Genomic DNA, 142,411 nt, shown 5'->3' on the forward strand with positions numbered 1-142,411 from the left:
GGTGACTTCTGTGATTTGATGCTAGGGGATGAGAAACTGAGGTGACTAACAAAGTGAAATCCGAGGAAGAGGCTATGAGTCTATGTAGCTTCCCGTGAGCCCATCTCAGGCAGTGGGGAAAGTCAAGCCAGTTTGGCAGTGACTGAACTTAAGGCGGAACATTCAGCAAGGCAGGACCTGGCCAACATCAGAAGCCTTGGAAAACCTGCATCCATGGCATGTGGAACAGGGGCATCTGAGCAAAGAGAGGATATATGGACTCCCCAGATTTCTCCAGAAGGTCTAGTCAGAACTGCAGCCAAGCCTTCCATAAAGAGCTGCTGCTGTACTTACCTACACCTGAGAGAGCAACAAATTACACACACAGCTCTTTCCCACACAGGTGCCCTTAAGTCCCTGGAGGTAGGGTGGCGCCATCCCGATTTGAGGAGGCCCCAGGAAAACCAGGAAGAGAGGTGGCAGCCTGCTGCCAGGCAGGACAAACCAGAGTGAAGTTATTACACAACACAAGCTGGGTGTACTGGGCTTGGTAAGGAGAAGGGACTCTGTCTTCCCAAAATTGCAATAAAAGTCCCTGAGAGGCACAGAAGGGCAGAAGCCAGGGAATACTTGGCTTGATGAACACCACTGACAAGCAGGCTACCATAGAGAGTGGTGGAGCTGGGCAGTACAACATAGCCTCCCTGGGGGCACAGTGGACCCCGCAGCACTAAAATGAGACTCTCGAAAGCATAAACAGACGCAGGAGGCTGAGGGGCAGCTACCCCAGTGACAATCGTCCGCCCAGGTTCTGCCCACCGGAGTCAGTTTTCAGACCCGGGACCATAGACTGGGGAGGTACCTGGGTCCCCACGGGGGAAAGGACCCTGCAGTACCATGTGGCGGAAGAAGACACTAGAATGGCCCCCAGACCTTCCCGGGGACTCCAGCTATGCATGGGTGACTGAACACTAGGAAATGGGAGGCCCAGACAGATTGAAGCTGGGGCAATGCATTCGTCCAACTGACACTGACTTGGGAGACTCAATAAACTCTGTACTTCACATCCCACCTAAGGAGGCCCCTGTGCCGAGTTTCTGAGCAGAGGATGTCTGGGTTCAGCGTATAATATGCTGGGCCGAGGAGTTTCCAGTGGTCTTGAGGCAGGGAGAGCCCTGCCTCCAACATCCTAGAGAGTGCTGAAGCTTAGTGAGAGTGTCTTCTGAGGAATCTTTCAGAAATAAGACAAAGCAGGTGGTAAGAATGGGTGCGACAGAGTAAAGAAAATGCCTAGAAAAAGAACTGAGAATATCCAAAGTGTGATGGCCTTGCTTCGTGTGCCTATGAGCATCGCTTTGTCTTGCTTCTTCGTACACTTTCTTCTCTTGCCATAGTGGTTACGGTGAGCATGCAGATGCCCAAGAGTCAGCAGAATAGGTCTTCTGCCGGACCCTATAGCCACCCATTGGCATCCCATAACCATGTTATGTGATGGCCAACAGCTGCTCCAGGTCCCCACACACCGTCTCAGACAAATCAGCTGGACGGCATGTCACTCAGCCCGAGTATGATGTTTGGAGAGCTATACGCCCTCAAGCTGGGCCAAGTACTAACAAGCAGTGACCAAGTGGATTGCAAGACAAGTACCTTTTCTCACAGGCAGAGTGCTGGAAGCAGGCACCTCCTCTGGGACTACTCATCTGAGTTGACGGGCAGCCTCTAGCAGGAGGAGCACTGGGATAGTCCCTAACATGTGGTGTAAACGTGGAGGTCTGAGCTACTGGATCCAAACCAGGCCTGCAAAGAGAAACCAGTCCCTGGGGGGGCAGAAGGAAGAACCTGAAATGCAGACCACCAGGCAGAATTAGCACCCAAACATCACAGCCAAGAGTGGCCTCAACTTGTACACACACACACACACACACACACACACAAAGACAAAACACAACAAAAACACAACAAACAAAACAAAACAAAAAAATAAGCAGTTCAATGAAGAATGGGCTGGGAAGTTCTTACGGAGGAGGAAATGGGACCTGCTGAGAAGTAGAGAGGAAGGAAAATGGGAATTTGGATCTGAAAGGTCTCAGCGGGGGGCTTTCCACACAACCTATGGCAGGAGCAAACCGGGCAGCAGCTCTCAGGGTCTCAGAGCAAAAGTAGCATGCAGGGAGTGGGGTAAAGAGGACAGCAAGTGCAAGAGCAGGTGCCCAAGAGGGCCATGGAGCCAGGGGCTCTTCAGGGTGCTGCCAGGGGACAAGAAAGGTAGGCTGACTTTTGGCGGAGTTCCCTGGGCTCCAAGAGGAGGCTATGTCCATGGTCACAGTCCTTCAGTGGCGGGCAGAGGATTTCCTGAAACAAGGTGGGGTGAGTTATGGGTGCAATGGCAGGCTGGGGAAGAAGTGGAGCTTGAGAGAGGAGCTCTCTCCTGCCCCAGGAGGCCATAGGCATTTGTGATGGTGGGGGGCAGCAGAGCACAGTGTCTGGGAGGAGTGAGGAGGAGTCCCAGAAAGGCCCCCCCTGGGTGTCCTCGGACAGCTGCTGGGTCTCCTGGGCACCCACAGAAGGCCAAGCAGTGGAAGGCAGGGGTGTCCGGGTCTCAGAGGTGAAGGCAACTGCCTGCCAAGATGACCAGAGGGAGGGAGGGGGCTTGTCCCCACCAGGACTTTGTTTATGAGAGGGGATGGGTAGGGTAGCAGCTGGCAAAAGGAATGTTGCTTGGAGGTCAGAAAATCAGTTGTTTTAGGGTTCTGTGCCAACCGCTTTGTTTGTGCTGAAATTCAGGACTGAGTTGCAACTGGGCCTTCCGAGGCATGCTGCCACCCTACCCTGCAGCCGGCCAGGACACTCTTCCCTGGGCCCACCCATCCGGCAACGGTGTTGCTGTGGCCCACTACTTGGGCTTCCCCTTCCTTGGACCACACTCTCCACCTTTACTGTACTGGTGCCTGAGGGAGAGCGTACACCCTGTTCTCAGCACGCGCATGAGGGTCAGAAAAAGCAGTCCTTCTATAGTTCCATCACTGTCCCCACGAGCAGACATAGAGTGTAAGTCTCTAGTTCACGGGGCATGGTCTATTTCCTCAAACGACAGGATTTGGGAGGACACCACAAGCCAGCCATTCAGGGGACCCTCCCTTATATCTTGAAACCCCTCTACGGGAGGTTCAGGCACGTTCGGCAGCAGCTGATAACCATTCTTGGGACAAGGGAGCTGAGGAGGAAAAACTGACAATGAATAGCATTGGACCTGGTGATCATTAACAACCCCTGTGGCTCGGAGGCCTAAACCCCTATGGAGGTACACTCTGCCTCTCACCTCATGGCCAGCATTCCTGCTACCTCCAGCTTGTGCAAGGAGGGGGTAGGTCGCAGCTCACCAAAAGAAGAAGTCCTCTGTTGATTCAACATTTACTAAGCATTACTGGGGCACAGGCACCTGGTTTACTGAAACCAGCAAGACACAGGCTTAGCCTTCAAAGAACTGGAAGCCCCTGAGGGAGCCCAGGCTCTCAGAGGCAGGCAGTTACAACCCCGGGAGATGAGAGCCCAGTGAAGGAAGGTAGGTGGGAAGGTACAGGGTACTACCCCACTGGGAGTCAAGAGTACCTGGTGCTTGGGTGTGGGGTAAAGAAGGGGATGCTCGTTGCATGGGAAGGACAGGAGAGTTTGTGGGGACAAGAGGAAGCAGGCACTCCAGGCCTCGGGAAGTACAGGAGACAAAGGGGGAATCCTGTAGAAGGTGTTCAAGGTGCAGGGACTCCGCAGCAGTGACCCAGACTATTGGGTGATGAGGGAGAGCTGGGACCACTGGAAGGCTGTCCCATGGCCCCCAGGTGTTTGGGCTTAAACAAGAGAGGACTGGGTGGTGTTTTCAGTTGGGGGGTTGATGAGGACAGACGTGCAGTCGGATGGCACGATGGAAGACCCACTGGAAGAGGAAGCACAGGGATGCCCAGGCCAGTGGGGAGGCTCAGGTAATAGTAGCACTGGCCCCAGACCATGAAGCCTGGCCTCGGGGAGTAGCAGTGGGGGGAAAAGGAGCATTTATTCTGATCAGGTATTTTAGAGGCACGGACACAGGACTCGGTCATCAAGTAAAAGAGAGGAAGGCGAGGGTAACTGGACACAAGGAGGCAAGTGTGGTGGCACTGAAAGGGGTGAGCCCTAACTGAGAGGTAGAAAAGAGAGGAAACAGCTGACAGAGAAGCTAGCTTTGTTTGGGACAGGACATCTCTTAGGCCTGCAATAAACAGGGTGCAGATTTTCCTTCTCACCTGCAACAAAAACTGCAGTATGAAGACCTTTCCTCAAGACCCTACTGCTACTACCAGGGGGTGGGGTGGGGTGGGGTGTGAGGCGTGAGGTGGTGGAGGGGCTTGCAGAAAGCAAACCGGGCCTTGGCATTCAGCCCTGAGATGCAGGACTCGGTCCAGTTGTGCTGCCCTCTCTTGGCCTCCATGTCCCCGAGGGTCCATTCTGAGGGTCCGCTTAGGGCACTGAGGACCCTGGGCTGCCACCTTAACCATGCCTACGAGTGCAGTGCAGATTGAGTGCAGATGTCATGGAAGTCTAAAGGGCACTGCCCGTCCTTGGCCACTGAGTGGGCCTAGCCCAGCTGCTACAAAGTTCCCAGTGCCCAAAGCTACCTCCCTGCCAGCTCCGCCCCACTCTCCCCGTGGCTCCACCCTTGTTCAGCTCTCCTCCGCAACTTTCCCCCAGTTATTCCTGCTCCTCAAGCTTTCCCTGCAGCTTCGCATGCTCCATCCCCAGCTATGTGCAGCTTAGCCCTGCACCTCCACTGCAATCCACCAGCTCTGTCTCTGGTTCACCCCCTGCTTTCTCACAGTTCCGCCCCACTCCCACAGGGTCAGCCTCCAGATATATCACCCCACCAGTTCCGCCTACTCCCCCAGCTGTTTTCCACCGGTCCGCCCACAGATACTCTTCTCCACCTCTGTCCCCTACTCAGCTTTCCCTGGATCCTCCTTCACCCCTGAAGCTCCTTCTCCCCTCAGCTCTTCCCCCAAGGCCTCCCCAGATACTGCTCCCCGAGCTCCGCCTCCTCCACCCCTGCTGCAGATCCTAGTTCACCAAGCTTTTCCGCAGCTCCGCCTACCCCCCAGCTCCTCCTGCAGCTGTTTCTCACCGCTCTGCCAAATCCATCCTGCAGCCCCCGTCCCCCCCGCACTTTCTCACTTTTTTGCCCCCTAGCTACACCCCTGGCTCTTTTCCAGGCATGGCACCCAGCTATTCCTCCCCCTAGTCCCGCACCTTCTCTCAAGTGCCCTCCCCTGATTTGCCTAGCCCTGCCCCTTCCTCTTCCCATCCCCACAGCATTTTGCCCTTCCCTCCCTTTTCCGCCAGGGTATCCAGGGCCCTGTCCAGCGCTGGTGTCCGGTGAGGCCAACTATGTCTCCTAGCAACCGTGGGCTGCTTGCCTTTGTACTTATGTGCGTGTTTAAGTCACTGCCTGGCTGCTCGTCTGCCTGCGGGCACTGCGCTGGCTGCGTCCAGGCATGCGTACTGCTGCGTGAGGGCTTGCTGTCGCGTTCAGGCCTGCTGCTGCATCCGGGCAAGCCTGCTGCTGTGTCAGGGCCTGGTGCTGAGGCTGGGCGTGCGTCCTGCTGTGTTCGGGGGTGGTGCTTAGGTATTTGTATGTGTCTATAGGCTTTTGTAAGCCCAGCAGACAGGAGTTTTTGTATCTGCCAGCCCAGGGTGGTTAACCAACGCCCGTACCTGCCACCTCTCACCGGTCTTGGGGTGGGGGGGCTGGGGCGCATCCACTATACAAGCCTACTGCTCTGTGGGGTCCCCGTGTCGCGTCCTGGGGTCCTCTCCTCATCCGGGCCTGGGAGGAGGTCGTTTGGGCGCTGGCAGTCTCCCAGGGCAGCGGATACCATACAGGCAGCAAAACATACTCTAGAAGAAAATGTACAGATGTGAAGGAATATGCTTGAAGTGCTGCCGATGGCAAAACTTCTCTGCCCTGTGGAGATGTGCAGGAAGGGTCTGTGCCTCTGTAGTCATTTGCTGGGCTGGTCACATCAAAGAGCCGCGGCCCTAGTGGCTTAAACAACAGACAGGTGTTGTCCGACGGTTGCAGAGGCTGGAGGTCCGAGATCAAGGTGTCCACCGAGTTTGCCTCTTCTGGGGACTGAGAGAGAATCTGTCCATCCTGGTCCCCAAGGTTCTGGTGGTTTGCAGGCAAGCTTTGGCATCCTTTGCCTTGTAGATCTCGACCTTCATCTTCACAAGGCATTACTCTCCTGGGTGCATGTCTGTCTGTAAATTCCCCCTTTAGATGAAGACACCAGTCATTGGATGAGGGTCTCATTTTAACTTGATTACCTCTGTCCAGCCCTTTTCTTAATCGATAAGGTCTCAGGAACAAGGTCCTTGAGTGCACAAGAGAGGTGGGGTCCAGAGCACAGGGGAAGGCGGCCCAGCCAGAGAAAGGGAGGGAAGGCGGAGGAGCTGGGCAAAGGGACTGGCAGGACAGTGGGTTGGGACGGGGGTGAACACGAGGCAGCTTTGTCCTCCAGGCCTTGTCTTTGAGAGCGTGTGTGTTTTCATAAACACGAGGACATGATAGCTGAGGTGAGGTTTATGTCCTTTAAAGACAGGAGGGAAGAGACAGATGAGAGTGGGGCTGCTCATGGGTGGAGGGCAGAGCCAAGGCTCAACCCCATGGTGATGATGGGTAACCACTGGTTGTGACTGTCCTGTTAGGTAGGTGCCGGGTACCACAACCCCTTGGAGACTGAGGCTCTGCCAGGCACTCTGACCCAGCTGAGTCTCTGGCCCAGGGCACTGCTCCTCCCACGGCAGAGCTTGGTCCTCCAGTGAGGAAGAAGGACCCCCTTCCCCAGGTACGAGGAAAGGAGTCAAGGACAGGGGTTCATGCAGTGAGGTTCCCCATGACTGTGGGTCATCTGTTCATCCCTTGGTGCCACCTTCTTAACTGTAGAGTAGGATGACAGTGGTGCTACTCCTACCCAGTTCTTTGAGGATTGAATTCTAGGATCTGTGGATCATGCTCATTCCAGGGACAAGCATGGGACCGGGGCGTGCATACCCGTGCCAGTTGTTCCTGCTCCTGTTATTCATTTCTCTCAGCTTGGGTGAGGGCCGGGATGTCTGCTGACAGTGGACACCAGTGGGGTAGGAAGAGGATGGAGGAAGGTGGTGCCCAAAGGGGTCCAGAGGAGATACCTGACAGGATTATCTGAGGTCACATGGTGTCCCCAGGGCCCAGCTCAGGCCAGATCCCAAGGATATGCACTCTATAGCCCTGAGGGAGGGGCCCCAGTGCTTGGGGACCTGCAGTGCCTTGGAGGTGGCAGGGCCAGGCAGCTGAGAGTGTTGAGACAGGTGGGGAGAAAAGCAAAGCCCAGGATGGTCATTGCTGGGAGAGGACTAGAACCTGCCCACCCAGGGTGAAGCCAAAGGTCCCTCTTTCCGCACTCTGTGCTCCCCTGGCCTCAGTGACCTCCTTTGTAGGACTGACTACACCTTGTTCTGACTTCCTTTCTGTAGCTGTCCCCACCTTCTTCCTTGAGCTCCCCAAAGACTCCACTTGATAGATGAGGCATCCCCATCGCCAGCCCCTTTCCTTGGGCCTGCCAGCTGACTGCTTGGTGATAGGAAGAAGGAGCCAACACTCTCTTGCTCCACAAACCATCCCTGTCAGTGGGGTTCCTGGGTCCCTGGGGGACAGCGGGTGGAGGTCAGCCCTCAGGCCATGAGCTTGGAGGGCTGGTGCATGATGCTTATGGACATTGGTGCTCTGTGTTTCCGCAGGCCACGTGAGGCCCACGGATCTCTGGGGAGATGAAGTTCTGCTGCCTATCCTTCCGGCAGCCTTATGCAGGTTTTGTCTTAAATGGAGTCAAGACTCTGGAGACTCGCTGGCGTCCCTTGCTGAGCAGCCACCGGCACTGTACCATCGCCATCCACATTGCTCACAGGGACTGGGAAGATGCCGTCTGGAGGGAACTGCTGCTGCAGAGGCTGGGGAGGAACCCTGCTCAGATTCAGGCCTTGCTTCGAGAAGGGGAGAAGTATGGCCGTGGAGTGATAGCTGGCAAGTGGCCACACCCCGAGCACCGCTCGGATACCTCAAAATTCCTGATGACCTTGCTCAGGAGCTTTGGGGCTTGCTTTCTTTTGAACCTGTTGGGGTGGGGTTGTGGTTTCTTTAAGCTGCACACCTCCAAAGGGGCAGCAAGGGGCCTTGGGCTGGGTGTCTGTGGGACAAGTTTCCAGGACCTTGGGCGGACCCTTTGTCCACTCTGGGCCTCAGTTCCCGTTGGTGGTCTGAGAGTCAGGGACCAGTCCAAGGCTGCATGTGGTGTTGCCTGTGTGTACACATGTGGGCTTGTGTGCGTACATGTGCGTGTGTTTGTGTGACAGGCCACGAGAGGCTATACAGCACACAGAGAGGGTCGGGTCACCTCCAGACTCAGGCGTCACACACCTGCCCCACGCCCAGTGCCCATGGGCACCTGAGCAAGTTCCTTCACCCCTCAGTGGTTGAGGTCCCACATCAGCTCCTTTCACCTGGTGAAGTGCTTGGGAGCTGATGGTCTGTGGGTTCCCCACAGCAGCCGGGGCCCTTCTCACCTGTACATGCTGCCCTCAGCAGTCTGGCTGGAACCTGCCTGTTCCTGGGTGCAGTTGTTGAGGACAAGGCCCTGTCCTCTTCATTCCTCCCTCTGCCCCAGCCTCACCCAGAATTCCCTGAACAGAGTGGGACACATCGGGAGTGCTCAGTGAGAGGGACCCAGTTCCCTCTGTGTCCATTTGGTGATATCAGCTGAGTCCCTAATGGTTATAATGTTGAATAACCATTTTCTCTCACAGGCAGGCCTTGGTTTGTGGAAGGGAAAAACATCTCTGTGCTTCTCTCTTGGTGCACAGGGCTCGTTGACATTGGGGAAACTTTGCAGTGTCCAGAAAATGTAGCTCCCGATGAGCTTGTGGAACTGGAAAATCAAGCTATACTGACCAATCTGAAGCAGAAGTACTTGACTGCACTTTCAAACCCCAGGTGGTTACTGGAGCCCATACCCAGGAGAGGCGGAAAGGATATCTTCCAGGTGGACATCCCAGAGCACTTAATCCCCCTGGGGCAGGAGAACTCCTCACAGGAAGGTTACTGAGAAACCAGCTGACTCATGACCATCAACATGCCATCATGCTACAGACACATAAATCAGGCTTAGTCTGAATTCGCACCACAGTGGAGAGTGCTACCCACCACCTGCTGTTCATGTAAGCAGCTTTCTGTGTTCAGATGCACCGGGCTTTCCTCGGGAGATACTTGCCTGGACTTATCGACACTCTCAAGGACTATGACCTTTAGAGAAAAAAAGGAAAGCTTTTGCTAAGTATCTTGGTGTTGTCACTCATTTAGGTCCTGCTCATTCCTGAGTTGTACAAAGAAATGTGTTTTAAGAGAACGGGTTAGTGTTCAGGACTCCCTTACATGTTTTCTCCTTCTTTGTTCTGGTCAAACTCATAGAACGCTTCAGTAGCATCCAGGGGATGTTGTGGGAGGGCTGGGAGCAGGCACTGAATGATTGCCCAAGGGTGACCAGCCAGGGATGGGACTGCCTCATGTACCATTGAAGGGACATCAGACTTTGAAACACAGCACCTGTCTGGCAAGTGACTCTTGCTCTGTTGTAAAAATGTCTCTTGGCTCATGAAGCTGTGTGTTAGACATGTCACACAGCTACTTTGTGACCAAAGAAAGGATCTGAAATAGAGCTCTGATGGAAAAGTGATGAGTATATTGTTTCTTTGATTGTGTGTCTTGTGGGCAATCTTTTATTTATTTGGGTCCCTTCTAGGGGGAGTTCCCAGTGCTTGTTAGCTGTGAGGATGATGGGCTTTCTCCCAGGGGTTGACTGGAATGGCCTGTCTTCTGAGCCAGACTGCCATGGTTGTAGACGGCTGAGCAGATAGGGTGGCCCTAGTTTTAGGTGGGTCTCTCTGGGAGGTCCCTGGAAATTGGGCTAGAGATGCTCAGCTGCTGGTCGGAAACTTCCTGGCATCACCGGGGGACCCGTGAGGAAAGACCCTCCTGTTTTAAGGTACCTGACTATTGGAAGGAGACCCCCCAAGGTCAGGGGTCAGGCAGTTTTGTCTCCTGACCAGCAGGTGAGGCTCAAGGGACCTGATCTTCCTAAGCTTGCTTCAGAGCTCCCTAGCCAAGCCCTTGGATGAGTGTGTGAAAATGAATGAGGACAATGGGGACAAACACCTGGGTCGGGCCAGGATTGCTAGCCTCCTAGGGCTTGTCTGATAAGGTGTGTGTAGCATGGAAACGAGAACACGGACTCACAATTCTCATTGTTAATTTACTCCCATGGAGTTGTGCTTTTCTTTATTTATTAAGGCTGAAAATGGATTTGTGGTTACAAAGTGGTGATTATTTTCTATCATTGGGAGCTTAGGGGCCTGTATTGTCCCTGCATTGCTCACCAAGTACACATGAGTCATCAGAGGAGCCCCCCCCTGCCATCAGGGTCTGTGGGTGGGGCCATGACTGAAAGGGCAGCCATCGGGATGGAATAACAGGTGGTGTACAAAGACATCACTGAATCATACAGTGGGTAACCTGGGTGGCTGGTTGGCAGACCCCATGCGCCATTGGTTCTGGCAGGAGCTGAGGGTGCAAACGTGACATTTCCGGATGTGCCCTCCCCACTTGGGCCACCTGGCTCATTTGGGCAATGGACTATCATGGCACTGCTTGAGGACCACAGACCCGAGAACTTGAATGACCAGGTTCCACTGGGTCCCTGAGCACTTGGGGCTTTCTTCTGAGTTTTCGGGTCAGCTGCTTTGGAGCCTCCTCTATGGTTAATTCTTGGGGAGCATCCTGCAGGGGCTACCTGCTTCTTCTTCCTCTGTGGAGGTGTTGCGCTGGTCCCTGGCCAAGTAGCAGTAGTCATCCAGTTGCCTTCTCTCTTGAAGTTCTCGATGAGCCAAGGCCCGTCTCTTTGAAAGTTGGAATTGTGACTTCCCCCTGCACACAGGTGGAACACCTAGCTGATCTTCTGGGGAACAGAGTGAACAGCCAACGAAATCCCAGCATATATTAAGGTTGGAAGCCAAAATTGTAGAGGACATTGAGAAACAGACCGTAAGGAGATTGCATTGGGACAGTAAGGTCCCTGGGACCAGTGTGGGGACCAGGAATGCTGCAGTCCCTGGCCTGGTGCCTTGCCAGAGCATGCCACAGGACCCTTAGAGCAGAGTCAAATCAACAGCTCCCTCCTCTGCCAAACAAGGAGAATAGAGGGGCACCAGGATGGACCTGGATGCTTGAAGTCTCTGCGGGGGAACAAAGACAAAGTGGGAGGTGGACGGGGCGGTGTTCACCTGCTGAGACTGTGGACAGCGACTGGGTCATTACCAGAGAAATTGGGGACCTGGGTGACTCCTGGAAAAGGGAGAAGAGTTGGGCCGTGACAGCCCCTGACACGCTGACACGGATAGTCTCTGGTCTGGCTGGAAAGTTGGGCTATGTGGGAGGCTAGGCGCTTTGTTAGGAGTGGCAGGCATCAACAGGAGGATTTTGCTCCAAAAAAAAAAAAGGCTCTTGGTCACTGTTTAGGTGACTCTCCCGCAGCAGTGGCCTTGGCCTCACCCCTGCCCCTGCCCCTGCCACAGCCTCAGCCACACCCCCACCTCCACCAATGCAGCACCACACCCCACCCACACCACAGCCACCACAGTGCCCCCCGCCCCCACACAGCTCAGCTGGCTCCATAAGAGGAAGGAGGAGGTGCCCTCCACAGAGGAGAGCACCAAGGCTCAGGGAGTTAGCAGTCCCCAGAAAGACTTAACTCAGTGGGGGAGCTGAACTACCCTCAGTGGGGGGAGCTGAACTACCCTGAAGAGGCTTTGAGCATGCCTAGCTCCTAGACAGCAAAGAGCAAGAAGGTGGTGTGTGAGTTGCCCCTAATTAGTGCACCTCAAGGACAGCACAACTGGTGGATTGAAGGTGCCAGCCTGGCGCAGATGGCAGCAAACAGAGGACCTGGGCTGGAGGCTGGACGACTGTGAAGATTGTGGCCCAGACCTGGCCCCCATCCTTGCAAAACCACGGAAAGGGAGAAAAGCAAAGCCCAGTCCTCCTCAGCCTGCAGCATCCAGGAAGACAAGAAGAACTTGCTTGGCCAATTTAAAGTCAGCAAAAAGCTTTTTTGTTTTTTAATTCCATTTTAAAAGGTTTTTTTTTTCTTTTTTTTCCCCTCTTTTGTCCCCAAGTGAGACAATGAGACCTGGAGCTGTGAAAGGACCAGAGACAGACCCAAAGAGGGAACAGAAGGCTAATCCCAACAACTGAGAAACTGAGGCAAATTTCACTTTCCTATTCCAGAGAAGTTGCATGCTATTGTTTCTTTGTATTATTTTTTTCATTATTTTTACTTATTTTATTTCATTAGTATTTTCTTTTTATTTCTCTTCTTTCTGTTTAGTTTTCTTCATTTTATTTGTTTGTTTAATTGCATTGCTTGACAGGTTTTCCTTGTTCTCGCTTTCATAGTGTCTTTTAATTTTTCTTCTTTCACTTCACTTGTGGCCCCATAACACACCACTCTAGGCTGTGTAGTTCCTATTCTTGTTATTCAGATCATATAACTCCTGACTTATGATTGTTGTTCCACCATTATTCTAAATAATCATTGTTCCACACAGTTGTAAATACTACACAGCACCCCTCCCAGATCTTAGCCCATTTCACTGTCTTCTGGAGCTTTATGACTATTGTGGTTAACTCTATTCTTTTGCACGCTACACCTATTTTTCTGTCCTTTAACCATATCTCATAATCTGACTTCTCACAAGCTCTCTATTTTCTGGATTCAACTCACAATCCTTCACCCATCTAACAAGAGTCCTATCCCTTTTCCACCCTTTCTAAAAACTGGCTAGTTGGTGAAATATCACAGTTAACACTATACTCATCTAAAGGAACTTGTTGGCTCTTGTCCAATTTATACTTGTCTACCTCTTCTCTATCTGTTGGTACTTTAAATCCCATAGAATACATTCCCACTGTCTTAATCCATTTTGCCTTCCCCTCCAACTGATCACATAAAAGAGGAGATGGGAGCTGTGAACAGCAATATACCTGCTGGAAGAGAGAACCCAACAAAGGAACCATCAACAGATAATAAAGGAAGATGGCAGAGGAGTGAGTGAAAGCCAAACTAACCTCCACCCAGGACCAATCTGGAACTACAACTAAATGGTAGAGAAATTATCCAGAACAAACAACTGAACAACAGGGACAGAGAAGCCTCATAACCTCTTCAGCTTGTTCTTCAGATAGACAGAAGAACAAGCTTCAACACCACCCGTCCGCACCTGCACAACAACATAAAAGACGTGGTGGGCAGAGTGACCCTCAGTCAACCAGGGTCACTGAGGCAGGAGGGAAGGACCCACCAAGCAAAGACCCAACAACAATCAAAACCCAAACACATACAGGGAGCCAACATAAATGACACCCCAAGAGCAGCAAGTTCAAGAGATCGAGGAGACTGCACCACTGACTCTCACAGGTCTCCTACCATAGAAGTTCACAACATAAATGCAGGGACTCAGAATAGATCAATTTAAGAAGCAGAGGCTAACAAAAAGAGTCTCACAAACAATGGGAAGACAAACAAACCCCAAACGAAAGGATAAGAGGAAGCCTCAGCAAGAATGCTAAATGAAACAGATGCAAGTCAACTATTGGGTATTGATTCAAAGCGATAGTTATAAGGAAGCTCAAAGAGCTCACTGAGAATTACCAAAAACCACAGGGAAAGTATGATGAACTCACTGCAAACTATATCAACCTGAAAAAGGAAATAGAAACTATCAACAGGAGCCAAGATGAAATGAGGAATACAATTTCTGAACTGAAGAACACAGTAGAAGGAATCCAGAGCAGGATCAATGAAGCAGAGGATCAAATCAAGTGTATTGGTTTGATCCAGCAAGCTGGAGGTTAAGGCAAAAAAAAAAAAAAAAAGTCACAGAAAGACCAGGAAAAGGAAAACAGACTCAGAGGCAATGAAGAGGTGTTAAGGGAACTACATGACAACATGAAATGTAGTAATATCCATATATTAGAGATACCAGAAGGAGAAGAAGAAGAGCAAAGGACAGAAAACCTGTTTGAACAAGTAATGATGGGAAATGTCCCTAATGTGATGAGAGAAAAAAAAATCACACAAATCCAGAGAGCAGAGAGGGTCCCAATCAAGAGAAACCCAAAGAGGCCCACTCTAAGACACATCATAATTAAAAATGGAAAAATTCCAAGAGAAAGAGAGAATCTTAAAGGCAGCAAGGGAGAAACAGGAAGTGACACACAAGGGAGTCCCGATGAGGCTAGCACCTGACTTCTCAATGAGAATGCTACAAGCCTGAAGTGGATGGCCAGATCTACTCCAATTAATGGAAAACAATGGCCTACAATCAAGACTACTCTATGCAGCAAGGCTCTCAGTTAAAATGGCAGGTGAAATAAGGAGTTTTCGAGACAAAAGAAGGCTCAAAGAATACCTCCACCAAACCAGCACTGCAAGACATGCTAAAGGGACTGCGTTAAGAAAAGGGAGAAAAAGAGCGAGAGAGAGAGGAACACAGATATGAAGGAAGTAAAATGGCAATGCATAAGTACCTATCAATAATGATCTTAAATGTACATGGATAAAATGCTTTGATCAAACGACACAGCGACTGAATGGATAAGAAATCGTGACCCACACATATGCTGCCTACAAGAGACCCACCTCAGTACAAAAGACTTACACAGACTGAAAGTGAAGGGTTGGAAAAAGAATACTCCAAGCAAATGGACATGGAAAAAGAAAAAAAAAAGCCGGGGTAGCAATACACACATCACACAAAATGGACTTCAAAACAAGGGCCATAAAAAAAGACCCAGAAGGTCACTTCAAAATACTCAAGGGAAGAATCATTCAAGAAGACATAAATATTGTAAATATATAGTCACTCAACAAAGGAGCACCCAAATATATAATGAGACACTTGGAGGACTTCAAGAAAGATACTGACTGCAACACAATTATGGTAGGGGATTTTAACACCCCACAGTCAAAAATGGATAGATCTGCCCTGGCTGATGTAGCTCAGTGGATTGAGCACTGGCCCGCAAACCAGACAATCGCAGTTCGATTCCCAGTCAGGGCACATGCCTGGGTTGAAAGCCAGTTCCCTGCAGGCCACTTCCCAGCAGGGGACGCATGAAAGGCAACTGTACATTGATGTTTCTCTCCCTCTGTCCTTCCCTTTCCCTCTAAAGATAAATAAATAAAATCTTTTAAAAAATGGATAGATCTTCCAAACAAAACATCAACAAAGATATTGTGGCATTGAACAATGTACTAGGTCCAATGGACTTGACTGACATATATAGAACCTTTCATCCGAAAGAAGCAAAGTAAACATTCCTTTCGAATGCACATAGAACATTTTCAAAGATGGACCACATGATAGGACACAAAACAAGCCTCAACAAATTCAAGAAAGTTGAAATCATATCAAGCATCTTCTTAGACCACAAGGGCCTGAAACTAGAAACCAACCTCAAGGAAAAAAACTAAAAAACACTCAAACTCGTGGAGATTGAATAGCAATGATTGGGCCAAGAATGAATGAGATCAAGGAAGAAATGAAAAAAGTTTCTGGAAACAAATGAAAATGAACTCACAGCAGTTCAAAACGTACGGGACGCAGCAGAGGCAGTCCTGAGAGGGAAGTTCATAGCCATACAGGCCTACTTAAAAAAGATAGAAACATTTCAAATAAACAACCTAACCCTATGCCCACAAGAACTGAAAGCACGACAACAAAGACAGCCCAAAACAAATGGAAGGAACTAACCAAGATCAGAGCAAAATTAAATGACATTGAAACTAAAAGCACAATTCTAAGGATCAATAAATCCAGAAGCTTGTGCTTTGAAAATATAAACAAAATTGACAAGCCATTAAACAGACTCATCAAGAAAAACAGAGTGAGGACCCAAATAAACACAATCAGAAATGAAAGGAGAGATTACAACTGATACCACAGAAATACAAAGGATTGTAAGAAATTACTATGAAGAAGTATATGCCAAGAAGTTAGAAAACCTAGATAAAATGGACAAATTTCTAGAAAAGTATAATCTTCCAAAACTGAGCGAAAAAGAAGCAGAAAGCCTAAACAGACCAATAGCACCTGAAGAAATTGAAGCAGTAATAAAAAACCTCCCGACTCACAAAATCCCTGGACCAGGGACAGATTCACAGGAGCATTTTACAAACCATTGAAGGAAAATCTAACCCCATATCCTTCACAGACTATTCAAAAAAATCCAAGAACACAAAAGACCCCCAAACTCTTTTTATGAAGCCAGCATCATCTTAACCCCATAACCGAATAAACACATAGGAAAGAAAGAAAACTTCAGGCCAATATTGTTGATGAACATAGACGCTAAAATCCTCAACAAAATATTGGCAAACCACGTCCAGCAAAACATTAAAAAGATCAAGCCCTGGCTGGTGTAGCTCAGTGGATTGAGCGCAGGCTGCAAGCTAAAAGGTCCTGGTTCAATTCCCAGTCAGGGCACATGCCTGGGTTTCAGGCCGGGTCCCCAGTGGGGTCCACATAAGAGGCAACCACACATGGATGTTTCTCTCCCTCTCTTTCTCCCTCCCTTCCTCTCTCTCTAAAAAAAAAGTAAATAAGCAAAATAATAATAATAATTAAAAAAAAGATCACACACCATGACCACGTCAGATCGTCCCAGGGATGCAAGGATGGCACAATATTCACAAATCAATAAATGTAGTACATCAAATAAACACAAGAAAAGAAAAAATCACATGATCATATGAATAGATCCAGAAAAAGCATTTGATAAGGTACAGCACCCATTTCTGACAAAAAACAGTAAAGTGGGAATAGAGGGAACATTCCTCAACATAATAAAGGCCATATACGAGAGACCTACAGCCAACATAATGAGAAAAAACTAAAAGCTTTCTCACTACAATAAGGAACAAAAAAAGATGTCCTCTTTCAGCACTCCTCTTCCACATAGTACTGGAAGTCCTAGCCACAGCAATCAGACAAGAAAAAGAAATAAAAGACGTCCAAATTGGAAAAGAGGAAGCAAAACACTCATTGTTTGCAGACATGATAGTGTACATAGAAAATTCTAGAGACGCCACCAAAAAACTACTCAACCTAATAAGTGAATTTGGCAAAACAGCAGAATACAAAGTCAGTATGCAGAAATCAAAGGCATTTTTGTACACCAACAATAAAATATCAGAAACAGAAGTCAGAAAAAAATCCCATTTGATATGGCAACAAGAAAGGTATAGTACTCAGGAATAAATCTAACTGAGGAAGTAAAAGTCCTGTACTCAGAAAACTACAGAAAAATGGAGAAAGAAATCAAGGAAGACACAAACAAATGGAAGCATGCGCCATGTTGATGGATTGGAAGAATTATCATCAAAATGCCCATATAACCCAGAGCAATTTATATATTTGATGTAATCCCTATTAAAGTACCAATGACATATTTATCAGATATAGAACAAATATTTCAAAAATTTATATGGAACCATAAACAACCCCAAATAGCTTGCAGCAATTTTGAGAAAGAAGAACAAAGTAAGAAGGATCACAATACCTGATGTCAAACTGTATTACAAGGCCACTGTAATGAAAACAGTGTGGTACTGGCATAAGAACAGAACAATTTGTCTGTTGTGTCCATAGACAAATGGAGCACAATAGAGAGCCCAAAAATAAACCCCAGTCTCTATGGTCAATTAGTATTTGACGAAAATGGTAGACACATAAAATGGAGTAAAAATAACCTCTTCAACAAGTGGTGTCGGGTGACCTGGAAATCTACATTATAAAAAAGAAAAAGAAAAAAGAAAGAAAGTCAATTACCAAGTTACACCATAGAAAAAATAATAAATTCAAGGTGGATAAAAGACTTAAATGTTCATGATACCATAGAAGTCCTAGGGGAAAACATAGGCAGGAAAATCTCAGATATTCCACGTGGCAATATTTTCACCCATATGTCTTCTGGAGCAAGGGACATAAAGGAAAGAAAAAAAAACAAATGGGATCTCATCAGAATAAAAAGCTTCTACACAGCTAAAGAAAAGAGCATTAAAATGAAAAGAGACCCAACCAAATGAGAAAACATATTTGCCAATGATACCTTGGACAACAATGGCTTGAACTCCAAAGTATATAAAGAACTGACATGAGTCCACTCCAAGAGGACAAACAACCCAATTAGAAAATGGGCAAGAGGCCTGAACAGACACTTCTCCAAGGAGGACATATAGAGGGCCCAGAGACATATGAAAAGATGCTCAGCATCTCTAGCCATCAGAGTGAAACAAATTAAAATCACAAGGAGATACCACATCACACTGGTCAGAATGGCCATGATAGGAGGACTTCCGCCAAGATGGAGGCGTAGGTGGAAACACTTTGCTTCCTTGCACAACCAAATCTAAAAAGAACAAAGTTTTAACAACAATAAACATAACCAAACCACAGAAAATCGAACAATACGGAGTCTGAAAACAATAAACCACTCACCTAAACCGGTGAGAGGGGCGAAGCCAGCAGCGGAGCGGGTCGGGCAAAAAAGATCCCCCGACCTCAGCGGCCAGCTGAGGGTGCAGATCCCAGGTGCGGGGTGGCTACTGGCTGACCCAGGGAAGGCGCGGCGCTGCTGGCTGTCTGCGGTTGGTCATGCATTTGCGCGCAGATAAACCAGTGAAGAGACGTGCATTGAGACAGACCACGCAGGTCCCGACGCAGGGCGGCGGGCTGGCACATTTGCACTCAGATAAATGGGCAGGGATGAGCAGTGAGGCGGACTGAGCAAGCGGAGAGGACCGCCATTGCTCCCTCTCTGACCCCCACCCCCACATACAGCGTCACAAACCAGCAACCTGGGTGGCTCCACCCTGGTGAACACCTAAGGTGCCTCTCCTCATTCATAACAGGCAAGACCAGATCAAAACATGGCTCAAGTACAACTCAGAGCCCCAGAGCCAATACATCTAAGCGATGAAGAAATAGCCAAACTTTCAGATGCACAGTTCAAAACACTGCTGATTAGGATGCTCACAGAACTGGTTGATTTTAGTCACAAATTAGAGGAACATATGAAGGCGAAACTAATTGAAATGAATGGAAATGCACAGGAAACCAAAAGTAATGGAAAGGAAACTGGGACTCAAATCAAGGGAGCAGACTAGAAGGAACGAAAAAATGACCAAACAGAAAAATATAAAGAAACAAGAATTCAAAAAACTGAGGAGAGGCTTAGGAACCTCTAGGACATCTTTAAAAGCTCCAACATCCGAATTATAGGAGTACCAGAAGGGGAAGAGGAACAGCCACAAGTGGAAACCTTATTTGAACAAATAATAAAAGAGAACTTCCCCATTCTGGCAAAGGAAATAGACTTCCAGGAAATCCAGGAATCTCAGAGGAGTCCCAAAGAAGGTGGACCCAAGAAGGAACACACCAAGGCACATCATCATTACATTAGCCAAGATTAAAATGAAGGAGAGAATCCTAGAAGCAGCAAGAGATAAGGGGACAGTCACCTACAAAGGAGTTCCCATCAGACTGTCAGTGGATTTCTCAAAAGAGACCTTCCAGGCAAGAAGGGTCTGGAAAGAAGTATTCCAAGTCATGGAAACCAAAGACCTACAACCAAGATTGCTCTATCCAGCAAAGCTTTCATTTAGAATGGAAGGACAGATAAAGTGCTTCTCAGATAAGATCAAATTCGAGAAGTTCATCATCACCAAGCCCTTATTATATAAAATGTTAAAGGGACTTACCTAAGACAAAGAAGATAAAAAAAGATGAACAGTGAAAGGACAGCAAACTCACAGTTATTAACAACCCCACCTTAAACAAAAGCAAATTAAGAAGGCAGCTAGATCAGGAGTGGAAACATAGAAATGAAGATCTCAAGGAGGGTTAGCAACAGGGGAGTGGGAGGAGTAGAAGGGGGGAGAAGGTACAGAAAATAAGAAGCATAGATGGTAGGTAGAAAATAGATGGGGGGAGGGCAAGAATAGTATGGGAAATATAGAATGTAAAGAACTTGAGACACGTGTTTATGAACTAAAGGGGGGAATTGTGGAGGAGGGGTGTGCAGGGTGGAGGGGAACGGAGGGGGGGAAATAGAATAATTGTAATGGCATAATCAATAAAATAAAATATATATTTAAAAATTAAAAAAAAAAGAAAGAGGAAGCCTGGAACAGAAACACACAATGGGCCACAAAAAAGATGCCTACCGTGTGAGGACACACTCCAAATTGCCATGAATAATTCACACTTTTAGTATGCTGACTCAAAAATATGGACAATCCAATGAACACACTGAACTTTGAGTAAGGGGTAGTGACAGATGCCAGCCCAGAAAGTCATTGGGAGTCTTTGAGGAGATGATCCCTGGGTCATGCTGAGCATAGTGCCTTGTCCATGGTGAGCTGTCAACCAACATAAATGTGGATTTTGAAGACTCCATATTGGGGTTGTCTCCTTCAGATAATATGTCACCTTCTAAATATTCTGGCACCACCACATTAGGAAAATGTACTTGCCTCCTTCCCTAAACCATTGATTTCTAGCTTCAGAGGCAGGATCTGGAGGTGTTGGGGGTCCCAGAACAGAGATTCAGCAGCCAGGGGGTCATCACAACTAGATATGAGATTTCTGGAAAGTTTCCCCATTCATATCCAGGGCACAAATCCCTTTTTGGTAGACACTACCTTGTCCAAGCTCTGCGACACATCTCCTCCACTCAGTATGAGGCTGTGGCATCCTGTACACATAGCCCAGGATGCCTGTGGGAGCCCTTGGTTGAAGTCACTTTGTCTTTTAGGGAAGACACAGGATCAGCTCTGTGATAAGATCATCAGGGGTCACCATAGAAGCCTGTGCTGTGTTTTACACACAGTCTGCTCAAGACAGGCACCATCTTCCTGTCCTGTGCAGTGGTGCTGAACCATGAACCAAGTGCATTGCCCATTTCAGGACAATTGTGCCTTCCCTTTCCTTTAGACAGGAAATGGGTCTCTGGACATCTGTACCTGCATTCCCTCCCCTAACCCCCAGATCAATTCATAAAACTGGAAGGAGATGGGACCTCTCTTCCTCTTCTCTTTGCATTCCTTGAATCCAGCCTTTCCCTTCTTCCTCCATTTCCAGTCCAAGTCCAGAGTTCTCCCACTAGTCCTTGCAACATTACCATCCACATGAATGATATCAGCACATTTTCTGTGGTCCTTCTTACCTCCCCTAGGAGCTCCCCACTTCTTTCTGAACCCAGTAGTCAGAGAGAAAATTTTAAAACCTACAAAGATGCATGTTCCCTGGGCTGCTTTCCTCCTAGAGTCCTCCACGGCCTATTTTTGACATCGAGAGGGAAATGGGAAGCACATTTGGATCCTGGACACCTGCAATAAGTTCACTGTTGTGTGGGGAGGGTGGTCAAATGGGACTTTAGAACAAAGCATGAGGGAAAATCAAGTGGTTAAGGCCACTGGGAACAGGGGAATAGGGTGAAGATGGTTGTCACTTGTTGTGCTAGTAAGATCCCCAGAGGGAGAGCTTTGTCCTCTTCTTTACCTCCTAGGTTCCAGCAATGCCTCCTCCCCCTTCCCTTATGAAAAAGGCAGGGCCTGACTCAGGAGGACGAGAGGTATGGGGATGGTGGATGAGTCTTGTTTCCTAAAGAAACTGAACCCAACTATGTAAACAGTGATTTCTTATAAGGAATTGTCTAATGTGGTTATGGAAGCTCAAGATGCTTTGGGTCAAACTCTAAGATGTTAGATAGCTTCATTTTACCTTTTTCCCTGCTTGATACCAGCCATCCACAAACTTGACGTGTCACTTGATGACGCCATTCACACACCCAATAAATAAACACCTATGACAATGGTCAAAATCTGGTACATTGACAACCCTAAATGCTGTCAAAAATATGTAGTAGTAGGAACTTACATTCATTACTGGTGGGAATGCAAAATGGTACAGGCACTTGGGAAGTCAGTTTGTCAGTTTTGTAAACATGATTTTAACATACAGTCCAGCAACTGTATAACTATTTACCCAAAGCTGATGATGATGTATCAGTGTAGGCACATTTGTTGTTAAAAATGGACCATTTGGTGGAAGACATTGATAATGGAAGATAGTATATATGTGAGGGGGAAACAGAGACTTACTGGGAAATCTCTGTATCATTCTCTTTATTTTTCTCTTTGTTGAAAAGTGCTATAAAAATTAAGCCTTAAAACAAACAAAATATGAGCAACAATATTGGAAAAACAAAACTTGAGCATCCCTGGGGGAGGCTAAAGACTGTGATGATATTGGGGTGGGGGCCTGGGGCAGCAGGGAAGTTGGGAGGGGCTGTAGACTATATGATATAGATGACAAGGACAATAAGGGAAAAGATTTTAAACTTATGCCCCTACTTCTTTACAAAAATATGAGGCATGCAGATCACACCTGCCTTTAACACTGGGGAGACCCTTGGTGAAATGATGACCACAGGCGGTGTCTCAAGAATTCTGTAACTGGATGTTAGACAGCCTGAAGATTTGACCCAAGGAGTAGGGCCTCAGATCAGCAGATAAATGACCCTGGTACAGCTCAGAGTCAAGTTGAGGTACCTGAGGAAGGATTGCAGAGACCCTGGACCCCACAACCTAAATGACCCAAAAGAAACCTTCCCCTGCTCTGATACCTTTAAGACCCCTTGAAGTGGCATTTGCTGACTTCCACATTTGGGTCTAGGAGAGACTGGGAAATGTTTATAAAGAACCCCAGTTTGTTGACTGGATGGGAGGGTCCAGGTTCTGGGGGGAGTCAAGATGGGGACCTTGAGGGAGGAATGAAGACCTAGGACCCTATATCAGAGATGGATCCTATGCCTCTGCACTCAGTCTCTGCAGGCTCCAGACCAGAAGGATAACCAGATGAGGTGATTCCTGACTGCTGCCCAAGGGTGGGGGTCTTCTAGAGGGGTAAGCCTTGACCTGAAGAATGTCGCTTCAGAACACTAGAGAGTGGCCTTTGCCTGCAGGATGCATCCTCGGGTTAGGAGAAAGGATAGATCTACACCCTGAGGAAGGAAACACAGATACCTTGAGGTAACTGAGGGGACTCTGACCACACACAGAGAGGGCCCAATAAAGTTGGCCCCTGTCATCCTTGTCATCCCTGAAGGTGGCATGCTACTTTTGATAATGGGCAAGGAGGTGGAGAGTCCTCAGGGAGGTGAGGTCTTGGTTGAAGAGGGAGATGTCAAATGTTCCAAGTGGGGGGAGCCTGGATATAGGGCAATCCATGGCATGACTGAAAATGAATAACCTGCAGGATGGGAAAACCCCACCAACATAGAGGGTGCTATTTCTGTTGTCAACATTTTGTGATGTTGGCAGGAGCCAGGTGATTTGGGGTATGGGTATGAGCCTCCTTACTTTGCTCTGTAGTTTCTTACAGAGGTGAAGACCTTGGTCTTAGAGGATGACATCAGCTCATTTGAGGAAGTACTTCTGGTCAACAGAGAGCAGAGACCTTAGGTCATGCCAAGAGTCAAGGTGAGGACCCTAAAGAATGAGTGAGTATATCTCAATACCTAGAAAAATGTGGGGGCCCCAAATAAATATGGTCTGTGCCTACTGGAAACCCTGGCCAAGGTTTTCAGGTTGAGTGCCTTCTCATTTTCAAATCCATGGTTCCAGGGAAGACATAGTCTTGGTCTCAGGCTCTGGACTCAGGTCTGTTGAGGCAGCATCCTAGAATCTGGCAGAGGTCATGGTGAGGACTGAGGAGACCCTTTACACCAGGTCATGTAGAACCCATAGTGTATGACCACCCATTGTTTTCACTTAGTGACCACCCATTATTTTCACAATAAGCTCCTGGGTAAGTACTGCCAAATAAGGGGAATTTTAACTACATTCTGTTATGTTTTAGCAATGTTTGATCTTGTTGTAAGAATTTGGTCTCAAGCTAGCAGGTGGGGGGTGGGAGGTAGAAGCTGGACCTGAGTTAGCACAGAAGGATCCCCCACCAAGAAATGAAGGAAATTTCTAACACCCCGCCTTACACGATTCTACTGTCAGTCCCAGAACATATGACTGTGCCAACTGCGTGATGGGGAATCTTATGGATATGAGGTCAGAGAGGAAATGTCTGAGCAGGCTTCTCACTTCCTTTTTCAGAATGTTAAGGGACAGGTTACCCAGGAGGCAAGACCCCTATGCAACATGAAAGCACCCCTAAAGATTAGACCTAAGAGTTGCCTTCACCAGAGTTGCCTAGGGTGCATTTGTCAGCTTAGACCACTCACACAGTCTCTTCCCCACGTCCATAGGTTCACATTGCCAACCTTCAGCCCATACTCTTACTGCCACCTGACACAAGTCATCATGCCTCTGGGTCAGATGAATGAGCTCTGCAAGCTTGAGGAAGACCATCAGGATCAGCGAGAAACAGGACCTGTTGGAGGTTCAGCTGATCATGGCTGAGGAGGAGGTGGGCATGTATGACTCCTGTCTTACTCTCTCTCTCTCTCTGACTTGTTACTAGACAGCCTAGAGGAGATGGCTTCTGCTGGGACACCTAGTCCTCCCCAGAGCTCTCTGGGTGCCTGCCCTCCCCTGCCTCTACCATGGCTCCCCCGCCCCCCCAGTGGAGCCAATTTAAAAATGAGGGTTCCAGAGGCTAAGATGAAAATGGTCCAAGGAGCAAAGAGGTCTTTGAAGATACTGAGTGTTCACTCTAACATATCCTACATTTGAAAATGGCTGACTTGGTAGAGTTCCAGCTCCTGAAGAATTGTGCGAAGGAGCTCACCACAAAGGCAGAAATGCTGAGCAGCATTGTCAAAGAGTACCAAGACCAATTCCCTGAGATCTGCAGAGTAACCTCTGATTGCATGCAGCTTCTCTTTGGCATTGATGTGAAAGAAGTGGACCCCAGCAATCACACCTATGTTCTGATCACCTCAGGCATCACCTATGATGGGATGGTGAGTGATGGGCAGATCATACCCAAGACCAGCCCCCTGGTCATGCTCCTGAGACTGATCCTCCTAGAGGGTGACTGTGCCCCTGAGCAGAAGGTCTGGGGAACACTGAATGGGGTGCATGCCTGAAGGAGGTCTTACACCTATGGGGAACCCAGGGAGCTCATCACCAAAGTTGGAGTGCAGGAGCAGTACCTGGAGTACCGGCAGGTACCCAGCAGCCATCCAGCATGCTACATGTTCCTCTGGGGTCCCAGGGCCCACATTGGAACCAGCAAGTTGAAAATCCTGGATTATTTTCTAAGGGCCAATAACGAAGATCCCAGTCTCTTTCTATGCTCGTGTGAAGGAGTGGAGAGCAATGAGGATGAAAGGACCTGAGGCAGAGTTGCATCGAGGCACATTTCAGGTCCACATCCATCAACTTCTCCCTGGGAGCAGGAAGTGAGGCTGAGTCTTCATGTGGTGTTTGAAGAAAGAGCATTCTATGCTCATACCACACATATAGAAAATAATGACAACATTTTAAATCATTATCACTATTTTTAAGGATTTATGTTAGTTCTACTAAACAACATATATTTAATCAAATTGAAAATGAATTTGATTAAAATCTTCAATTTGCTTCATTTTAATACTTGCTTCATTTTAATTCCACGTTTAAAGCATTCTTTTTTTTCGCCCTTTTTAAAAAATTTTTATTTAGTTATTTTTCAAGTACATTTTTTGTCTATTTCTCCCATCCCAGCCCCCCCACCCTGTCTCCCCCCTCTCTCCCATTTCCCCCCCAGTCCTCATCCCTGTGTCTTTCATACTTGTTCCTCAAAATCCCTCCCCATGTTTCCCCTTAAATTCCCTTCTCTCTCCCCTCTGGTGGCTGCCCACCCGTTCTCTATTTCAGTGTCTTTGAACATCTAATAGTAAATGTATCTCATTAAATCCCCAAACAAAAAGGATAGACTTCATTCTTTGAGATGGATACATGTAAAAGTCTTTGTGAACATAAAGTTGCTTCTTGAATTCTATATTTGCATACACTTAAATATGAATTAACAGTCGTGGAGAATATGTTTGCTTAAATTCAACATTTGTTTGTGAAAAACAGAAAATAAAAAGAATCAGTACATTACAAAAAAAAAAAAAAAAGAAGAAAGACCATTCTAGGTAGTGAGGGCTAGGGCGAGTTGGTGGAATAAGGGCTGTAGCATCTTTGGTTTCCTATGATAATTCAGAAGTTTATCCTTACTTTCTTCAGGCATTTTTCAAATGTCATTTCTTTTAATGAAGGGTTTCATAAGTTTCACATCTAAGTTTACAAATTACATTAATCACACATGTATTTGTACTTGTCCACTTTAAGAGCAAAAGTTTTGCTACTGTGTAACACAAATTGGGACACCCTCCATCCTAGTTCGTGATCCTGACTTAAACAACGTGGCATTAGAACAGCATTTCCTTGGAAATGTGAAAGAACTCAGTAGTGCAATCAATTGGGTGAAAAAATAGAAAAATAAAAGTAAAAAGTTGTTAATTCTTGCTTCTTATCCCTTCTGGCTGTTATTCTATGAAACAAACTGTATAGGTATCCTTGGATTTGCTTGGCTCATTCAAGAAAGTAGATATGTTTCATGTGAATAAAGATAACCCATGCTCAGTGGTTCATTCATTCCCTAGACAGTCACTGAGCCTCTGTCCTCTGGAAGATGCTGTGTTAGTAGTAGTGGGGACACTACGATAAGTAGGATTACCCACCCATAAAATGATAGTGTGGGAGCCGCAGTTCTATAAGGAATGTGATGAGGTCCTACATAACAAGTAAAAGAAGAGGAGAGGTAGTGGGGCTCCTGGAGAGTGCTCTCAAGTGTAAATGGCCTGAGCCAGGGCAATTTGGGGCTTTGGATAACTGTAAATCCCTCTGTAGGCTTTGAATGTAATGAAGCTGGGTGGTGGCAGTGGCCAGACTCCACAGATGGTGCAGTTTGGGCATAAAAGTCTGTAATGGAGAATTGCTCTGAAATTCCTTTTGAATTGTGGATAAGCCAGAGAGAAATGTCCACCTGAAGCAGGTAAGGAGGGTGCCTATCGTGTGCTTCTTTTACACTGAAGAAGAACAAAGTGATAGTTTTATCCCCATTATCTGCAAGGTTTCCCTCAGAAATTAGGGTTTTAATCCTTGAAGCAATGCCCCTAAGTTACTGGACAGACACTTTTCTCTCTGGTCTGGGAAATCCAAGGCTGACTCCACTGAAATGACAGTTTATTATAGTTACCTTTAGTTTAACTGGACAACTGTATGCAAGTTCTAGATTTTAGTGAGAGTAAATGAAAGAAAATAGGAAGTTTTAATGAAAAGATAGCTGCAAAGAGAAAAGGAGTTGGTCTTGGAAATTCTGGGGCTTTGGGTTAGTTGCATCCTCTAGGTGATTGTCTGCACCCAAGAGCAACAATTTATCCTCTAGAAGGTAGATACAATGAGCAGCAATTTTGGATAATTTCCTATTTAGTTTCCAATTGAGCTGCAAAATCTCTGATCAGAGAAACAAATTTTCAGAGGAAAGATTGGTAGGGTCTGGTGTCAAAATTTTACTAGAAATAAATACCAACTACTGTAGATTAAATATATACCAGTTTCTTTGTTCATGCATGTTCAGAAGTGTGGGAGGCAGCAGAGACTCACAGCTGAATACTGTGATAGTGCATGGAATGGAAGGTGAAAATTCACAGTCCCATAAGACTTTAAGGTATTATTGCAACGTGAAGTGCAGAAAGATGTTCTGGGGTGAACAGGATGATGCCTCCCTTTGAGATGTATAAAATATTTTGAAAATTAGATGTGAGTTTGGACTTGAAACACCTGCTTCACAGTAGGGGCACTGGAAAAAGGTGGAGAATTTCAAGGGAAATGTGACTTTTTGAGAAATTCCTCCTAGAAATTAAGGGGATTTTTTTCATAACAGATTATAACAGCTGCTTTTGATAAGCACCTACTATGCAATAGTCAAATGGAAAGATGTTAAGTGCTTATCCTCACCTTGTCTTCCTCTTCCCTGGCTCCCTGAACAAATGGGAACACTACATTGCCAGGCCTCTTGTACTCAGGAAGGGTTGTGTGATGACCCTTTGCCAATGAATTTTGAGCAGAAACATTGTCACAGCCATTTGTATAGGTGTCACAGGGTCCATGGATTTATTCTCAGGCCATGAAAATACAGACACAGAGCACTCTGTTTGCTTATCCATGGCCTTAAGTCATGCACATTTGCCCCTGACATGTGAGATAACAGATTGTGTGCCTTTAAGGCCCTGGGCAAGGGTGGGGGTATTCAAAAGAGGAGCTGGCCCCCTGGAAGCTGGCTGCAAGAATTCATGCCTCCTGCACCTTACTCAGTGCTGCGATGTCATGATAAGAAGGTCAGCAGACAGCTGGCCCTGTTGCAATGGTCGTGTCCTCCTTCTGGAGCCCAATCTGTTGCCCCCATCACCACTGCTGCCCACACCACCCACTCTATTTCCACACTGGCCCCAGCATACACAGCCTGGGGCTTTGCTCTGCCTGTGTTCCCACAGACAACTGCTCATTTCCAGGTAATGATGTACATGTGCAATTATCTTCACATGATAGTCCCCAGAAAAGTACAGTGTGGTCCCCTTGATAGTCCCCTTTTCAGTACAGTGTGGTTCAGGCAGAGCTGGCAGGATATGATGTATCTTCTTGGTGAGTCTCCTAGCTGCTGGTAAATAACTATTATTGCCTGTGAATGTGTGACTAATCACTATGAGTATGAGCTATTTTCAAATAATTCCCTTTGTAATGTCCAAATGCTTGATTGAACTGATGGACTTGCCCAGCTGATTATGAGGTGTTGCTGCCTGATGCTGAGGCAGAGAGGGTGGCAGGTGTACCTTGTCAGTCACCCGCAGAGCCAGCTGACACTTTAGTGTCCCAAGCAGGCAGTTTGACCAGGTGAAAGCCTGAAGCAGATGGCATAGGTGGTCACCAGGGTGCTTCCCTAGACACCTCCAATGTCAAGTGAGGATTTGGAAAGAACCTAAGCAGATGAGGATTTGGGGGTCCTAGGATGCAGGCTGTGAAGAGATTCAGCAGTCTCAGGAGAGGAGGATGGAGGGGGGCCCACTAGATTTCATATGAACTTCCCTGGGTTGGCCTAGGGAGGAACTTGGGAGCAGATGCAGCAGGAGGTGAGCTAGAACCCTAGACACATCATGAAATGAGTACCCTTGGGAGATATCACAGGACCAGAACCCTGTGGGTCACTGCAGGATGAAAGCATGGATCAGGAGAGCTGGTTCTTGGAGGAAACTGACTGGTGTAAGACAGTGCTCACCCAAGGAAGCTATTGACCTCAGGGTTGTGGAAGCTGGGACATCCCAAGTATCCCCCAGGTCCTTCAGAGAAGCCTTTCCAGGGTGTAGTATACTGTACATCAGCTTCTGTGCAGATGCACACCACCCAGGTCCCTAGCCAGTCCGGACCAAGGTGGGGTAGAGCACTCAAGACCTCTGCTGCTCATCAGAAGGAGTGTTCTGACATTCTCTAGATGCCCTCAGCCTGCCCCGTGAGTGGTTGGTGTGATGGGTCTCAGCCATGATCCTGCTTCCCTGAAAAGCCCCCATTTCCCAGCCAGAGCTATAGCCTGCTGTGAATCCCAGCCTTCTTGGCAAGGGGCTGACCTCCTGCCTGGCTCCTACTTGCCCTCTTCTGTGGCAAATATTGTTGTCAGCTCTCCTGGAACCTTGGGTAGCAAGTGATTGGTCCTAGGTCTCAGCCTGTCTTTGGTCCCTGAATTGGAATTTTACACAGGGATAGGGCTGGGCTGGTTGCAGGATGCTGGGTATGACGCCAAGGGACATCCACAAGATAGAATCAGAGGCAAAGTCATGTTGCCCAGCACCCAGAGATTCTATCCAAAAGGGCCCCATAGAAAACCCCTTGTGGAAGCATGAGAGCACTGGCTCTATGAGCACTGTGCAGGAAACTGCTGCCTTGCAGTGTTCCTGATGTCTAGCCTGCCCAGGGGATTGAGCCATGGAACAACTTTGCTTTCCATGAGAGTAGCAGTGAATTTGAAGCAGTGCAGGTACATATACTGCTCAGAGATTGGGGACATGAGACTTTGATTTAGTCCTATTCTTCCCATATATGGACAGGTCTGTACGCTCCCCTTGGAAATTTGGTTTGTCAGACCAAGAGAATATACTGGCAATTTGTTGTGTACTTGTGTCCTACTCCTTGGACTAAACAGTCCCCCTTGCAACCTGCTCATCTCTGGGGCAACTGTGTGCCTGGAGAGCAGTGGGTTAAGCTCTGGGACTCGCCGGTATCTCACCATAGTATTACATGCCCTCGCGGCTCTGGACTCTGAGCAGCCTGCCTGATCTCTTTAAAACTCTTGAAAGAGCAACAGTGGCTGTTGTTCAAATGTCTTAGAAGATGATTTCACTCCTTACTGCTTTTTTGGGGTGAGTCCGACAGTAATTAAGATGGTGCTGGCCAGTCTGGCCACTATCAAGTACCTCTTTCTAGAAGCATATGGATTTCAGGTTCAGCCAAACCCAAAGTTGCATTTTTGTTCCTATACCCTTACTAACTGGGTGGCTCAGGATACATTCTACAAGCTTCTATGTGCCTCAGTTTTCTCTCCTATATTTAAATGTTTACTGGTAAATTCCTCTGGGGTACACATTTGACTCTAATTGAAGGATGGGCACGGGAGGTGGAACAAAAACTCTGGACAGGGGCCTGGTGCTTCAGCAGCTGACAAACTTGATTCAGGTTACTGTTCCTTAAAAACACTGCATATAATATCTATTTCCCAGTGGGTTTGGGGGGCCTAATTACTACTTGTGAAATGTTCTCAAGTTCTCAGAAGAAAGGTGATACATCATGGCAAAGTATGAGTATAGCAATTGTGATCTTCTTAAGCTGCCCCAGGGCTAACCTGTATAAAATTGCCATTCATGAAACTCTGGTATTCTAACAATGACTATTATCCATGATATTAGACTAATGTCTAAGGTATTGCTGTGCTCATGAAAAACTCTTGAATCATCTGGAAGGAAGTGAAGAGGGTAGACTAAGTCACCTGCTGTGACCTTATCCTGCTCTCCAATTCCAAAAGTAAATAGACTTCTTGAGGAGGTAAGCAACTGAAAGAGCACCAGATAGCAACAGCATTCTTTGAGCACCTAGCATGCATCAGGCAGTGTGTTATGTAAATTATGGAATCTTCCCAACAAGATTGGAAAGTAGGTTTTATCATCTCTATTTTGCAGAGGAGAAAAATTGGGGATCAAAGATGTGGACTTGCCCAATGAAGATGAATCTGGGAGTTTAAATATGGTCTGGAGTAGTGGAAGAGGACAGATGTGAGGTGACCAAAAAGTTCAGGCAGAAATCAAGGGGTCTTTGAATTAAGTTATTAAAGCAAGGATGATTTCAAATTTCCAGTTTAGGCACTGTTCACCGCCCCCTCCCCCCACCCAGTTAATACATCTGTTGCCAAAGGAGAGGCAACCCAAGAGGGCAAGGCCATTGGGAGGGAAGGTGACTTTTGTGCAGGGTAACCTGAGTTTGGGAAGGCCAGCATATCCTTGACCCTTGGGAGGGAAGTGGAGGAGAGTTTGGGTTGACAGATCTGTCAGGTGAAACCTGGGATAAGATTGACAAATGCAACGCATTATCCTTGGCCACTACCTCCTCTCCCAGAGGAGGCTTAATGCTCACTAAGGGAAATGTCTAGAAGGCAACGTGGACCAAGGTGACAGGTGCCGTTGAAGACCTTACTGCAGGCCTCCTAAGCAGCCCACTCCCTCCCTGCAAGCCTGCACGTAGTCAGCGTCCCCGCTTGGCAGTCCACCCCCTTCCACAGATCCCGGTCTTAACCAACCTCTAGTACCCGGAGTCTGGTCAGCCCACCGTGAGGAGAGAGGGCCAGAGAATGGCGGTGAGCGCTACTTTGGCCTCTCCTCAGTCAGTGGGCAGGGCCTAGTGCACATGCGCGGTCACTGTACGGAAGCTCTGAGGGAGGGGAGAGGAGGCGGAGACTCAGGTTTCTCTGGGTGGCGGCGGTGGCAGCAGCAGCGGGGCAGCAGTGGCAAGGGAGGCAAGGCTGGCGAGGGCACTATGGACTCGCTCTAAAGCGCAAGCTCCGAGGCACGGGGGGCCGGGGGGCGGGGGGAGGAGGAGGAGGCAGCGGTGAAGTTCTCCACCATGAACCTGAGGGGCCTCTTCCAGGATTTCAACCCGAGGTGAGGCGCCGCAGGCTCGGCTTTAGGAAGGCTCAGCGGGCTGTTGCTGCCTGCAGCAGGAGGCCGGGCACCTGCACCTCTGGGCGCCTGCCCGAGCCTCCCTGCGGGTGAGAGAGACTCTCTAGATTTGGTCTTGGCGCATGCCCGCTTCCTTCTCCCACACCTGGTACCTTCAGTTTTCTGGTCCTCTGTGCTGTCTAAAACCTCCCGGCCAAGGCCCCCACCTGGCCCCGAGGGAACCTGTTTCTTCCTGGCGTGACCTCCCTCATTACTGTCCCAACTTCCCCCTCTCCATTCCAGCTTCTTACATGCTGCTACCTGTCATCCATTCCCCACATCAGGGCCATTTTGCCTGCACACACCTACCCCCTACCCCAGCTGTTTCCTCCACATCTTCCCAGCCCTTGAGGTTTTCCTTAGAGGTAAGCCCATCCCTCCCTTGTTTGTTTCTTTGTCAGACTGATATCTGAAACGTTGGATCCTTGGAGTCCGTGTCAGGGTATGGCAATACCTTACATAAATGCCTTTGGGGATGAACCTTACAATTTTCCATATGCGTTTTCTCATGTGTTCACTGTAAGTTCATTTGCAGGAAGTAGATACTGCTGTCATATTTCCCATTTGGGCAATATCCATTGGACAATGTGGAGAGAATACTGGCTAAGGAGTCATGCATTTGTCCTTGCACTTGCCCAAATGTTCTGTAACTGTTTCATCCCCCAGGCTGTGAGCTCCCTGAAGCAGACCATTTCCTGCTCATCGCACTATCTCCAGCACCTCCCACCATATCTGACAAATAGTAGGCACTTATGAAATATTTGGAGGACTAAATTGAGCCAGCAGACCTGGATTGGAGACCAGGTCATATATTATCAGGAGATTCTCTGCTCATTTGAAAAATAAAAGTTGGCCTAATTGATCTCTTAACTCCACTACTTTATGAAGAGCATACTAATTTCCCTTATTTGCTGGTGGGAAGCCATGCATTCAATAAAACTGTTATATGCTAGGTCTTATGCCAGGTGCTTTAGATGCTGGCAGGTCCCTGGTTGGGGGTAGAGAAGGGCATGTAAGTAGATGCTTGACAGCACTGTGCTGTATTATACTGTGGGAGCCAGGTGGAGCCCAGTAGTCTGGGCTGGTTATTGGGAAAGAAAGGATGTCTTGGGGGTGCAGAGAGAGAGAGAGAGAGAGAGAGAGTGAGTTGGGAGTTCAGTTTCCTTGGGAACAGTGACATTTTAAGATATGAATCATTGTGACTTCCTAGGTGCTCTTGTTCCTGTTTGAGCACTACTAAGTTCATATTTGGGTCTGGAGTACCAATGTTCTAATCATAGTGTAGTTATGATCATTGTTGGCCTTGAAGGTATTCTGCATAGAGGACCTTATTGAGAGCAGATAATGGAAAACAAACTGCAGCGTCTTCCTCTGCTGTTTGTAGGAGTTAGGACTGGTCAGCAGAGTGGCAGGATTGGTGCTGAAGTTGGACAGGCCTTGTGTGTTTGCATTGTTTGGTGAGGGTGATAATAAAGGTAAGTCAAGCCTGAATTGTTTTGCATCCTTGGCCCACTCACTTATCTGTCCATTCTAGCTGTAGAATGAGTATAATCTCCCAGCAGATAGGGAGGCCAAATTAATGATTGACTGCAAAGTGCTTTATAAATAGAAAGTTCCAGGACTATTTTGTAAGGTGATAGATAATTCATAAGCCACAAAGAACTGCATCGAGTGATCTAACTCACATGTGAGAGTTTCCAAAGCAAAATAATGCTGCACAGATAACATCTTTAACCATTTTTCTAATAGCTTCTTCCAAATATTGGTATATGAAAATTACAGTAAAATATTAGGTATCTAAACAGATTTATATCAACAGTACTCATCAACATATTTATCGACACTTTCATTGTACCTGAAAAGTTTAAAACTGTTTTATAGGGTTCCGATTTCCTGAATCAGTGGGAGTGAACAGTGTTACCTCACAGTGGTGACTACTAAGACAGTGGCAGGGAATATTGGCAAGTCTGATTTTGTTTTTTAAGTTGGTGGTGTGTCATGTTTTGTAGGTACACCTAGTTTTTGACATTGTTCTTTAGTCTGTTCTATAATGGAGAGGACCTTCCAGACAGCTAGAAAGCAAACTTGGGGGTTTAGACAGGAGAAACCTTGTGCCAGGGCCTCAAACATTATTGCTGCTACTTTGCTCCCAGTTGAACATCTCCCTTCTACCCCAGGATTTTGGCATATATTGTACTCTTTGCCAGATACGTCTCCTTCTCCTCCCTTCTCTTCTCCTCCTGACCTAGTTAACTCCTATTTATTTTTGATATCTCAGCTCACTTGTCACTTGCTAAGGAAAGCTCTTCTGACTTCCTTGACCAGGTCCACTGATTCCTGTTTATGCAATCTCTGTATCATGCTCTACTCCTCCATCATAGCACTTATTTGTCTGTGTGTTTATTTGACTAATGCCTGTCTCCCCTACTATAATTTCCTCCTATAAGCCCTATGGGGCCGGGGCCAGGGCCAGGACTATGTTTATTATGCATACCTGGAATAGTACCTGACTGAATAAATATTTGTGGAATGAATGAATGAATTACTCTCCAGAACCTATGATGGAAATCTAGAGCTGCTTCTTTCAATAACTTCTTTCCTGGTGGTCTGTGGCCTCATTCTCTTTCCTTTCACCCTTTTCCCTTCTTCAGAATGCAGCCATTCTATTGGTGAGATAGGAAAGACCATGACACTATGGCAGAATGTGGCTGATTTTGCTTTGTAAAGTATGTGTAAAGTGTGTCCCCAAAATAGTCACTGTCATGGTTTAGTGAGTCCCAGTTCATGGGTCATGGCTCCAGATCTCCTTTCCAACCTTTTTATCTTGGTGAGAGTCTGAACCCACTGCTCTGTTGCCAGTGCTCAGAAAAAACTGCAGTGACAGAGAATGATTCATATGTGCCACCGCTGAGTTGCATAGGACTACCAGCTGATCCTCTGCCTGTTTCTATCTGGCATAGAACTGGTTCATCATGAACTTTTTAGTTACACAGGTTAAGACTTGCTGAAACAGATTCACTGGACCCACCAAGTTCTTCCTTGAATGCCCAAGGCTTCCTAATAGCTAGGGAGCAGTATTCATTGAATTGGCATACTATTACAAGTATACAGCATTGGCAAACTGTGACTCCAAAATGTTCCTGGGAGGTAGAGATCTGGGAGTAGGTGTCATTAAGCTGGCACCCTGCCCTCCCCATGGAGCATTGGGATTTTCTGCTATCTTGGTGGAGGTGCTGGCTCAGAGAAGGACCTTTGGCCTTGGTAGCCAGGTAGTGCTTCAAGGCAATGAGAACTCAGCAATGTCTTCTGAGTCATCCACAGTGAGCTCCTGACAGAATGTGGTGCATCCCACAGGTGTACTAGCCTTGGGCAAAGGTTGAGGAACCTTGTTCTAGGGATTCTGTCTGGTGGGCATGGAGTACTGAGGAGATAAGTAGTGTTTAGAAACTCCCATGTGCTGGAACTTCTAAAGTTATTCTGGAGTCTGTTATCTTGTCTCTTACGTGAAATTGGGAAAAAGTGAAATGTGGTTGATGGTAATTGTTAACAGTCTATTTGTAAAGTATTTATATTTAAAGCAATCATGACTCAAATATCTCCTGAGTTCCTACTGTGCGCCAAGAAATGTGCTAGATGCTTTAAGGACAAAAAGAAAGGGGATATAGTCCCTATTCATGCTCAAGCCCAGAAGAAGCAGCAGAAATGAAACAAATTACAATTCAATATAGGATGAGGAATTCCAGAGACAGGAACCAAATGCTGTGGGAGCACATGGGGGTAGATCCAGTAATTCTGTCTAGAGCAGGCCTGGAAGGTTTCACAGCTCAATCTTGAAGGATATGAATATAGGGTTTTGTAAGACTAGGGGTAGGAAAGGCATCTTAGAAGGGACAAAGTATACAAAGGCACAGGGTCATGTGAGAGTGTGGTATGTTCAGACAGTGATGAAAGATCAGTGTGCTGGGAACACTGCTGGTGACATGTGATTTAAAATACTGTATGTAGTGTTAACGGTTACTTCAAATACTATTTACATATTATTTTTAAAAAAATACTGAGTGTATGTAAACTCTGTTAATGAACTGCTTACCACCCAAAAGTCTTTTCACCTGTCATTCTGTCATATCAAAACACCTATAGTAAGAAAACTTTTTTGATATACTGAAGTTATTAATAATAGCTGTGAATTATGGGGCATCTACCACATGCCAGGCACTGTCAGTGCTTCATATCCATTTTCTCAAATCTTTACAACAACACTATGAGTTAGATATCAGCCTTATTTTTCAGAGTCTTAGAAAGCTTGTGACTTCCCTAAAGTCACACAGCAAGCAGCCAAGTCAGGAATCTGACACAAGTAGGACACCTTCTGAAGCTGGTGCTCTTTCCTGAATGCCATACTACTTCTCTAATTTAGTGACAGCCCCCTGCCCTATGACATAGTAATTATAATATACTAAGGAGCCTTTTATTTATGAGTTGTAAATGATTAAACAAAGCGAACCTTATTCAGAATTTATACACCCAAATGTGTATTATCCTGCAAAGAAGTTACGTAGGGTAAAGATAAATATATATTTGGGAGTAAAAGTAGATTTATAGTTGTTCATATGGAAACTAATATAATAATTAATAAATAATACAGGAGTAACTCTAATTCATATACTTAAAACTGTAAACCTACTTTTGCCCCACCCAGTATGTATACATATTCCATTGCTCATATGCCTTGTTACATATCTGGAATTTCCTCTGGAAATCTGATTTCCTTTGGATTCAGATTATAAATCATGTAAGGAAGTCAGTTTTGTCATATAATAATATATCATTTTTAAACCCAAATAATCCCACCTAGTTTGATCACACTAAACTTGGCTCTGACTGACATGGTCATTTCCAAAAATCAAATGTCCTCTTGGTGAAGATTTGACAACATTGAGGATATTCAGAAGAACAGACTGCATGCTCTCATGATTCCAGGAGGCAGGCTCTAAAGATGGTTTGAGCAATACAGTGGAATTAGTGCATTGTCTCCCAGGGGGACTGTTTAAAGGAGACACATCTCATTTGAATTCATAATTTCTGGTTTTAAAAACATGTTTTGCATCACTTGGCAATTACACACATTTTTTTAAGCTGTGAGTTCTTTGATGGCCAGGATGTTGAGGCATTCAATAGAGGTGGTGATGAGTAATGTTGAATACAAATAGACATGTACTACTGGAGACTCTTAGTTTTATGAGAGAGACAGTGGGTTGGATGAATTTTAGATGGTTTTCTAGGACTCTGGGGTTAAGTTTGCCAGTATTGTTTGGGGTTTCCAATTTCCTTGCCTAATTGTACTTCGTCCCTGTGTAATGTGACTAGTATTTAAGATAAAACCCTTGACTTGAACTCTGGAGATGGGCTCTTTATAAGTGATGATTTGTACTTTGTCAGCTAAGACCTAATAGTGAGAAAAATGATTGCTGAATGAAGCTGTTACAACCATTCTGTTTTATAATATTAGCAAATGAAATAGGTAAAGTGATTATTGACACAGGGCTTTTACTTTCCTCATCTTAACTTATTGATATATGAGCAACCTGATGAGTGACAGGCTTAGGTAGAGAGTGACTCATGCATTACTGCACACTTTTGCACCAACTTGGGCTCTTTTTGAGTCCTCCTTATAAGTGACTTGATTTTATTTGGCTTTTGCGCTTTCTTATATCTATTGGTTAGATATTTTAAAATATTTTCCATCTTAATAAAAATCAGTTCAAATTGCCACTAAAAGACATTAAATTGTTTACATTATTTTACTGCTATTCAAGTACAGTTGTCTGCATTTACTCCCCTCCACTCCCCCCACCCAATCCCAGTCATCTCCACCTCGCTCTCCTCATTCTACCCCTCCTTGGATTTGTCCATGTGTCCTTTATAGTTGTTCCTGAAAACCCTTTCCCCTTTCCCCCCAATATGCCCTCCCAACTCCCTCTGGTTACTTTCATATTGTTCTTAATTTCAATGTCTCTGGTTATATTTTGCTTGCTTGATTGTTTGTTGATTGGATTCCACTTACAGGTGAGATCATATGGTATTTCTCTATCACCACCTGGCTTATTTCACTTAGCATAATGCTCTCCAGTTCCATCCATGCTGTCATAAAGGGTAGGAGCTCCATCTTTCTCTCTGCTGGGTAGTATTCCATTGTGTAAATGTACCATAGTTTTTTGATCCACTCATTTGCTGATGGGCACTTAGGTTGCTTCCAGCACTTGACTATTGTAACTTGTGCTGCTATGAACATTGGGGTGCATAGGTTCTTTTGGATTGGTGTTTCAGGGCTCTTAGGATATAATCCCAGCAGTGGAATTACTGGCTCAACAGGCAGTTCCATTTTGAGTTTTCTGAGGAAATTCCATACTGTTTTCCATAGGGGCTGAACCAATCTGCATTCCTACCAACAGTGCACTAGGGTTCTCTTTTCTCCATGTCCTCTCCAACACTTGCTTGTTGCTTTGTTTATGATGACGATTCTCACTGGTGTGAAGTGGTATCTCATTGTGGTTTTAATTTGTGTCTCTTTGATGGCTATTGATGCTGAGCATCTTTTCATATGTCTCTGGGCCCTCTGTATGTCCTCCTCATAGAAGTTTCTGTTGAGGTCTTTTGTCCATTTTTTAATTGGGTTATCTGTATTCCTGCAGTGGAGTCATGTGAGTTCTTTATATATTTGGAGATCAAACCATTGTCCGAGGCACCATTGGCAAATATATTTTCCCATACAGTTGGTTGTCTTTTCATTTTAATGCTGTTTTCTTTAGCCATGCAGGAGCCTTTTATTTTGATGAGATCCCAGTTGTTTATTCTTTCCTTTATGACCCTTGCTCTCAGGGACATATCAGTGAAAATATTGCTGCTTGAAATGTCTGAGATTTTCCTGTCTATGTTTTCCTATAGGGCTTTATGGTGTTATGACTTATATTTAAGTCTTTTATCCACCTTGAATTTATTTTTTGTATGGTGTAAGTTGGTGATCGAGTTACTTTTTTTTTTTTGCATGCATCTGTCCAGGTCTCCTAAAACCATTTGTTGAAGAGGCTATTTTTACTCCATTTTATGTTGCTGTCCCCTTTGTCAAATATTGATTGACCATAGAGACTTGGATTTATTTCTGGGCTCTCTATTGTGTTCCATTGGTCTATGTATTTGTTCTTATGCCATTACTATGCTCTTTTGATTACAGTGGCCTTGTAATAGTGTGATGTCAGGTATTATGATCCTTCCCACTTTGTTCTTCTTTCTGAAAATTGCTGCAGTTATTCAGGGTTGTTTATGGTTCCATATAAATTTTTGAAGTGTTTATTCTATGTATGTTAAATATGCCATTGGTACTGTAATAGAGATTGTGTTGAACCTATAAATTGCTTTGAGTAGTATGGACATTTTGACGATGTTAATTCTCCAATCTGGGAACATGATACATGCTTCCATTTGTTTGTGTCTTCCTTGATTTCTACCTTCAGTGTTGTGTAGTTTTCTGAGCATAAGTCTTTTACCTCCTTGGTTAGGTTTTTCCTAGGTACTTTATTTTTCTTGTTGCTATATCAAATGGGATTTTTTTTATTGATTTCTGCTTCTGTTGTTTCATTGTCGGTATACAAAAATGCCTTTGATTTCTGGATATTGACTTTGTATCCACTGTTTTGCTAAATTCATTTATTAGGTTGAGCTGTTTTTGGTGGAGTCTATAGGATTTTCTATGTAGACTATCATGCCATTTGCAAACAATGACAACTTTGTTTCCTCCTTTCCAATTTGGATGCCTTTTATTTTCTTTTCTTGTCCGATTGCTGTGGCTAGGACTGCCAATACTATGTTGAATAGGAGTGGTGAAAGTGGACAACTTTGTCTTGTTCCTGATCTTAGTGAGAAAGCTTTTAGCTTTTGCCCATTGAGTATGTAAAAGACATTTAATTTTGTCAGTAAGGTTCTGCTCAGTGTGATAGGTGGAGTCCCTTTAATAGTTTGGAAGAGTGTCAACCCATTTTCATTTGGAGTCATTATCTAAAGTGTTAGAAACAGAGGCACTCACGGGGATGTGTGCATGCATGTACATGCAAGTGTGCCTTTGCCATTTAAGCCAGCAGCCTTCATTGAGGGGGTCTAAAAAGAGTCTAGTTGCATTCTTTTGATTTGCAGAAAATAAATATTAACACATTTACACTCACAGTGTCATCTCTTTACTAGGTATATTTTCTTCCTCCTTACCTCTCTTACTTAATCCCTTTCCCTTCCCTACAAGTTGAGAAAGGAAGTTTGAGCCTCAAGCCAAAGCTCCATATACATTTCAGAGAGGATACTAACTTTGTAGTTTGACATATGTGATGCTACTAGTGGTCACACACTTACATTGATGATTCAAATGAGAGTTGAATAAATTTATTCAGCTCTCTTTAAATTTATTTAAAGGTGAAATTGAAAACGTGAAATTCAGGAAGTAGTAGTTGATTCCAGAATATCCAGTGGAACCTCCATTTGCTGGTTGGTGAAGAACTAAGCAAAGTTCATTTTTGTATTGTACTTGGACTCTGGTCTGAATGTTTCTTGAAAAGTAACTCAGAGTAGTTTAGGCTTTTACCATGATTTTTTAAAAAGATAAATTTTCTTAGCCCCGGTTGGTGTGGCTCAGTGGATTGGGTGCTGGCTTGCGAACCAAAGCATCACCATTTTGATTCCCAGTCAGGGCATATGTCTGGGTTGTGGGCAGGGTGCCAAGTAGGGGGCACATGAGAAGCAACCACACATTGATGTTTTTCTCCCTCTCTTGCTCTCTCTCTTCCCCTCTCTCTAAAAATAAAATAAAATCTTTACAAATATTTTTCTTACCACTGTGTTATTGCGGCATCATATTTTCTTGCCAGTCAGGCTAGGGATATTCTATTTGATATGTAGCTTTTTATTTTCTATTTGGTTCTCAAATATATTTGTATAGTTGAGGTACTATTTCCCCTTCCCTCAGTTAAAAACATATATATATATATAAATTACATGTTTTAAAATTTCCAGTTGTATTAATTTTTTTAATTAAATGAATAGTTTCTTTATTTTCTTCAAAGAACCACTACTGGTGTAACTTATTAATTCTGTTTTTGTATTTCTATTTTTACTTTTAGTTTTATTATTTTTTTGACTCCTTTAGTTTTTTTCCCCTAAATTTCTTAGAAACTCAATGCCTTAACTTTCCATTTGCCTCTTTTTTCTTTGTTTTCTGTTTTTATTTTATACTTTCAAAGTAAATACATTTTCTCTGAGTTTTGGTTTGGCAGCAGTCCAATTGTTTTGATGTTTCAGTTGTGTTTTAGAAGTGTTTTACTGTGTGATAGTGTTGTATTTCATCCTTGATTTAGTCATTATTTAAAACTAACATTCAAAAGTTCCAGCAAAGATAGAGGCATAGGCAGAAACACTTCCCTTCCTTTCACAACCAAAAGAATGATAATAACCAATTTAAAAACAAAAGAACAACCAGAATTGCCAGAACATTATTTGCACAAAAGTCCAACAACCAATGAGTTAAAGAAACATTGGTCCAGCCCTGGCTGGTGTGGCTTAGTGTACTGAGCTCTGGCCTGCAAACCAAAGTGTCACCAGTTCAACTCTCAGTCTAGGGCACATGCCTGGACTGTGGGCCAGGTCTCCAGTCGGGGGCACACAAGAGGCAACCACACACTGATATTTCTCTCCTTTTCTTTCTCCTTCCCTTCCCCTCTCTCTAAAAATAAATAAATAAAGTCTCTTTAAAATATTTTAAAAAAACAGAAACATTCATCCATACTGGTAGGAGGGCCAGAAACTAGTAGCCAGGGTGGTAAGGATACATGACAAGGCAAGGTAATGGGCCTCATGGGTGATTCCACATTTGTGCACAGATAAGTCAGGAGGAACAATGGGGGAACAAGATAGAGCACAAAACCCAGGGTTTCAGCATGGGAAACTAAAGACTCAAAACTCCTGGCTGTAAAAAAATATGTGGGGGTTTCAAGCAGCTGTGGGGGAGACTCACACAAGAGCCTGTTGGAGAGGCCCACAGTGTTCTAAAGTGTACACAGACCCACCCATCTGCAAATCAGACCTGAAAGGGCACAATCTGCTTGTGGGAAGTGAGAGAAGTACCATAAAGTGTGATGAGAGCTGAACATTTGGAATTGGCCTCACCTCTCTGAATGCTTCCCCAGAGACAGTGCCACAATATAGCAAGAGGGTTGCCCCACCCTGGTGAATACCTAAGGCTCTACACCTCACATAACAGGTGTCTGAGACAAAGAAATATGGCCAAAATGAAAGAATACATCAAAACTCCAGAAAAAGAGTTCTGGCCAAGATGGAGGTGTAGGTAGAAACCCTTTGCTTCCTCGCACAACTGAAAGAATAACAACCAATATAAAATCAATAAACAACCAAAATCACCAGAAAAATCAAACTTCATGGAACTCCAACAAGAAAGGAATTAAAGAAAACATCAATTAGAACAACCAGACTGGTAGGGTGGACCATGTGGGCCAATTCAGAAAAACTGCTGTGAGGTGGGTCTGACTGCTGAGCTTGGCAAAGCTGCGCAAGAGGGACTGACTTAAGCAGAAAATCGAGACTCAGAGCTGACTGTGGCCTAAGGCTGGGGTTGCCTTGGTGAGAGATAGTTCCAGTCTGTCATGAGAGTGTGTTGGAAAGTGGGCTAGAGATGAGAATGCAAGGTGCATTGTTCCCTCTCTGGCCCCTCCTCCATAAGCAGCACAGCAAAGAGGGTTGCCCTGCCTGGGTGAATACTTAAGGCCCCAGTCCCTTACAATCTATCAAGTGCGCCAAGACAAGAAATAAGTCCCAAATGAAGGAACACAGCAAAACCTCAAAATAAAATGATGAGGAGATTGCCAACCTATCTGATAGAAAATTTAAAGCCCTGGTAATCAAAATGCTCACAGAACTGGTTGAGCTTGGTCAAGAAATGAAAGATACCCAAAATGAAATAAAGCAAAATATTCAGGGAACCAACAGTCACAAAAAGGAAACCAGGAATCAGAGCAACTATTTGGAACAAAAAGAAGAAATAAACATCCAGCTGGGTCAGAACAAAGAAACAAGAATCCAAAAAAAATGGAGAGAGGCTGAGGATTCTCTGGGACAACCTGAAACATTCCAACATCTGAATTGTAGGGGTGACAGAAGGAGAACAACAGCAAGAAATTGAAAACAGATTTGAACAAATAGTGAAGGAAAACTTACCCACTCTGGTGAAGGAAATAGACTTCCAGGAATTCCAGCAAGTTCAGAGAGTCCCAAAGAATTTGGACCCAAAGAGGAACACACCAAGGCACATCATCATTAAGTTACCCAAGATTAAAGAGAAAGAGAAAATCCTAAAAGCAGCAAGAGATAAGGAGACAGTTACCTACAAAGGAGTGCCCATAAGGCTATCAGCTGATTTCTCAAAAGAAACCTTACAGGCAAGAAAGGGCTGGAAAGAAGTATTTGAAGTCATGAAAGACAAGGACCTACATCCAAGATGACTCTATCCAGCAAAGCTTTCATTTAGAATGGAAGGGCAGATAAAGTGCTTCTTCGATAAGGTGAAGTTAAGGAGTTCATCCTCACCAAGCCCTTATTATATGAAATATCAAAAGAACTTATCTAAGAAAAATATAAACATATGAACAATAAAATGACAACAAACAACTATCAATAAATGAACCTAAAAGAAAAGAAAAACAATGAGAACAAAAAGTAAGCAAAAATCAAGAACAGGAACAGAATCAGAGAAATGGACATCACACAGAGGCAGTTCAGTGTGGAGGGGGGAGTGAGGAATGGGGGAGAAAAGGTACAGGGAAGAAGAAGTATAGTTAGTAGGCATAAAATAGATGGGGAGAGATAGAAAATGTTATAGGAAACAGAGTACTGAAAGAACTTATATGTACAACCCATTGACCTGAACTAAGCAGGGGGAATGCTGGAGGGTTGGAGGGGCAGGGTGGAGGGGGGATAAAGGGAGAAAAATTGGGAAAACTGGAATAGCATAAGCAATAAAAAATACTTAAAAAAACTCCAGAAAAAGAGCTAAGCAAGGAGGAGTTAGACATCCTATCTGATGCAAAGTTCAAAACACTAGTAATCAGGATGTTCACAGAATTGAGCTCATTCACAAAATGAAGGAAGAAATAAAGGTTACACAAAGTGAAATAAAGCAAAATACACAGGGAACCAACAATGGAGGAAAGGAAGCCAGGACTCAAATCAATGATTGGACACAAAAAGAAGAAATAAATATCCAACTGGTACAGAATGAAGAAACAAAATTCAAAAAATGAGAAGAGGCTTATGAACCTCTGGGACAACTTCAAATGCTGCAACATCCTAATCATAAGGGCTGCCAGAAGAAGAGCAAGAAATTGAAAACTTACTTGAACAAATAATGAAGGAAAATTTCCCCAATCTGGGAAAGGAAATAGACTTCCAGGAGCCCAGAGAATCCCAAAGAAATTGGACTCAAGAAGGAACACACCAAGGTAAATCATAATTAAGTTACCCAAGATTAAAGATAGAGAATCCTAAAAGAAGCAAAAGGAACGGAGACAGTTACCTACAAGCATTCCCATAGGTTATCAGCTGATTTCTCAAAAGAAACCTTACAGGCAAGAAGAGGCTGGAAAGAAGTGTTTGAAGTCATGAAAGGCAGGGACCTACAACCTAGATTATTCTATCCAGCATAGCTATCATTTAGAATGGAAGGGAAGATAAAGTGCTTCCTCGATAAGGTCAAGTTAAGGAGTTCATCATCACCAATCCCTTATATGAAATGTTAAAGGGATTAGTCTATGACACATGTGGCAAACACAAGGGTGGTGGGCCAAATCCAGCCCTCCATTTTGTTTTATCTGGCCTGGCACCTTGTTTCCACCTGGTGGCAGAGCCAAGCTCTCGCTTAACTGTTAAGGAGTAGTAACATTTATACAGTCCTAAAATTATAATGGGTCCTTTGAAGGGAACTGGGAGGCTGATGTGGCACTCAGTGAAAATGAGTTTGACACCTCTGGTCTATGAAAAAGATAAAAACTATGAATGGTACAATGACAACAAACTCACAACTATCAATAACTGAACCTAAGAAACAAAAACAAAAACTAAGGAAACAACTAGAATAGGAACTAAATCACAGAAATGGAGATCACAAGGAGGGTTATCATTGGGAAGGTGGAGGCGAAGAATGGGGGGAAAACGCAGAGGGAATAAGAAGCATAATATATAGGAACAAATAGACAGAGAGAGTTTGAGAATAGTATAGGAAATGGAGAAGCCAAAGAACTTATGCTATACAACCCATGGACATGAACTAAGGCAGGGGGAATGCTGAAAGGTGGGCGGTTGCAGGGAGGAAGGGGAAAATAGGAGAAAAAATTGGGACAACTGTAATAGTAAAATCAATAAAATATACTTAAAACAAAAAATAAAAGTAACATTCATTGAGTATTGCCTGCTTGACACCACACCCTGCAATAATTGCTGTCTGACAGTTATATCAGCACTGCCTGGTAGAGGGTGTGTTATTTGCATTTTGCTCATGAGGAACCTGAGACTCAAAGTTTCATAAATAATCTCTTCAATGCTACTATACTGCTTAACAAGTGAATGCTGAAAAGAAACTCATATAGTTAGACCACTTTCAGTCTGTTTTTATCAGTTTATTATGAATTATGTAGAATTTCTGCTTCCATTCTCTACCAATTATAGTCTATCTTACACATTCCTCTATACCTTCTGTCACCCTTTTCCTCAGAAAATCTTCAGTGGCGTCCTATTGCCTGTTAATTAATTCAAAGGACTTTACCTTGATGTTTAACTTCTCTCTACCTTCTTACCCCAGCCTACCTTTCTCTTATTTCCTCAGATGCCTTTTCTCCTGTTTCCCCAGCACCCCACTCGAGAAAATTCACAGAATGTACTCCATGTGTTCCAGTCTCTTGGGATACAAAAGATTGTCTCCTTACTTTTAAAAATCTTGTCTCCTTTGTCTAGAATTCTCTATCCCCAACCTACTGCCCCAGTCCCACTTCCCTTCACCAACTATCCCAGGGAAATTAATCTTCCACATCTCAATTTACAATGGCATGTATATTGATTTAGCCAAAAAAGTCCATATGGTTTTTTCCATAAAATAAAGGACACATTTTTCAGTTCCATCAATAACTTTATGGATTTGGATATTTTGAGCATGTCAACTATCTACTACATGGTATAACATTGATTGTTCTTAAATTAATGTCTTTACTTGATCACTGTCAACTTCAACTGGGCTACCCGACCATGGAGCATTGTTTAGCGAGAAATCTCCAGCACAAAACTTAGCAGACCAGTTTTGACATGTTTGATTAGTCACAGCACCTTCTCCATACACTGCACAAATCTTTTTTTGCATTTCAGTTGCATTTTTTACCTTTCTTGAAATAATGAAGCATAGTATGATGAAAATGTTGCTTATTTTCCTCCATCTTTATTTAATATTAAAGTGGCTACACAAATATTCATCAACTTTGATAAACTTTTTAATGCATACTCATATGACAGTTTTGACAATACAGTATAACAAAATTGTTTTGAAAGAAGTTAAAGACAAAGTACTAGTAGAGCCATCTTATGGAAAAAAAAACAACACTTTTTGGCCAACCCAGTAGTTACCTGTTGATCGATCATTCCCCTCTGCTCCTATTAGTCTTTGAGCATCTTCAGGGAAGAGACTGTTTTTTCATCATCTTTGTATATCTCACACATTGCAGACACTCAACCAGTTTTTTTTTTACATTTTAAATTAGATTTGTGTTTATTGTTATCAGTGCCCTATGATTCTTTTTTCTCCTGCTACTTAATTCTCTTGATAGGACTGTGGTAGGCAGTTAGACAGACATGAGCAGAGCAAGGACTATGGGCCAGGTGCAGAAGTTCACCAGGGCAGAAAGTGCCAGGTGCCTAGCAATAGGCAAAACTAGGAGAACAAGGACATTGCCCCCAAAGTAATCTCCCTGCCCCTAGCATATTGCTGGTCATGCAGTTTGGACCCTCCTGTGACCTTTCTTTTCCTGGCATGTTGCTAGTGATGCCAGTTAGACTCTCTTAGAGGGGAATGAACAAGGGGGACAGATAATAGCCCTTAAGCATTAAGCCCCCAGGACAGTGAGGTTCTGCTCTGCAACAAATACATCTGAGCCTCAGTTGTGTCTCAGCTCCAGGCCCAGAAAAGAAGCAAAACCATACAAGCAATGCCATGGCTGACATCGAGACAAGCAGCAATGACTAATGACCCCTTCTCTGGCACCAGCCAATCAGTAGAGACCATGACCCTGAAAGGACACGCCTGGAAAGGTGATGAACATCCTATTGGGACTGTCCCTTGAAACCTCCAGATAAATTACCCTGTAGTCAGAGGACCCAGTGCAGCTCTCTCTATGGAGCACACTTGTGCCTTTCCCCACCCCCTACTCTCAGGCACGTTTTTCTTGACCCCCTGTCTTTCTTAAGATCCAAGGGCCCTTCATTTGCCTCTGTAACTTGTTTCCTGAGCCTGTGTCTGCTATGACTCACTTCTTCTACCTGTGTGACTTTTGTGACTTTTTTCTAAATAGACTTTCTCTTATAGTTTGAGTCTTGGCTTTGAATGCTTTCTTAGCAGAACTGAAGTTTCTTAGCAGAACTCAAATTTCAAGATTGCTGAACCGAAGTCCAGTCTGACTCCAGTGGTCTAATACATGATACTGTTTCACTGCCAACAGAACGATGCTATTTTTATCTACTTGTGTGTTCATCTTTTTAAAAAATATTTTATTTATTTATTTTTAGGGAGAGGGGAAGGGAAGGAGAAAGAGTGGGAGAGAAATATCAATGTATGGTTGCCTCTCATGCATCCCCTACTGGGAACTGGCCTGCAACCCAGGCATGTGCCCCGACTGGGAATCAAACCGCGATACTCTGGTTCGCAGGCCTGCGCTCAATCCACTGAGCTACGCCAGCCAGGGCTATCTCTCTATATTCTTAAAAGAAGAACTGTCAGATTGTTTTCATATTCTGTGGCCATGTTGTAAGCTTTTCATTATTTATATTTTCCTTATTAGTCACTTTTGTATTTTAATTATTTTTGCTTTGAAATTTAATTTATCAAATACTAGTAAACCGCTTCTCTTTCCTTACTCAGGCATGATAAATCTTTGTCATCTCCTTTCTTATAGTTGGTTTGACTTTTGACAGTGGTTGCAAGTGTGACTCTTAAATGCAACAGATTTAAATTTTCTTTAATCCAGTAAGTGACCTTTCTTATTATTGGCCTGTGGTAGGCAGAATAATGATGCACACCCAAATATGCCCTCATTATACTCCTTAGAAACTTGGAAATCTGTTCTGTTACCTGGCAAAGAGAAACTAAGTTAGCAGATGAAATGAAGGTTGCTAATCAGCTGACCTGAAAATAGGGAGATCATTTTGGACCCTCTGGCTGGATCCATAATCACAGGAGAAAAGAGGAAGAAGAGAAGGACATCAGAGTGAGTCAATGTAAGGAGGACTCCACTCTCCACTGCTGGCTTTAAAAGTGGAGCCAAGGGCCAAGAGCCTAGGTGCTATGAAGCAGCCTCTAGAAGTGAGATGGAAACATTCTCCCCTAGCACTTCCAGAAGGATCACAGCCTTGGTGGCATTTTGATTTTAGCCCAGTGAGACGCATTTCAGATTTTTGACATCTAGAACTATAAAGAAAATAAGTTTCTGCTTTTTAAGCTGCTAAGTAGGTGGCAATTTTATATTGGCAGCCTTAGAAAACTAACAGGACATTCCAATCTGTTTCTATTTTTCCAACCCTAGTATTTGAATTAGGAATTATATTTTGTACTATTATTATAAAGTCTTTTAGAAAAATTTTACCTCTTCATATTATTTCATTTACCTATGAATCCTATGTTTATTATTGTCCTTGCATTTGTTAATGTCCTAATTTTCTTCTTTCTTTTTTATTGTATTTTGTTACTTATGCTATTACAGTTGTCCCTGTTTTTTCCCGTTTTCCCACCTCCACCCAGCACCCCCCACCCCATAAATCAGGTAATCCCCATACCATTGTCCATATCCATGGACCATGCATATGTACTTTGGCTAATTCCTTCACATTCTTTTATCCATTTTTTAAAAAACTCTGTCTGTTTTTAATGTCATTGTTTCTGGTGATAAATACAGCCAAATTTGGTTGACTGGATTCTGATTTCGTAGATTTTGCAATTTCCCCCTGTGCTTTCAGAGAGAAAAAAAATCATCTCAACTGACTACTTTCTCTAATTTTGGTGCTCACTCCATTTCTATTAGCTTGTGAATCCCCTCTTTTCTTCTTGACAGTCTAGGGATGAAGTCATTCTTATCTTGACATTTTCCTTTCTTCAGTTTGGAAATGCCTCCCTGTGTCTTTGAGCATTAATAATCATAACTAACATGGATTTAATGTAGCAGCTATCAAACTATTTTTCTCAGACTCCTGGGGGGCCTTGAGAACCTTTCCAGGGGTCTGTGAGATCAAAACTATCTTTGTAATAATACTAAAACATCCTTTGCCTCTCTGCGTTGACATTTGCACTGATAGTGGAAAAGCAGTGATGGGTAAACTGCTGGTACCTGAGCACAAATCAAGTTGGTGAGAGGAAACTGTAGTAGTCATCTTCAGATTCTTTACCACATTGTGCTTATAGTTACAAAAAAAAAGCCAGCTTCATTTATGAATGTCCTAATAAAGCAAGAAAAAATACCAATCTCATTCAATCTTGACCCTTGAGTATATGTATATTTTAATATTCCATGTGGCAAGGTAGACAGAATGCAAAAGGCCCTCTGCTGTATACAGAAGTACAGTATTTGACTCAAGGAAAAACACTTGTGTGCCTGAGTTACAAGCTGGTGTTTTCATGGAACACCATTTTTACCTGGGACTGTGGCTATTTGTATTGGGTTATTTGACAGATGTTTTCTTGAAAATGCAAATGAACCTGATACTTCAAGGAAAACAACTGATGGTGTTTTTTGCAAATGGTAAAATTTGAGCTTTCAAAGAAAAAATCAGAATTTTAAAAATATTATATACACCACCGTGAGCTTGAGAACCTTTCAATACATAAAATATTTCTGAATTGGGTTGTGATAATAACTAGTGTGATTATTTTTCTATTGTATAGTGAAATGTGTCAATATTTGACACAATATTGAAAGATCTTTATTACACAGTGAACCAGTATTTTCCATAAATTGATTGATAGGGTTTCAGATTTCATACCACAGTCAATCTTCAAGAAACTACCACTTGTTCAGTTTTGGTGTCCTACCAGAGAAGAATGTCTACCATTATCTGAAAGACCTATTAAAATATTTTGTTCTTTTCTAATTACTTATCTCTGTGAGGCCAGATTTTTTATATGCTTGAACAAAATCAACAGTGCAACAGAATGAATGCAGACATAGAGATTAGAATCTAGAAGTTCTTTATGAAGCCAGACATTTACAAATTGTAAAACTATAAAAACAATTTTGGAAAATAGATTTTATTAAAATTATTATACATGCATTATTTTATGTGTTTATTATTATTTTAACTAATAAATATTTAAAATAAGCATTTAGACAATTTTAAAGATTTTATTTATTAATTTTTTGAGAGGAGAAGGTAGGGAGAAAGAGAAGGAGAGAAACATCAATGTTTGAGACAACATCAATCAGTTGCCTCTCACACATCCCCAACTGGGGACCTGGCCCACAACCCAGGCATGTGCCCTGACTGGGAATTCAACCATGGACCTTTCAGTCTGTGAGATGATGTTCAAGTCACTGAGCCACATCAGTCAGGGCACAGTTTTAAAATTTGATACAGTAAATAGCAATAGGTATAACTCATATAAACAAAGCCCTTTGGGATCCTCAGTAATGTTTAAGATTGTAAAGGAGTTCTAATACAAAACATTTTGAGAACCGCTAACTTAGCGCTTTATGTAAAACACTTTCCATATTCATTATCTTATATTCATAATCACTTTATGAGGTACATATTACCCAGATTTTGTAGAGTAGAGTACTATGGCAGAAAAAATCTGTATATATAGAAATTTGCAACTGCTCCAGATCACTGCAGTTACACTCTTAGAGGTTTGCTTTGGATGTGAATTTTGTACATCTTCTAACAACCCCCCCTTTTTTCCAATTGAAGTTCCATATGTTGTTTTTCATAGTACAAGATATACATATAATACAAAGTGCACGCACCTTGCAGAAAAATCAGCAATTATAGGTAAAAATGTGTGAACTGTCTTTAGTCTTCCCTGCTGGAGATCACTGTTAATCTGCAAAAAGAACCCCTGGAATTTATTAATAAAATATTGTGTATTTTTTCTTACATGCTTAAACTTCAGTCACCTTCAAACTACACTCCTTTTGATGCAATATACCTATCAGGACATTTTTTCCACTGCTCAAAACAGTTTTTATTTTTTTTATTTATTTTTAATTTTTTTTATTGATTATGCTGTTACAGTTGTTCTATTCCCCCTTTATTCCCCTCCACCCTACCCCCCCATCCCCACCATCACCCCCCCTTTAGTTTATGACCATGTGTCTCAAGTCCTTTAGATTCTATATTTCCCATGCTATTCTTGCCCCCCATCTATTTTCTATCTACTGTCTATGCTACTTATTTTCTGTACCTTCTCCCCCCTTCTCCTCCTCCCACTCCCCTGTTGCTAACCCTCCTTGAGATCTTCATTTCTATGTTTCCACTCCTGATCTAGCTGTCCTTTTAGTTTGCTTTCGTTTTAGGTGTGGTTGTTAATAACTGTGAGTTTGTTGTCCTTTCACTGTTCATGTTTCTTTAACTTCTTTTTCTTAGATAAGTCCCTTTAACGTTTCATATAATAAGGGCTTGGTGATGATGAACTCCTTGAATTTGATCTTATCTGAGAAGCACCTTATCTGTCCTTCCATTCTAAATGAAAGTTTTGCTGGATAGAGCAATCTTGGTTGTAGGTCTTTGGATTTCATGACTTGGAATACCTCTTTCCAGCCCCTTCTTGCCTGTAAGGTCTCTTTTGAGAAATCCGCTGACAGTCTGATGGGGACTCCTTTGTAGGTGACTGTCCCCTTAGCTCTTGCTGCTTCTAGGATTCTCTCCTTCATTTTAATCTTGCCTAATGTAATTACGATGTGCCTTGGTGTGTTCCTTCTTGGGTCCAACTTCTTTGGGACTCTCTGAGCTTCCTGGATTTCCTGGAAGTTTATTTCCTTTGCCAGATTGGGGAAATTCTCCTTTATTATTTGTTCAAATAAGTTTTCCACTGGTGGCTGTGCCTTTCCCCCCTTCTGGTACCCCTATAATTCGGATGTTGGAGCGTTTAAAGATGTCCTGGAGGTTCCTAAGACTCTCCTCATTTCTTTGAATTCTTGCTTCTTGACTCTTTTCTGTTTGGCCATTATTTGCTTTCTTCTGGTCCACTCCATTGATTTGAGTCCCAGTTTCCTTTTCATTGCTATTGGTGTCCTGTGCAATTCCATTCATTTCAATTAGTTTCGCCTTCATATATTTGTCTAATTTGTCCGTATAATCAACCAGTTCTGTGAGGATCCTGATCACCAATGTTTTAAACTGTGCGTCTGTGACTTTTGCTATTTCTTCATCGCTTAGATTTATTGGCTCTGGGGCTCTGAGATCCTCCTGCGCCATTCTTGGTCTGTTCGGGCCCTTTAAGTGTGAGAAGCGGCGGCTTGGATTCCCAGGTCGCTGGGTTGTGACGCTGTATGTGGGGGCGTGGCCCGAGCGGGGAAATGGCGACCCCCTCTGCCGCTTCTCACAGCTGGGTGCAGAGGAGCAGTGCCTTAGGTGGTTCACCTGGGCCGGGCCACTCAGAGTCGCTGGATTATGACGCTGTATGTGGAGGTGGGGTCAGAGCAGGGAAATGGCGGCGCCCTCCACAGCCGCTTGCCGTGGGGACCTGCCGGCCCGGTCCAACCGCCCACTCCCTCGCCTGTCCACCCTCGCACAAATGCGCGACCTCAGTCAACACTCAGCCCCGGGCCCGGCTGTCTCCCCCGAGGTCGCTCGCCTGGTTGCTCGCTGGGTCGCTCACTAGGTCTGACCCTGCGCCTGGATTCCACGGGCCTGAATGTGTCTGACCGAGTTTTCCTGTGCAACCCTGCTCCGCCAGCCGCTGGTTTCGCGCCTTACCGGTCAGGCTGAAGAATTTGTTGTTAACGGACTTCCGAAAAGTTCAATTTTCCGTGTTCTGGCTGTGTTTTCTGTTGCTAATATTAAGTTTTCTCTAATCTTGGCTGTGGGAGAAGGCACGGCACATCCACCTATGCCTCCATCTTGGCGGAAGTCTCCCAAAACAGTTTTTAAACTCATTGATTTTGATGCCTTTTAGTGCTTCTGCCATTTTTGTTTTACCTCTTCCACATGAGCAAAATATTTCCCTTTGAGGACTTTTTTCATTCAGGGAAACAAATAAACAAAAATCACTTAGAGCAAGATCAGGTAAATAGGAAGAATGTGGCACTGGGGTCATGTGTTTTTTGTCAAAAACTGCTGAACACTCAGAGCAGTGTGGGCAGGTGCACTTGTAAATCACCCACTATGAAATGGGCAAATGCATTGAAAGAGTCTTAAAAAAATTCACTGAATCTGAATGCAGCCTCTCACAACAATCCCAGCTGTTACACTGATACAGATTGGTTCCTAGAACACACACTTTATGGGAGAAGCCTGTACTACAAGGGGCCTCCCCTCTAGAAGACAATTCCAGTGTTTAGGGGGTCCCTCCTTTTGTATCTATCTGGATGCTTTTCCAAAAAATTTGACTTATCAATATAAAGTCAGTATTGTATAGTACTCAGTTAAAAGGATTTTAGAGTCAACTCTTTATTTGAATCCCAGCTCTGAGCTGCTAGTTGCTTGGACAAGTTAACATCTAAGCTTTCATTCCTCATCTGTAAAATGGAGATAGTGAAAGTTCCTCCATTATAGGGTTGCTGTGAGGGTTACATAAAATAATGCATGAGAAACAGCACAATACCTCACATTCCACAAACAACTAGTAAATGTTAGATGTTGATGTTGTTGCATATGTGTAGGGAGATAACATATACCAGGATTATCAAAGCATATTTTACATGCAGTAAAATTTATCCTTTTTAGTACACAGTCCTATGAGTTTTGATAAATCCATATACTTGTATAACTGCCACCTAAAGATATAAAACCATTTCATTGTTGAAAAACTTCCCTCATGTCCCTTCGTAGCCCATCTTTCCCCAAACATCCCCACTTGTAACCACACTGATCTATTTTTTGTATCTACAATACATTTTTGCCTTCCCAGAATGTCAAGTAAATGGAGTTACACAATATTTTGTGTTTTCAATCAGTTATTTTATTTAGCATAGTACATTTGAGGTTTGACTATGTTGTTGCATGCATCCCTAGTTTGTCCCTTTTTAGTAACAATTAGTACTCCATTGAACACACGAACCACAATTGGTTTAATTCCTCACCAGTTTATGGTCATTTGGGTTCTTTCCAGTAGCTATTATAAAGCTGCTTTGAACATTGAAATACAAGTCTCATCTGGACATCATGATTTTCCTTTTCTTGAGTAAATACCTAGGCATGGGAGTACTGGGTCATTAAGTATGTATTTAATTTTACAAGAAACTGCAGAAGTATTTTCTAAAGTGGCTGTACTGTTTTTGAATTCCTACCAGCAATATATGAGGGTTCCAGTTGCTCCACATCCTTGGGAACAATTGTCATAGTTAATCATTTTAATTTTAGCCATTATAGTGAGTAGGTAGTTTTATCTGGTTGTTTTCATTTGTACTTCCTTACTGTATGGAAATATTGTTTTTTTATATTGAGTATTTTTAATGTGCTTATTTGCCTTTTGTATAACCTCTTTGATGGAGTGCCCTTATTCTTCTGCCATTTTATCAGCTTATTTTCTTTTTCTTTTTTTTGTTGTAAAAGTCCTTTCTATGTGCTGGATATGAGTACTTTCTCAAATATAGGTATATAGTTTCTGAATGTGTTCTCTTAGTTTGTGGCTTGGTTTTTAACTTTTTAAATTGTGTATTTTGAAGAATAGGAATTTGTAATTTTCAAGAATTCCAATTTTATATCCCATCTAAGAATCTTTTTGCTTAATCTTAGGTGGAAAATATTTTCCCAATGTTTTCTAGACATTTCATAGTTTTGGTGATTACATTTGGTGATCCATTTCATGTATATTTTATATATGCTGTAAGGTTAAGAGTCTAGGTGTATTTTCCCATTTATCCTGTTGTTTCAAGGCTATTTGTTGAAACACAATCCTTTCTCCATTGAGTTGCCTTGGTACCTTTGACAAAAGTTAATTAACCATGTGTGTATGGGTCTGTTTTGGACTCTATGTGTCTCTCCTGATGCTAATTCCCATTGTCTTGATTGTTTTAGCTTTATAGTAACCCTCAAAAGCACGTAGTATAGCTTCTCCAACTTCGTTCTTTCTTACAATTGTTTTGCTCATTTTATGTCCTTTGCATATTTATATACTTTTAGAATCAGTATGTCAATTTCTATAGAAGAGGCTGCTGGATTTTCACTGGGATTGTACTGAATCTTTGGAATAATTTCATAGTGGTGTAAGCTAAATAATGACTCTAAAAGATATCTACTTCTTAATCCATGGAACTGTGAATATTACCTTCTATGGCAAACAGATGATAAATAAGATGTGATTAAATTAAAGGTCTTTTAATGGAAGAGTATCCTGGATTATCCAGGGGGACCCTAAATGCAGTCACAGATTTCCATATAAGAAGGAGGAAGAATGAAAACTATTAAGAGGGGGCAAATTGATGGAAGCAGAGACAATGATTTGAAGATGCTACACTGGTTGGTTTTGGTAATGGAGGAAGGGGCCCAAGGATTGCAAGAAATGCAGCTCTAGAAATAGAAAAAAGTGCCCTGGCTGATGTGCCTTAGTGGATTGAGTGCTGGCATGAGAACCAAAGGGTCACCGGTTCAATTCCCAGCCAGGGCACATGCCTGGGTTACAGGCCAGGTCTCCAGTAGTGGGTGCATGAGAGGCAACCACACATTGGTGTCTCTCTCCCTCTCTTTATCCCTCCCTTCTTTTCTCTAACAATAAATAAATAAAATCTTATAAAAAAGAAACTGGAAAAAGAAAGAAATGGATTCTCCCCTAGTCTCTGGAGGGATCAGGGCTCTGCTAACACCTTAGTTATAACTGAGTAAAACCCATTTTGGATCTCCAGAACTATAAGAGAATAAATATATGTTGTTTTAAGCCACCAAATTGGTAATTTTTTATAGCAACCATAGGAAACTAATACATAGAAGATGTAAATCTTAACAATGTTGAATTTTTAAATCTACAAACATATATCTCTCCATTTATTTTTATCTTTAATTTTTCTTGGTAGTTTGGTAGATTTCAGTGTACAAGTCTGTGCATATTTTGTTACATTTATCTTTAAATATTTCATATTTTCATGGTGTTGTAAATTGCATTTTTTCATAAACTTTTTTCTATCAAATTATTATTACAATTGGAAAACACAAATAAAATTAAAAGCTAAAAAAAAAAAAGAAAACCCAACGGTCTCCTGAATAACCTTACTTCTGAGGAGCGATAATTTTAAGTCTTTTTTAGGTGTCTCTTCTGGTATTTACCTCTATGTTTTTAAGTCATAATATATAAATTGAGACATGTTTTATTTTTAGGATAATTTTAGATTCATAGGAAAGTTTCAGTAAATTATAGTTTAAAATTTTTAATATTCAGTGTTTCATTGCTAGCATATAAAATGCAGTTATATTTTTGGTACATTTTCTTTGTACTCTGCAATTTTGTCTAATTCACTTATTAGATTTAGTAACTATTTTGTTAGATGATATGATTTTCTACGTAGAAAGTCATGTTGTCAGCAAATAACAAATCCATTCCTTCTTTTCAAATGTTTATTCCTTTTCTTTCTTTCTCTTTTTTACCATTGTGTCTAGGACCTCCAGTACAATGTTGAATAGATATATTGAAGTGGACACATTTGTCATGTTTACAGTCTTAGGGAGAAAGTGTTAAGTCTTTCACTATTAAGCATTATAGCTGTGGGGTTTTTAATAGATACTCTTCTGTTCCTAATTTGTTTAGAACTTTTATTTCAAGTGGGTAGTGAATTATGTCAAATGTTTTTTCTGGAGCTATTGTGATTATCACAATTTTTTTTCTTTTTGATTCTGTCAATACAGTGAATTTTAATTAATTTTAAATGGTAAGCCAATCTTGCAATCTTGGCTGAAACCACACTTGATTGTATGTAATATCCTTTTTTATATATTGCTGGATTCAACTTGCTAATTTTTAAAGTTTTTGTGGGGTTTGGTTTTTTTTTTGCATCTCTCTATGTTCATGAAGGATACTGGTTTGTAGTCTTATTTTTTGGTCAGGTTTGGAATGAGGATAATGCTGGCCTCAAAAAAAATGCAAAATGTTTCCTCATCTTTCTGGCAAGAGTTAGTGAAAAATGGTGCCATTTCTTCCTTATATGTTTGGTAGATTTTGTCAGTACCTGACATTCTTTTTTTTTGGGGGGGGTGAGATATAATTGTGATTTTATTTATTTATTTATTTTTAATGAATTTATTTTTATTGTTGTTCAAGTAGAGTTGTCTCTATTTTCACCCCACCATGGCCCCCTGCCCCACCCGCCCCTGCCTCCCACCCACAAACCTACCTGCTTTGGCTTTGTCCATGTGCCCATAGCATGTTCCTTGATGGCCCTTCCCCTATTATCCCTTCCCTCTCAGGTTATCATCAGTTTGTTCTTTATTTCTTTGTTAAAAGGCTTTTAACTACAGTTTTAGTTCCTTTAATAGCAATAGGGATATGAAAGTATTTATTTTTTCTTGTGTGAGCTTTGATAATCTCTTTCAAAAAATTTACTTGCATAAATTTGTTCATAATGTACTCTTGTAATCCCTGAAATGTTTGTAGGACTCTCAGTGATGTCTCTGCTTTCATTCATGATATTAGTAATTTATGTCTATTATCTTTTCTTGATCATTATGGCTATAGGTTTACCAAATTTCTTGATCTTTGAAAATAATCAGTTTTTAGTTTAATAGATATTTTCTAATGTCCTTCTCTGTATTTTATTGACATGTGTGCATATATTTGTTATTTCCTTCCTTCTTTATATATTGAAGGAAGGAGATATTGAAACATTTACATTTTTAAAGTTTCCTTCTCTTCCTAGTTTCTTAAAGCAGATATTAGATCATTGACTTCAGATCTTTTCTGATGCAAATATTTGATGCTGTAAATTTCCTTAAATATTGCTTTAGCTGCATCTCACAAATTTTGGTATATTGTATTTTCACTTTCATTTAGTCCAGAATTTTTCTAATTTTCCTTGTGTCTTTTTTCTTTTGCCTATGAATGATTCAAAAAGTGTTGTTTAATTTACAAGTATTTTGAGAATTTCCCTATTTCATTTTTATTGGTTTTCAGTTTTATTTCATTGTGCTTAGGTATTTACTTTGTATGATTTCAATTCTTTTAACTTTGTTGAGGCTTGTTTTATAGCCCAGAGTTTATCTGTCTTGGTCAATTTTCCATGTGCACTTGGGAGGAATTTGTATTTTGCTTGTATTGGAAGGAATGCTTTACCAATATCAATTAGGTTGTGTTGGTTGATAGTGTTATTACTATCTTGTATAACCTTAATAATTTTCTGTGTATTCTACAAACTACTGAGAGAAAAGTTACATTCCAAAAATAATTGTGGAGTTTATTTATACTTAACATTTTAAATATTAATATTTTCTATATGTATTTTGAAGTTTTGTCATTAGTTACAGAAATATTTACAGTTGTTAGATCCTCTTTGACAAATTGACTTCTTTATCATTATGAACTGCTTCTGTTTATATCTAGTAATTTTCTTTATTTAAAAATATGCCTTATCTCATATTGTGATAGGTAGAATGTGTTTCTGAAGATGTCCAGGCCCTAAGCCCTGGAACCTATGGATATCTTATGTTACCCGATAAAGGAGACTTTGTAGATGTATTTAATTTTACAGTATTAATTTCTATTGCTTCCAGAAGAAATTACCACAGATTTAGTATCTTAAAACTACACAAACTTATTATCTCACAGTTTTGTAGGTCAGAAGTACAGGTACAGCATGGCTTTAATATCAATGTTTTGGTGTCTCTGGGCCACACTGGGAGAAGAGTTGTCTTGGAGCACACATTAAATACACAAACAGTAACAAAAACTGATGAGCGAAAAAAAAAGGTTTTAACTAAATTTACAATTTTGTGTTGGAACATATTCATAGCTATCCTAGACCACATGCGGCCTGCATGTTGCAGGTTGGATACCCTTGGATTTAGTTGGATCTTCTGTTTAGAGTCTCACAAAGTTAAAATCAAGATATCAGGAGGGTTACACTTCCAGGAAAGATGGAGGAATAGGTGGAAATACTGTACCTCCTTGTACAACCAAATTTAAGGACAACAAAGATTTAGAAACACAAACACAAACAAAACACAGAAAATTGAACTGTACGGAAGTCCAACAACAACAAACCATTGATCCAGACCGGTAAGAGGGGCGGAGTAGGTGGCCAGTGGAGAGGGGTCGCAGCAGGGAAAAGCGTTGGCTGTCAGACAAACACAAGGGTGCAGGCGGTGGTTGGTAGATCACAGGCGTGGGGTGGCAGTGGGCAGACCCAATGAGGGCACAAGGCAGCTGGCTGACTATGGTCATACATCCATGCACAGATAAACCAGGTGAAAAAATGGACAGTGAGACAGTACACACAATACAGGGCCCCAGTGCCGGAAAATAAAGCCTAAAAGCACCGATTGAAAAAAACTTTCTGGGGTTGAGGTGCTGGGAGAGACTCCCAGACTGACTGGAGAGTTCATTGGAGAGATCCACAGGGTCCTAGAATGTACACAATCCAACCCCCCCCCCGGGAACCAGCACCAGAAGTGCCCAATTTGCTTGTGGGAAGTGGCAGAGGGGACCAAAATCTGAGAGAGAGTGGAACAAATGCCATATCTCCTTCTCTGACCCCGCCCTCAGTGACAACCCAGCAACTGGATTGACCTGCCCCAGTGAACACCTAAGTTTTTGCCCCTCATATATAACAGGTGAGAACAGACCAAAATATTATGGCTCAAGCAGAAGAACAAATCAAAGCCCCAGAGCCAATACTTCTAAGCAACCAAGAGATAGCCAACCTATTGGATGCACAGTTCAAAACACTGGTGATCAGGATGATCACAGAACTGGTTGATTTTAGTCACAAATTAGAAGAAAAAATGAAGGTTACACTAAGTGAAATGAAGGAAAATGCACAGGGAACCAATAGTGATGGAAAGGAAACTGGGACTCAAATTCATGGAGTGGACCAGAAGGAAGAAACATCCAACCAGAAATGAATGAAGAAATGAGAATTCCAAAAAATGAGGAGGGGTTTAGGAACCTCCAGGACATCTTTAAACATTCCAACATCTGAATTATAGGGGTACCAGAAGGGGAAGAGGAAGAGCAACAAGTGGAAAACTTATTTGAACAAATAATAAAGGAGAACTTCCCCAATCTGGCAAAGGCAATAGACTTCCAGGAAGTCTAGGAAGCTCAGAGAGTGCCAAAGAAAGTGGACCCAAGGAGGAACACACCAAGACACATCATAATTACATTACACCAAATTAAAATGAAGGAGGGAATTCTAGAAGCAGCAAGACATAAGGGGTCACCTACAAAGGGGTTCCCATCAGACTGTCAGCTGATTTCTCAAAAGAGACCTTACAGGCAAGAACAGGCTGGAAAGAAGTATTCCAAGTCATGAAATCCAAAAACCTACATCCAAGATTGATCTATCCAGCAAAGCTTTCATTTAGAATGGAAGGGCAGATAAAGTGCTTCCCAGATAAGGTCAAGTTCAAGGAGTTCATCATCACCAAGGCCTTATTATATGAAATGTTAAAGGGACTTATCTAAGAAAAAGAAGATAAAAAAGATGAGCAGTGAAAGGACAGCAAAGTCACAGTTATTAACAACCACACCTAAAACAAAAGCAAACTAAGAGTACAGCTAGATCAGGATCAGAACCATAGAAATGGAGATCACATGGAGGGTTAGCAACAGGGGAGTGGGAGGAGGAGAAGGGGGAGAAGGTACAGAAAATCAGTAGCATAGATGGTAGGTAGAAAATAGACAGGGGGAGGGCAAGGATAGTATGGGCAATGTAGAAGCTAAAGAACTTGTGACACATGGACATGAACTAAAGGGGGAATGGGGGTGTGCAGGGTGGAGGGGAATGAAGGGGGGAAATGGGACAACTGTAATGGCATAATCAATAAAATATATTAAAAAAAGATATCATGAGGGCTGTACAGCAGGTCCTTGAAGAAAATCATTTTATTATAACACTGATGAGGTGCCGTAAGACCTTAACTCTTGTTTATATCATTTAACCTATGGTAAAATTGGTTTCATTTATGTCATTTTGCTTGAAGTCACAGAACCTTTCAATAGTATTAACTGACGGCTGAACTGCATTCCTGTCTCGAAGGTATGGGGATTGATTGGTCTATTTCCAGACTCATTCAAGTTGTTGTCAGAATTTAGCTCCTTGTGGTTATAGGGCTGAGGACATCATTTCCTTCATATCTGTCAACCAAGAGTCATTCTCAGCTTCTGGAGTTTGTCTGCATTCCGTGCTTCATGGACCCCTTCCTCTGACTTCAAAGCCAGCCAAGGCAGGCCATGTCCTTCTCATGTTGAAATCTATCTTCCCCTTCTGTCTCATATCTCCTCCCTGCAACATCTCTCTGACTTACTTATATGCAGCGTTTTGCTTTTACGGGCTCATATAATTTCACTGGATTCACCTGGATAATCTGTATAATCTCCCTGTTTTAAGGTCGGGTGATTAGTAACCATAATTCTGTATGCAAACTTTTTTCATGGTAGTACCTAGATTTGTGATTGATTGAATAACCAGAGAACAGGAATTTTAGGGAACATCTTTTGAATTATGCCTACCACAGCTATGGACTTAAAGATAAGGAAGGAATAGTATCTTGGATTATCCAGGTGGACCTAATATAATCACATGAGCTCTTAAAAGCACAGAGCTTTCTCAGGGAGCAGGAGCAATAGGGCAGAAGGAAAGGTCAGAATTCCAAGCATGAAAGAGATGTGATATGCTGTTGCTGGTTTTGAGATGTAAAGTCCTATGTGTAGGGAGCGGAGAGAGACTCCTAGGATCTAAGGGTGGCCCCCACCTGACAGCCACAGAAAACCTGGGATCTCAGTCCTAGAACCACAAGAAACCAGAATGCCAACAACCTGAATGAAGCAGATCCTTCCCAGAGTCTCCCAAAAAAGAGCCCAGCCAACTAATATCTTGATTTCAGCCTTATGCAACTGAACAGAAAAACCAACTAAGCCTGTCTGGACTTCTGACATTTAGAACTATAAGATAATACTTTTTGTTATTTTAAGCTTCCAATTTTTTGGTAATTTGTTACAGCAGCAATAGAACATAAAATAGATATTAATATAGTCATTCCAACTTTCTTGTTAAAAAGATTTTATTTATTTATTTTAGAAAGAGAGGAAGGAAGGAAGAAAAAGAGGGAGAGAAACATCAATGTGTGGTTCCCTCTCACCTGCCCTACTGGGGACCTGGCCCACAACCCAGGCATGTGCCCTGACTGGGAATTGAACCACCAACCCTTTGCTTCACAGGCCAGTGCTCAGTCTACTGAGTCATACCACCAGCCAGGGTTCATTCCAACTCTCTTTTAATTAGTGTTTTCTTGAAAACTTTTTCTGTCCTTTTACTTTTATTCCGTCTTTGAGTTTATAGGTAGATAAAGTGGGTTTCTTATAGGTAGAATACAGTTATCTTGCTTTTAAAATCCAATCTGACAATCTTTGACTTTTAATTGGTATTTATATAATTTACATTTAATGTAATTGTTGACAGAGTTGGGGTTTAATTAATTTCTTGCTACAGCCTGGAAAGAGCCTCTAGTCAGTAAGCTGAGACAATAACAGAGTTTACCTTCTTTGTTTTCCTTTTTCTTCTGCCATCATGGTCCTTCGCTGCTTGTTGTCCAACATCTGAAAATTGTTGTTTCAGCCCTGAGTGCAGGCCTGTGAAACAAAGGGTCACCAGTTGATTCCCAGTCAGGGTGCATGCTTGGGGTGCAGGCCAGATCCTCAGTGGGGGGTATGAGAGAGGCAACTACACATCGATGTTTCTCTTCTTCTCTTTCTCCTTCCCTTCCCATGTCTCTAAAAATAAATAAATAAAATAATTAAAAATTTTTTTAGGCCCTGGCTGGTGTAGCTCAGTGGATTGAGCGCGGGCCTGCGAACCAGACAATCATGGTTCAATTCCCAGTCAGGGCACATGCCTGGGTTGCAGGCTTGTTCCCTGCAGGCCAGTTCCCAGCAGGGGACACACAAAAAGGCAACCATACATTGATGCTTCTCTCCCTCTCTCCTTCCCCCTTCCCCTCTAAAGATAAATAAATAAAGTCTTAAAAAAAATTTTTTTAATAGAGGACTTCCACCAAGATGGAGGCGTAGGTGGAGACATTGTGCCTCCTTGCATAACCAAGTTTAAAAACAACAAAGTTTTAGCAACAAAAACGCAGCTAAACCACAGAAAATTGAACTATACAAAAGTCTGACAACAACTAACCATTCAGCCAAACCAGTAAGAGGGGCAGAGCCAGTGGCAGAACCAGCAGCAGAGCGGGGTCGGGCAGGAAAGATCCACCAGACCAACTCGGGTGCGCGACCCAGGCACACAGGCAGCCGTGGGCAGATCCCAGGTATGGAGTAGCAGTGGGTGGACACACTGAGGGTGCAAGGGGGAATTCTGACCACGGTCACACATTCCCTTGCAAATAAACCGGGGAAGGAGAAAGCAGTGAGACAGACCACGCAGGCCCCAGCGGCTGTAAGCGGCAGAGGGGACCAGCATTGACCCTCTCTGACCCCACCCCCACCTACAGCGTCACAAACCAGCGACCTGGGTGGCTGTTCTCTGACCCCGCCCCGACATACAGCATCACAAACCAGTGACCTGGGTGGCCCTGCCCTGCTGAATACCTTAGGCTCTGCTCCTCATACATAACAGGCAGGGACAGAGCAAAACATTATGGCTCAAGAAGAACTCAAAGCCCCAGAGCCCATAACTCTAAGCAATGAAGACATAGCCAAACGTTCAGATGCACAGTTCAAAACACTGGTGATCAGGATGCTCACAGAACTGGTTGATTTTAGTCACAAATTAGAGGAACATATGAAGGCTAAACTAATTGGAATGAAGGGAAATGCACAGGAAACCAATAGTAATGGAAAGGAAACTGGGACTCAAATCAAGGGAGTGAACCAGAAGGAAGAAAAAAGTGACCAAACAGAAAAATATAAAGAAATAAGAATTCAAAAAAAAAATGAGGAGAGGCTTAGGAACCTTCAGGACATCTTTAAACATTCCAACATCTGAATTATAGGGGTACCAGAAGGGGAAGAGGAACAGCCACCAGTGGAAAACTTATTTGAACAAATAATAAAGGAGAACTTCCCCAATCTGGCAAAGGAAATAAAATTCCAGGAAATCCAGGAAGCTCAGAGAAGTCCCAAAGAAGGTGGACCCAAGAAGGAACACACCAAGGCACATCATCATTGTATTAGCCAAAATTAAAATGAAGGAGAGAATCCTAGAAGCAGCAAGAGATAAGGGGACAGTCACCTACAAAGGAGTTCCCATCAGACTGTCAGCGGATTTCTCAAAAGAGACCTTCCAGGCAAGAAGGGTCTGGAAAGAAGTATTCCAAGTCATGGAAACCAAAGACCTACAACCAAGATTGCTCTATCCAGCAAAGCTTTCATTTAGAATGGAAAGACAGATAAAGTGCTTCTCAGATAAGATCAAATTCAAGGAGTTCATCATCACCAAGCCCTTATTATATGAAATGTTAAAGGGACTTATCTAAGAAAAAGAAGATAAAAAATATGGACAGTGAAAGGCCAGCAAACTCACAGTTATTAACAACCACACCTAAAACAAAAGCAAATTAAGAGGACAGCTAGAACAGGAGTGAACCATAGAAATGAAGATCACATGGAGGGTTAGCAACAGGGGAGTGGGTTGAGGAGAAGGGGGGAGAAGGTTCAGAAAATAAGTAGCATAGATGATAGGTAGAAAATAGGGCAGAGGGAAAGAATAGTATGGGAAATATAGAATCTAAAGAACTTGAGACACGTGGTCATAAACTAAAGGGGGGGAATGATGGGGGGAGGGGGTGTGCAGGGTGGAGGGGAATGAAGGGGGTAAATAGAACAACTGTAATGGCATAATGAATAAAATATTGTTTAAATTTTTTTAAAAATTAAATAAAAATTGTTGTTTCATCTATTTTGTCCAATTTTTTGTTTAGGGTGGGAAGGAGACTCCATTCTTCTTATTACAAAAAAAAAGTGGAGGTAGAAATTCTCAACAATGTAATTTCTTCCTTTTTAAAAAAGATTTTATATATTTATCTTTAGAGGAGAAAGGAAGGAGAAAGGGAGAGAAATATCAATGTATGGTTGCCTCTTGTGCGTCCCTTGCTGGGATCTGGCCTGCAACTGAGGCATATGGCCTGACTGGGAATCGAACCGTGGTTGTTTGGTTCACGGGCCCGCACTCAATCCACTGAACCACACCAGCTAGGGAAATTTCTTCCTTTAAAAAAAAAGATTTTACTTATTTAATTTTAGGAAGAGGGGAAGGGAGGGAGAAAGAGAGGGAGAGAAACATCAGTGTGTGGTTGCCTCTAGTGCACCCCCTACTGGGGACCTAGCCTGCAACTCAGGCATGTGCCCTAACTGGGGATTGAACCAGCGACCCTTTGGTTTGCAGGCTGGCACTCAATCCATTGAGCTACACCAGCCAGGGAAACAATGTAATTTCTAATTAATATTTTAAGGATATACTCTTAGGAAGTCCTCTCCATGTGGAAAGAGGGAGACATGGAGAGAAATTTATTCAGTCATGAAAAGTATAGTACGTGTACTAAAATGTGACTGTATATGAACAGGACAGATGGCAGCCTTTTATTTTTTTTTAATATTTTATTTTTATTCATTTTGGGGGAGGGGAAAAGAGAGAGGGAAACAATAATGTGTGGTTACTTCTCATGCACCCCTTCTGGGGACCTGGCCCGCAACCCAGGAATGTGCCCTAGACTTGGAATCTAATCAGAGACTCTTTGTTTCACAGGCCAGCACTCAATCCACTGAGCCACACCAGCCAGGGCCAAATGGCAGCCTTTAAAAAAAAAGAATCAAATAATTAGTGATAGAACTTGACCATATCCTGAACGTGTCAACCTTTTTCAGTCTCCATGTCTTGATATGGCTAGTTCCTTCTGCTTGGAATGCATCCTCATCTCACATTCTTTCTGGCCTGGCAGTTTTCCATGTTTCCTCTGGAACCAGTTCCAGGGTCATCACCTCTGTCCTTCCTGGTGCCCCATATTTACCGTGATGGGCTCCCATTACACCCTACTCCATAGTGCCATTATGGCACATGTCATGTTATAATTATATGTTTCTGTGTGGATGCCCTCCTACAGAAAACCCTGGAAAGCAGGGAACTGATTTCAGTCTTCTTTATGTTTCTCTTATCCTCTAACAAAGTATGTAACATAGAACTTTTTAGTAAACTGTTGTTGAATTAGTAACTATTTTCATGTCTAAAAAATACTGCTGTTATTATTCCCCATTTGAGTATCACATATTTATAAATGTGAATCCTCTTTAATTATTTTACTTTTCTCCTAGTAAATTCCTCATCTATGCCTGTCTGCTGCTGTTCTCTGTGCTACTGGCCCTTCGTCTGGATGGCATCATTCAGTGGAGTTACTGGGCTGTCTTTGCACCAATATGGCTGTGGAAGTTAATGGTCATCGTTGGAGCCTCCATTGGAACTGGAGTCTGGGCACGAAATCCCCAGTATCGGTAATACTGCTTTATAAAACCCATTAGTCTATATTGAGGGAGCAATATCTTGGTTTTCACTTTGGGTAAAGTAAGTAGTGTTTTCTCTTCTACCTATCTAGGGTTTTATAAGAACTATAATACAGGCAAACTGAGTTCTAGTCTAAATTTCTAAAAATTATGTGTTTAACTTGCATTTTCTTCTAAAAGCAGTGTTATTTTGGATGGTTCATTCCCTAGGCAGCCTACAAAAAACAGTGTAATTTAAAGTACATGCCAAATATAGAATTGTTATGGCTATGCTAGACTAGGAAGTATGGAACCACCATATTTGTAGGAGCAGTTCTACAAACCAAAGTTTTAGCTCTGATCATCAAGGATATATCCTTCTCTAGTTCAATCCTGGAACTAGGACTCCTCTTGTCTCAGTCTCCTAGTTCCTCAGACTCCTAGCTCAGTCTCCTAGAGCTTTAAGACTGTTCTCAGTGTAAGGGAAGTAACTTGGCCAGGAAAAAGTGAATCCCTGAAATGGGGAAAGATTAGGCCCAGATGCTGTGCAGGAAAGCAGAGCTTTTTGTAGTTGGGCAGATGTGTGACCTTTACCTTCAGCTCCTTTGTGCCTTTCTTCTTGGATGGCTTAGCTGTTTGTATTGCCCAGAGTAAACTCACTCCCACGTGTAGCCTGGAGCTTCTGGGGCCTTTGAGAGTCTCTTTCCTCCCTTGCAGAGATTGGAACTTCAGAAAAGATAAAAAGGGGGAATTGAGAAGGGGACTATTCTAAATCTGCACCAGGATGGTGGGAAGTAAATGAATGCACAATAGACAGATGTGGAAGAAAAAGAGGAACACACACAGCTGCTCATGTGAGAAAAGTGTAGATGTTATGACACCTCAACTTATTTAATTCTTGGTAATTGACATTAAAAACTTATTTTTACTTTAATGTTTTTTTACACTATTTTGATCTTGTAAAACAACATTATTACATACATGTCTAAGAACTTTAAAATAGCCACACAAAAAGCCCTGGCAGATGGAGGACATTCATATGTAGCTGTTTTAAAGTTATTAGATTCTTTTCAGATTACCTGTATCTCTGCAAGTCATTTTATTAAAATGAGACACTTTCAGATATCTAACATTTACTACTCCAAAAATGAAAAGTTAAATTACTGAACATTCAGGGTATCATTAATTGACATTTAGAAGCTTTTTGAAATTTTCACTTTTGTTTAATGTATTTGGAGCAAGGAAATGAATTGTGTGTATGTAGTTTAGTGCACTGAGTATACAGATGTGGTCACTCTGGTATCAACAGTAGTCAAGGAAACATTGTTGGGTCCTAGAGAGATAACCACTGACTTTATTTTCTCTGTGTTTTAAACTCAGTTGTATTTATCATCATCAAGACACACCATAAATGTTCATTTATATTTTGAATGAAACATTGTAGGCCTTCCAAATTTATTATGAAGCATTTTCCTGATTAGTGGCATTATTATTTTTCTGTTGTTCATCTAGTAAGTTCATGCATGATATTTAGACAGCCAATAAAACTGATTTTGTTTAAGCACAGTTTTAACTTTTTTGCTTTTCTCTCTTTCATCTGCAGGTATTAATTCATCCTAATGGAATAGAAAGGAAAATAAAAAGGCATTAGTACTTTTTATTTGCATTTTTAAATAGCAGCTAACAATAGTTACTGTATTTTCTTGAAATATAACTCACACTTGTTCATGAAGTTAGAGTTATTTTTATAGTATTGCATGAAATGTGATTTACATGGTTTTTAATCTGTTAAGAAATGAGGATCAGCCCTGGCTAGTGTGGCTCAGTGGATTGAGTGCCACCTGTGCACTAAAAGATTTTGTTCATTTCCCAGTCAGGGCACATGCCTTGGTTGCAAGCCAGGTCCTCAGTTGGGGGAGTACAAGAGGCAACCAATTGATGTGTCACTTGCACATTGATGTTTGTCTCCCTCCCTTCCCCTCTTTCTAAAAATAAATAAAATTAAAAAAAAATAAATGAGGATCATAATATTTAATGTATATTTGTCAGTTTTTAGCAATAGAAGGATCAACTTGAATAATCTTGGAAGTAGATGAATTTAAAGTTATGAACTAAAATGTTTTGTACACTGTAGATGACATAATAACTGGCTATTACTTCTGAGAATATCCTTATATTGTTAAAACTTTAAGTCTGGGTAGGTTGTACTGTTTATTTCTTGTTATGTACTAGTTCTATGTTTATAGGATCTCCTATTACATATGAATTTTAAGGTAGCTTTCTGCCTGATATTTCCTTTGCTTTTTGTAAAAAAAATACAACTCACATTATCAACATAAGTTGGTATTTTCCCTGGCCTATTTGTTTATTATGGAGACTGAACTGAGGGTGTTTTTCTTCTTCTTCTGTCTCATTTTAGAGCAGAAGGAGAAACATGTGTAGAGTTTAAAGCCATGCTAATTGCAGTGGGCATCCACTTACTCCTGTTGATGTTTGAAGTGCTGGTCTGTGACAGGATCGAGCGAGGCAGCCATTTCTGGCTTCTGGTCTTCATGCCGCTGTTCTTTGTTTCCCCGGTGTCCGTTGCAGCTTGTGTTTGGGGCTTTCGACATGACAGGTCACTGGAGGTAAGATTTCAATTTCATACATTTAAGAATAGTCAGTTATTGTATGTAGATTTCTTGCCGTTCTGTTAGGAAGAGATTGATCATTAACTCTAGGTTATGGTATATAAGGAAACAAAAGACCATGGAAAGAATCACACTTCACTTTCTTGAGTTAAAACATTGGGTTTTCACCCAGATAATCAGCCTTCTTCCAGCTTCACAACTTTGCCTGTCCACCTGCTTTAGTCAGACTTTTCATGAGAAAGACAACGAATAGGATAGATGAAGATGTAGGTATAGATTAGATATAGGTATAGATAGATATAAATATGTATATAGATATAGGTATAGATATAGATATAGATATAGATATAGATATAGATATAGATATAGATATAGATATAGATATAGATATAGATATAGATATAGATATAGATATAGAAAGCTGATTTATTTTAAGGAATAGCTCATTCAGGGCAGGACTGGGATCTCATTTCACTGCATGTGCACTGAACAGCATGGAAGCTGTGGGCCCACGGCCCTATGTAGATTGGTTCTGGGAAGAACTTGACACTTGAGTTTTGTGGGTAAAAAGTGGAAGAAGGATATGGCAGCTGGGTTGGAAGGAAGCTTGTGGGAAGCTTACTTAGGGTGCGTGAATCTTGAGAGGAAGGTGCCTATGGAGAGGAAGAGTGATGGAGCAAGGGCCTGTGGGAAACGGAGGGAACAGGACCCTAAGCACCAGGAAGAGCTTGGCCTTGAACAGGGAGAGTGATTTCTCTGGTGCTGGGGGAAAGGGTATGGGTGGGCTGTGGAGGAAGACAACCCCAGAGGGTCCACTTTTACTCTCATCATAGTTCCTGAGACTGAACAGTCCAGCCACTTGGCTGCTCTACTCCCCATGTTTAATGCTGTTGGCTGCTTGCCAACAATATTAAAACTCCATGAGAGAGTTTGATTAGGGAAAAAAATGTCTTAAAAGAATCCTGGGGAGACAGTAATTTGGGCAAGGTTGAGAAGTTCTCAGTTAGATCCCCCTTTCTGCCCTGCATCCTGTTACCTAGCCATCGCTACACAGTGCCCTTCCCTACCCCCTGTTCCCCGGAGTCATTTGAGACCTTTATCTGTTCTCTCTCATCCCTGCCTGTCTATCTTCCCTCCTGGGGCAGATGCTTGTATTTCAGCCCCTTTCCCCTTCCTGTTCTTCTGAGCATTTTCTCCTGAACTTATTCATGCTGTCTTCAGTAACTTTGGTCTCTGTTATCAGAATGACAAAACGAAATGACAGCAGCAAAACCTTCTCAAGTCTTCTGTCATTGTGATTTTTCCTTCCATTCACAAAAAGGTTTCCCCAAACAGTGTTATTCTAACCTCGTACTCTATGCTCACCCCCTGCACACCCTGAAACTGGCACTGTGCACCTTCTGGCCAAATCCAGTGGGCCCTGTTCTGTCTTAATTTGGCCACTGTGCAGCTCCAGACACTCCTGGTCCTTTGACCAATCTGACCACCTCTGTCTTAGGTTCCATTGCAGTTTCTTAGGATTCTAGACTTGAGCATTTTCTGTTCAAACTGTGCATATTTTCTCTGAATATCTTATCTACATTCCCCGTTTCCACTGCCACTTATGTGCTATCACCTCCTAAATTCATATTTCTAAACTCATATTTCTCCTTTATGCTTCTCTTGCTTTGCATGTTTTTCTATTACCTGAGAAAACAATGTAAAACAAAGCTTTAAAAATCATTTGTAAAAGATTCCAGTAAATAAACTCAATGAGATATAACATTTTAGATAGTACCTATTTGGTTCAGCATTTCTCAGTGGGGGGTGGAGTATGCAGTTGGCCTTCTGGATAGGAAATGTTTTATTAAACAGGACTGTCCTATACATTGAAGAACCTTTGCCCACTAAATACTAGTGGAGATGCTTCCTTTCCCCAGTCTTTGTGACATGCATTAGTGCTCCTACACATGCCTAGCCTCTCCGCAAGAGGGTAGCAGTTGTCCAGGTTGAAAAGTACCAACTTGGGTAGGGGATGAGAAGGTCTAAGAAAACTGAAAATTTGTTACTTTGTTCCTTAGAAAGCAAAAGCATATGCAAGGGCTAGGACTGCATTGAACATGAAATGGTATTTTCCTGATGCAGAGTTATAAAAAATCAGTCATTCATATAGTCACAGTCTTGGCATTCCTGCCTACAAGAAGAAATATCATCCTGGGAGTTGAGCTCCCCTTTGGTTCTTGTATCCCAGAAGGAGGAGTACCTACATTCACTAATGGGTGTTTGGGGATAGGTTCACACATAGATGTGAAGGAGGAGTCAGGGTTGTCCAGGGTGCCCTATATAGGTAGGGAAGGAGAAAATATGTCATATTGAGTGAACTATGGTGGCTCAAATATAACTAGAGCACAGTTTTACAAGCTGCAGAGTTTTTGGAGATGAATAGTGGTAATATTTGCACAATAATACAAATGTACCTAATACCACTTAACTGTAAAAGCTGATTAAGACGGCAAATTTTATGTTCTGTGTATTTTACCACAGTAAAAAATATATGCCTGGCCCTGGCTAGTGTGGCTCAGTGGATTGAGTGCTGGCCTGTAAACCAAAGGGTCACTGGTTCAATTCCCAATTGGGGCACATGCCTGGGTTGCAGGTCAGGTTCTTAGGAGGAGGTACATGAGAGGACCATATACATTGGTGTTTCTCTCCATCTCTTTCTCCCTCCCTTTTCTTCTCTCTAAAAATAAATAAATAAAGTCTTTAAAAAATATATACATTGAATATAAAGCAGAAAGGAGGATGTTGTGGCAGTTGGAGAAAAGAGAGGCTGTATAGTGGGATTGGGCTGAGTAGGGGCCAGATCCTCAGTCCTCAAAGCATGTGCCAAACTACCCCAGGTTCCATAGTAAACTCACAGGGGCACCAAGAGGTATTGGACATTTTTGAGGAAAAAGCAGTAATATCTGACATCTGTGGGGACACCATACTTGCTCCAAGTAGTTTATGGTTTTACATTCATTTTGATAACATCACAGAAGAAGCTGAGTTGCTGGCGGATGAGAAGGTAGTACCATGCAAAACTTCCTGTGGAGAACAGGTAATGAGGGTGGAAATGTCTTGAGAAATTATGCATTTCCCAACAGGCACATCTATCCCCTTAGGAATTAGTTGTACTTATTTAAGAATGAAATAAAAATATTTTCTTTCAATTTATGTGGATTTTTTGATGGCTCTTAAGATACAAATACTAAATTTAGATCTAATTACATAAATAAATGGAACTATTAGGTACTGCTTTTGCCCAGGTTCCTGTCAAAGTATTGCTGAGTTACTAAATGCCCTTTGAACTGAGAACTTTTGAGAAGCTCTTGCACAGATCCAACAGCCTCATGAGATTTTACTTCTGTAGGCATTAGTGAGCTATTAAAGAGTAGTAAGTACTACAAGCAGAAGACAGGCAATATGGAGAGCACTGGGGACCTGAGGGCCTTCCGGACTGGAGGCTGGGAAGCTTGTCAGAGGGCTATTGGAGTACTTTGGGTGATGGGGATGAGGAGGGCCTAAGCAGGCAATATAGTCTGGATGGTAGAGAGAGGACAGGATGTAGTGACTGAATAGGAGAATGTGGGAAAAGGAATATAGGGTGCTTTCTGGGTCATGGTTTGGGTAATTAGGCCACTAATTACCTTACAGCAAGATGGGAGACTGTCAGAAGGGGTGGGACAGGGTAAAGGTACAGGGAGTAATGAACTCAGTTTGGGACTGGCTTTATCTGAGGTGCCTCAAGGAGAGCTGAGTCTGGGCCACAGCAGGAAAGACTAGACTTGAGACAGAGATTAGAGGACTAGTCAGTAGGAGGTAATACAAACCAGCAGTGTGGATGACATTTCTTCTCCCCTACCCCCAGGGCAGAGCAAGTGAGTAAAATCGTGTGTTTATGTGTATGTCTCTAGTGGGGAGAGAAGACTGAGTTTAATGCTCTGGAGAGCATCACCCTTTAAGGAGAGGAAAGAAGACTGAAAAGAACTGTCAGAGTACCAAGAGGTGGGCAAGACTATATACAGGGACCCTAGATGGGGGAAGGAGTGGTCAGCAATATGAAATGCTGCAGAGATGACCATAGGATGTGAACTGAAGTGGTGTGATGCTAGAGAGGTTATTGACAACCTTGACAAAAGAAGTTTCTGGGTGGTCATAGGGGTGGAGGCTAGATCACAGTGTGTAAAGCTAGGAATGGCAGGGGCCATGGGACTTAAGTATCCATGAGGTCTTACCAAGTTTGAAGGTCATGAAAAGAGAGAACTAGAGCTAAGAGGGCATACTGGATTAAGGAAAGGGTGAGTTCATTTGGTTTTCAGGTTGTTTTGTATATAATGGGAATGACTTGAACTTGTTTCTGAGTTTCTGGGAAAGATTCCACTGAATAGGTAGGGTTAAAGACAGAGTAAAGTATTTATATTTGATGCCTTGATGTGACAGGTACTCCAGCAGCCAGAAATGAAGTGGTGGATGGAGGGCTGAGTCCTGGATACAAGGAAGAAATACAGAGATGGTTAGGAATAGAGATGTTTGTGGGTAGAGGCAGGAAGGAAGCTTAGGAAGTCCCCTGGATTGCCTCTATACTCAGCCAGCCTGAAAATAAGGTCATCACCTGGATGAACATGAAGGGCAGAGCAGCCACTGAGCAGAAGGGTCAAGGCAGGAAACCAGAGGCAGCTTTCTCCTTGGTACAGCACTGCCTCACTCCTGTGGTACTAAATCTTTGTCAGTCCAAGTGTAACTTAATAAAACATTTACCATGTTGTAATTGGCATTTCCTTTTAGTATGTTAGCCAAATAATTGCAGTATTGAATACAACTTTTACTTTGTTTAACTGATTCTTCTCTTGATTTTTAGTTAGAAATCCTGTGTTCTGTCAACATTCTCCAGTTTATATTCATTGCCTTAAGACTGGACAAGATCATCCACTGGCCCTGGCTTGTATGTAACTTTTAAATCCTTAAATAAACTTTTTTTATTATAAAAGTAATTTGTGTTCAAATTTAGAAAAGACCTATGAGCATAGGTAATAGAATAATAATCACCCATAATCCACTGGGAAATAAGACATTTAGAGTATTTTATTTCCTTGTTTCATGGTTTATTGTTTCAAAAAAATAATTGAGAGCATACTACATATATAATTTTGTGTCTTGCTTGTTTGTTCTAATGTTGTATCATAAACATTTTCCCATATCAATAAAAAGTCTTTAAAACATGATTGTTAAACATTAATTATGAAAAAAGTTCTTCAAATGCATTTATCAACTCATCCCCTTATTTCTAACTGTGGAGATTGTTACTAGTGTTTTGCACTTATAACTCATGCTGTATAAAAATCTTTGCTTGTGTTTTTCATTGTTTTCTTAGGCAAGACTCCAGAAACAGTATTACTAGGTCAGAGGGTGGGAACTTTTTGAGATTTTGAAATATATATTGCACTGCCAATTTACTTTTCAAAAAGGTTATGCCAATTTATACTCCTACTAAGGGTGAGGTCTAAGTCATGCTTGTGACCTGTGGTTTCAATTAATATGTGTTTGGTTAATAATGACTGTACATAGATTGATGGATGGATGGATGGATGGATGCATATGTGTGTGTGTGTGTGTGTGTGCATGAAGCTACAAATAAGAGAATGCATGAATGCACTATGGTTTCAACTATTAATGCATAGAAAGAAGATAAGAATAAAGGTAGAAGAGCTATATTGCATCTGGGAGGTGGTCATGCCAGTGTCTTTTTCCCCTCTGCTGCTTGATGTGTACTTTTGCACACAGACATTTTCTGTAAGTCACATAGCTTACCTTTAAAAAAATAAAAAATATAGTAAAAATATTCATTTGGTGGCAGGGAATAAAATAAGGTTGCTGTGCAGCCTGGCTGCTGTGTTACCTTCACAATAAATAAAGGCAAGGCTCATCACTTCTTTCCAAAGTCTTTGATAAAATATTCAAAATAGAAAATATTGTCCAGGCACCCATGCTACATCTTCAGGGTGCTGTGTCTGGAGAATGGTAATTAGGTTTCAGACTTTCTGTTTCAATATGGAGGAAAAAAAACCTTGGTAAAACCAAAATTTTAGTGTAAGGTAAATCAGAAAAGAAAATCAGAGTTGTGAATGTTTTCTGTAGGTAAACAGAGGGATTTTTCCAGGCCTAATCCTGTGAAGGTCCCAGCAGATGAAGCAGTCTAATTGCACATTTCCCACAGCGATCAAAAGAGACCAAATGAGGCCATTAGGACCTCTAACATTTTGCCCATGGAGGGGGCATGCCACTAAATGATAGTTTGATCACAAGGAAGAAGCCGTGCATAGACTTTACAGAAAAACCTATGATCAGGAATTCTAAGCTACTCAGGAGGACAAAAGCCTGTGGACTTGTAGGGGCATCAAACAAGGTCCTTCTGGTACAACAATAGTCACAGAACCCACATAGGAGAGGTGGCAGGGACCAAGTAACACAGCCCTCCCAGTATCAGTGTGCAAGTTGGTGTAGGGCCTGTTCACCCATGGCAACTGAAGCTTCCAGAGCACACCATCCCCAGTTTTTAGCCAAAGTACCTCTGGAAGGATGGGGAAATGACCTGTAAAGAAGGTATGTTAGGGTAAGATGGGGTGAATGCATGGGATGTCAGCACTATCTTGTCTTCCTGGGGATCGGGGGCAAGAGGGTGATACTGACAGAACAGATACAGGCTGAGTTATATCCTACCTTAGGAAAAGGAGCTGCAAGTCTCTTCACCTGAAGAGTGGTCCATGGTGGCACAGTTACAGGGCAGGCAGCAGGTCCCACAGTGAGCACACTGTGTCCTCACAGCATTCCCAGCATGCAGGGCTATTGAAATTCAAACTTGCAATATTTTCAACACTAGATCCAGCAAGGGGTTGACTATCCCCTCAGATGCTTGGGCAGAAACTAGACTAAAGACATTTTTTCTCTCCTTCCCTCAGGTTGTGTGTGTCCCCTTGTGGATTCTCATGTCCTTTCTGTGCTTGGTGGTTCTCTATTATATTGTATGGTCTGTCCTATTCCTGCGCTCCATGGATGTGATTGCAGAACAGCGAAGGACACACATAACAATGGCACTGAGCTGGATGACCATTGTCGTGCCTCTCCTTACTTTTGAGGTAAGTTTTGATAGCAAAACTACCAAGGTCCTGAGGCAACCCTTTCCTATGAAAGCATCCTGCATACCTGTAAGGGCAGTTAACTCTCCCTGGAAGTCACCATGAGCTAACTTTTGGAGAGCATGCCAAGAGAATGACAGTAAAATTAGAATATTGTTTCTTTAGGGGGAGCCTTGGGGCTGGCAGTGAGAAAGCACCTTTCTAGGTATGATGCCCCTATATGCATCAATTTATCTACTTCTGGAGAGAGAAAGTTGGGTGTTGTATTTTCATGTATGAGTTCTGTGGAGAACTGTAGGATAGGCACTGTTGTCTCCTCAAAACAAACACCAGGAGGGGATTCCCATAATAATCCTGGTGTTGGATACTTTGCAGGTGGACAGATTTTGTTTCCCCAAAAGTAGAGGATTTTTGCCCTGGCTGGTGTAGCTAAGTGGATTGAGCATGGGCCTGCAAACCAGAGTATCACAGTTCAATTCCCAGTCAGGGCACCTGCCTGAGTTGTAGGCCAGTTTCCAGCAGGAGGTGCACACGAGGCAACCACACATTGATATTTTTATCTCTCTCTCCTTCCCCTCCCCTCTAAAGATAAATAAATAAAATCTTTAAAAAATAATGAAAAAAGTAGAGGATTTCTGTGGTCTTCTGAAGAGCTGACTTTATCCTCTTATGAGACCCGATGAGGGAGGGATGCTAAGGCTTCAGATATTGTCTTTTTTCAGATGCAGTATCCAAACACCTCAACTGTTTCTCTTTCCTTAGATACTGCTGGTTCACAAACTGGACGGCCATAATGCATTCTCCTGTATCCCAATATTTGTACCCCTTTGGCTTTCCTTGATCACTCTGATGGCAACCACATTTGGACAGAAGGGAGGAAACCACTGTATGTACTCAGCATTTCAGAAATCCTTGACCTGTGTGTGTGCATGCATGTGGGCCTGCTATATGAAAGGATGTACCATAAGGCCCCAGTTAAGGAGTTTGTATGGGAAAACTGGTGCTGAGGAAGGTCTGGAATCTTACAAGGGAAGGACATGCTGTCAGCCTTGCTTTCCTTGCCCTGAACTATGACCTCCCTAGCAGTACACTAGAGTTTGAGATAGGACTGACCATGGTAGGTAGCCTGTGTTAGTCCTTTCCTGTCCATTGCAACATGGGAATCAAGATACCTCCTTCTCAGGAGATACTGGGGATTAGATGAAAATCCATATCACCCACTGAACCCTAGGACTTCCTAGGTCTTATTTCCTCCTCATTTTCCCCTTCTCATTTCTGACATTACTAGATCTTGTCAGTGCTGTGCTGCTTGCTCTCTCTTCTTCTCCACCTACATGCTATGATACCCAGGTCTGAAATAATCTATGAGGAGAACCCCTTCCTCACTAAACTGAGAGCTCCTTTGCATGTAGCCCCTGAACATGCTTTCTGGAAGCCAATGGGAGAGGGTGTTGTGCCCCAGGAGAGCTAAAACTTTTCTGAAGTTGTGAGATGGCCCCATGAGCTCAGGCTGCCTCCTGGCCTGGAACAGCATGTGCCTGCCATACTCCTGGATTCCAGAGGAGGTCAGAAATGGTCTCTTTGGATACCACTCTTTGTCACACATTAGTTCTAGATGCCACTAGAGCAAGTACTCAACCTGGAGCATCCATCGGAATTCTTGGGAGGGCCTTTGCAAGCAGACTATCCAGCTCACTGAAGCTGATATAGGAGGTATGGGCTAGGCCAAGACTGTATCCCTACCAAGGTCCTGGGAACACTATCATGGCTGGTCTAGGAAACCTACTTGGAGTTCCATGGAGCTCAGGTCTGACTTCTTGTCCTTAGTGGGTATTTAGGTCTTACTCAGTCTTCATTTCTTTTTTTCCCTGATACATTTTTTTATTATTGTTTAGTTACAGTTATCCACATTTCCCCCCCCCATTATTCTCCCCTGCCCTGCCTATACCCCCCACATTCAATCCTGCTCCCCATTGTCCTTGTCCATGGGTCCTTTATACATATTCCTTGACTTGACCCAGAGACATGGAAATAAAGAGAAACCTGACAGTAACCAAAGGGGAGGAAGGAGAGGGATAACAGGGGAAAGAAGGGGAAGGGTCAAGTCAGTCTTCATTTCTAAGCCATCAGGATAAAAATTCTCATCAGGAAGGAAAAATAATATGAAATGCAGTGCAGGCTAGTATTTGAAAAAGTACATTCTTCTTTTTCAGGGTGGTTTGGTATTCGCAAGGATTTCTGTCAGTTTCTCCTTGAAATCTTCCCATTTTTGAGAGAATATGGAAACATATCCTATGACCTCCATCATGAAGATAATGAGGAAACAGAAGAAACCCCAGTTCCAGAACCTCCTAAAATTGCTCCTCTGTTTCGAAAGAAGACCAGGGTAGTTATCACCCAGAGCCCTGGGAAGTACATCCTCCCACCTCCAAAATTAAATATTGAAATGCCAGATTAGACACCACTTCCTGTGGCAGAACCCAAGTGTACTGGGATGCATGCACTCCTCTACCTTCCTCTGCCTCTTTGTTGCAATCCCTCCCAGAACTGGAACTGGAGCTAAGGCTCTAGGTACTTTGGTCTCATGCCTTGTTTGCACTCAATACCTGCCAGTGACTCAGCACAATGGAACACACAGGTGGCAGGTGACTGGGACATGTGTAGTGGTTTAGGGTGTGTCAGTGGATGTGGATGCATTGGAGGGAGCATGTGTGAGAGGGAGAGATCAAGCTGGTTCAGACCCATTGGTGATGGCTGATTAGGCCAGAGAGTAACATCTACAGAACTGGTTTTCAAAGATCTAAAATTACTATCAAATGTGTTATTTGAAAATTATTTTTAAATCAGGCCAATATCACCTTAGCTCAAATTCTCCTGTTGTGGCATAGTCAGTAGGAACTGTAAATAGACCTTTCTGGCACCACATGTGTATCCACACCATCATTACTGTTCCTGCTGTGTAGTTTCTATTTGGACATGCTGACAGCAGTTTTTAATGGAACATCAGTGAGCCCTTTCTAATGGAGTGACTGTGCTTGTATAGTATTTATACAATATTTTAGCATTGTAATATACCATGTTAAATCCTAGTTCTGTACAGTATATTCTGTTACAGTATTTTTTTACAAGCTTGTACTGGAGACATACATGTTCTGTTGCAGAAGTAGAAGTTGGTGGCACACCTCTCCCACTCACTATGGTGCCACCTCTTAACAGAACATCTTCATTTACTCTTGAATTTCTCTACATACATAGTAGTTGCTACTGCAGAGCAGCCACAATAAGCAAGAAATGTCTGTGCTTTTCTAACATTCTGGGAATTTTGGCTTGCCAGAAAACTAGCACTATTTGAAACTGGAACACTGAAGGAAGTTTCCGATACTAGGAACAGCCAGTGGAATTATGTATATGAGAAGATATGAGGCTTTTTGTCTGCTTCCAACAAGAATGCTTCTGGCTGGGCCCTTGCTTTTAAGTAGAAGGGCAGTTGCTGCAAGAGTTGGTGGTAAAGCTAAGTGTCAAAGGGGAAGAAATCAGATACTATAGGTAACAACCTACTGCCTGGGAACAAGTAGGCCATTTTATAAAAGAGGATAAAAGGAACACTGGCATTCTCATCCAGAAGAAGAATGGAAGGTTTAAGGCAGGCATCTGCCAACTTGCCTAAACCAGGCTCAACTGATGTCCACCACATACATGACTCTAGCCTGGCCCTGGCCACCAGCCAGACTGTTCTGTCTAGGGGGAAGGGAAACATTTGGAGTATAGCCTTTCCTGTTTGGTTTGTAACAAATGTAGATCAGTTCGCTATTTTTATTCCCTTTAGCTGTCCAATAAACTGGTTCCTCATTTTCAATGTGCTTTGTATGGGTCTTGCTTTACATATAGTACAGGACACTGGAGTTTTTCTGAGCCAACAGGGAAGCAAATTTCTAGCTGCCACAGGTGGTTGAGGCATGTGGGGTGGGTGAAAGTCCCTGTCCCTAATGAGTCTTTGAGCACAGCCTAAATATGCAGTATGCAGAGGGAAAGAGTGGTGTCACAGAGATTCTACTGTTGGCTGGAGAATGCTTCAATTGTTAAAGTTCAGGAACCTAGCCTTATGAAAGTGTTCTTGGGTTCCAAGACAGTTTAAAGCTAAAATGTGCTATTTAGTGGTCCCAAGGCATTTCTTGGGCATATCAGTGACTGAGTATTATTTATGAAGAAATAAAATACTGTGATTTTTGTGTAGCTCACCCTAGCTGCCTGTACAGTTTAATAGGCATTTAACTCAGGTGGTGTTTCAGCCCATGTTTTGCAGCAACTGACAAGGAAGTCCACCACTTCTAGTGACAGATGATCTCCTGCAGGAGCAAAAGGCCATAGATGGATCACTTCTAAATCTCATTAGATTTCAGGCTTGCTTTTTTGGTAACCACAGTAGCTATGGCTTAAATGTCAGATACCTTGCTACCTAATGTTCATCCCATTGAATTCTCAGGAATCCATGAAACAGGTGCAACTGCTATTATTCCCATGGAAAAATGGAGCCTCAGAAAGGTCAAGTAATTCAACTAGGAAATGTCAGGGCCGAGATACCAGTGATCCCCACCAATAGTACAATCTCTGTAACACCCCTCTTTCCCTCTGCATACTGCATGTTCAAACTGTACCTGAAGACTCATGGATGTTCACTCTCCCTCGTATGCCTTGACCACCTGTGGCAACTAGTGGTTTCCTTTAAGGGAAAGGTAGAGACAACTGTGGGACAGAAGAGAGGGCTAAGCCCTCTAAGTCGTTAGCATAATCTGATTCAGAGCTAAACTGGGGAGTGGCTAAGTACTCTTGGTGGACTCCACCTGGACTCAGCAGGACCTGGGCCTGCACCCTCTCCCTATCTGAGTTTGTGCCTCTCTGACCAAGACTGTGACTCCTCAAGTTCCCTGAGGAGGTAGAGGTTGGGGTTGTTCAGCCTGACGACCATATTCAGGGTCCCCCAGAGCCAACAGTAGCACCTGCAGTTGGTTTCTATGGGTCCTATGTTTTGAAGCAAGTGGACCCCTCAGTCCTCAGTCTGGAGGGTCCTTATAACTCTTGCAGAGAATGCTTCCAGTACCAGGACAGATGCCAGAGGGGGATCTGCAGTGCCCAGGATGTGGGGGAGGGTCAGAGGAGAAGACCCTCTTCCTTTGGCCTCTCTTCACCAGCTCAGCTGATGCTTTGGAAACCCTGTGTTCTAGTTATTACTGAAGATGCTAAGCAAGAGCAAGGATTTGGAGAAGTCCTGCTGGTTTGCACTTATCTACGTTTGCCTTGTAGAGTGCAGAGGTTTTCATAGTAAGTAATACATTTTACATCTCTACCTAATGTGCATACATTATATATAACAAATGTAGATTAGATGTACTTAAATACCCATATATGTACATACCACATACAAAAACACATACATAGGCATGCATGTTTATGTCATATACAGGGTTTGGCAGAGTATGACTTGCTTGAGTGTGGTTGGTAGGGTACATGAATGTTTTGTGCGAGATGGAAAGCCATTTGAACATTTCACATAAAATATCATATGGTGTGCTGAAGTGTGATACTGTTATGTTACAGAATTACATGCTTATGATTTTGTAATAAAAGATTTCATAAAAAAGGAACATTATTTGTGCTAGTTCTTGTATTTATATATAATATACCATATGTTATTTAAGAATGCCTACTCTTATTCTGCATGATGCACTGTAATATTTGCTATTTTTATTTCTAGTCGATTCTTTGTATTCTAATTAGAATAATAATTTTTGAAAGACCAGTCACTCACTAGGATTGTTTCACAAGGTTGTTAGCACAGACCCTGGAATCAAATGCCTCAATCATTCCATTTTTCCTGCTGTCCTGGTCTTGTTGCAGGGCGACTGGCATGTGTAATTTGAGGCCCTCAGATTTGTGCAGTGAAATAGGAACAGAAGTGTAAAATCCTTTCTTCTATCCATCCTCTCATCTGCATCATGCAGCCTATATAGCTCCTCCAAAATTTCCTTCTCCCCACCTCTAACACAAATACCAGCTCACCATAACCTTCAGTCTCATCCAGGGATTTTTTATGTTTTGTTGTTTAGATTTTGTTCATATTGTGTGCATGTATGTGCTTAAAGACTTCTTTCTTTTTTGGATCACTTTCAGATGCACAGAAAAATAAAGAGGGAGGTACAGAGATTTCCCAGTAATCCCTTGCCTCTACAGATGCATAGCTTCCTCCATTATCAATGTCCCTAACCAGACTGGTACATTTGTAACAACAGATAAGTCTATATTGATACATCATTATCACTCAATTTTCATAGCTTACATCATGGTTCACTTTTGCTGCTGCACATTCTATGGATTTGTACAAATATACAATGGCATGTATCCATATAGTATTGTATAGAGTATTTTCACTGCACTAAAAAGCTTCTGTACTCTGCCTATTCATATTTCCTCCCTAGCAACCACTGATATTTTAACTATTTCCATAATATTGCCTTTACAAAATGTTACATAGTTGGAATCATACAGTATGTAAATTTTCATATGGGCATTTTTCATTTAGCAATATGTATTTAAGATTCTTCCATGTCTTCTAATGTCTTGATAACTCATTAGTTTATTTTTATTCTTGTTCAATTACAGTTGACCCCATTTTTTCTCCATTGCTGTCCCCTGCCTTGTGCATGCTCCATGACCCACATTCAAGCCTCCCCCACTCCATTGTATTTGTCCATGGTTCATTTATACATGTTCCTTGACTTTACCCTTCCCACTTTTTTCCCCCATTATCTTCCTCCCCCATTCCTTCTGGTTACTGTTAGTTTGTTCTTTATTTCCATCTCACTGGTTCTGTTTTCCTCAGTTCTTTGTTTTGTTTATTAGATTCCATTTATAGGTTATATTATATGGTATTTGTTTTTAACTGCCTGACTTACTTCACTTAGCATAACACTCTCCAGTTCCATCCATGATGTCACAAGGGTAGGAGGTCCTTCTTTCTTTCTACTGTGTAGTATTCCATTGTGTAAATGTATCATAGTTTTTTGATCCATTCATTTACTGAAGGGCACTTAGGTTGCTTCCAGCACTTGTAGCAAGTGTTGTAGATTGTAGATTGTGGTGCTATGAACATTCAAGTGCATAGGTTCTTTTGAATTGATGTATGAGGATACTTGGATATAATTCCAATAGTGGGATCACTGTATCAAAGGACAGTTCCATCTTTAGTTTTTTGAGAAAATTTCATAGTGCTTTCCACAATGGCTGCACCACTCTGCATTCCCACCAACAGTATACTTGGGTTCCCTTTTCTCCACAGCCTTGCCAGCACTTGTTTGTTAATTTGTTAATAATGGCCATTCTAACCCAGTGCAAAGTGGTATCTCATTGTGGTTTTAATTTGCATCTCTCTGATAGCTAGTGATGCTGAGCATCCTTTCATATGTCTTTAGGCCCTGTGTATGTCATCCTTGGAGAAGTTTCAGTTTCAGGTCCTTTGCCCATTTTTTAATTGTGTTTTTGTCTTTCTGGTGTGGAGTTGTGTGGGTTCTTTATACATTTTGGAGATGAAATCCTTGTCTGAGGTATTGGCAAATATGTTTTCCCATACAATTATTTCCCTTTCCATTTTGCTGATATTTTATTCAGCTGTACAGAAGCTCTTTAATTTGGTATAGTACCATTTGTTTATTCTTTCCTTTATATCCCTTGCCCTAAGAGATATATTGGTGAAGATATTGCTGCATGGGATAGCTGAAATTTTCCTGCCTATATTCTCCTCTAGGACTTGTATGGTATCATGACTTATATTTGAGTCTTTCATTTTGAGTTTATTTTTCTGTATGATGTGGGTTGGTGGTATAGTTTCATTTTTTTTTGCATGTACCTGTACAGATCTCCAAGCATGATCGATTTTATGCTCCTGACCATTTTGTCGAATATTAGTTGACTGTAGAAACATGGATTTATTTCTGGGCTCTGTATTCTGTTCCATTGATCTATATGTCTGTTCTTATGCCAGTTCCTGACTGTTTTGATTACAGTGGTCTTGTAATATAGTTTGATGTTATGTATTGTGATCCCTTCTTCTTTGTTCTTTCTCAAATTGCTGAGAATAATTCACATATTTTGCCCCTCCCTTCTCTTAGCCCATTTTAACTTCCTTTCCTCACATTATTTTTATTTTAAATTTTGCTTTTTCTCTAGCTACAACTTGATTCAATTCCACACTCTTTTATTTATCTCCTGTTAAAACACACAGAATGAATTTTCTTTTCAAGGGTCATTTCACATCCTTTTCCCCAGCTCTTAAAATACCCGCATTCTCTACACACCTTTAACAAACTTTGCTACTTGGTTGTGCTTAGTGTGGTTGTTGTTGCATTGGTTTTTCTATTTTATCCCTAGAGCTTGACTAATTCTGTGTTTCAAATATCAAATTTTACTGGTGCCTTTCCTATACTTTGTTGTATTGATTTTATTTTTGCTATATTAGTCTGTTCCCTTTTTCTTTTTGTTTCTGTCCTTCTATTTGTCTTTCAGCCTTTCCTTTTATTTTTCTTTATTATTCTTTTTTCTTCTCTTTATTCTTACATTCCAAATTTTAATTTTTCCTCTCTCTTAGTCTGATTTTTGTTCTTCACTCTTAGCATTCCCTCTCCCTCTGTAATTTCAAAATAACATCCCATTCCTCTAAATATCTCTTAGACTTTTCTTTGTTATTTTTTCCTCTTATTCCCATATCACCTATATTAATTTTAGCTCCTTTGTTGTTGATAGCACTCTGGTGGGTCTTACTCTACAATTTGGCACCTATATTTTCATTAATTATTTACTATTTTTCCTTTCTCTTTTCTCTGTCACTTTATTTTATTTTGATTTGATTTTTTAAATTTTATTTAGTTATTTTTCAAGTACAGATTTTTGTCTATTTCTCCCATCCCAGCCTCCCCCGCCCTGTGCTCTTCACCTCCCTCCCATTTCTACCCCACTTAGTTCTTCTCCCTGTGTCCTTCCTATTTGTTCCTCCAAATCTCTCCCCCTTTTCCCCCTTAAATTCCCTTCCCTCTCCCCTCTGGTCGCTGTCCCCTTGTTCCCTATTTCAGTGTCTTTGTTTTTATTCTGTTTGCTTGTTTGTTTTGTTTAGCTTCCTGTTAAAGGTGAGATCATATGGTATTTGTCTTTCAGCACCTGGCCTATTTCACTCAGCATAATGCTTTCCAGTTCCATCCATGTTGTTGCAAAGGGTAGTAGCTCCTTCTTTCTCTCTGCTGCATAGAATTCCATTGTGTATATGTACCACAATTTTTGGATCCATTCATTTACTTATGGGTACCTAGGTTGCTTCCAACTCTTGGCTATTGTAAATTGTGCTGCTATGAACATTGTGGTGCATAGGTTCTTTAATATTGATGTTTTTGGATTCTTAGGATATAATCCCAGCAGTGGAATTGCTGGGTCAAAAGGCAGGTCGATTTTTATTTTTCTGAGAAAATTCCATACTGTTTTCCATAATGGTTGTACCAGTCTGCAATCCCAGCAACAGTGAACTAAGGACCCCTTTTCCCCACACCCTCTCCAACATTTGTTGTTTGTTGCTTTGTTTATGATAGCCATCCTGACTGGTGTAAAATGGCATCTCATTGTGGTTTTAATTTGCATCTCTCTGATAGGTAACGATATTGAGCATCTCTTCATGTGTCTCTGGATGTTCTGTATGTCCTCCTTGGAAAAGTGTCTGTACAAGTCCTTTTCCCATTTTTTAATTGGGTTCATTGTCTTCTTAGAGTGAAGTCATGTAAGTTCTTTGTGTATTATGGAGATTAAACCTTTGTCTGAGGTATCATTGGCAAATATGTTTTCCCATACAGTTGTTTCTCTTTTTAATTTAATACTGTTTTCTTTAGCCACGCAGAAGCTTTTTATTTTGATGAGATCCCATTTGTTTATTTTTTCCTTTATATTCCTTGCTCTAGGGGACATATCAGTAAAAATGTTGCTGCGTGAAATATCTGAGATTTTCTTGCCGATGTTCTCCTCTAGGACTTTAATGGTGTCACAACTTATATTTAAGTCTTTTATCCACCTTGAATTTATTTGGGTGCATGGTGTAAGTTGGTGCTCAAGTTTCATTTTTTTTGCCCATAGCTGTCCAGTTCTCCCAACACCATTTGTTGAAGAGGCTATCTTTACTCCATTTTATGTTACTGCCCCCTTTGTCAAATATTAATTGACTGTACAGAGCTGGGTTTATTTCTGGGCTCTCTGTTCTGTTCCATTGGTCTATGTGCCTGTTTTTATGCCAGTACCAGGCTGTTTTGATTACAGTGGCCTTGTAATACTGTTTGATATCAGGTATTGTGATCCCTCCTACTTTGTTCTTCTTTCTCAAAAGTGCAGCTGCTATTCAGCGTCATTTATGGTTCCATATAATTTTTTGAAGTGTTTGTTCTATGTCTGTGAAATGTGCCATTGGTACTTTAATAGGTATTGCATTGAATCTGTATATTGCTTTGGGTAATATGGACATTTTGATGATGTTAATTCTTCCAATCCATGAACAAGGTATATGTTTCCATTTGTTTGTGTCTTCCTTGTTTTCTTTCTTCAGTGCTGTGTAGTTTTCTGCATACAGGTCTTTTACCTCCTTAGTTAAGTTCATTCCCAGATATTTTATTTTTCTTTTTGAAATATCGAATGGGATTTTTTCCTTGATTTCTGCTTCTGCTGATTCATTATTGGTATACAAAAATGCCTTTGATTTCTAGATATTGACTTTGTATCCCACTGTTTTGCCAAATTCATGAACTAGTTCGGTCATTTTTCGGGTAGAGTGTATAGGATTTTCCATGTACACTATCATGTCATCTGCAAACAGTGACAGTTTTGTTTCCTCCTTTCCTATTTGGATGCCTTTTATTTCCTTTTCTTGCCTGATCTCTGTGGCTAAAACTTCCAAAAGTATATTCAATAGGAGTGGTGAAAGTGGACATCCTTGACTTTTTCCTGATCTTTGTGGAAAAGGTTTTACTTTTTTGCCCACTGAGTATGATGTTGGCTGTAGGTATCTCATATATGGTCTTTATTATATTGAGGAATGCTCCCTCTCTTCCCACTTTGCTGAGTGTTTTTATCATAAATGTTGTACCTTATCAAAAGATTTTTCTGCGTCTATTTATATGATCATGTGGTTTTTGTCTTTGCTTTTGTTTATGTGATGTATTACATTTACTGATTTGCGAATAGTGAACCATCCTTGCATCCCTGGGTTGAATCCCACTTAGTCATGGTGTATGATCTTTTGGATATATTGTTAAATGCGATTTGCCAATATTTTGTTGAGGATTTTAGAATCTATGTTCATCAGCAATATTGGCCTGAAGTTTTCTTTCTTTGTTGTGTCTCTATCTGGTTTTGGAATTAAGATGATGCTGGCTTCATAAAAAGAATTTGGGAGTTTTCCATCCTTCTGGATTTTTTGGAATAGTCTGTGGAGAATAGGGGTTAGCTCTTCCTTAAATGCTTTGTAGAATTCTCCTGTGAAACCATCTTGTCCAGGGCTTTTGTGTGATGGGAGTTTTTTGATTACTGCTTCAATTTCTTTTGCTGTTATTGGTGTGTTTAGATTTTCTGCTTCATTTTCACTGAATTTTGGAAGATTGTATCTTTCCAGAAATGTGTCAATTTCCCCTAGGTTTTCAAATTTCTTGGCATACAGTTCTTCATAATAATTTCTTACAATCCCTTCTATTTCTGTGGTATCAGTTGTAATTCTCCTCTTTCGTTTCTGATTGTGTTTATTTGAGTCCTCTCTCTTCTTTTCTTGATGAGCCTACTTAAAGGCTTGTCTATTTTGTTTATCTTTTCAAAGAACCAACTCCTGGATTCATTGATCCTTAGGATTGTGCTTTTGGTCTCTATGTCATTTAGTTCTGCTCTGATCTTGGTTATTTCCTTCCTTCTGCTTGCTCTGGGCTTTCTTTGTTGTTGTTCCTGGAGTTCTTGCAGGCATAGGGTTAGGTTGTTTGTTTGAAATGTTTCTATCTTCTTTAGTTAGGCCTGTATTGCTATAAACTTCCCTCTCAGGACTGCCTTCACTGTTTCCCATAAGTTTTGGGTTGTTGTGAGATCATTTTCATTTGTTTCCAGAAACGTTTTGATTTCTTCCCTAATTTCATTCTTGACCCATTCATTGTTTAATAGCATACCATTCAGTCTCCATGATTTGGGGTGCTTTGGGTTTTTTTCTTTGGGGTTGGTTTCTAATTTCAGTCCCTTGTGGTCAGAGAAGATGCTTGGTATGATTTAAGTTTTCTTGAATTTTTTGAGGCTCGTTTTGTGTCCTATCATGTGGTCTATCTTTGAAAATGTTCCATGTGCATTTGAAAAGAATGTGTATTTAGCTTCTTTGGGATGAAGGACTCTATATATATCAGTTAAGTCCATTTCATCTAGGGTGTTGTTTAATGCCACAATATCTTTGTTGATAATTTGTTTGGAAGATCTGTCCATTTTTGATAGTGGGGTGTTCAAATCCCCTGCTATAAGTGTGTTGCTGTCCATATCTTTCTTGAAGTCCTCTAAGATTTTCTTGATATATTTGGGTGTCCCTATGTTTGGTGCATATATGTTTACAATGTTAATGTCTTCTTGGTGGATTCTTCCCTTGAGTATAATGAAGTGACCTTCTGGGTCTCTCTTTATGGCCTTTTTTTTTTTAAATCTATTTTGTCCCATATGAGAATTGCTACCCCAGCTTTCTTTTCTTGTCCGTTTGCTTGGAAAACTTGTTTCCAGCCTTTCACTTTTAGTCTGTGATGGTCTTTTGTCCTGAGGTGAGTCTCTTGTAGGCAGCATATGTGTGGGTCATGCTTTCTTATCCATTGAGCTATTCTGTGTCTTTTGATTGGAGCATTTAATCCATTTACCTGTAAGGTTATTATTGATAGGTACTTATTCATTGCCATTTTTGTACCTGTGTTCCTCTCTGTCTCCCTCTTGTCCTTCCTTCCCTTAAAGCAGTCCTTTTAGTATTTCTTGTAGAGCTGGTTTGGTGGAGGCATATTCTTTTAGGCTTCTTTTGTCTTGGAAGCTCTTTATTTGGCCATCTATCTTGATTGAGAGCCTTGCTGGGTAACGTAGCCTTGGTTGTAGGCCTCTGGTTCTCATTACTTGGACTATTTCTTGCCATTCTCTTCTTGCTTGAAGTGTTTCCATTGAGAAGTCTGTAGCTAACCTTATTGGGGCTCCTTTGTATGTTATTTTTTTTCTCCCTTGCTGCCTTGAAGATTCTCTCTTTGTCTTGGAATTTTGCCCTTTTGATGATGATGTGTCTTGAAGTGGGCCTCCTTGGGTTCCTCTTGATTGGGACTCTCTGTGATTCCTGGATTTGTGAGACTTTTTCTCTTATCAAATTAGGGAAATTTTCTCTCATTACTCGTTCAAATACGTTTTCTATCCCTTGTTCTTCTCCTTCTCCTTCTGGTATTCCTATTATTCGGATATTATTATGTTTCATATTGTCTTGCATTTCTCTTAATCCCTCTTCATTCTTTCTGAGCCTCTTTTCCTTTTCTTGCTCTTTCTGTGAGATGCTTTCTACCTTGTCCTCCAACTCACTAATCCTATCCTTCGCTTCATCTATCCTACTTTGGAAACTTTCTACTGTGTTCTTCAATTCAGAAATTGTATTCTTCATTTCCTCTTGTCTCTTGCTGATATTTTCCATTTCCTTTTTCATGTTGTTGTAGTTTGCAGAGAAATCATTGTAGTTCCCCTGTAGTTTCTGGTAGTTCACTGTGAGCTCTTTGAACTTCGTAATAACCAGTGCTTTGAATTCACTATCTGATAGTTTGATTAACCTCTATTTCATCTAACATCCTGAAATTTGTGCTTTTTCTTTCATTTGTGGATTGTTTCTTTGTCTTTCCATTGTTTGAGACTCTTCTTGTTAGTCTCAGCTTCTAAACTTGATCTGTTCTGACACCCTGCGTTTATGGTGTGAACTTCTGTGGTATGATACCTGTGAAGTTCAGTGGTTCAGACTCCTTCAAGGATCTTGATATTCTCTATCTCTACCTACTCTCATGCTGGTCCTCGAGCTGGTCCTCGTGCTGGTTCCCTACCACTGCTGAATGTCCCGGCTCCAGTAGCCGACTCCTCCGGTGCCCAGGCCCGTTGCTACAGCAGTAGCACAGGGGCCGAGAGTGTCCCAGCTCTTGTACCTTGCTCCACGGCTTCCAGTCTCGTCACTATGGCAGCAGCACAGGGGCAGAGAATGTCCAGGCTCCTGTACCTGACTCCTCTGGCACCCAGGTCTGCCACAGGGGCTTGGGGTGTCCGGCTCCCGTAGCTGACTTCCTGGTGCCCAGGCCTGTCTCCATGGCTGAGTCACAGGGGCCTTTGGTGTCCCAGCTCCTGCAACTGACCCTTCCGTTGCCCAGGCCAGTAGCTATGGCATGGGCACCGGGGCCGAGAATGTCCCCGCTCCGGTTCCTGACTCCTCTGTCTCCCCGGACCATCACAGGGGCTTGGAGTGTCCGGCTCCCGTACCTGACTCCTGGCTCCCAGGCCTGTTGCTCTGGTGGCAGCACAGGGACTGCGTGAGACCCAGCTCCAGTAGCTGACTCTGCTGCCGTCTGGTGTTTCAGCGTCGGTCACAATCTCTGGTCTTTTAATTTCATAAATGCTGGGTAACCGATGGTTTATTGTGCTGTTTCTCTATAGATCTGCCAGGATTTTCACCCATGAGTACAGGAGCTAGAATCCGCTCCGTCCTACTCTGTCGCCATCTTACCAGGATCCTTATTTTATTTTATATTATTTAAATTTCTGTTTAAACCTAATATTATATGCTTCCCTTTTCATACTCCATTTTACATTCTTCATTCCCTTTTTTATTCATGAGGTAAATTTTATTTTCTCTCTTTCCATTGCTGCAACTCCTCTTATTAGTGCTATTCCCTCTACCCTCTCAAAATAATTTCTCTTTCAGTAGGTCATCTCATATCCACTCTCTTTTCTGATAATAGTCTTACTCCCCTTATACCCTTAAAATACCGGCTCATTTGCTGTTGATAGTGGGATTGTGGATGAGAGTAATATTGGTAGGTGTGGCTTTGTTTCCCATGCTTTGTGGGTTGATTCTCGCAGCACCTGTACACCAGCACAGAAGATGTGGTAGGTGGAGTGACCCTCAGTCAACCAGCAGAAGAGAAGGTCCCACAAAATAAATACCCAACAACAATTAAAACTAAATTACAACCAGAAAACTGACATAAAAGCGCATCCCAAGGGCATGAAGCTCAGGTGATCAAAGAGACTGCATGACTTAAACTCACAGGCTCCTACCATAGAAGTGCACACCACAAGGCAGTCAATACAGATCAATTTAAGAAACAGAAGTAAACAAGAAGAGTCCCACGACCAAATGGGAAGACAAAGAAACAACCCCCATTCAAAAGGAAAAGAGGAATCCTCAGAAAGAATGCTAAATGAAATAGAGGAAAGTCAACTATCAGATACTGAGTTCAAAACAATGATTATAAGGAAGCTCAATGGGCTCACTGAGAATTACCAGAAACTACAGAGAAACTACAATGAACTCACTGTAAACTATACCAGTATAAAAAAGGACATAGAAACAATAAACAGGGGTGAAGAGGAAATGAAGAATACAATTTCTGACTTAACACAGTAGAAGGAATCAAACCAGGCTCAATGAAGCAGAGGATTGAATCAGTGAGCTTGAGGAGGAAGTAGGAAAAACTCACAAAAAGAGCAAGAAAAGGAAAAAACAATGAAAAAATGAAGAGGGGTTAAGGGAAATGCAGGAAAATATGAAACAGAAGGATATCCAATTAGTAGGGATACCAGGAGAAGAAGAGCAAGGGATAGAAAACCTCTTTGAAAAAGTAATGATGGGAGATTTCCCTAATTTGATTAGAGAAAAAGCCACAGAAATACAGGAAGTGGAGAGGGTTTCAATCAAGAGGAACCTAAAGAGGTCAACTGCAAAACACATCATAATTAAAATGACAAAATTTAAAGACAAAGAGAATCTTAAAGGAAGCAAGGGAGAAACAAGAAGTTACACACTAGGGAGCCCCCATCAGACTGGCAGCTAAATTCTCAATGGAAACACTACAGGCCAGAAGGGGGTGGCCAGAAATATTCCAAGTAATAAAAAACAAATGTCTGCAATAAACACTACTCTATCCAGCAAGGATGTCAATTAAAATGGAAGGTGAAATAAGGAGCTTCCTGAACAAATGAAGGCTAAACAAATACACCTCCACCAAACCAGGACTGCAAGATATGCTAAAGGGACTGCTTTAAGAAGAGGAAGAAAAACAGTGAGAGAGAAAGAAATAATAGTAAGGGAGTAAAATGGCAATAAAAAATACCTATCAATAATGACCTTAAATGTTCATGGATTAAATGCTTCAATCAAAAGACTCAGGGTAGCTGAATAGATAAGAAAACATGATCCACACATATGCTGCTTACAAAAGACTCACCTCTGAACAAAAGACCTACACAGACTGAAAGTGAAGGGTTGGAAAAAAATATTCCAGGCAATTGGGTGGGAAAAAGAGCTGGAGTAGGAATACTTGTATCTGACAAAATAGACTTCAAAACGAAGGCCATAAAAAGAGACAGAGGGGCACTTCATAATACTCAAAGGAAGAATTTATGAAGAAGACATGAACATTATAAATATATATGAACCCAACACAGGAGCACCCAAATATATAAGGAAAATCTTGGAGGACTTTAAGAGAGAGAGACAGAAATCCTTGGAGATTGCTTGTCCTAGGAGGTTTTAACAACCCACTGTCAATAATTGATACATCTTCCAAACAAAATGTCAACCAGGATATTGTGAATATGAACAACACATTAGATCAAGTGGAATTAACTGAGATTATATATATATATATATATATATATATATATATATAAAATTTCATTCCAAAGCAGCAAAATACACATTCTTTTCAAATGCACATGGAATATTTTCAAAGATACACCACATGATAGGAGACAAAAGAAACTTCAACAAATCTAAGAAAATAGAAATTATATGAAGTGTTTTCTCACACCACAAGGGCTTGAAACTATTAACTAACCATAGAGAAAAAAACCTCAAAAATATTCACTCATTGAGACTGAATAGCAGGCTATTAAACAATGAATGGGTTAATAATGAGATCAAGGAAGAAATCAAAAACTTTCTGGAAACAAATAAAAATGAACACACAACAGGCCAAAATCTATGGCACACAATGAAGACAGTCCTGAGAGGAAAGTTCATAGCAATACAGGCCTACATAAAAAAGAGACACATTTCAAATAAACAACCTAACTCTGCCACTACAAGAACTGGAAGTGCAACCAGAAATCAAGTCCAGGGGGGAGTAGAAGGAAGGAAATAATCAAGATCACAGCAGAATTAAATGACATAGAGATGAAAATAACAATTCAAAGGATTAATACATCCAGGTACTGGTTCTTTGAAAAGGTAAACAAAATCAACAAGACTTTAACCAGACTCATGAAAAAAAAAAAAGAGAGAGGGCCCAAATAAAGTCAGAAATGAAAGAGAAGAATTTACAACTCTTACCACAGAAATACAAAGAATTGTAGATTACTACGTAAAACTATATGCCAAGAAATTTGAAAACCTGAGTGAATGGACAAATTTCTAGACAACTATAATCTCCCAAAACTGAATGAAGAAGATGCAGAAAGTCTGAACACACTGATAGCAGCTGGTGATATTGACACAGTAATCAATAAGCTTCCTGTACACAGAAGCCCTGGACGAGATGATTTCACAGGAGAATTAAAAAAAAAAACTTTTAATGAAGAGCTAACCCCTTCCCTTCTCAGACTATTCCAAAGAATCCACAAAAAGGAAAGACTACCAAACTTTTTTATGAGGGCAGCTTCATCCTAATCCCCCAAACAGATAAAGAAACAACAAACAAAGAAAACTACAGGCCAATATCACTGATAAACATAAATGCAAAAATCCTCAACAAGATATTGGCAAACCTCATCCAGCAATACATTAAAAGGATCATACACCATGATCAAGTGGAATTCATCTCAAGGATACAAGGATGGTACAATATTCACAAGTCAATAAACATAATACATCACATAAACAAAAGGAAAGGCAAAAATTACATAGCTCTCTCAGTAGATGCGGAAAAAGCATTTTATAAGGTACAGCACCCATTTATGATAAAAATATGCAGTAAAGTGGAAGTAGAGGGAGTATACCTCTACATAATAAAGGCCATATATGAGAAAGCTACAGCCAACATCATACTTAATGGGCAAAATCTATATTCTTTTCCCCTAAGACCAGGAACAAGACAAGGGTGTCCATTTTTGCCACTCATAATCAGCATAGTATTAGAAGATCTAGCCACAGCAATTAGACAAGAATAAGAAATAAAAGGCATTCAAATTGGAAAGGAAGAAGTAAAAGGGTAATTGTTTGCAGGTGACTTGATATTGTACATAGAAAACCCCATACACTTCACAAAAAATACTCAACCTAATAAGTGAATTTAGCAAAGCAGCAGAATATGGAGCCAATATTCAGAAATTGAAGGCATTCTTGTATACCAACAATGAAATATCAGAAATAGAAATCAAGAAAAAATCCCATTTATTATAACAAGTGGTAAAATAATGTACCTAGTAATAAACCTAACCAAGGAGGTAAAAGACTTGTATTCAGAAAACTACAAATAATAAAGAAAGTAATTGAGGAAGACACAAATAAATGGAAGCACATACCATGTTCATGGATTAAAAGACTTAACATATTCAAAATGTCCATACTACTCAAAGCAATTTATACATTCAATGCAATCCCTATTAAAGTACCAATGACATACTTCACAGATATAGAACAAACATTTCAAAAAGGTATATGGAACCATAAATGACGCCAAATAGCCTCAGACAGTTTGAGAAAGAAGAACAAAGAAGGAGGGATCACAGGACCTGATATCAAACTATATTATATCACCACTTTAATCAAAATAGCCTGGCACTGGCATAAGAGACACATAGATTAATGGGACAGAATAAAGAGCCCAGAAATAAACCCAAAATTGTATTATCAATTAATGTTCAATGAAGGTGGCAGAAGTGTAAAATGGAGTAAAAATATCCTCTTTAAACAATGGTGTTAGGAGATCTGGACAGATACATGCAAGAAAATGAAACTTGACCACCAACTTACACAATATGCAAAAATAAACTGAAGATGGACAAAAAACTCAAATATAAGTTGTGAAATCATAAAAGTCCTAGGGGAGAACATTTTCACACAGAAATATTTTCACTTATATATCCAGTAGTACAAGGTACACAATGGAAAGAAAAACAAATAGAACTTCATCAAATTAAATAGCTCCTGCACGGCTAAAGAAAATATCAACAAAACAAAAAGGGAACCTACTGTATAGAAAAATATATTTGCCAGTGATACATCAGACAAGGGTTTGATCTCCAAAATGTATAACAAACCCACACTACCCACTCAGGAAGACAAACAATCTGATTAAAAACTAGACAAAGAACCTGAACGGAAACTTCTCCAAGGAGGACATAACAGAGGGTCCAGAGACATATGAAAAGATGCTCAGCATCACTAGCCACCAGAGAGATGCAAATTAAAACCACAATGAGATACCACTTCACACTAGTCAGAATGGCAATCATAAACAAATCAACAAACAAGTATTGGAGAGGATGTGGAGAAAAGGGAACCCTAGTACACTGTTGGTGAGAATGCAGACTGGTGCAGCCACTGTGGAAAACAGTATGAAATTTCTTCAGAAACTAAAACTGGAACTGCCTTTTGACCTGGCACTTCCACTGCTGGAATTATACCTCAAGAATCCTGAAACACCAATGGAAAAAAAACATGCACCCCAATGTTCATAGCAGCACAAGTTACAATAGCCAAGTGCTGGAAGCAGCCTAAGTGCCCATCAGTAAATGAATGGATCAAAAGGCTGTGGTTCATTTACACAATAGAATACTATGCCGCAGAAAGAAAGAAGAAGCTCCTAAACTTTGCAACAGCATGGATGGAAGTAGAGAGCATTATGCTAAGAGAAATAAGCCAGTCAGTGAAAGACAAACATCATATTAACTCTCCTATAAGTGAAACCTAATCAACAAAACAAACAAGCAAGGAAAATATAACCATAAGCACTGAAATAAAGAACAAACTGACAGTAACCAGAGTGATGGGGTGAGGGGAGTAATTGGGGAAAGAAAGGGAAAGGTCATCAAGGAACATATATTAAGGACTCATGAACAAAGCCAAAGTAGGAATGAATTGAATGTGAGAGGTAGGGATGGGTGGGGAAGGGGAAAGGGTTGGCATGAAAATGGAGACAACTGTACTTGAACCACAACAAAAAAAAAGAGAGAGAAAAAGGAAAATCATAAAATAATATAATAATAACAAAAAGCTATTCAAAGTCAATAAATAAAATATTTTATAAAAAGTAAGAAAGCCCTGACTTCTGTGTCTCAGTGGAATGAGCACCAGCCTGGGAACGAAGGGGTTCCAGTTCATTTCCCAGTCAGAGCACATTGCCTGGATTGTGGGCAAGGCCCTCAAGGGGAGCTTGAGGGTCAACCACACATTTACATTTCTCTCCCTCTCTTTCTCCCACCCTTTCCTTATCTCTAAAATTAAATACAGTAAAAAAGGAAAGGTTCTATGTATAAAAAAACTTTCAAAGATTTAATAAATATTTATGAATAAGTTCAGCAAAAGAAATGCAAGATTTGTATACTCAAAAAAACTACAAAATATTGTTGAAGGAAATTAAACTAAACTTAAAGAAATGGAATAAGATCTCAGGTTTATGGACCAGAAAACAGTATTGTCAAACTGGCAATAATTTCCAAATTATCTATATATTGACTGCAATCTCTATTAAACTCTCAGCTGTTTTTATTTCAGAAATTCACAATCTGATTCTAAAATTTATATGTAAATTCAAGGATACCGAGAATTACCATAACAAACTTGAAAGAGAACAAAGTTGGAGGACTCACACTTACCGATTTCAAAATTGACTACAAAGATACAGTAATCAAGACTGTGGGTTACTAGCATAGATCAGTAGATTAGAATTGGGAGTCTAGAAGTAAACCCTTACATCTCCAGTCACTTGATTTTCTATAGGCATGCCGAGATAATTCAGAAAGACTGGGACAACTCGATATGCATATGCAAAAAAAAAAAAAAGAAATTGTGACTTGTTCCTTAAGTCATATATAAAAATTAACTCAAAGTGAATCATACTTCTTTGGGACTCTCTGAGCTTCCTGGATTTCCTGGAAGTCTATTTCCTTTGCCAGATTGGGGAAGTTCTCCTTTATTATTTGTTCAAATAAGTATTCCACTCGTGGCTGTTCCTCTTCCCCTTCTGGTACCCCTATAATTGGGATGTTGGAATGTTTAAAGATGTCCTGAAGGTTCTAAGCCTCTCCTCCTCATTTTTTTTTTGAATTCTTGTTTCTTCATCCTTTTCTGTTTGGTCATTTTTTTCCTCCTTCTGGTCCACTCCTTTGATTTGAGTCCCAGTTTCCTTTCCATTACTATTAGTTTTCTGTGCATTTCCATTCATTTCAATTAGTTTAGCCTTCATATGTTCCTCGAATTTGTGAATAAAATCAACCAGTTCTGTGAGCATCCTGATCACCAGTGTTTTGAACTGTCATCTGAAAGTTTAGCTATTTCTTCATCGCTTAGATTTATTGGCTCTGGGGCTCTGAGTTGTTCTTGAGCCATGTTTTGATCTGTTCCTGCCTGTTACTTATGAGAAGCGGAGCCTTAGATGTTCACTAGGGTGGGGCCACCCAGGTCGCTGGTTTGTGACACTATATGTGGGGGCGGGGTCAGAGAGGAGCCACCCAGGTCGCTGGTTTGTGACTCTGTATGTGGGGGAAGGGTCAGGGAGGGGCAATAGCGGTCCCCTCTGCCACTTCCCGCCACGGGGGCCTGGGTGGTCCATCTCACTGCTTGCTGCTTCACCAGTTTATCTGCATGTGAATATGTGACCGTGGCCAGCCCTCAGTGGGACCACCAACTACTCCACACCTGGGATCCGCCCACGTCTGCCAGCGTGCCTGTGTTGCTCACTCGGTCGGTCAGGTGGATCCTTCCTGCCTTACCCCGCTCTGCTGCTGGCTCTGCCCCTCTTACAGGTTTGCCTAAAGGGTTCGTTATTGTCAGACTTCCATATAGTTCAGTTTTCTGTGGTTTGGCTGCGTTTTTTTTTTTTTTTTTTTTTTTTTGCTAAAACTTTGTTCTTTTTAAACTTGGTTGTGCGAGAAGGCACAGTGTGTCCACCTATGCCTCCAAGAAGGAACACACCAAGGCACATCATAATTACATTAGCCAAGATTAGAATGAAGGAGAGAATCCTGCTTGCAGCAAGGGATAAGGGGACAGTCACCTAAAAAAGAGTTCCCATCAGACTGTCAGCGGATTTCTCAAAAGAGACCTTCCAGGCAAGAAGGGGCTAGAAAGAAATATTCCAAATCATGAAATCCAAAGACCTACATCCAAGATTGATCTATCCAGCAAAGCTTTCATTTAAAATGGAAGGGCAGATAAAGTGCTTCTCAGATAAGATCAAATTCAAGGAGTTCATCATCACCAAGCCCTTATTATATGAAATGTTAAAGGGACTTACCTAAGAAAAAGAAGATAAAAAAGATGAACACTGAAAGGACAGCAAACTCACAGTTATTAAGAACCACACCTAAAACAAAAGCAAACTAAGAGGATAGCTAGATGAGGAGTGAACCATAAAAATGAAGATCACATGGAGGGTTAGCAACAGGGGAGTGGGAGAAGGAGAAGGTACAGAAAATAAGTAGCATAGACGGTAGGTAGAAAATAGATAGGGGGGAGGGTAAGAATAGTATGAGAAATATAGAATCTAAAAAACTTGAGACAGGTGATCATAAACTAAAGGGGGGAATGGTGGGGGAGGGGTATACAGGGTGGAGGGGAATGAAGGGGGGAAATAGAACTGTAATGGCATAATCAATAAAATATATATATTTTTAAAAAGTGAATCATAGACCCAAATGTAAGAGATGAAATTATGAACTCTTAGAAAAAAATATAGAAGTAAATCTTTATGACTGTAAGTTATACAAATTCTTAGATATGATAGCAAAAGCACAAAACATATGATAAATCTGACTTTATCAAAATGGAAAATTTTGTGCTCAAGAAAGTGAAACAATCCACAGAATTAGATAAAATATCTGCAAGCCATAAATAAGATAATAGACTTGTATCCAGAATATATGAGGAACACTTACAATTTAACAAGAAAAGGACAAAACATACCTATTAAAATGGACAAAGGATTTGAACAGACATTTCCCCCAAAAATATCTACAAATAGCCAATAAGCACATGACAAGAAGCTGAACTTCATTTCTCATTAGGGAAATGCAAATCAAAACCACAATGAGATACCATTTTACACACACTAGGATGACTACAACAGAAAAGACAGGTAATAACAACTGTTGGCAAGAATATAGAGAAATTAGAGGCTTTATACATTGCTGCTGGGAATGTAAAATTGCAGAAAAAGTTCAGTTACTTTGGACAGTGGAAAGCAGTTCTTGCTATGTGAAATGCACTCAGTAAAGGGAGCTTCTAAAATCCCCACTCAGGAAATCTGGCCTGATTACTGCTGTCTATGGAAGACCCAACCCTGAATTCAGAGTCATAGACTACTAAAGGCAGAGGTGGAAAGCACCTCTAAGCTCCCATGAAGATGTGGTAATGTGCACCCAAATCACCTTGAGGACCTTGTTGATAAGCATATGCTCTCTATATAACTGAGTGGGGTCTGAGATCTTGCATTCTTAATATACTCACATGTGGTGTGGATGCTGTTAGTCCAGAACCACTGGAGGATGAGAGTGGAAGAAAGAAATCAACCAACTTTGATATCCTACATGGGAGACGGAGGTGCAGTTGAGAAAAAAAAGCAGCCACAGTGGCCTTAGGCTTCCTCTATGTAGATGCTGAGTGTGCTCTGTGGTCCCTCAGAAGGCACAGGGTTTGATCAAGTGGACTTGGCTGGAGTCCCTGACATATTTGGCTCCTTACTCCTTAGAGTTTTACCTATAGGATGGAGACAAACAATACACAACTGGTTATTGTGTGCAAGCAAATGTCTTGTGTGCAGTGTTGGGCAGGGGGTGGAAGTGGAGGTGGAGAGTTGGCTAGCTTATGCCTTCCACTGTAATGTGCTTTCGAGATGTGCTAATGAGAGGAGGAGGATCGCTCCTTTCAGGGCATTCTGGGGTAAATCCAGAAGAGGGGAGCACTGCTACCAATCTGGCTGGGGATTCTGCCACACTCAGGGTCCAAGTTCAGGGTTCCCTGCTGGCTCCTGGTGGTTCTCTCAGCCATAAGCTCCCTCATGGCCGGGCTCAAGGACACCCTGCTAAGCCCCACAGGAAGAGTATTAAGACTGAGTCGCTGAGACCATGTGTTTTGTATCTTTTCCTTCTGTGTCCAAGGTCTCATGGCCTCTGCTCATACCAGGCCCACAGCAGTTCCTGTGTGAATCCCCCTGCTCTGTGGTCAGTTTGGGTCTAAAAAGCAGGCAACTGAAAGGCAATGGAGGAGACTCTCAGTGGCTGATGCTGTCCAGCAACCCTATCACCTGTAGGGAATCTATGTCATCCTTGCATCTTCTTTACATCAGATGCTTTCTTTCATCCTAAGGAAAGAGTGCATAGGTCTGAATGGGCTGGGTGGGTTATAAGGATGCCTGGATGGCTTGAGTCTAAAAACAAGAGAGCAACTAATAGACTTGAATAAGGTCCAGTCCCACAAAGAGACCCCAGGCATTGGCTGGGTCAGGCACTGCCCTAGAGATTAGAGGATACACCATGGATGAGCCTGTGGACATGGAGTAGTAGAGGTTGAGCCACACTAGGTGGAGCCAGCTGCTTCTGCTTTTCTTCCTTCCTTCCTTCCTTCCTTCCTTCCTTCCTTCCTTCCTTCCTTCCTTCCTTCCTTCCTTCCTTCCTTCCATTCTTTCTCCTTTCTTTTTCTGATGAGTCTGGTCCATCTGCAGGCAAATGGCTAGTGGGAAGTTGACCAAGGGGACACCTGTGGCATCAAGCCACCAAGCCTGCTTTGGGACAGAGTTTTGGGAACATGAGGAGGGTGTGCATATCTTCTGCCTTTGGTAATTTCACACTCACTTGGACATGGAGTTAGTCCCTGAATACATAGTTGAGCTTATATTTTTAAGTGAGTTCCCTGAAGCTTCTCCTGGAGAGACCAATACATTCAGGTAGCAGTAGAAGCAGCCTCTTCCACAAAGTATTCAAGGCTGACCTAAAACCTAATTCAGAAGCTTCCCCAGCTTTTCTTTGACTCTCTCCATTTATTCTCATTCCTAATGTTTCTTTATTTTACCTCACACAACACTGAAGGGTGGTGATTCTTAACTGGTGGCCAGGATTTCTATCTAGACTAACTGGATTTGGAAGAGTCTACACAGCTGATGGGTATCCTATTCTCTCTGGGAAGCCTGAAGAGAAAATTATTCATATGGGGAGCTAGGATCCTGCTTGTTGTGAGTGAACTTTCCATGAAAAATTCTCTATCATCCTAAAGAAATTTGACTGAATATCATCTCAAATTATAACATCCCTTATTTGCTTTTATAAAGTAATATTACATGTTGTACACTGCTCTGCCTGGTTTCAGGAATTGTAACTCCTATCCCCTGTGGCTAAAGATGACTCAGTGACCTCTAGAATGTGAACAGCAGGAGACAAAGCTTGTCTCTAATAGCAAACGGTGCCTCAGTTTCCTCCCTGCCCCTAAAGCCTGGTCAGAAGTACTTGATGGGTAAGACCCCTCAGAGGAGAGGCAACCTAGGCCAGACATGATCACTTGGGAGGCCATCATGGAAGGACTCGGGGGGCTGCAACAAAGAGCAATGGACTCTAGCCCTCCGGCTTTGACATAGCCCAAGTCCCCATGTTCTCTGGGAGAAGCGCTTCCTGGCTCTAATCCCCTTAAGCCTGAATACCTGATGGGGAGAGGTGCAGCTCCTTGCCTTGCTAGAGCATGTCCTGGGGAAAAAACCGGCATCAGAAAGACTTTCTGATAAACCTGTGAAATCTGCTCTGCTAAGAGTGCTTTCATTCATATGTTAAGGGCTTGAGCAGGAAACTCTAAAACTCTGTTCCCGACAGACTCTGACTCGGACTAAGCCCTCAGATTTCTTTGAAATGGTATCTACTGTTTGATCCTTGCTGCCCTGTATTCCTGTGTATTACAACCCAAAAAAGTCCTTGGAGGAGGGGGCTCAATGCCCTTTTCCCCTGAGAAACTGGCCATTGCTCAAGTCGTTTTTCCTCTGGGAAACTGGCCACCTCTCCTCCCCAAGCAGATCACATCCTGTCTCAGTCATGTTTACTCTCATCTGTGGCACACAGGGGTCTTGCGAGGAAAGTCGCTCCCACAATTACATTTTTCAAATATGTTGTTTACATAGTTGCTTCCTTGCTACTTAGGATAGAGTGCACTATCTGAAATGGGTCATATTCATGGACATTTGTAGCGTGGTATAGCTGCAAGATATAAGAGCTGGAGTTTTGGAGTCACACAGACCTAGGTTCTAATGCCAGGTCAACTTGTGACTGGACTAGTTACATCTCTGGGCATCTGTCATTTCATCTGTAAAATGGAATAATGTTGGCAACCACTCTGCCTGGTTTCAGGAGTTATAACTGCCCCCCATGACTAAGACTGAGTGAGCGACCTCTGGAATGCGAGCCACTAAGGTGACAAAGCTTGTCTCTGGTAGCAAACACTGCTTTTGCTTCATCCCCCTGACCCCAGTACATGGTTGGTTAGTCAAAGACGGGTACAACCCCTCAGAGGAGGGGCAACCTAAGCCAGACAGAATCACTTGGGAGGCCATCATGGAAGGACTCGGGGGACTGCAACAATGAGGGAGTGATGGACCCTCGCCCCTGGCTTTTTTGACATAGCCCAAGTCCCCATGTCCTCTGGGAGAAGTGCTTCCTGGCTCTAATCCACTTAAGCCTGAAAACCTATGATGTGGGAGGCGGTGCAGCCCCTTGCTGGCTAGAGCAGAATCCAGGGTGATCAGGCATAAGAAAGAATTCCTAAAAGCTCTGTGAGGCCTACTTCACTAAGTGTTTTCATTCATATGATAAAGGTCCAAGCATGAAATGAGTATGTCTCCCAAAGTTTCTGCAACTCTCTTCCTGACAGACACTGACTCAGACTAAGCCCTCAGATTTCTTTGAAATGTTATCTACTGTTTGATCCTTGCCACCTGTATTCCTGTGTATTACAACCCAATAAAAGCCATTGAGGAAGGGGCTCTTGGCCCTTCTCCTCTGAGAGATTGACCACCTCTCCTCCCCAGGCAGATCATGTCTTCATAGTGTTATTTTCATCTGTGGCGAATGGGGGGACTTTGTGGGCAAAGTTGCCCCCTCAGAATAACAGTATCAATCTCATTTAAAGGATTGTATAAAATACTGTATTTAAACTTTTAAGCAATGCTATACACAGTAAATCCTCAATTAGGGGTCGTAGTTACTTTAAGTGATCATGTGACAAGCTGGGGGACAAGAAAGGAGTAAGTTGGCCTCCTGGAAGAGCCCCGAAGCCAGGAATCAAAAGGGCCAGGGATCTGAGCTGCCAAAAGCAGCATTTTGGGAGAAACAATCTCAGGAGGTTGGGACTCTGACTAGACCAATTTGAAAAATAGAGAAAGTAAGTCACCAAGATATTATGTACATTAACCATGGCCACACAACAAGTAACTAGTGGAGACTATTGCACTTTAATGAATTTTATTGGAAACAATAGTAATAAATATTCAAAACTCATAACTTCCTAATTATTTTTCTACAGTCCCTTATTATAGGTTATTTACGTTTATTGTGTCTGTATGTTTCCATGGACAGTCAGGAAGCCAGTGAGTCTCACCCATTGGCTAAGATTGTGGTGGGGGAGGTTCTTATGCTGAGTGCTCCAAAAGCCAGAGATATAAATGGAGAGTGCCCTGAGCATGCTGAAAGCAAGAAGGATGAGTGGATAGTACCCTGAACCTGCAACAAGCCAAAAGCTAGCAGTATTATTGGATAGAAAAGGAAAGTCATCCTCTCCATATTCCTGTAAGAACTGCAGGGTTGAGCAGAAAGAGAACATGGTCTTTGAAACAGGAGTCCACTATTCTCCCAGGTCTGGTAGGACACTTGAATAAAACCTTTCATTTTGCACCAGCACCTGCCTCATGAGTTTGGCTTTTGTTGGGGCAAGCTGCCAAACCTCTGGTTTATTCAGTTATATGTATATTGGAAATAACTGTGTACTACTGAATATATTTTCCTAGCAGTGCCCTCATATTGATAGCTTTAAGTAAGCTATGATGGGAGAATATACATCTTGGAAATTCTCAAATGCTGAAAATCAGGGCTTTCATAAAAGATAGTTGTTAAATACTTCTCAGTACACCACTGAGAGGAGCTGAGATGAGGAGCTATATAAGAGCAATCATTTTGGTTTTAAATTATTGGTGGTGGAAAGAAAGGGAAGGCTATAGAAAACTCCAAGGGGTCAGGCTTTGGTCAGCATGTGAATGGGGGAACACAAGAGAAGTAGCAGTTTTGGAGAGTGGGACAAAAAAGGTGAGAAGTTAGGTCATGTTTCTGTTCCAAAGGTTGAGCCTGAGGTGTGAAATGGCATAGTCAAGGGGAGCTTCCCAAAAGGAAGACTGGTTTGGGATCCCACGAGAAACCTACTTTGCCCACATGGGGCCTGGGATAGAGGATAACAGCCTGGGGAATACCACCAATTAAAGAGAAAAGAGATAGGTAGGAGAAGAGCCATACAGATAGTGGGAAGAAGGTCAGGAGAGTTCAATGTGGTCTCAGAGAACATGAATAAGAGGGACTGACATGTGTTCACTGCAGTGCTCAGTGTGAGGGCATTGGTGATCTTGGTGACATTTGTTTCCACAGAACAGAGAGGTCAGCAGCCAGAATGCAGTGGACTAAGGAACAAGTAGGGAGCAAAAACTCTGAGCAAGCAGAAGAGAGAGAGAGAGAGAGAGAAAGTAAATAGAGACCAAAGAGAAAGAATATGTGACTGACAGTGAAAAGATAGAGCAGAAAACATTGACAGCGAAAGGATTCAGAAAGTCACAAGACGACTTTTGCTGAAAAGAGCCTCAGGGAGATTGGAAGAGTTGAGAGTCAGGGCACAAGGGACTAGTGTGTCCATCACCACTATAAATTTTAGAATATTTTAGCTGACCCCCAAAGAAACTTCATACCCAATATCCAGCCACTCCTCATTCCCCCCTTCTCCTAGCCCCGGACAAACACTAATCTGCTTCCTATCTCTATGGACTTGTCTACTTCTGTACATTTCCTGTAAATGGAATCATACAACATTCGGTCTTATGTGTCTGGATTCCTTCACTTATCGTAATGTGTTCAAGTTTTGTTCACATTGTAGCATGGACCAGGACTTCATTACATTTTTATGGCTGATTTATATATAGTCCATGGTATGGAAACACCACATTTTGTTCATCCATTCATCCATTGATAAACATATGGGCTCTTTATTTGGGGGATATTATAAATAGTGCCTCTATGAAAATTATCATTTGAGTTTGTATGTGTGTTGTCACTTTATCTCAGATAAGTTTTCATCTTAGAAGTGCATCCATCACCCCCATGAGTGGGAATTAGTGCCTGCAGACTTGTGTTAGCTGTAGAATTTCTACAGTTCTCCAAGTAGGAGAGAAGTGAGAAACCAAAGAAACTATAAATGATGTGTGAACCATTCAATTTCATTCTATTAAATGCTATTTAAGATCTCTTTTTGGTTTTTATTCTGCTTGCTTGTTTGTTTTGTTGTTTAGCGACCTGTTCAAGGTGAGATCATATGGTATTTGTCTTTCAACACTTGGCCTATTTCACTCAGCATGATGCTTTCCAGTTCCATCCATGCTGTTGCAAAGGGTAGTAGCTCCTTCTTTCTCTCTGCTGCGTAGAATTCCATTGTGTATATGTACCACAATTTTTGGATCCATTCATTTACTGATGGGCACCTAGGTTGCTTCCAACTCTTGGCTATTGTAAATTGTGCTGCTATGAACATTGTGGTGCACAGGTTCTTTGAAATTGATGTTTTAGGATTCTTAGGATATAATCCTAGCAGTGGAATTGCTGGGTCAAAAGGCAGGTCTATTTTTATTTTTCTGAGAAAATTCCATACTGTTTTCCATAATGGTTGTACCAGTCTGCAATCCCAGCAACAGTGAACTAAGGACCCCTTTTCCCACAAGGGGACAGTGACCAGAGGGAAGAGGGAAGGGAATTTAAGGGGGAAAAAGGGGAGGGATTTGGAGGAACAAATATGAAGGACACAGGGACGAGAACTAAGGGGGGTGGAAATGGGAGGGAGGTGGGGAGCATGGGACGGGGTGGGCTGGGATGGGAGAAATAGACAAAAAACTGTACTTGAAAAATAACTAAATAAAATTATTTTTTTAAAAAGATCTCTTTTTCCCTGGCTGGTGTAGCTCAGTGGATTGAGCATGGGCCTGCGAACCAGACAATCGCGGTTCGATTCCCAGTCAGGGCACATGCCTGGGTTGCAGGCTGGTTCCCTGCAGGCCAGTTCCCAGCAGGGGATGCACGAAAGGCAACCATACATTGATGTTTCTCTCCCTGTCTCCTTCCCTTCCCCTCTAAAGATAAACAAATAAAATCTTTAAAAATATAAATAAAATGGGTATATTAAAAAAAAGATCTCTTTTTGGTACTTTGAACCATGAGGATGTATCCCAAGAAAGATGTACATTCAAATACTGTACATCTAAATTCAAATTCACCCAAAATCATTCTCTATGTGGTTATGTCTCCAGATAGATAAATGGTTAGGTTCATTTTTCAGGATTTTTATTATTAGTAATTGCCTTTTAAAATATCCTGTTGTCTTTTAATCATGTAGGGCATTTATGTGGTTCCAAAGCAAAACTTTAAAACAAGATACATTCAGAAATATTTAGTTCCTTTCTTATATCCTCCCTCCTGTGTCCTGATTCCCCTTTTAAGTAACTGGATTCCTTGTATGTCTTCAACCAAGAGACTGGAGGAATGTTCTGGTCTGATCTGGCTATAAGAACATGGTTCCCACAGAAGTTAAGTGTGAACCTTTTCTGGATATATTTGAAAGCTATCCATTTAAGTATTATTTATTTTTATTAGGTAAATTTGTCCAATGCTTGGCTACCTGTTCAGACACAGCTGTAGTCTCTAGATTTTTGTATGTGTGTTAATTTATACCCACTTAGTAAAAGCTCACAAGAAATATCTATTTGTATGTCCTAGAAATCAATGTGATTTTTTTTTGTTTATTGCTCAGTACACCTACCTATGGAAAATAGAGAAAGGCTACCACTATGTCTAAATCTCTGAAGTCAATAATGTAGTCAATAATGCTCATGTAGTCTAGTACAACTGATCCATGAGATACAGTGGTATTAATGTGTGCATATATGGATGTGCATGTACATGTGCATTGTGAATGTGTGTGTAAGTGCTTTATGGCTCACAATAGAACAATAAAAGGACAAGTTTTGTCTTTCAAAATGTTTTGTGTGTGTGTGTGTGTTGCAGTTGTTACCAAAACCAGCCAGTGGGGGTCCTACCCCTTGCTTCCAAACAGGCAAAACTCTGGAGACAGAGTTTGTTGGAAAGAAAAAGAAACATTTTATTTAACAACCATACAATTGGAAATAAAGACAGATTTTCTGCCTCAAAGCCCATTTCTTCTAGAATATCTAAACAAAAATAACTATGCTACTCTCTGACATGCCAGACCATTACTAGGCTGCACCTGGAATTCAATTTTCACATTTAAAAGTACCATCTTTTGGAAAACACAGGTGGCAACATGCTTCTGGTCATAGTCTGCTCCAGGAATCCTTGGAGTCGGTGCACAGTAGCTGGAGTCCCACTCCCAGCAAGCTGCTCCTTCCTTGGCTTCTGCCACTGGTCTAGCAATGGCTCTCTGACTCTTCAGCACTGACTTGCCAGTGAAGCTGTGCTCCACAGTGATCTGTAACACCATTCCTTGGAGCACTCACATCAGTCCCCAACACTGCCACAACTTCTAGTGTGGGAAAGGGGCACAGGGCTTGGTTCCTGGCCACATGACCTCTAAGGCATGTTAACCCAGACCTCCTCTCCTTCTGTCCTAATGGCTCAGTGCCAGCTGTAATTCTGGCCTGGCAGGCCCCACTTGTGGAGAGGTACCAGATATGCTTCTGGACCACATGGTCCCCAATTCCCACTGCCCCCCCATGAATGACTGGATCAGTGAAGGGAGAAGAAGGCAAAGAGTATAGAATTTCCAAGATTCCCTTTCCATCTACAGCATAAGTACATGGGAAAGTGTATCCCTCCACCCAATCACCTCCCTAGCTTGATGCGTGAACCCTACATGCTTCTGTCTACTGAGTCATGCTGCCTTGGCCCAGTTGCTGGGAACTGCAGGCATGTGCAGTCCTTGGTGTTTCCCTCCCCCTCCCCCATTTCTGTGGAGGGTGGGTCCCTTGTTACACAATAAAGGTGCATACAGGCTTTGTAATGTCATTTGGTCTCAAATAGGGCCTGTAAAATTCTGCAAGACTTTATATGAGTAGACTTCTTCCCAAGTTTCCTGTCTGTCACAGAAGCAGATACCACTGTCATTGTTGTGCTGGAGAGTTCTGGGCTGTAGTTGAGAAGTATCCCTACTGCAAGACAGAACCAGCTTGTCTAAACATGCTCATGACAATGTGCTTTTAAGATAGATTGGTTAGTCCTGGCTGGTGTGGCTCAGTGGATTGAGTGCAGAACTGCAAACCAGGACATGACCTATTTGATTCCTGGTTGGGGAACATGCCTAGGTTGCAGGCCAGGTCCCTGGTGGCGGGTGCATGAGAGGCAACTACACATCGATGTCTCTCTCCCTCTCTCCTTCCCTTCCCCTCTCTAAAAATAACTAAATAAAATCTTTTTAAAAAGACAGTTTGGTTAATGAAGTTACAGTCTACTGTAATCTGCAGTGTCATGATTGAAGTTTTAGAACTAGAACCATTAGAATTTAGTGTACTTTTTTCTTGTTTTTATAAATATTTTATTTATGTACTTTTTTAGAGAAGGGTAGAAATGAAGAAAGAGAGGGAGAGAAACATTAATGTGTAGCCACCTCTCATGTGCCCCCTACCAGGACTCGGCCTGCAGCTCAGGCATGTGTCCTGACCAGGAATCAAAGCAGTGAACCCAGAGTTTGCAAACTATAGCTCAATCCACTGAGTCACACCTGCCAGGGCAGTATACCTTTTCCTTATTGAAATATAATTCACATACCATAAATTCACCATTTTTGCTGCCTATAAGAAGCCACTTTATCTTTTAATATATTTTATTGAATATGCAATTACAGTTGTCCCAATTTTCCACACTTGTCCCCCTCCACCTGGTACACCCTATTTCATCAGGCAATCCCTCCCCCAATTAGTTCTAGTACATGGGTCATGTATATAAGTTGTTTGGCTACTGCGTTTCCTCTACTGTTCTTAACATCCCGTGTTTATTTTGTACCTACCAATTTGCACTTCTTAATCCCTGCACCTTTTCCTCCATTCTCTCCCTTACCCCTCCCAACTGATAACCGTCCAAATGATCAACATATCTATGATTATGTTTCTGTTCTGCTCATTTATTTGATTCAATTGTTGATAGTTGTGAATTTATTGCCATTTTCATGTTCATAGTATGATCTCGTCTTCTCTTTCGTAAATAGGTCCCTTCAACACTTCATATAATGAACTTCTTTAGATTTAGCTTGTCTGGGAAGCACTTTTTCTGCCCTTCAATTCTAAATAACAGCTTTGCTGGATAGAGTAATCTAGATTGTAGGTCCTTACTTTTCATCACTTTGAATACTTCTTGCCAGTCCCTTGTTGCCTGCAAGGTTTCTTTTGAGAAATCAGCTGACAGTCTTATGGGAGCTCCTTTGTAGGTAAATATCTCCTTTTCTATTGCTGCTTTTAAGATTCTTTCTCTTTAAACTTTGGCATTTTCATTATGTGTCTTGGTGTGGTCCTGTTTGTATTCATCTTGTTTGAGATTCTCTGTGCTTCCTGGACTTGTGTGTCTATTTCCTTCACCAAATTAGGGGAGTTTTCTTTCATTATATTTTCAAATAAATTTTCGATTTCTTGCTCTTTCTCTTTTCCTTCTGGCAACCCCATGATTCCAATGTTGGCACATTTGAAGTTGTCCCAGAGGTTCCTTAGCCTATCCTTGTTTATTTTTAATTACTTTTTCTTCTTGTTGTTTTGATTGAATCCTTTTTTCTTCCTTAAGTTCCAAATAATCAATTTGATTCTCGGCTTTATCCACTCCATTTATTCCCTGTAAATTTTTCTTTATTTCACTTAGTGTAACCTTCATTCCTGCATGGGTCTTTTTTATGCTGTTGAAGTACACAATGAGTTACGTGAGCAACCTAATAACCACTGTTTTGAACTCTGAATCTGTTAGGTTGCTTATCTCCATTTTGTTTAGTTCTTTTTCTGGAGTTCTGTTCTTTCTACTGAGCTATATTTATTTGTCTCCTCATTTTGGCAGCCTCCGTGTGTTTGTTTCTATGTATTAGGTGGAGCTGCTTTTTTTCTGTCTTAGTATCATGGCCTATTGTAGAAAAGCACACCAGTAAGTTGGATTGGGAAGAGCCTTAGGTAATCACTAAAGTGGGGCAACCACTGTGAACCAGGTTGATGGAGTCTCAGATATGGTGTCACTGCTCTGTGGCTGTGCATGAGGGAAGGCTCAGAAAGGAGACAATGCCCCTTCTGGGATTATGGAGGTTTGTCCAGCAAGAAGCCGTCCCACAACACATGCCGTGATGCTAGACACTTCAGTTTTTTTTCCATATGTCACTGGTGCCCTTCCAGCTGTTGCCCTGGTGCTGAAATCCACAGGAAGTGGATTTGGGTAAGTCCTAAGTCTGTTGCTGGTCCTTTAAAAGGAGACTTCTGAGAATCCTGCAATTCTTCTGCTGCCCCAGTCCCCATTGGCTTTTAAAGCAGAAGTTATGAAGACTTACCTTTCTAGCACTGCAACCCTGGGCTGGGTGGTCTGGTGTGGGGCTGGGATCACTCATTCCTGAAGTATCCTTTCCACTTTTTATCCACCACACGTGGGTCTGTGACCATCCGTTCTGCATCTTCATGCCTCTGTACCTCCATTCTTCTCTGTATGTCTCCCATCCCACCGCTCCTACCCATTTGGATGAATGTGACAACTTTACTTCCTTGGTTGTCAGACTTACACCTTGATTTTCTAAGAATTCTGTGTGACGTTTGTTTTGTAGTCAAGTTGTGCTTTTCTGTGGCTGTGTTCTATCCATTTATGACTGTGGGGTGTTAAAATCCCCTACCATAATTGTGTTGCAGTCAGTATCTTTCTTGAAGTCCTCCAAGTGTCTCATTATATATTTGGGTGCTCCTTTGTTGAGTGACTATATATTTACAATATTTATGTCTTCTTGAATGATTCTTCCCTTGAGTATTTTGAAGTGACCTTCTGGGTCTTTTTTTATGGCCCTTGTTTTGAAGTCCATTTTGTGTGATGTGTGTATTGCTACCCCGGCTTTTTTTTTTCTTTTTCCATGTCCATTTGCTTGGAGTATTCTTTTTCCAACCCTTCACTTTCAGTCTGTGTAAGTCTTTTGTACTGAGGTGGGTCTCTTGTAGGCAGCATATGTGTGGGTCACGATTTCTTATCCATTCAGTCGCTGTGTCGTTTGATCAAAGCATTTTATCCATGTACATTTAAGATCATTATTGATAGGTACTTATGCATTGCCATTTTACTTCCTTCATATCTGTGTTCCTCTCTCTCTCGCTCTTTTTCTCCCTTTTCTTAACGCAGTCCCTTTAGCATGTCTTGCAGTGCTGGTTTGGTGGAGGTATTCTTTGAGCCTTCTTTTGTCTCGAAAACTCCTTATTTCACCTGCCATTTTAACTGAGAGCCTTGCTGCATAGAGTAGTCTTGATTGTAGGCCATTGTTTTCCATTAATTGGAGTAGATCTGGCCATCCACTTCAGGCTTGTAGCATTCTCATTGAGAAGTCAGGTGCTAGCCTCATCGGGACTCCCTTGTGTGTCACTTCCTGTTTCTCCCTTGCTGCCTTTAAGATTCTCTCTTTCTCTTGGAATTTTTCCATTTTTAATTATGATGTGTCTTAGAGTGGGCCTCTTTGGGTTTCTCTTGATTGGGACCCTCTCTGCTCTCTGGATTTGTGTGATTTTTTTTCTCTCATCACATTAGGGACATTTCCCATCATTACTTGTTCAAACAGGTTTTCTGTCCTTTTGCTCTTCTTCTTCTCCTTCTGGTATCTCTAATATATGGATATTACTACATTTCATGTTGTCATGTAGTTCCCTTAACACCTCTTCATTGCCTCTGAGTCTGTTTTCCTTTTCCTGGTCTTTCTGTGACTTTTTTTTTTTTGCCTTATCCTCCAGCTTGCTGGATCAAACCAATACACTTGATTTGATCCTCTGCTTCATTGATCCTGCTCTGGATTCCTTCTACTGTGTTCTTCAGTTCAGAAATTGTATTCCTCATTTCATCTTGGCTCCTGTTGATAGTTTCTATTTCCTTTTTCAGGTTGATATAGTTTGCAGTGAGTTCATCATACTTTCCCTGTGGTTTTTGGTAATTCTCAGTGAGCTCTTTGAGCTTCCTTATAACTATCACTTTGAATCAATACCCAATAGTTGACTTGCATCTGTTTCATTTAGCATTCTTGCTGAGGCTTCCTCTTATCCTTTCGTTTGGGGTTTGTTTGTCTTCCCATTGTTTGTGAGACTCTTTTTGTTAGCCTCTGCTTCTTAAATTGATCTATTCTGAGTCCCTGCATTTATGTTGTGAACTTCTATGGTAGGAGACCTGTGAGAGTCAGTGGTGCAGTCTCCTCGATCTCTTGAACTTGCTGCTCTTGGGGTGTCATTTATGTTGGCTCCCTGTATGTGTTTGGGTTTTGATTGTTGTTGGGTCTTTGCTTGGTGGGTCCTTCCCTCCTGCCTCAGTGACCCTGGTTGACTGAGGGTCACTCTGCCCACCACGTCTTTTATGTTGTTGTGCAGGTGCGGACGGGTGGTGTTGAAGCTTGTTCTTCTGTCTATCTGAAGAACAAGCTGAAGAGGTTATGAGGCTTCTCTGTCCCTGTTGTTCAGTTGTTTGTTCTGGATAATTTCTCTACCATTTAGTTGTAGTTCCAGATTGGTCCTGGGTGGAGGTTAGTTTGGCTTTCACTCACTCCTCTGCCATCTTCCTTTATTATCTGTTGATGGTTCCTTTGTTGGGTTCTCTCTTCCAGCAGGTATATTGCTGTTCACAGCTCCCATCTCCTCTTTTATGTGATCAGTTGGAGGGGAAGGCAAAATGGATTAAGACAGTGGGAATGTATTCTATGGGATTTAAAGTACCAACAGATAGAGAAGAGGTAGACAAGTATAAATTGGACAAGAGCCAACAAGTTCCTTTAGATGAGTATAGTGTTAACTGTGATATTTCACCAACTAGCCAGTTTTTAGAAAGGGTGGAAAAGGGATAGGACTCTTGTTAGATGGGTGAAGGATTGTGAGTTGAATCCAGAAAATAGAGAGCTTGTGAGAAGTCAGATTATGAGACATGGTTAAAGGACAGAAAAATAGGTGTAGCGTGCAAAAGAATAGAGTTAACCACAATAGTCATAAAGCTCCAGAAGACAGTGAAATGGGCTAAGATCTGGGAGGGGTGCTGTGTAGTATTTACAACTGTGTGGAACAATGATTATTTAGAATAATGGTGGAACAACAATCATAAGTCAGGAGTTATATGATCTGAATAACAAGAATAGGAACTACACAGCCTAGAGTGGTGTGTTATGGGGCCACAAGTGAAGTGAAAGAAGAAAAATTAAAAGACACTATGAAAGCGAGAACAAGGGAAAACCTGTCAAGCAATGCAATTAAACAAACAAATAAAATGAAGAAAACTAAACAGAAAGAAGAGAAATAAAAAGAAAATACTAATGAAATAAAATAAGTAAAAATAATGAAAAAAATAATACAAAGAAACAATAGCATGCAACTTCTCTGGAATAGGAAAGTGAAATTTGCCTCAGTTTCTCAGTTGTTGGGATTAGCCTTCTGTTCCCTCTTTGGGTCTGTCTCTGGTCCTTTCACAGCTCCAGGTCTCATTGTCTCACTTGGGGACAAAAGAGGGGAAAAAAAAAGAAAAAAAAAAACCTTTTAAAATGGAATTAAAAAACAAAAAGCTTTTGCTGACTTTAAATTGGCCAAGCAAGTTCTTCTTGTCTTCCTGGATGCTGCAGGCTGAGGAGGACTGGGCTTTGCTTTTCTCCCTTTCCGTGGTTTTGCAAGGATGGGGGCCAGGTCTGGGCCACAATCTTCACAGTCGTCCAGCCTCCAGCCCAGGTCCTCTGTTTGCTGCCATCTGCGCCAGGCTGGCACCTTCAATCCACCAGTTGTGCTGTCCTTGAGGTGCACTAATTAGGGGCAACTCACACACCACCTTCTTGCTCTTTGCTGTCTAGGAGCTAGGCATGCTCAAAGCCTCTTCAGGGTAGTTCAGCTCCCCCACTGAGGGTAGTTCAGCTCCCCCACTGAGTTAAGTCTTTCTGGGGACTGCTAACTCCCTGAGCCTTGGTGCTCTCCTCTGTGGAGGGCACCTCCTCCTTCCTCTTATGGAGCCAGCTGAGCTGTGTGGGGGCGGGGGCACTGTGGTGGCTGTGGTGTGGGTGGGGTGTGGTGCTGCATTGGTGGAGGTGGGGGGTGTGGCTGAGGCTGTGGCAGGGGGCAGGGGCAGGGGTGAGGCCAAGGCCACTGCTGCGGGAGAGTCACCTAAACAGTGACCAAGAGCCTTTTTTTTTTTGGAGCAAAATCCTCCTGTTGATGCCTGCCACTCCTAACAAAGCGCCTAGCCTCCCACATAGCCCAACTTTCCAGCCAGACCAGAGACTATCCGTGTCAGCGTGTCAGGGGCTGTCACGGCCCAACTCTTCTCCCTTTTCCAGGAGTCACCCAGGTCCCCAATTTCTCTGGTAATGACCCAGTCGCTGTCCACAGTCTCAGCAGGTGAACACCGCCCCGTCCACCTCCCACTTTGTCTTTGTTCCCCCCGCAGAGACTTGCAAGCATCCAGGTCCATCCTGGTGCCCCTCTATCCTCCTTGTTTGGCAGAGGAGGGAGCTGTTGATTTGACTCTGCTCTAAGGGTCCTGTGGCATGCTCTGGCAAGGCACCAGGCCAGGGACTGCAGCATTCCTGGTCCCCACACTGGTCCCAGGGACCTTACTGTCCCAATGCAATCTCCTTACGGTCTGTTTCTCAATGTCCTCTACAATTTTGGCTTCCAACCTTAATATATGCTGGGATTTCGTTGGCTGTTCACTCTGTTCCCCAGAAGATCAGCTAGGTGTTCCACCTGTGTGCAGGGGGAAGTCACAATTCCAACTTTCAAAGAGACGGGCCTTGGCTCATCGAGAACTTCAAGAGAGAAGGCAACTGGATGACTACTGCTACTTGGCCAGGGACCAGCGCAACACCTCCACAGAGGAAGAAGAAGCAGGTAGCCCCTGCAGGATGCTCCCCAAGAATTAACCATAGAGGAGGCTCCAAAGCAGCTGACCCGAAAACTCAGAAGAAAGCCCCAAGTGCTCAGGGACCCAGTGGAACCTGGTCATTCAAGTTCTCGGGTCTGTGGTCCTCAAGCAGTGCCATGATAGTCCATTGCCCAAATGAGCCAGGTGGCCCAAGTGGGGAGGGCACATCCGGAAATGTCACGTTTGCACCCTCAGCTCCTGCCAGAACCAATGGCGCATGGGGTCTGCCAACCAGCCACCCAGGTTACCCACTGTATGATTCAGTGATGTCTTTGTACACCACCTGTTATTCCATCCCGATGGCTGCCCTTTCAGTCATGGCCCCACCCACAGACCCTGATGGCAGGGGGGGGCTCCTCTGATGACTCATGTGTACTTGGTGAGCAATGCAGGGACAATACAGGCCCCTAAGCTCCCAATGATAGAAAATAATCACCACTTTGTAACCACAAATCCATTTTCAGCCTTAATAAATAAAGAAAAGCACAACTCCATGGGAGTAAATTAACAATGAGAATTGTGAGTCCGTGTTCTCGTTTCCATGCTCACACACCTTATCAGACAAGCCCTAGGAGGCTAGCAATCCTGGCCCGACCCAGGTGTTTGTCCCCATTGTCCTCATTCATTTTCACACACTCATCCAAGGGCTTGGCTAGGGAGCTCTGAAGCAAGCTTAGGAAGATCAGGTCCCTTGAGCCTCACCTGCTGGTCAGGAGACAAAACTGCCTGACCCCTGACCTTGGGGGGGTCTCCTTCCAATAGTCAGGTACCTTAAAACAGGAGGGTCTTTCCTCACGGGTCCCCCGGTGATGCCAGGAAGTTTCCGACCAGCAGCTGAGCATCTCTAGCCCAATTTCCAGGGACCTCCCAGAGAGACCCACCTAAAACTAGGGCCACCCTATCTGCTCAGCCGTCTACAACCATGGCAGTCTGGCTCAGAAGACAGGCCATTCCAGTCAACCCCTGGGAGAAAGCCCATCATCCTCACAGCTAACAAGCACTGGGAACTCCCCTAGAAGGGACCCAAATAAATAAAAGATTGCCCACAAGACACACAATCAAAGAAACAATATACTCATCACTTTTCCATCAGAGCTCTATTTCAGATCCTTTCTTTGGTCACAAAGTAGCTGTGTGACATGTCTAACACACAGCTTCATGAGCCAAGAGACATTTTTACAACAGAGCAAGAGTCACTTGCCAGACAGGTGCTGTGTTTCAAAGTCTGATGTCCCTTCAATGGTACATGAGGCAGTCCCATCCCTGGCTGGTCACCCTTGGGCAATCATTCAGTGCCTGCTCCCAGCCCTCCCACAACATCCCCTGGATGCTACTGAAGCGTTCTATGAGTTTGACCAGAACAAAGAAGGAGAAAACATGTAAGGGAGTCCTGAACACTAACCCGTTCTCTTAAAACACATTTCTTTGTACAACTCAGGAATGAGCAGGACCTAAATGAGTGACAACACCAAGATACTTAGCAAAAGCTTTCCTTTTTTTCTCTAAAGGTCATAGTCCTTGAGAGTGTCGATAAGTCCAGGCAAGTATCTCCCGAGGAAAGCCCGGTGCATCTGAACACAGAAAGCTGCTTACATGAACAGCAGGTGGTGGGTAGCACTCTCCACTGTGGTGCGAATTCAGACTAAGCCTGATTTATGTGTCTGTAGCATGATGGCATGTTGATGGTCATGAGTCAGCTGGTTTCTCAGTAACCTTCCTGTGAGGAGTTCTCCTGCCCCAGGGGGATTAAGTGCTCTGGGATGTCCACCTGGAAGATATCCTTTCCGCCTCTCCTGGGTATGGGCTCCAGTAACCACCTGGGGTTTGAAAGTGCAGTCAAGTACTTCTGCTTCAGATTGGTCAGTATAGCTTGATTTTCCAGTTCCACAAGCTCATCGGGAGCTACATTTTCTGGACACTGCAAAGTTTCCCCAATGTCAACGAGCCCTGTGCACCAAGAGAGAAGCACAGAGATGTTTTTCCTTCCACAAACCAAGGCCTGCCTGTGAGAGAAAATGGTTATTCAACATTATAACCATTAGGGACTCAGCTGATATCACCAAATGGACACAGAGGGAACTGGGTCCCTCTCACTGAGCACTCCCGATGTGTCCCACTCTGTTCAGGGAATTCTGGGTGAGGCTGGGGCAGAGGGGAGGAATGAAGAGGACAGGGCCTTGTCCTCAACAACTGCACCCAGGAACAGGCAGGTTCCAGCCAGACTGCTGAGGGCAGCATGTACAGGTGAGAAGGGCCCCGGCTGCTGTGGGGGAACCCACAGACCATCAGCTCCCAAGCACTTCACCAGGTGAAAGGAGCTGATGTGGGACCTCAACCACTGAGGGGTGAAGGAACTTGCTCAGGTGCCCATGGGCACTGGGCGTGGGGCAGGTGTGTGACGCCTGAGTCTGGAGGTGACCCGACCCTCTCTGTGTGCTGTATAGCCTCTCGTGGCCTGTCACACAAACACACGCACATGTACGCACACAAGCCCACATGTGTACACACAGGCAACACCACATGCAGCCTTGGACTGGTCCCTGACTCTCAGACCACCAACGGGAACTGAGGCCCAGAGTGGACAAAGGGTCCGCCCAAGGTCCTGGAAACTTGTCCCACAGACACCCAGCCCAAGGCCCCTTGCTGCCCCTTTGAGGTGTGCAGCTTAAAGAAACCACAACCCCACCCCAACAGGTTCAAAAGAAAGCAAGCCCCAAAGCTCCTGAGCAAGGTCATCAGGAATTTTGAGGTATCCGAGCGGTGCTCGGGGTGTGGCCACTTGCCAGCTATCACTCCACGGCCATACTTCTCCCCTTCTCGAAGCAAGGCCTGAATCTGAGCAGGGTTCCTCCCCAGCCTCTGCAGCAGCAGTTCCCTCCAGACGGCATCTTCCCAGTCCCTGTGAGCAATGTGGATGGCGATGGTACAGTGCCGGTGGCTGCTCAGCAAGGGACGCCAGCGAGTCTCCAGAGTCTTGACTCCATTTAAGACAAAACCTGCATAAGGCTGCCGGAAGGATAGGCAGCAGAACTTCATCTCCCCAGAGATCCGTGGGCCTCACGTGGCCTGCGGAAACACAGAGCACCAATGTCCATAAGCATCATGCACCAGCCCTCCAAGCTCATGGCCTGAGGGCTGACCTCCACCCGCTGTCCCCCAGGGACCCAGGAACCCCACTGACAGGGATGGTTTGTGGAGCAAGAGAGTGTTGGCTCCTTCTTCCTATCACCAAGCAGTCAGCTGGCAGGCCCAAGGAAAGGGGCTGGCGATGGGGATGCCTCATCTATCAAGTGGAGTCTTTGGGGAGCTCAAGGAAGAAGGTGGGGACAGCTACAGAAAGGAAGTCAGAACAAGGTGTAGTCAGTCCTACAAAGGAGGTCACTGAGGCCAGGGGAGCACAGAGTGCGGAAAGAGGGACCTTTGGCTTCACCCTGGGTGGGCAGGTTCTAGTCCTCTCCCAGCAATGACCATCCTGGGCTTTGCTTTTTCTCCCCACCTGTCTCAACACTCTCAGCTGCCTGGCCCTGCCACCTCCAAGGCACTGCAGGTCCCCAAGCACTGGGGCCCCTCCCTCAGGGCTATAGAGTGCATATCCTTGGGATCTGGCCTGAGCTGGGCCCTGGGGACACCATGTGACCTCAGATAATCCTGTCAGGTATCTCCTCTGGACCCCTTTGGGCACCACCTTCCTCCATCCTCTTCCTACCCCACTGGTGTCCACTGTCAGCAGACATCCCGGCCCTCACCCAAGCTGAGAGAAATGAATAACAGGAGCAGGAACAACTGGCACGGGTATGCACGCCCCGGTCCCATGCTTGTCCCTGGAATGAGCATGATCCACAGATCCTAGAATTCAATCCTCAAAGAACTGGGTAGGAGTAGCACCACTGTCATCCTACTCTACAGTTAAGAAGGTGGCACCAAGGGATGAACAGATGACCCACAGTCATGGGGGAACCTCACTGCATGAACCCCTGTCCTTGACTCCTTTCCTCGTACCTGGGGAAGGGGTCCTTCTTCCTCACTGGAGGACCAAGCTCTGCCGTGGGAGGAGCAGTGCCCTGGGCCAGAGACTCAGCTGGGTCAGAGTGCCTGGCAGAGCCTCAGTCTCCAAGGGGTTGTGGTACCCGGCACCTACCTAACAGGACAGTCACAACCAGTGGTTACCCATCATCACCATGGGGTTGAGCCTTGGCTCTGCCCTCCACCCATGAGCAGCCCCACTCTCATCTGTCTCTTCCCTCCTGTCTTTAAAGGACATAAACCTCACCTCAGCTATCATGTCCTCGTGTTTATGAAAACACACACGCTCTCAAAGACAAGGCCTGGAGGACAAAGCTGCCTCGTGTTCACCCCCGTCCCAACCCACTGTCCTGCCAGTCCCTTTGCCCAGCTCCTCCGCCTTCCCTCCCTTTCTCTGGCTGGGCCGCCTTCCCCTGTGCTCTGGACCCCACCTCTCTTGTGCACTCAAGGACCTTGTTCCTGAGACCTTATCGATTAAGAAAAGGGCTGGACAGAGGTAATCAAGTTAAAATGAGACCCTCATCCAATGACTGGTGTCTTCATCTAAAGGGGGAATTTACAGACAGACATGCACCCAGGAGAGTAATGCCTTGTGAAGATGAAGGTCGAGATCTACAAGGCAAAGGATGCCAAAGCTTGCCTGCAAACCACCAGAACCTTGGGGACCAGGATGGACAGATTCTCTCTCAGTCCCCAGAAGAGGCAAACTCGGTGGACACCTTGATCTCGGACCTCCAGCCTCTGCAACCGTCGGACAACACCTGTCTGTTGTTTAAGCCACTAGGGCCGCGGCTCTTTGATGTGACCAGCCCAGCAAATGACTACAGAGGCACAGACCCTTCCTGCACATCTCCACAGGGCAGAGAAGTTTTGCCATCGGCAGCACTTCAAGCATATTCCTTCACATCTGTACATTTTCTTCTAGAGTATGTTTTGCTGCCTGTATGGTATCCGCTGCCCTGGGAGACTGCCAGCGCCCAAACGACCTCCTCCCAGGCCCGGATGAGGAGAGGACCCCAGGACGCGACACGGGGACCCCACAGAGCAGTAGGCTTGTATAGTGGATGCGCCCCAGCCCCCCCACCCCAAGACCGGTGAGAGGTGGCAGGTACGGGCGTTGGTTAACCACCCTGGGCTGGCAGATACAAAAACTCCTGTCTGCTGGGCTTACAAAAGCCTATAGACACATACAAATACCTAAGCACCACCCCCGAACACAGCAGGACGCACGCCCAGCCTCAGCACCAGGCCCTGACACAGCAGCAGGCTTGCCCGGATGCAGCAGCAGGCCTGAACGCGACAGCAAGCCCTCACGCAGCAGTACGCATGCCTGGACGCAGCCAGCGCAGTGCCCGCAGGCAGACGAGCAGCCAGGCAGTGACTTAAACACGCACATAAGTACAAAGGCAAGCAGCCCACGGTTGCTAGGAGACATAGTTGGCCTCACCGGACACCAGCGCTGGACAGGGCCCTGGATACCCTGGCGGAAAAGGGAGGGGAAGGGCAAAATGCTGTGGGGATGGGAAGAGGAAGGGGCAGGGCTAGGCAAATCAGGGGGGAGGGCACTTGAGAGAAGGCGGGACTAGGGGGAGGAATAGCTGGGTGCCATGCCTGGAAAAGAGCCAGGGGGTGTAGCTAGGGGCAAAAGTGTGAGAAAGTGCGGGGGGGGGGGGGGGGGCTGCAGGATGGATTTGGCAGAGCGGTGAGAAACAGCTGCAGGAGGAGCTGGGGGTGGGCGGAGCTGCGGAAAAGCTGGTGAACTAGGATCTGCAGCAGGGGGTGGAGGGGAGGCGGAGCTCGGGGAGCAGTATCTGGGGAGGCCTTGTGGGGAAGAGCTGAGGGAGAAGGAGCTTCCAGGGGGTGAAGGAGGATCCAGGGAAAGCTGAGTAGGGGACAGAGGTGGGAGAAGAGTATCTGTGGGCGGACCGGTGGAAAACAGCTGGGGGAGTAGGCGGAACTGGTGGGGTGATATATCTGGAGGCTGACCCTGTGGGAGTGGGGGCGGAACTGTGAGAAAGCAGGGGGTGAACCAGGACAGAGCTGGTGGATTGCAGTGGAGGTGCAGGGCTAAGCTGCACATAGCTGGGGATGGAGCATGGCGAAGCTGCGGGAAAGCTGGTGAGGAGCAGGGAATAACTGGGGGAAAGTTGCGGAGGAGGAGCTGAACAAGGGTGGAGCCACGGGGGAGAGTGGGGCGGAGCTGGCAGGGAGGTAGCTTTGGGCACTGGGAACTTTGTAGCAGCTGGGCTAGGCCCACTCAGTGGCCAAGGACGGGCAGTGCCCTTTAGACTTCCATGACATCTGCACTCAATCTGCACTGCACTCGTAGGCATGGGTTAAAGTGGCAGCCCAGGGTCCTCAGTGCCCTAAGCGGACCCTCAGAATGGACCCTCGGGGACATGGAGGCCAAGAGAGGGCAGCACAACTGGACCGAGTCCTGCATCTCAGGGCTGAATGCCAAGGCCCGGTTTGCTTTCTGCAAGCCCTCCACCACCTCACGCCTCACACCCCCACCCCACCCCACCCCCTGGTAGTAGCAGTAGGGTCTTGAGGAAAGGTCTTCATACTGCAGTTTTTGTTGCAGGTGAGAAGGAAAATCTGCACCCTGTTTATTGCTGCGCCTAAGAGATGTCCTGTCCCAAACAAAGCTAGCTTCTCTGTCAGCTGTTTCCTCTCTTCTTCTACCTCTCAGTTAGGGGCTCACCCCTTTCAGTGCCACCACACTTGCCTCCTTGTGTCCAGTTACCCTCGCCCTTCCTCTCTTTTACTTGATGACCGAGTCCTGTGTCCGTGCCTCTAAAATACCTGATCAGAATAAATGCTCCTTTTCTTGTCCCCACTGCTACTCCCCGAGGCCAGGCTTCATGGTCTGGGGCCAGTGCTATTATTACCTGAGCCTCCCCACTGGCCTGGGCATCCCTGTGCTTCCTCTTCCAGTGGGTCTTCCATCGTGCCATCCGACTGCACGTCTGTCCTCATCAACCCCCAACTGAAAACACCACCCAGTCCTCTCTTGTTTAAGCCCAAACACCTGGGGGCCATGGGACAGCCTTCCAGTGGTCCCAGCTCTCCCTCATCACCCAATAGTCTGGGTCACTGCTGCGGAGTCCCTGCACCCTGAGCACCTTCTACAGGATTCCCCCCCCTTTGTCTCCTGTACTTCCCGAGGCCCTGGAGTGCCTGCTTCCTCTTGTCCCCACAAACTCCTGTCCTTCCCGATGCAACTTGAGCATCCCCTTCTTTACCCCACACCCAAGCACCAGGTACTCTTGACTCCCAGTGGGGGTAGTACCCTGTACCTTCCCACCTACCTTCCCTTCACTGGGCTCTCATCTCCTGGGGTTGTAACTGCCTGCCTCTGAGAGCCTGGGCTCCCTCAGGGGCTTCCAGTTCTTTGAAGGCTAAGCCTGTGTCTTGCTGGTTTCAGTAAACCAGGTGCCTGTGCCCCAGTAATTGCTTAGTAAATGTTGAATCAACAGAGGACTTCTTTCTTTTTTGGTGAGCTGCACCTACCCCCCCTCCTTGCACAAGCTGGAGGTAGCAGGAATGCTGGCCATGAGGTGAGAGGCAGAGTGTACCTCCATAGGGTTTAGGCCTCCGAGCCACAGGGGTGTTAATGATCACCAGGTCCAATGCTATTCATTGTCAGTTTTTCCTCCTCAGCTCCTTGTCCCAAGAATGGTTATCAGCTGCTGCCGAACGTGCCTGAACCTCCCCGTAGGGGGTTTCAAGATATAAGGGAGGGTCCCCTGAATGGCTGGCTTGTGGTGTCCCTCCCAAATCCTGTCGTTTGAGGAAATAGACCATGCCCCGTGAACTAGAGACTTACACTCTATGTCTGCTCGTGGGGGACAGTGATGGAACTATAGAAGGACTGCTTTTTCTGACCCTCATGTGTGTGCTGAGAACAGGGTGTGACGCTCTCTTCCCTCAGGCACCAGTACAGTAAAGGTGGAGAGTGTGGTCTCATGAAGGGGAAGCCCAAGGGTAGTGGCCACAAGGCCAATTCGTTGCCGGATGGGTGGGCCCAGGAAGAGTGTCCTGGCCGTATTGCAGGTGGGTGTAGGGTGGCATTTGGCTGCCTCTGTCAAAGGGGCCCAGTTGCAACTCAGTCCTGAATTTCAGTACAAACAAAGTGTTGGCACAGAACCCTAAAACAATCTGATTTCTGACCTCCAGGCAACATTCCTTTTGCCAGCTGCTACCCTACCCATCCCCTCTCATAAACAAAGTCCTGGTGGGGACAAGCCTTCCCTCCCTCCCTCTGGTCATCTTGGCAGGCAGTTCAGCCTTCACCTCTGAGACCCGGCACACTCCTGCCTTCCACTGCTTGGCCTTCTGTGGGTGCCCAGGAGACCCAGCAGCTGTCCGAGGACATCTAGGCCTTTCTGGGACTCCTCCTACTCCCCTCCCAGACACTGTGCCTCTGCTGCCTCCCACTATCACAATGCTCATGGCCTCCTGGGGCAGGAGAGAGGCTCCTCTTCAAGCTCCACTTCTTCCCCAGCCTGCCATTGCACCCCTATAACTCACCCCACCTTGTTTCAGGAAATCCTTGCCATTTCTGCCATTGCTCTTTGAAGGGACTGTGACCATGGACATAGCCCTCCTCTTTTGGAGCCCAGGGAACCTGCCAAAAGTCAGCCTACCTTTCTTGTTCCCCTGGCAGCACCCTGAAGAGCTCCCTGGCCTCCATGGCCCTCTGGGCACTTGCTCTTGCAATTTGCTGTCCCTCTTTACCCCACTCTGCATGCTACTTTTGCTCTGAGACCCTGAGAGCGTTCCAGTTTGCTCCTGCCATAGGTTGTGTGGTGCCACTCCGCTGAGACCTGCTTGATCCAAATTCCCATTTTCCTTCCTCTACTTCTCAGCAGGTCCCATTTCCTCCTCCGAGAACTTCCCACAGCCCATTCTTCTATTGAACTGCTTATTTTTTTTGTTTTGTTTTGTTTTGTTGTGTTTTTGTTGTGTTTTGTCTTTGTGTGTGTGTGTGTGTGTGTGTGTGTGTGTGTGTGTGTGTGTTTGCATCGAGTTGAGGGCACTCATTGTGATGTTTGGGTGCTAATTCTGCCTTGGTGGTCTGCATTTCAGGTTCTTCCTTCTGCCCCTCAGGGACTGGTTTCTTTCTCTTTGCAGGCCTGGTTTGGATTCAGTATTCATCTAGACTCTCCAAATTGTAAGCGACACCACATGTTAGGGACTATCCCAGTGCTCCTCCTGCTAGAGGCTGCCCTGTCAACTCAGATGAGTGGTCCCCTCAGAGGAGGTGCTCTTGCTTCCAGCACTCTGCCTGTGAGAAAAGGTACCTTGTCTCTGTAATCCACTTGGTCACTGCTTGGCCTTAGTACTTTGCCCCAGCTTGTGGGCGAGCTTCCAAACATCATACTGTGGCTGAGTGGACATGCCGTCCAGCTGATTTGTCTGAGATTTGGGTGTGGGGGACCTGGAGCAGCTGTTGTCATCACATAACTATGGTTATGGGATGCTAATGGGTGGGCTAATGGGTCCTGTGCAGAAGACCTATTCTGCTGACTTTTGGGTATCTGCATGCTCACCATAACCACTATGGCAAGAGAAGAAAGTGTATGAAGAAGCAAGACAAAGGATGCTCATAAGGCATTACTCGGAAGCAAGGCCATTCATAATTTGGGTATATTCTCTCAGTTCTTTTTCTAGGCATTTTTCTTTACTCTGTCGACTCCATTCTGTACTACCGTTTTGTCTTATTTCTGAAAGATTCCTCAGAAGACACCTCACTAAGCTCAGCACCTCGTTCTGGAGGATGTTGGAGGCAGGGCTCTCCCTGCTCAAGACCATTGAAATCCTCAAGACTGGCCCAGCATATTATACGTTGAACCCAGTGACATCCTCTGCTCAGAAACTCTGGCACAGGGGGCCTTCCTTAGGTGGATGTGAAGAGAGAGTTTATTGAGTCTCCCAAGTCAGTGTCAGTTGGACAACGCATTGCCCCAGCATCAATCTGTCTGGGTCTCCCATTTCCTAGTGTTCAGTCACCCATGCATAGCTGGAGGTCCCTTTGGGAAGGTCTGGGGGATCATTCTAGTGTCTTCTTCCTGCCATGGTACTGCAGGGTCCTTTCCCCGTGGGGACCCAGGTACCTCCCTAGTCTATGGTCCCAGGCCTGAAAACTGACTCCGGGGGCAGAACCCTGGGCAAGGCATTGTGACTTGTTTACTGGGGTAGCTGCCCTCAGCCTCCTGCGTCTGTTTATGCTTTCGAGTTTCCATTTTAGGCTGCGCCTTGGTTGGTGGGCTATCCACTGTGCCCTCAGGGAGGCTATGTTGTATTGCCCAGCTCCACCACTCTATGGTAGCCTGCTTGTCAGTGGTGTTCATCGTCAAGAGCCCCCCTGGCTTCTGCCCTTCTGTGCCTCTCAGGGACTTTTATTGCAATTTCTGGGAAGGACAGGTGTAGTCCCTTTCCTCCCTTACCAAGCCCAGCACACCCAGCTTGTGTTGTGTAATAACTTCACTCTGGCTGGGTCCTGCCTGGCAGTAGGCTGCCACCTCTTCCTGGTTTTCCTGGGGCTCTCCTCAGCAAATCGGGATGGTTAGTCACCCTACCTCCAGGGATCAAGGGCACCTGTGGGGGAAAGATGTGTAATTTGTTGCTCTCTCAGGTGTAGGGTGGGCACAGCAGCTCTTTATGGGAAAGGTTGGGCTGCAGCCTCAGACTCAGACCTTTCGGGAGAAATCTGGGGGAGTCCGTATATCCTCAGGTCTTTGCTCAGATGCCCCTGTTCCACATGCCATGGATGCAGGTTTTCCCAAGTGGGCTTCTGATGTTGGCATGGCAGTCCTGCCTTGGTTGAATGTTCAGCGTCTTGGAAGTTCAGCCATTCCTGTCAAATCCTGGCTTTGACTTTTCCCCGCTGCCTGAGATGGGGCCTACTTTGGAAGCTATGGCGGAGACTCCAGGCCTCTTCCTCGGATTTCACTTTGTTAGTCACCCCTCAGCTTCTCATCCCCTTGTGGGTCATCAAATCACAGAAGTCACCCTTGTCCATTCCCATACTTTCCACACACCTGGATCTTCTCACCTGCCGGGAAAGTTCTCTCCACCTGCAGGCCCAGCAAAAAAGTTCCAGTGAGAAAGCTATACCTGCTGGGCTGTCTTCTTGTGCCCGGGGCTGTCTTCACATCACCTACCTACCCCCAGGTTGTGGTCCTCATTTCCAGTGGGGTGGATGAGGAACAATTGTGTACCAAGCCTCCAACTTATCACCTGCTTTTGGACCACTCTAAAACCAACTGTTGTAGGTTGGGTCTGTCAGGTACTTGACGCTGAGGGGGAGTTAAGAGTTCAAAGGCTGCCCTGGCTGGTGTGGCCCAGTGGATTGAGTGCCAGCCTGTGAGCCAAAGGTCGCCCATTCAATTCCCAGTTTAGGGCACATGCCTGGGTTGAGGGCCAGGTCCCCAGTAGGGGGCACATGAGAGGCAACCACACATTGATGTTTCTCTCTCTCTCTTTCTCCTTCCCTTCCCCCATCTAAAAATAAATAAAAATCTTAAAAAAAAGTTCAAAGGCCGATTGGAGACTAATACCCACTATGGAGCAGGAGGGAGCAGGGTTGTGCAGGGCATCCTTTCAGCCTGCAACATGGACTTGGCAGTCTCTACCAGCCCCTCAGGGAGTCACAGAGCCAAGGTCTCATCAGAGGCCCGCACTTGGCCTGGGGTCAGGGGGGGGGTCAGGCTCTCACAGTGTCTGGTTCCTTGCAATACTTATTGATGGAAGGGGTGAACCAACACCTGGAATCGGTGCCACAGGAACGGGTGTATGCTAAGTAGCACACATAGGGCAGCAGCTGCCTTTGCATGGGCAGAACTGGCTCCACCCTGTGGCCAGCCTCTTGGGCATCAGGCTACTGCTGGGCCAGGAGGGCTGTCCTTCCAGCACATTTGCTAACTCACTAGGCATCTGTCAGCCCTGTAACCCCAGAAGGGAGGGGGCAGATCTTGGTATACAACCTAAGGCAAAGCAGATTAAAGTCAGCAGATACCCGCCCTGTAAGAGGCTCTTGGTGGTGCAGGCACACAAGTGCACCCTCCCCTCTACTTCACTCAGGGCAGGGAAACTGTACCTTCCAGGTAGACCTATAAACTGCAGAGTGTGAAATGAGGCAGTATGACGTTAGGGTGAAAATGAAGAGGAAGGAACCGCTGGCCCAGGGCAAGAGGCTGTGGAAAGCTTCAGAGAAGGGGGCCACTTGAACTGCATCTTGAAGGTAAAGGGGGTCTGCATAGGTCAGACATGGAAGAAGGCTGCCTGAAGGGACCAGGTACATTTAGGGAACTGAGAAGGTTCAGGGCTGGAGCAGACACATTTGCAGAGAATACCCAATCTGGAACCATGAATTCAGGTCCATTTTGTGATTGTTGACTTAGGAACTTTTTGACATGAGACTTTTGATATGCTGTGAAGTTTCTTTCATTGCCTGTAGAGGCAAGTGTCTGTGTATATGTTGTGTGTGTTCTGTGCACACACTTGAGTGTGTCCTTAGCTACCCACCCAGAGAAGGCTGATCAGGCTCCTACCTCCACAGAGGAAGCATGGTGGGAAGCAGAAGCTTTCTTCTATGCTTACAAGCCTCATATGGATCCCCTGGAACCACCACTGCTGGAGTGTGAGTCTAAGCAAGTCACTTTATTTCTGTAAGCCTCAAATTTCTCATATGAAAAATTGGCACAATATAAACATCTCCCTCTAAGGAGTAATCAAGTTTTCCAGTCTGTCTCATGGAGATGAGCATGGCACAGGTTGATTCATGTGAGAGAAATCTGTAAACTGTAAAGCACTCTGCTGGTGGTCGAAAAAGACGTCTGTGTTCCCAGAAGGTTTTGAAAAGTAGGGAAGAATGCCGGGGTCCTGGCCTGAGTCTGGAAGCCTGCAGATGAAAGATAGGCAGACTGTGAAAAGCTGCCAGCTTGGAAAGGATTAGGGAGAGCATTGCTACCATCAGACCCCAGTCCCCAAAGTTCCTACGGGTTGTGGCCTGGCTGGGGACTCAGGGACCATCCATGGATTTTGACCAAAGTTGTGGAGGTAGTGTAAAATGACTCAACCTGAAAGGGTTTGAGAATTGAGGGCTGTATCAGTGCTAGGAATGAACAAAGCGTAAGCGTCTTTCCTTATCTGTGTGGGAGTGAATATCAGCCCAAATTTCCTTTATCCCATGTGATGTTTATATGTTTTACTGTAGAGATGTCAATGTGTTTGCTAGACCCTGCAAGAGTATTACTAATGTATTACTGTCTGTGCCCCCTTGTCGCCTTTCTGAATTCCGAAACTCACCCGACTCCAAGAATTTGGAGTGAGGTGCTGCGCACATGTGTGAAACTAACACCAGTAGGAGCCTACATTTGTTGAGGGCTTTTATAAAGGGCCAGGGTTTCTCAGTGTGTGTCCTTTCTCTAGCCTGCAGCCAGCAGGGATGCTCTTCCTGCGAGAAGCAGGACTGAAGCCCTGCCTCCGGCCAGCTGGATGGCTGCATACCCCACCTCCTGCTGAATTGCATCAGGATGTGAAATCTCATTTGGTACCAACCACAGTTTCACTGGTGGAATTGGGATAAAAAGAAAGAAGGTTGTTGACAAGCATGTGTACACTAGTCATTTATATCCCTGACAATCTGTTCACCATCTTGTTTCAGAATAACCCGAGCCCTGTATGGCTCCTTAATGGAGTCACACAAAGTATAGGCCCACCCACAGAATTCTGGGGTGTTGCATGATTTTGGGGTCTCTAATTTTGAAATGTAGCCCCCTTATAGCCATAGCCCTAATATCCTTTAGCTTCCTATGTGACTTATGTCTTAGACTACATTCCCATTCTTATTGAAAGTCCCTGACTTCTTGTTCCAACTTGAACTGGTTGCTTAACATATGTACAAAGACTACTGGAGATTTTTTTTTTAAGGCACTCTATGCTTTTGTCAAACATGTGAGTTTTTGCAATGTCTCAGTTATACTATCTGTTGATTGAAATCCTATGACACCTTGGAGATCTTGCTTCCAGAGTCTCAAACGTTTCTTTTAGTCTGGGCTGGGTAATCATGATAGCAGGCCTGTTACACTGCTGTCATGCTGGGGAATTTCATATATATCCATATTTATGTGATATATATGATATCATACAAGCATGACTCTTTTAATGACAGGGATGCATTCTGAGAAATGCACATTGTTAGGCAATTTAGTCACTGTGGGAATATCATACAGTTCACTTACATAAGCCTAGATAGTATGCACTACTACATACCTGGGCTCTGTGATACAGTTTGTTGCTCTGAAGCTATACACCTGTACAGCCTGTTACTGTACTGACTACTATAGGGAATTGTGCCACAACGCGTTTAGTATTTTTGTGCTTAAAATATCTAAACACAGAAAAGGTATAGTTTATTTCTTTAAAATTTATTTATTTATCTTTAGAGGGGAAGGGAAGAAGGAGAGAAGGAGAGAAATATCAATGTATGGTTGCCTCTCTCATGCTTCCCCTGCTGGGAACTGGCCTGCAACCCAGGCATGTGCCCTGACTGGGAATCAAACCACGATCGTGTGGTTCGCAGGCCCGCGCTCAATCCACTGAGCTACACCAGCCAGGCAGAAAAGGTAGGTAATTTAAATACAGTACAAAAATTAAAAAAATGGTACACCCGGGTAAGGCACTCACCATGAGTGGAGCTTGTGGAAGGGGAAGTTGCTCTGGGTAAGTCAGAGGAGTGAGTGATGAGTAAATGTGAAGGCTTGGGACATTACCCTGCACTACTGTAGACTTTATAAACATGGTTCCACAAGCCTTCTCCCTCGTTCCTTTCAACAAGGTCAGAAATAGTACATCAAAGCCGTCAATGCTGCTCCGTGTACAGGGATGAAGGCTGGGTTGATTGGCAATATTGAGGAGAAACTGGCTGCGTAGTGTAGATCACCATAACACTAATTGTCAGAGAGAGGGAGTGAAAGGTGGTGTGGAGATCAGCAGAGGAATAAGAAATTGAGATGGAGAAATAAAGGAACATAGGGGATTGTCATAGCAATGTGTTTTTGAGGATCGCATGCTGGAGCAGTGCTCCTTTCAAGGAACAGTGTGTGTTTTAATTTTGAAAATGGTTGTTTAACATGAAGAGGGTGGTAACACTGAGGTCTTGATCATTTGATTTTGGAAATTTGAGTTTGGTCCCATTTACCCTCTCTGGCAAAAAGGGCTCTGTGTGGCACTGAACTGATAGAAGAAATAAAATGTATCCATGCTTTATGTCATTACAACCTAAAAATATTTCCAAAGTACAGGGACAGGCTGGCTCGCATGATACCACAGGACGCTTTTACTTAAGTGGCTGTGGCACATACTACTTGTTAAGGAAGCTCCTGTGTACCTGTGACTTTGTATATGATCTTCAGAACTCAACAAAGAATTTGCAGCAGTGTATCTGAAGACCATCAGGCTAGATCTGGGAGGGCTGGAGTGACCTCTGAATATGTCACACCAGGCGTTGGGCTTCTCTGTGCTTGAAACAGGTCAGTGGCTGACTGATTGGGGAGGTAATCTGTGCACTCAAAAGTGAGTCGTTGTGGGTGAGAGGGGAATCTAGTGCCCAGGCCCACACATACTGCTCCTGTGAGAAAAAAGAAATTCCTTCTGAACCACATATCCTCTCACTGCTTTCAGGAAGTTAAGCTCCATTATAATCTTATGGTATCACTGTCATATATGCAGTCCACTGTTGAGTGAAATGTCATTATGTGATGCATAGGCTGTATATGATATATATCATAACATATATCTTATATAACACATATTTTATTGGCAGTGGTGGTCGTGATGGTGGTGTATTTCCACGCTTCTTTGGTTTGCTAATGTTCATTCTTAAGTAACCTCCTAAGAAAGGGTTGAATAAGAGGTAAGTTTTTGAACCCTTGCACACCTGAAAAAGTCTTTATTCTCTTCTTATTCTTGTTTGAAAGCCGGGCAATGTAAAATCCTCATGCTGAAATTTTATGTAATTTCTTTTTTAATCTCTGAAAGCTTTGGAATCCTTTCTTGTCCTTGGTGTTCTGAATTTTCACACAAGTTTGCTTCAGCTTGGGTATGTTTTCATTCAGTGTGCTACACACTTAATAAGCCATTTCAGACTGAACTCGTTTTTATTTAGCTCTGAAGTTATTTTTCCAATATATCTTTAATACTTTTTCCCCCTCAACTTTTTCTGTTCCATTTTATTTCAGTAAGATGTTGGTTTTCCAAATAGACTCTTACATTTTGTTTCACATTTCCTACACTTTGTTTCACCTATTTTATTGAAGCAACAACTTCATACGGTAAAGTATACAAATCTTAATTGTAGAGTTTAATTTTTTATATGTAGTCATTCATGTAACCACTAATCAGATAAACTACTAGAACATTCCCAGCACCCATGAAGACCTCCCCTCATGCCACCTTCCTGGTCAGTACCTTCACCAGAGGTGAAGCAAAGGTGACCTTATCACCATAGATCAGTTTTGCTGTTCCACTACTTCATATAAAGCTAACTACACACTATGTACTGTTTTTTGTCTGGCTTCTCTCAATCAACATGTTTTGGGGATTCTACTCCATTGTTGCGTATATCAGTAGTTCTCTTTTTTACATTTATTTCTAATTATTTTATAGTTGTTCAAGTATACTTGTCTGCATTTACCCTCCACCACTCCCCAAGACCTCCCTCCCTGATTCCTAAGCTCCCTTGGTTTTGTCAGTGGGTCCTTTATAGTTGTTCCTCAAAACACGTTCCCCCACTGTCCCCCTCCACCATCCCTTCTGGCTATTGTTGGATGGTTCTTAATTTCAATGTCTCTGGTTATATATTTTTTTCTTTTTGTTGATTATGTTCCAGCTAAGGTGAGATCCTATGGTATTTGTCCCTTGCCACCTGCTCTCTTTCGCTTAGCGTAATGCTCTCAGTTCCATCCATGCTGTCACAACGGGTAGGAGCTCCGTCTTTCTCTCTGCTGGGTAGTATTCCATTGTGTAAGTGTACCATAGTTTTTAGATCCACTCATTTGCTGACGGGCACTTAGGTTGCATCCAGCACTTGACTATTGTAACTTGTGCTGCTGTGAACATTGGGGTGCATAGGTTCTTTTGGATTGGTGTTTCAGGGCTCTTAGGATATAATCCCAGCAGTGGAATTACTGGCTCAACAGGCAGTTCCATTTTGAGTTTTCTGAGGAAATTCCAATACCGTTTTCCATAGGGGCTGAACCAATCTGCATTCCTACCAACAGTGCACTAGGGTTCTCTTTTCTCCACGTCCTCTCCAACACTCGTTTGTTGCTTTGGTTATGACGACCATTCTCACTGGTGTGAAGTGGTATCTCATTGTGGTTTTAATTTGTGTCTCTTTGATGGCTATTGATGCTGAGCATCTTTTCATATGTCTCTGGGCCCTCTGTATGTCCTCCTTGGAGAAGTGTCCATTCAAGTCTTTTGCCCATTTATTAATTGTTTTTAATTTTTATTTATTTTTTGTCTTCCTGCAGTGGAGTCGTGGGTGTTCTTTGTATATTTTGGAGATCAAACCCTTGTTCAAGGTATCATTGGCAAACATGTTTTCCCATATAGTTGGTTGTCTTTTCATTTTAATGCTCTTTTTCTTTAGCCATGCACAAGCTTTTTAATTTGATGAGGTCCCCATTCATTTATTCTTCCCTTTATGCCCCCTTGCTTTAGGGGACATATTCAGTGAAGATGTTGCTGCGTGGAATGTCTGAGGTTTTCCTGCTGATTTTTCCTCTAGGACTTTTTATGGTGTCACGACTTACATTTAAGTCTTTTTAATCCACCTTAAATTTATGTTTGTGGATGGTCTAAGTTGGTGATCGAGTTTCATGTTTTTGCATGTGGCTGTCCAGATCTCCCAAAGCCATTTGTGGAGGAGGCTATTTTACTCCATTTTATGCTTCTTCCCCCCTTGTCAAATAATCTGACCATGGGGACTTGGGTTTATTTCTGGGCTCTCTTGCTGTTCCATTAGTCTGTGTGTTTGTTCTTCTGCCAGTACCAGGCTGTTTTTGATTACAGTGGCCTGGTAATATTTGTAACAAATATTGTGATTCTTCCCCTACTTTGTTCTTCTTTCTAAAAATTGCTGCAGTCATTTGGGTCGTTTTTTAGTTCCATGTAAATTTTGAAGTGTTTGTTATGCTTACCTGTGTATATGTTATTGGCTTGTTTGTTTTTTAATTTTTTTTTATTGATTATGCCATTACAGTTTTTCTATTCCCCCCTTCATTCCCCTCCACCCTGTACCCTATGTTATTGGTTTTTAATAGATTGTGTCGAATTTATAAATTGCTTTGGGCAGCATGGACATTTTGAAGATGATAATCCTTCCAATCCCGTGAGCATGGTACATGCTTTTTTTGTTTGTGTCTTTCTTAGTTTCTTTCTCCCATTTTTGTGGTGTTCTAGTATAGGTTCTTTTATCTCCTTGGTTAGATTTTTCCTAGGTACTATATTTTTCTTGTTGCTATATCAGATGAGATTTTTCCCTGATTTCTGTTTCAGATATTTCCCTGTTGTGTTCACAAAAATACCTGTTTTGAATATGTTGACTTTGTATCCCGCTGATTTGCCACTGATTAGGCTGACTGGTTTTTTGGTGGAATCTATAGGATTTTCTGTGTACAGTATAATGTCAACTGCAAACAATGACAGTTTGCTTCCTCCTTTCCAATATGGATGCCTTTTTATTTCTTTTCTTGCCTGCTTGTTCTTCCTAGGACTTCCAATACTCTGTTGAATGGGAGTGGTAAAAGGGGCATCCTTGTCTTGTTCCTGATCTTTAGTGGGAGATATTTCAGGTTTTGCCTCACTGAGTATGATGTTGTTGGCTGTAGGTCTCTCATATGTGGCCTTTATTATGTTGAGGAATGCTCCTTCTACTCCCACGTTGCTGAGTGTTTTTTATCACAAATGGGTCGCTGTACCTTATCAAGTGCTTTTTCTGCATGTTTTGATATGATCATGCTGATTTTATCTTTTGTTCTGTTTTATGTGATGTATTATATTTATTGATTTGCGAATATTGTACCATCCTGCATCCCTGGGATGAATCCCACTTGATCATGGTGTGTGATCTCTTTAATGTATTGGTGGATGCGGTTTGCCAATATTTTGTTGAGGATTTTAGTGTTCATGTTCATCAGTGACATTGGCCTTAAGTTTTCTTTCTTTCTTATGTCTTTATCTTGTTTTGAGATTAGGATGATCCTGGCTTCATTAAAAAGAGTTTGGGATTTGGTGGAATAATCTATGAAGGATACAGGATTTTGTGGAATAATCTGTGAAGGATGCAGGTTAGCTCTTCCTCAAATGCTTTGTAAAATTCTCCTGTGAAACTGTCTGTTTTCGGGGCTTTTGTGTGTCAGGAATTTTTGATTGCTTCAGTTTCATCAGGTGTTGTTGGTCTTTCTGCTTCTTGTTTATTCGTTTGGGAGATTATGTTTTTTCTAGAAATTTGCCCGTTTCTCCCAGCTTTTCAAATTTTGAAACCATTCAAACAACCACAAATAAACAAACAATCAAATAGGAAGAAAACTAAACTGATAGAAGTGAAATACAAAATGCTAATAAAATAAGTAAAGATAATGAAAAAACTAATAGTAATACAAGTAAACAATAACATACAAGTTCTTTGCTTGTAAAAGTGAAATTTTCTCACTATCTCGGTGTTTGGGATTAGCTTTGATGCCTCTTTCCAGTCTGACTGTGGTTCTTTCACAGTTCCAGTTCTTATTGTCTCAATTGGATAAAGAAAAAAAGAAAGAAGAGAAAAGCCTCTGCTCACTTTAAACAGGCCCAGGGAGTTCTGCTGGTCTTGGCTGCAGCACCTGGGGGGTTGGATTTTGCTTTTCTCTTCCCTGGCTTTTTCTCCTTTCCAATGGTTGAGCCATTGTCTGGGCCACTTGCTTCACAGTTGCCCCAGCCTCATTTTCCTCAGTCTGCTGTTGCAGGCCCTCAGCTGCCCTGCACCAGGTCGGTGTCTTGCTTGCTGTTGCTATCCTTGGTGTTCACCAATTAGGGGTAACTCACACTTCTTGCTCTTTGCTGCTCCTAGATGCTAGGCTTTCAAAGTCTCAGGTGCTTCGGCTTCCCCACTGAGTTGTGCCTTCTGGGGCCGCTAACTACCCTGGCCCTGCTGCTCTCCCTCTGCCTGGGGGGGTGGGGGAGCCTTCTTTGCCTCTTAAGAGCCAGTCTGGTGGGGGGCGGGGGCTGGCCCAGCGGGTTTTGACTGTGGTGGCTGAGAGCAGGCCGGGCACGCCGGCGGGTGCCCAGGGGGGCCCTGCAGCCAAGACAGCCCTTTTTGGGGACAAAATCCTCCTTTTTGTCTCTAGCACAAGTGCCTGGCCTCTCACAGTCCAACTTTCCCAATCACCAGAGAATATCCGGGTCAGAGGTCCATCACAGTTCAACTCTTCCCCCTTCTTCGGGCATCCGGCCAACTCCCCAATTTCTCTGGTCCAGCTGGCATCCACAGTCTCAGTGGGTGAACACCGCCCCCGTGAGTCTCCCACTTTGTCTTTATTCCACCCCAGGGAACTTTAGAGCATCATGTCATCTGGTGTTGTTCTATCCTCCCTGTTTGGCGGGGAGATGTTAATTTGGCTCTCTTCCAAGACTCCTGCGGGTCCATCAGGGGCCAGGCCTGGCCTGCAGCAGCCCCTGGTCCCTCACTGGTCCCAGGGACCTTACTGTCCCAAAGTCTCTTACAGTATGTTTTTCAGCGTCCTCTACAACTTTGGCCTCCTTCTGTCGGGATACCTACGCGCTGGCGGTTAATCTGTTCCTCAGAAGATTGGCTGGGTGTTCCATCTGTACAGGTGAAGCGTGCTCAGCTCCACATCTTCCTCTCCTTCCATCTTCCAGCTCTGGCTGAGTACCCCAATAGTCATTTTTTTTTTTCTAGTTGCACTGTAATTTGTGACTAAATACACAGTTTGTCTATCCAAAGTATTGGATTCTATTGAAGGAGCATTTGGGTAGCTTCCAGTTTGGGGTTACACAAATAATGCCTATATACTGTGAATATTTTTGTACACATGTCTTTTGGTGACCCTTATATTATTCATGCCTGTTGGGTATATCGTTGAATAGAATTGCTGGTTCATAGGGTAGGCATATGTTCAGCATTGGCTTTAGTAAATACTGACATAAAAATTTTCCATAGTGTTTGTCCAATTCACAACTTATATATACACTGTGTGCAGAAGTTTTGAATTGCCCATTCTTGTCAGTACTTGGTGTTTTTCCTTCCCTGTGCTTCTGTTCTCAGATTTTATAAGTTTTTCTCAATTTGATTTTTAAATTCTTTCATTGGATTTTTACTTTGCAATTGTAGTTTTAATTTCCAAGTGATCTTTCACATTCTATTGTAATTTTTCTAGTAATTTGTTTTTTGTTTTCTACATTTCAAAACCTCAGATTATTCCTGAGGATGTTATTACGATGTTTCCGGTTGCCCTCTTTTAAGTTTCCTGTTCCTTTATCATCTTTTTTCTTCCAGGGCCAACTTTGCTAATTGTATTTACTTGCTTATTTCTCTGTCTCCTGTACACCATCCTCCAAATGTTTGGCCTTTCTTTGCTTTCTGATTACACTTAAGATTAAGGCCCGACTGGTTACCTTGTGCACATGGGTGGGATGTATTGTCTGGCAGCCTTTGTTTTCTTTTCAACATGTGGAGTTATTAAATTATTTATTATGTGCATTTACAAAAGAAAACAGAGTCGTCTCAGAAAGAATAAAAAATGCATTCAGTTTATTTTTAACTGACAGCAAATAGAAATCTTTAGTAGCCTGGCTGGTGAGTTTCAGTGGATTGATGCCGGCCTCCAAACCTTTAAAGGTCTACCAGTTCAATTCTGGTCAGGGCATATGCCTGCCCAGGGTTAAGCTAGGTCCCCCCAGTAGGGGGCATGCCAGAAAGCAGCCACACATTGATGTTTTTCTCCCTCTCTTTCTCCCTCCCTTCCCCACTCTCAAAATAAATAAAATCTTTGTATTATTTTTTAATTTATTTTTATTGATTATGCCATTACAGTTGTTCTATTCCCCCCTTAATTCCCCTCCATTTCTCCCCCACATTCCCCACTTTAGTTCATGTCCATGTGTCATAAGATTTTTAGTTTCTACATTTCCCACACTACTCTTGCCTCCCCTATGTATTGTCTATCTTGCTGCTTACCTTCTCCCCTCTCTCCTCCTCCCCACTCCCCTGTTGCTAACCTTCCATGTGATCTCCCATTTCTGTGGCGCTGCTCTTGTTCTAGCTGTCCACCTAGTTTGGTTTTGTTTTAGGCGTGGTTGTTAATAACTTGTGCTGTCCTCTCACTGTTCATCTTTTTTCTTCTTTTTTCTTAGATAGGTTCCTTTAACATTTCATGTAATAAGGGGCTTGGTGATGATGAAGACTCCTTGAACTTGACCTTATCTGACACAGAGTGCTCTACCCTTTCTTTCTAAATGAAAGCTTTGCTGGATATTGGATATAGAGTCTTTGGTTTCCATGACTTGCAATACTTCTTTAGCTTCTTTGCCTGGAAGGTCTCTTTTGAAAATCCGCTGACAGTTTGATGGGAACTCCTTTGTAGGTGACTGTCCCCTTATCTCTTGCTGGGAATTCCCTCACTTTAATCTTGGCTAATGTAATTATGATGTGCCTTGGTGTGTTCCTTCTTGGGTTCACCTTCTTTGCAGGACTCTCTGAGCTTTGGACTCTGGAAGTCTATTTCCTTTGGGGGAACAGATAGGGAGGATTCTGTATTATTTGTTCAAATAAGTTTTGCACTTGTTGCTCTTCCTCTTCCCCTTCTGGTAGCCCTATAATTTGGATGTTGGAACATTTAAAATGTCCTGGAGGTTCTTAAGCCTCTCATCATTTTTTTTAAAATTCTTGTTTCTTCATTATTTTCTGTTTCATTGTTTCTTTCTTTCTTCTGGTACACTGAGCTTAGTCCCAATTTTTGTTCCATCCTCTTATCGTTCCCTCAATTTCCTTCACTTCTTGATGTAGCCCTCATTTGTTCCTCTAATTTGTGACCAAAGTCAACCAGTTCTGTTGGCATTCTAATCACCAGTGTTTTGAACTGTGCATCTGATAGGTTGGCTATCTCTTGGTCTCTTAAAGTGTTGGCTCTGGGGCTTTGAGTTGTTCTTGTGCTTGAGCCATAATTTTTGGTCTGGTCACCTTTCACATTTGAGGGGATGGAGTCTGGGGTGTTTGCTGAGGCGGGGCAACCCCCCCACCCCCTGACTGGGTTGTGACCCTGTATGTGGGGGCAAGTCCAGAGAGAGGTAATGATGGCGCTTGCTAGTCTCTCGGTTCCAGTCCCCTCTGCCAATTCCCAGAAGCAAATTGGGCCCTTCTGGTGCTAGTTCCCAGGTGGGTGGTCTTGTGTATGTTCTTGGACCTGTGTGTCTCTCCAACAAACTCTCACTGTGAGCTGGGAGTCTCTTCGAGCACCTCTGCTTTTACTAATTATTTCCAGTTGGTGCTTTAGACTTTATTTTGCTGGGGCTCTTGGTTACACAGTCTGTCTCGCTGCTCTGTTTTTGCCTGGTTTATCTGCGCAGGGAAAGTGTGTCCATGGTCATATGCAACGCGTGCCCTCAGTGGAATCTGCTTGTTCCTCCCCCATGCCCAGGGTGTGCACTGGCCCACCATTTTTCCTGCAAAGACCTCTCTCTGCTGGATGCCCGACTTTGCTCTTACTGGTCTGGATGAATGGTTATTCGGACTTCCATTACATACAATTTTCTGTCTGTTCTGGTTGTGTTTTTGTTTCTAAATCTTTGTTGTCCTTAATTTTGGTTGTGTGATGGTACAGTGTTTCCACCTATGCCTCCTCTTGGCTGGGACTAAATACAATCTTAAAAAATAAATCCTTTAGTAAAATCATGGCAACTTGACAGTATTATGATTAAGTTCAATAAAAGTACGTAGGGGTATGTGAATCAAATTCTACAGCTGCCCTTCTAATTCATTTGGCTCCTTAAATGATGGGGAAATCCCCTTATCTCATGAGAAACAGTTCCCAAAATCAGAGTTATAGGTTCTCCTGTTAAAGTTATTTTCATGTCAATTGTTAAAATGGGACTTCTATTCGTGTTTGGGTATTTCACCTTAATATCATCCCCAGAATTCCTGTGATTCCACAATTACGATTTTACAGTGTAGAAAAGTATTCCAGTTCTGATCTGCTCTTGCTTTAGATGTGTGTGTGTGTGTGTGTGTGTGTGTGTGTGTGAGTCACTGAAAACTCAGAAAATGAATTAGAATTGCTGAAAGATTTTCCTGCCATTATTGGATGCAATCTTTTTATTCCCTTTATTCTTGATTGATGTATGGATAGCCTCATTTAAAATTTTTCTATGGAACTTGTCTGATTTAGGACTACCCAGTCAAGGATCCTGATAAATGGCTGACCATAGTTACTCAGGAAGGTAACATGTTTGAGTTAATTGATTGCATAATCATACCACTTTTCCTTTCTTTGGTAGATAAATGACAGAATCCACATTCTAGGTTGTATAGAAAGTTAGCTACACAAAGTCTCATTAGGTAACTTTGCTAATAGAGCCAAAATTACCTCTTTGGCCTTCTCTGAATCAGGTCCTGCTGCTTCTGGAGAAAGTTGTATCCCCAAAACTTAGTCCAAGCTGCTTAAGTGGCTGTGACCTCTGTCATGCCCCTTTTGCTTTTCAGTTTGAACCAAAGATTGTAAACCAAGGCAAGTCTGAGAGAGACTCATCCTAAGATTCATAAAAACCTTTCCTCATTTAAAAAAACAGAAAAAGCCTCAAAGTACACAATCCAAAATGGAAGGTAAAGCTTACATTATACAAGGAAATAACAGAATGGCCTAATCTTAAAGCAACAACAACAAAAAAACCTCTAAGAACAAACAACCTCACACCTCAAAATAATGAAAAAAAAAAAGGGAGCCATCCCATTCTCCCTTTTCTTTTCTGAGATTTCACTTAGGACCTGGGGCCTCTGAGAAAATAAAAAATGCAAAACCCACAGAGAAAACAACGAGAGATTAATTTTGGACAAGACAGTGAAAGCTGTAAATAAAAGTTTGGAGACTTCTTGAAAAAAAAA

The 142,411-nt window shown here is 43.2% G+C and overlaps 4 protein-coding genes across 8 annotated transcripts; 3 read left to right on the forward strand and 1 right to left on the reverse strand.

Annotated features, from left to right (window-relative positions):
• Positions 1 to 5,329: 5,329 nt before the first annotated feature.
• Positions 5,330 to 9,770, forward strand: LOC128627214 (protein EOLA1). 2 transcript variants are annotated; one of them, XM_053664061.1, is made up of 3 exons: positions 5,330 to 5,379; positions 7,783 to 8,065; positions 8,902 to 9,770. In XM_053664061.1, the coding sequence occupies exons 2-3, from the start codon at positions 7,813 to 7,815 to the stop codon at positions 9,141 to 9,143; spliced, it is 495 nt and encodes a 164-aa protein (XP_053520036.1). In that variant the 5' UTR covers positions 5,330 to 5,379; positions 7,783 to 7,812; the 3' UTR covers positions 9,144 to 9,770. The 2 variants fall into 2 exon arrangements, with proteins under 2 accessions (XP_053520036.1, XP_053520037.1); XM_053664062.1 differs by having other exon boundaries at positions 5,343 to 5,432.
• A 15,131-nt stretch (positions 9,771 to 24,901) lies between these two features.
• Positions 24,902 to 25,507, forward strand: LOC119044245 (melanoma-associated antigen 11-like). The gene is given in 1 exon segment (XM_037138523.2): positions 24,902 to 25,507. A coding segment is annotated over 1 exon segment (606 nt).
• A 6,788-nt stretch (positions 25,508 to 32,295) lies between these two features.
• On the forward strand, positions 32,296 to 81,220 carry TMEM185A (transmembrane protein 185A). 2 transcript variants are annotated; one of them, XM_053664064.1, is made up of 8 exons: positions 32,308 to 32,395; positions 33,837 to 33,927; positions 67,416 to 67,592; positions 70,000 to 70,207; positions 75,090 to 75,173; positions 77,188 to 77,364; positions 78,127 to 78,250; positions 79,578 to 81,220. In XM_053664064.1, exons 3-8 carry the CDS (start codon positions 67,534 to 67,536, stop codon positions 79,820 to 79,822), a joined length of 897 nt encoding a protein of 298 aa, XP_053520039.1. In that variant the 5' UTR covers positions 32,308 to 32,395; positions 33,837 to 33,927; positions 67,416 to 67,533; the 3' UTR covers positions 79,823 to 81,220. The 2 variants fall into 2 exon arrangements, with proteins under 2 accessions (XP_036994407.2, XP_053520039.1); XM_037138512.2 differs by lacking the exon at positions 33,837 to 33,927 and having other exon boundaries at positions 32,296 to 32,395.
• A 37,077-nt stretch (positions 81,221 to 118,297) lies between these two features.
• LOC119051674 (protein EOLA1) lies at positions 118,298 to 122,868 on the reverse strand. 3 transcript variants are annotated; one of them, XM_037148549.2, is made up of 3 exons: positions 122,637 to 122,868; positions 120,003 to 120,285; positions 118,298 to 119,166 (listed from the first exon to the last, which is right to left on the reverse strand). In XM_037148549.2, the coding sequence occupies exons 2-3, from the start codon at positions 120,253 to 120,255 to the stop codon at positions 118,925 to 118,927; spliced, it is 495 nt and encodes a 164-aa protein (XP_037004444.2). In that variant the 5' UTR covers positions 120,256 to 120,285; positions 122,637 to 122,868; the 3' UTR covers positions 118,298 to 118,924. The 3 variants fall into 3 exon arrangements, with proteins under 3 accessions (XP_037004444.2, XP_037004443.2, XP_053520035.1); XM_037148548.2 differs by having other exon boundaries at positions 122,690 to 122,866; XM_053664060.1 differs by lacking the exon at positions 122,637 to 122,868 and adding an exon at positions 121,219 to 121,474.
• Positions 122,869 to 142,411: the final 19,543 nt, after the last annotated feature.

Source organism: Artibeus jamaicensis, unplaced genomic scaffold, assembly GCF_021234435.1.
Source record: "Artibeus jamaicensis isolate MK-2021 breed Jamaican fruit bat unplaced genomic scaffold, CSHL_Jam_final contig_3330, whole genome shotgun sequence".
In the NCBI taxonomy this organism is placed as follows: domain Eukaryota; kingdom Metazoa; phylum Chordata; class Mammalia; order Chiroptera; family Phyllostomidae; genus Artibeus; species Artibeus jamaicensis.

Coding starts and splice junctions, on each gene's coding strand:
- TMEM185A (XM_037138512.2), top strand. CDS start 32,358: ATGAACCTGAGGGGCCTCTTCCAGGATTTCAACCCGAG. Junction 67,593..69,999: donor GCACGAAATCCCCAGTATCG/GTAATACTGCTT, acceptor GTCTCATTTTAG/AGCAGAAGGAGAAACATGTG. Junction 77,365..78,126: donor TGCCTCTCCTTACTTTTGAG/GTAAGTTTTGAT, acceptor CTCTTTCCTTAG/ATACTGCTGGTTCACAAACT.
- LOC119051674 (XM_037148549.2), bottom strand. CDS start 120,255: ATGAAGTTCTGCTGCCTATCCTTCCGGCAGCCTTATGCAGGTTTTGTC. Junction 119,167..120,002: donor TGGCCGTGGAGTGATAGCTG/GCAAGTGGCCAC, acceptor CTTGGTGCACAG/GGCTCGTTGACATTGGGGAA.
- LOC128627214 (XM_053664061.1), top strand. CDS start 7,813: ATGAAGTTCTGCTGCCTATCCTTCCGGCAGCCTTATGCAGGTTTTGTC. Junction 8,066..8,901: donor TGGCCGTGGAGTGATAGCTG/GCAAGTGGCCAC, acceptor CTTGGTGCACAG/GGCTCGTTGACATTGGGGAA.